This window comes from Myxine glutinosa, chromosome 4, assembly GCF_964187855.1.
Source record: "Myxine glutinosa chromosome 4, kmMyxGlut1.1, whole genome shotgun sequence".
NCBI classification, from domain to species: domain Eukaryota; kingdom Metazoa; phylum Chordata; class Myxini; order Myxiniformes; family Myxinidae; genus Myxine; species Myxine glutinosa.
This window is the reverse complement of record NC_136264.1, coordinates 38,979,291-39,123,469: the sequence shown is the minus strand read 5'-3', so window position 1 is coordinate 39,123,469 and position 144,179 is coordinate 38,979,291. Positions and strand designations below refer to the sequence as shown.

The following is a 144,179-nucleotide window of genomic DNA, read 5'->3' as shown; positions in this document are numbered from 1 at the left end:
TAAATGGTTGGGGTGTATGTTAATCAAATCAATCTTAATAAATTAACATCTTGTATTCAAAATCAAAAGTCTTGTATTATTAATGTTAATACAATTCAAAGAAAAGGAGCAGTAAGAATTGATGTTTTACTCACAAGAGAGCAGGGGAAAACACTAAATGATGTTGGATCACTTAAAATTAAAATGACGAAACCTATGTTAAAGAAATATTCAATAGACGAGTCAAGAGGAGGATTTCTCCCATTTCTAATTCCTTTATTTGCTGGTTTAAGTGCGGCGGGAGCATTGACTGGTGGTATTTCAGCAGCGGTAAAAACTGCTAACGAAAGGAAGGCACAACTAAAAGCTCAAAAAGAATTGGAAAGACATAACAAGGAGTTGGAGAAACAAATTAGTGGAAGTGGTGTAATTGTAGATTTTGCTCAAAAACTTGAAAGTCTACCTGATAAAGCTAGATTGTTGGTTGGAGATATGCTTTCCTCTATCGCTCAAGCGGGTGTTAAACTAACTAAATGGGGTAATGGATTGTATCTTTCTCATAAATAAATGGATAAATGGTTTAAACAATTTGGAAAGAATACAATGTCAAATATAGAACGAGCTAAGTATTGTAAAACACTAAAAATTGATAATGTGGTTATTTGTATGAGAGATGAATTAATACATATAAATAAGAATACAAAGAATATTATTATGAATTTAGACACACAGAATGGTTCTCATTGGGTTTGTATTCATAATAGTCAGGATAAATATTATTTTGATAGTTATGGTATGCCACCACCTGTTGAAGTAATACAATTCTTACAGAATGGTGTTTATCAAACATTCCAAGTTCAAGAAATTAATTCTAAATGTTGTGGTCAATTATGTTTATATGTATTATTTCAACTCAACAATAATGAAAATTTTTATGATATCATTTTTAATCTAATATAAATGACTTATGTTGGAAAAGATGGTTCTATCTTTGGAAAATCCTCTCAGGATATTGATTTATCAAATTATTATACAAAGTAATTTATACATACGATTACATAATACGATAAATTATACGATTACATATACAAATTATTATCAAATTATGCCTCAACTCTGTGTTTGCCTCAAAATCTTGTGTCCCAAACCCATCTCTCTCTGTTCCCACCTTTCCCAGTCGAACCCAACTGCTCCTGGACTCTGTGTCCTTCTCTCCTGACAAGGTGGAGAAGTTTTTATCAAACCTCGACTCTGATTCTGCAACTGGCCCAGATTGTTTGCAGCGTTCATATGTTTTATTCCTCTCCCACTTCCCCCCAAGTCCTCCCGATGTCCCTGCTCTCAAATGTTGTGTTTGTGTCCTTCCCCCTCTCTCCCCATCTTGTCTGCCGCTCCCCTTGTTTTTTTGTGTTTTGTGTGTCGGTTTGTCTTTTTTGTGATTATTGTTAGCTCTTTCACGAGCCTCGATCTTGTATTAAAAAAAAAAAAAAAAAAAAAAAAAAGGCACAGGCTGAACGACAAAAATATAGTGTAAGTAAAAATATTAATATGAAGAATACTTATAAATTAATCAATTATCCAAACCCTACAGATGCGAATGACTTAATTCGATTTAGTGATTTATCACAATATATATTTTTAAAGAAAACAGCACGTTTTGTTAAACAAGTAAAATTTACAACCACAACACCTGGTTATACTGACCATACACCTTTCCTCATTGAATTTAACTACCTGCTTACAATTGAATTTTATAAAGAAGGACATATAGTTAATATGCGAATTAATAAATGGGGGTATGATATGCCTGATTTAGGGTATAATTGGTCTTTTTCAATAAACATAGAAGACCTACATGATTTGAATCAGTCTCGTAAAGAAGAATATTATCCACTTGGTGAGGATAAGGATTTATGTGGAAGTACAATTAATAAACAACAAATACATGGTTTTAAGAAAAGAAAAATATATGATAGTATAGCGATGGTTAGCATGACAAAGAAGGAAGGTAATGAGATAAGGATAGAAAGCCGAGGAATACAAACCGATTTGGTAGTGGGAAGATGGGGTGGTATTACCTGTCATAATATTAATCTCACATATATTTCTGATACATAAATGGCAGGAAGAAGACTACAAGAGAATTATAATTTTTGTATTCAAGGATACCTACAAGAAAAGGGTGCTCGGTATTACATACCTTATGATTTGGAGCATATACATGGGAATTTTGTCATAAAAAACTGGCCTTATACTGATATTGTTAAACCCACAAATAGAGACTTGTTTAAAATATTAAATAAAAAAGAACTTCTCAAAGTTATGAAATATAAAACTCTTTTAGAAACCGTCAACAAATCTTATTGGTATCCTATTATGAGAAAAATAATTATTGATACAAGAATATCTCAAAATCCAGATGAGTATATGTATAATATTCTTTGGGGTTCAAACTCAAGGGTAGCAAGGGATGAGGAAGGAGTTGAAGAAGAGAAGGAGGAAAGAGAGAAAAAGGAGAAGGAGGAAAGGGAGAAAAAGGAGAAGGAGGAAAGGGAGAAAAAGGAAAAGGAGGAAAGAGCGAAAAAGGAGGGGGAAAGGGAAAAAAAGAAAAAGGAGGAAAGGGAGAAAAAGGAGAAGGAGGAAAGGGAGAAAAAGGAGAGGGAGGAAAGGGAGAAGGAAGAGAGGGAGGAAAGGGAGAAAAGAGAGAAGGAGGAGAGGGAGCAAAGAGAGAGGGAGGAAAAATATAAAAAGATGGAAATCAGTGAGATTAATAAAATATTGAAGGTATTACAGCAAATAAATCAAACTCAACGCACTGAGGAGGAAAATAAAGAAATGAGAAGTCTAATGAAAATATTATTTTCAAGAATAACGACGTCAATGTCTTCAGTTTCAGGGAGGAGATTTAAACGAGAAAGTGGGGATAAAGAAGAAGAAGAAGGAAAAGATTATGTGGTTGATGATGTCGGTGTAATTGACTTTAGTTAGTTTTATTTGTAAATAAATGGAGGAGAGAGTGAAGGCATTCCTTAGGATTCTTTATGTTTTAAAAATAAAGATTGAAATGTATATGTTAAAAACCAAAAAGGTTTTGATACTCTGTCGGAATTTTTCTGATAAATAAATATGAGTTATTGTCTCAAATGTAAAAAGAAAACTAAATCTAAAAATATCTCTTATGTTAAAGCTAAAAATAATAGAGTTTATCAAAAAGGAATATGTCAAGTGTGTGGCTCTAAAAAGTGCCAATTCATCTCTCCTAAAAGAGGAGGAGACATACAAAAGTTTCTGTCAGGAAGTAAATTTACAACAACTGGAATTCCAGGGGAATTACACCTTCCAGGGTATTCTTTCTGTGGTCCAGGAACAAACCTGGATAAAAGATTAGATGAGGCTGACAATCCTAAACCTTTGTCTAAACCTTCAAATAGGGTTGACGAAGTGTGTATGAAGCATGATATTGCTTATGGGAAAACCACTACGTTGACTGAAAAACATAAAGCCGACAGGGAAATGTTGTATAATTTGTCTTTGATACAAAATCCAACGTTGAGAGAGAAAGTTGATAGGTTTATTGTGAGAAATTTGATAAATGCTAAATTGAAACTTGGTCTTGGTTATTCCTCAAAAAACTATTAGGCTCTAATGATGTCATCAAGACTGAGGAGCTTTTGGCTGAAGAATTACACAAACCTATAATCACAAAGTTTAAAAGAAGGAAGGTTTATTCCAAAGACACTGACCACATATGGTCTGCTGATTTAATCGAACTAAATAATGATAAGGGATACAGGTATGCTTTAACCGTTATTGATTTGAGGAGTAGATTTGCTTGGGTTGTTCCCTTAAAAAATAAAAAGGGTGATACTTTAATGTTAGCCTTCCAACAAATATTTAATAAAAGTCATAGAAAACCAAAGAAGTTATGGACTGATGAGGGAACAGAGTTCTATAACAAAATATTTATGAAATTTCTTAAGGGGGAGGATATTAAATTATACAGCACCTTTAATAAAGGAAAGGCAGTTGTTATTGAGCGTTTTAATCGTACTTTAAAAGAAAAATTATATAAAAAATTCACACAACTCGGTTCTCAACAATGGGTGTATTTAATCCAGAATATTGTTGATAATTACAATAATACAGTTCATTCATCAACAAAATCAAAACCATCAGAAACATTTACAAAATTAGAATATGAAAAGCAGATTAATTTGAGAACGCCCAAGTTCAAAGTTGGTGATATTGTAAGAATATACAAATGGAAAAGCCATTTTGAAAAAGGTTATACACAAAAATGGACTTGTAGCGGTTACCGCTGGATGCACACAATCGCCTTGCACCGGCCAGAACACGGCCAGACGCCCCTCTCCCGGGCATGCCCGGACTCACTGTTCCCGGGCACGCCCGAACCTCCCGGGCATGCCCGCTCTCGCCTTTCCAGGGCTCGCCCAGAGCGTCCGGGCATGCCCGCTATCGCCTTTCCAGGGCTCGCCCAGAGCGTCCGGGCATGCCCGCTATCGCCTTTCCAGGGCTCGCCCAGAGCGTCCGGGCATGCCCGCTATCGCCTTTCCAGGGCTCGCCCAGAGCGTCCGGGCATGCCCGCTATCGCCTTTCCAGGGCTCGCCCAGAGCATCCGGGCATGCCCGCTCTCGCCTTTCCGGTGCTTGTCCAGAGCGCCCGGGCATGCCCAGCCTCGACTTGCCAGGCCGCAGCCAAACACGCCCAGGCAGGTCCAGACTCGCCTTTCCAAGGCTCGCCCTTGACACCCGGGCATGCCCGGTATAGCTTTTGCCGGGCAAACTTCCCGACATAAATGTGTATATATATTGCTGCCCGATAAATGGGCTTTTGTCAGAATACCTGAGCTGTTTTGTTTTAATAAAGCAACTCGGACGAATTCCGTCTTTGGTCGCGTCACTTCTTTCGACTCGCGTTGGAGCACAGCTCCCTCACTGGTGACCTACCGACATGGATACGGCAGTGACTCTTAAACTGCCTACCTTCTGGGAGGCTCACGTGGCTGTTTGGTTCGCCCAGGCGGACTCCCAGTTCGCCCTGCGAGGCATCACCGCGGACGACACCCGCTTCCACCACGTCGTGGCAGCGCTCGGTTCCGCCACCGCGGCCCGCGCCCTGAGCCTCCTCGAGCATCCGCCCGCTGCCGACAAGTATGACGCGCTGAAGACGCTCCTCCTCGACGCTTTCGCCCTCTCACCGGCGGCACGCGCACGGCGCCTGCTCGACCTGCCCGAGCTCGGCGACACGCGCCCTTCCGAGCGCATGGACTATATGCTCTCGCTGCTCGGTGAGCACTCTCCGGATTTTCTGTTCCGCGAGTTGTTCCTTCGCCAGCTGCCTCACCCGGTACGCCTCGCCCTGGCTGGCACGTCGATCACCGATCCCCGCGCCCTCGCCAGGGAAGCCGATAAGATCTCCTCGGCGGGCCAACACATCGGCGCGGCTACCTGGAGCCTGCCGCCATCCGAGGCAACTCCCACGATGCCCGAGTACCCTGCGCGGTTGGAGGCCGAACTGCCGGTGAAACTGGCGGCCGCCACGCCGCACCGACCGCTTCCGACACGACGGCCGGGGCCTCCACCTGACCAGGCGTGGTGTTATTACCACGCCAGGTTCGGACACAAGGCTCGGACGTGCCGACCCCCGTGCACTTTCGGCAAGTCGGGAAACGGCCGGGCCGGCGTTCATTCCCAGCCATGAGCGCCGGCCACTCGGGCAACTTTCTTTTTATTCGGGACAAAGCGTCCGGGCGGCGTTTCCTTTGTGACACCGGCGCCCAACTGAGCGTCATACCCGCCTCCAAGCAGGACAGGCGGGACGCCGTTTGCGGCCCCTCTTTGGTCGCTGCTATTGGCTCGGCCATACGCACTTTCGGACCGCGCAACGTCACCCTCTGCTTCGGCAGCCAGCGCTTTCAGTGGACCTTTGTGACCGCCTGCGTCCCTATGGCTTTGCTGGGCGCCGACTTCCTCTGCGCGCACGGGCTGCTGGTCGACGTCAAACGTCGTCGCCTTATCAACGCCGAGACCTTCAGCTCCCTGGCGTGCACGATGAGCAGCTCCACGCCGATCGAACTGGCGTGCGCCCTCCCGACAGCGAACGAGTTCGCTCGCCTGCTCGCGGAATTCCCGGCCCTCACACGGCCGACGTTTTCGGCCGTCGCAGTGCGGCATGAGATCGAGCACCACATACCCACTACAGGCCCGCCGGTCTACGCCAGGGCCCGCCGCCTCGACCCGGCCAAGCTCGCCGTGGCAAAGGCCGAGTTCGACGCGTTGGAGCACCTCGGCATCGTGCGGCGCTCCAATAGCGCGTGGGCCTCACCACTGCACATCGTGCCAAAGCCGGGGGGCGGATGGCGCCCGTGTGGCGACTACCGCCGCCTCAACGACGCTACCACCCCCGACAGGTACCCGATCCCGCACATCAAGGACTTTTCCGCCCGTTTGGCGGGACGGGTCATATTTTCCAAAATTGACCTGATACGGGGATACCACCAGGTACCTGTCCGGGCGGCTGACGTCCCGAAGACGGCCGTCATCACGCCGTTCGGCCTGTTCGAATTTTTGAGGATGCCGTTTGGCCTCAAGAACGCGGCCCAGGCGTTCCAGCGCTTAATGGACGGCGTGCTGCGCGACCTGCCATTTCTTTTCGTCTATCTGGACGACATCCTCGTCGCCAGCATGTCCCGTGCCGAGCACCTCCTCCACCTCCGAACACTGTTCGGTCGCCTCAGCGAGCACGGCTTAATTGTCAACCCGGCCAAATGCCACTTCGGCACGACGACCGTTGACTTCTTGGGCCACCGCATCACCAAGACCGGGGCCGTGCCACTGCCGACCAAGGTCGAGGCCATCACCACGTTCCCGCGTCCCCGTTCCATCAAGGCCCTACAAGAGTTCCTCGGCATGGTGAATTTTTATCACCGATTCGTGCCCCGCGCTGCTCAGCTCATGCGGCCCCTTTACGAGGCCCTCCGGGGCAAGCCGGCCAAGCATGACATCGTTTGGTCCGCGGCCATGGACGCGGCCTTCGCGAGCGCAAAACGGGCCCTCACCGACGCAACGCTGCTGGCTCACCCGGTGCTCAATGCGCCCATCGCCCTCACTACGGACGCCTCCAACTACGCGGTGGGCGCCGTCCATGAACAATGGGTGGACGGGGTTTGGCAGCCACTCGCTTTTTTCAGCCGGCAGCTCCGGCCGAACGAGTTAAAATACAGCACGTTCGACCGCGAGCTGCTCGGTCTATTCCTGGCCGTTCGCCATTTCCGACACCTCCTGGAGGGCCGCCCGTTCACGGCTTTCGTCGACCACAAGCCGTTGGTCTATGCAATGGCCAAAGTCACGGAGCCGTGGTCGGCCCGCCAGCAGCGCCACCTCTCCGCCGTGTCGGAATTCACCACGGACATCCGGCACGTCGCCGGCAAAGACAACGCTGTGGCCGACTGTCTTTCTCGGGCCAGCGCGAACGCGGTCCACCTCGGCGTCGACTTCGCGCTCATGGCGGCCGACCAGACCACCGACACCTCGGTGCAGGCCCTCCGGGCGGCGGACACGGGCCTCCGCCTGGCTGACATCCCCTTCACGGGCACCGTCCTGCTCTGCGACGTCTCCCAGGGCCAGCCTCGCCCCATCGTGCCCGTTTCCTGGCAGCGCCGCATCTTCGCCTCCATCCACGGCCTTTCTCACCCGGGCCGGAAAGCTTCTCAGAAGCTGGTGTCGGCCCGTTTCGTCTGGCACGGCCTTCGACGGAACGTCCGCGACTGGGCCAACGCCTGCACGGCCTGCAAGCGGGCCAAGGTCCACCGCCACACCCAGGCCCCGCTGGCACCTTTCACCGTGCCTGCACGGCGTTTCGACCACGTCCACGTGGACCTGGTGGGTCCCCTGCCCCCATCGCGGGGGTTCACCCACCTGCTCACCATGGTGGACAGGACCACCAGGTGGCCGGAGGCCGTGCCCCTCACCTCCACCACCACCACCGACGTGGCGCAGGCGTTCATCGCCACCTGGGTCGCGCGCTTCGGCGCACCGGCGGACATCTCGTCCGACCGCGGCCCACAGTTCACGTCCGAACTTTGGGGCGCGGTCGCCCGCTCGTTGGGGGTCACGCTGCACCGCACCACGGCCACCACCCCCAAGCCAACGGGTTGTGCGAGCGGTTTCACCGCTCCATGAAGGCCGCACTCATGGCCGGCCTTCAGGACGACGGTTGGACCGACCGGCTGCTGTGGGTCCTTTTGGGGCTCCGCACGGCCCCCAAGGAGGACCTCCGGGCATCCGCCGCCGAGCTCGTCTACGGCCAGCCGCTCCGCGTCCCGGGCGAGTTCGTGCCCGACGCTACCAGTCCCTGGTCCGCCGCACACCAGCTCTCGGACCTCCAGGAGGCCGCCCGCCGATTTGCCCCCGTGCCAACGTCCCGCCACGGTGGCCCCCAGTCCTACGTCCCCCCGGCGCTTCGCACAGCGGAGTACGTCTTTGTGCGTCATGACGCGCACCGGGGGCCACTCCGGCCGCCGTACGACGGGCCCTTCCGGGTCCTGCGACGGGGCGACAAGTCCTTTGTCGTCGACGTTGGCGGCCGGTCGGACCGGATCTCTGTGGACCGCCTCAAACCGGCGCACATGGACGTCGACCGACCACCACGGTTGGCCCTTCCTCCGCGGCGAGGCCGCCCCCCGTCCACAGTTCCCCCCGCTCGACCACCCACCACCACGTCGGACCCCTCCCCACGACCCTCCAGGGGTCGCTTCGGCCGGGTCATCCGGACCCCCCTTAAATTGACCCTGCCCGTGCAGGTCGATTCTGGAGGGGCGTGTGTAGCGGTTACCGCTGGATGCATACAATCGCCTTGCACCGGCCAGAACACGGCCAGACGCGCCTCTCCCTGGCATGCCCGGACTCACTGTTCCCGGGCACGCCCGAACCTCCCGGGCACACCCGCTCTCGCCTTTCCAGGGCTCGCCCAGAGCGTCCGGGCATGCCCGCTATCGCCTTTCCAGGGCTCGCCCAGAGTGTCCGGGCATGCCCGCTATCGCCTTTCCAGGGCTCGCCCAGAGCGTCCGGGCATGCCCGCTATCGCCTTTCCAGGGCTCGCCCAGCGCGTCCGGGCATGCCCGCTATCGCATTTCCAGGGCTCGCCCAGAGCGTCCGGGCATGCCCGCTCTTGCCTTTCCGGTACTTGTCCAGAGCGCCCGGGCACGCCCAGCCTCGACTTGCCAGGCCGCAGCCAAACACGCCCGGGCAGGTCCAGACTCGCCTTTCCAAGGCTCGCCCTTGACACCCGGGCATGCCCGGTATAGCTTTTGCCGGGCAAACTTCCCGACATAAATGTGTATATATATTGCTGCCCGATAAACGGGCTTTTGTCAGAATACCTGAGCTGTTTTGTTTTAATAAAGCAACTCGGACGAATTCCGTCTTTGGTCGCGTCACTTCTTTCGACTCGCGTTGGAGCGCAGCTCCCTCAGACTCGTGAATTATTTAAAATCATTGATGTAATGGATACAGTCCCTTGGACCTACAAATTATATGATTTAAATGGAGAAGAAATCTTGGGTTCATTTTACTCGCAAGAATTACAAAAAACACAAGTAAGCAGATTATACCCTTGAAAATAATTAATAAATAAATAAAATGTAATGGGGATACGTTTTTAAATCTGTGAACCCCAAACACAGAATCCCACAACTTTTTAGTTGGGGCTTAACTTTTGTGTGTGTATAATGGGGATACGTTTTTAAATCTGTGAACCCCAAACACAGAATCCCACAACTTTTCAGTTGGGGCTTAACTTTTGTGTGTGTATAATGGGGATATGTTCTTGAGATCTGTGAACCCCAAACACAGAATCCCTCAACTTTTCAGTTGGGGCTTAACTTTTGTGTGTGTATGTGTGAGTGAGTCATAATAATATACAAACCCTAACCCAACCCCATCCCTAACCCAACCCCATCCCTAACCCAACCCCATCCCTAACCCAACCCCATCCATAACCCAACCCCATCCCTAACCCAACCCCATCCCTAACCCAAACCCATCCCTAACCCAAACCCATCCCTAACCCAACCCCATCCCTAACCCAACCCCATCCCTAACCCAACCCCATCCCCAACCCAACCCCATCCCTAACCCAACTCATCCCTAACCCTCACATTCAAAATCCCAACCCTAACCCAATCCCATCCCTAACCCAACCCCAACCCTAACACTCACATTCAAAATCCCAACCCAACCCCATCCCTAACCCAACCCCATCCCTAACCCTCACATTCAAAATCCCACCCAAACCCTAACATAATCTTTTTTTTCTTCTTTTTTTTAAATACGTATTTCATTTATTTTTTTTCCTCTTCTTCCAATTCTGTCTTTCAAGGCTTTCAAGTTTGAAGAAGTAAAAATGGGAAGAAAGAATTTTCCAGCATTTTCTTCCTCGAACTTTCTTGATATTGCTTAAATCAAGCGTCATTAAACAAAGAACATTGTTCATTGCTTTAGAATCCAAAGAGTCTCCAAGATGGACCCCACAGGTAGAGTCTCCAAAATAAAACCAACTTTCCAAGTTCCCAAGGTATAACCACATTCCTGTTGAGCCTCCAAGATAGGTATCACATTCCGAGTCATCAAAACAAAACCCCCATTCCGAGTCTCCAAAAATATAACCATCTTTCCAAGTCCCCAAGGTAGAACCACAATTTTCAGAAATATTGGGGGTTTCCGTGATAAGTCTCACATAGTATAACTGCGGACCATCAGGGATAACTTCCCTTTCCCAATTTTTTAGGGTTTCTATGATGTGTCTCACATAGTATAACTGCGGACCATCAGGGAGAATTCCCGTTTCCCAATTTTTTAGGGTTTCTATGATGTGTCTCACATAGTATAACTGCGGACCATCAGGGAGAACTCTCCTTGCCCAATTTTTTAGGGTTTCTATGATGTGTCTCACATAGTATAACTGCGGACCATCAGGGAGAACTCTCCTTGCCCAATTTTTAGGGTTTCTATGATGTGTCTCACATAGTATAACTGCGGACCATCAGGGAGAATTCCCATTTCACAATTTTTTAGGGTTTCTATGATGTGTCTCACATAGTATAACTGCGGACCATCAGGGAGAACTCCCCTTTCCCAATTTTCAGAAATTTGTGGGTCTCCAATGTATGACTTGTATTGTGGCTCATCAAGGTAGAACTTGTTCAGTGGGTTTTGTTTTGATAACTCACAACAAGTATCATCATGGTAAAACTCTTTTTCAGGATTTTGTGGATCTCCAAGGTATAACTCTTTGGCTGGGTCATCAAGGTAGAACTCGTTCTGGGGGTCTTGGTTGTTCAAAATGTCTTCAAACAAAAAAATAACTTCATCCCAAGTTGTGTTAAAAGCAGAATTTTCATTTCGTATCTCAGATACAATTTCCTGTGAAAGAAAATAACAATGTATTAATTTAATACAATATTTTTATTTGTATAAATCAAGCTCTATGAATATTAAAATAAACTTTGTTAACTCTTACACGAGTCTCATCTAAAAAAAAAAAAAATTAAATTAAATAAATAAATAAATAAACAAACTTACCTCCATTGATAAGAGGTTCGAGTCCAGTTCATCAATCTGAAGGTTGAGTTCTGCACAGGTAGTAGGACTCCAAGGAATAGCAAAGTTATCCCATTCCATTTCGGCATAGTAGTCCATTCTCAAGTGAAGCAGAAAGCATGTTTGAAAAAGCCTGTGTGGTCGGTGCCTTTTATAAGAAGGGCTGGGTGTGTGTCATTTCCTGTGGAAATTCCCTGGGCAAACCTGGGCGTATCTTAACTGGAAATGATGTGATGGAAATTCCCTGAAAATGATGTAATGTATTACCTGGAAATGATACAATGCTGAAGAGTTTAAAAAGTGGGTGGGACTTAGCAAAAGTGGGCGTGGCTTAACAAAAAGCGGGCGGGCTTAGTAAAAAGTGGGCGTGGTTTACCAAAAAGTGGGCGGGGCTTACCCAAAAGTGGACGGAGCTTAACAAAAGGTGGGCAGAGCCTACCAAAAAGTGTGTGGCACTGGAGGCGCTCAATTGAGGGAGGTTTTTTTTTTTTGTTGTATCATTTTATCATTTTATCTCAGCTCAGTTAAAATATCTTAATAAAGAACCAAACTCAAACATCTTTTTTGTTAATATATTAGATGGTGAAGAGAGTGGCAAGAGAATTAAATTATTTCCCACGCATAAACAAATATTTGTAGGATCGATGTTTGAGTGGTCTACTCGGGATCATTGATAGTAAGAGTACCATCAGACCAAGGGGGAATCATTGTTTGAGTGTCAAAAGGCTAAAAGGTTTGTAAAGAGGTGAGAAGAAAATTAACATGGAAGTGAATGGGTCAATGTTTGAGTGGGTCAAAGATAATCTGCCAAATGATATGTAAAAGAAGGATTATAGGTCTATAAGGGAAAACAAATATTTGTAATGTTTGAGTGGTCTAATGAACAACATTAAGGATAGGTACTATAGACAAAAGGTTCATAAAGATTAGGGTGGGAGAAATAGAGGTGTTAATGGGCAATGAGGTTAAGAGGAAAATTAACATGTAAGTCAATGGGAAAATGAGAGTGTCCCAGAAGCAACATATATACACTACTCATGGGTATGCCCACTGTCTGCTGGAGTATCTTGTTGCCAAATGTAAAGAAACTGTTGTTTAGCAGAAATCGAATACTTTGACTCGGTCTTTGAGTTTACTTTTTGAAAAACTGCATGAATATTGATTATCCTTTACAGTGTGCTCTGTTTTGATATACATTAATGTATACTTTATTACGTCCTACAAATGCTTTATATATTGCTCTGTCCAATGCGGTTACCAGCTTGTCATGTGGAATGTTTGTGTACAATGTGGAAAAATCAACGGTTGAAAGACATTTTGCTTTACCCTTGTTATTAATGTTGTGGACACTGTCGATTACCGGTTTGGAATTGTCAATGATCCAGAATTTCTTAATACCAGAATAAAACTTCACTTTTTCATGGTAGTTTTTAAAGCATTTATAGATTAGTTTCATTGCCGCTGTAATACTGCCCGACAAAGGTTTCAAACTACATTCTCTACTTGCGATGATGAACCTCATCTTACAAGGGTGTTTGTGCATTTTTGGGATCCTGTAAATGAATGGTAATTTATGGTGTTTATCCGGAACTAGCAGTCTTCTCACCGTTGAGTGATTTGTATGGTGTTGTATCAAGTCTGTTTTGTTATCGTTACTTATTTTGTCGGTCTTTGAAATTCCCGTATATAAGCCCAATTCTTCCAAAAGTGTTTGAATGTAGAATGTTTTACATACAAATGCAATATTATTATTTGCTTTGTCAATTGGAACAATAACATATTGTGTTTGAAGCTGCCTTAAGCAATCACGTGTCTCTGGATTGTTTAAAATTGCCTTCGGATTATTGATTCGAACTTTTCTTTTCAAATCAACAACTCTCATTTTCACATGTTTCTCTACCTCCTCCAACCATAAAGCCATTTGTGTGTTTGATACTTTGTGTTCATCAATTTGTTCTTTCATCCATTCACCCAGTCCCATCATTGTAAGTTCCATTGCTTTATTCCAGTTTATTCTTTTATTAGCGCTGAGGAAGCGCCTCTAGCGAATGACTTCCAGCCAGTGTAACGCGAATTCCTGTCACAGGAATTCTGAGATCATATAAGTGTGACGTGGCAGTTCCTGATTGGTTCGTGTTGGGGAACCCCTTCTCGCTGCCGACGTGACGTAAATTCGCGCACGCGCACTGGTGAAGCTTACTCGATCTTACTCGATCCCATATTACATGTACTTTCATTGCATACAAATTATACTTCCTCCTAGAAATTCCATGCCCGAACCTCAGCGCAATCCAAGAGGATTCACTTGTTTTCTCTATAATTTGGTCCTTTTGTAAGTAATGCACGTAATCTTTTATCTTTCACTATTCTGAGATCACCTGTGATGACGTGTTTATGATGTGGATCTTTGAATGCGGAATGTTCACAATTACAATGATGTGGAGTTACAATTATTTACAATTACAGTTACAACAATTACAATTACAATCCACATGTCCACTTCTCCCTTCATTGACCTCCACACCCCTTCCGACCTCACTGACTACTACAACCACACTCTCTCCTCCTGCCTTGACCAGCTTGCGCCTGTAAAAACCAAAACAGTTTCTTTCACCCATTCTGCTCCCTGGTTTACCCCTGAACTCCACCTGATGAAAACTCGTGCTCGCCAACTTGAAAGACTCCGCAATAAAACGGGTCTCACAGTTCACTCCCAAGCCTACAAGGACCACCTACAACACTACAAAGATGCCCTCTCCCGCGCCCGCTCTGCCTACTACTCTCAAATTATCCACTCTGGCTCCGGAAACCCAAAAGCACTCTTCTCGACAATAAACAAACTCCTCCGCCCCCTGAACACCACCACCCAGTCATTCACAGTAGACAACTGCATCTCCTTCCTCTCTTTCTTCCAACGCAAAATTGACAACATCTACAACAGCTTGACCACCGCCGCACCCGCTCCCCCTCCAACCACCTGCCCCCCCTTGTCCTGCCATCCCCTGTCCCGGTTCTCCCCAATCTCCCCTACTGACCTCTCTGAACTCCTCATAGGAATGAAAACTGCCACCTGCACTCTTGACCCCATCCCCTCCAGCTTTGTCAAAGCCTCCCTCCCTGCTCTCTCTCCACTTATCATTGCAACAATAAACTCCTCCCTGTCTACAGGCATCGTCCCACCTTCCCTCAAAATTGCTGCTGTTACCCCATTCTAAAAAAAACCTGGTCTAAACCCTGACACCCTAAACAACTTCAGACCCATCTCCAACCTACCCTTTCTGTCAAAAGTTTTGGAACGCGCTGTAGCCACCCAACTCAAACATCATCTCTCTGCCAATAACCTGTATGAAACATTCCAATCCGGATTCCGGTCCAACCACAGTACTGAAACTGCTCTCCTCAAAATCACCAATGACCTTCTCCTCTCCTCTGACGCTGGCAACCTCAACATTCTCGTCCTCCTCGACCTCAGCGCTGCCTTTGACACCATCGATCACACTATCCTCCTCACCCGACTTGAATCCACCTTTAACGTTACCGGCACTGCCCTCTCTTGGATTAAATCATACCTCTCTGACAGATGCCAGTTCATCTCCATCAATAACTGCAAATCCCCCACTGCTCCCCTCCCCCAAGGTGTCCCCCAAGGTTCAGTTCTTGGCCCCCTCCTCTTCATCCTTTACCTGTCCCCGCTCAGTCACTTAATCCGCCGTCATGGTCTCCAATTCCACTGCTTCGCCGATGACATCCAGCTTTTCATCTCCACCAAGTCCGTCTCCACCGACACCCACTCTATCCTGACAAACTGCATCACTGAAATAAAATCCTGGCTTCAAATCAACTTCCTCAAGCTTAACTGTGATAAATCTGAAATAATCATCATTGGCCCAAAAACGCTCACAAAATCCACCCATAACTTTGCCCTCAACATCGACGGTATCCCAGTATCCACCTCCCCTCACATCCGGAATCTTGGCGTCATCTTTGACCAAACCCTCTCCTTCGACAAATACACTAAACAGATCACAAAGTCAGCCTTCTTTCACCTGAAAAACATTGCCCGTCTCCGCTCATCCCTCTCCTCCACGGCTGCAGAAACCCTCATCCACGCCTTCATCACCTCCCGTCTGGACTACTGCAATAGCCTCCTCTATGGTTCACCCTCAAAAATCACCAATAAACTCCAATACATTCAGAACTCCGCTGCCTGTCTACTCACCCATTCCCGGACCCGTGACCACATCACCCCCGTCCTTTACAAGCTTCACTGGCTCCCCATCCCCCAGAGAATCCAGTACAAAATCCTCCTCTTGACATACAAAGCCCTCCATAACCTGGCCCCATCCTACCTGGCTGACCTCCTCTCCAGACACACTCCCACCCGCAACCTCCGCTCTGCTGGTACCAACCTCCTGACCCCCTCCATCCGGACCAAATTCAGATCCTGGGGGGACAGGGCCTTCTCCATCGCTGCTCCCACCCTCTGGAACTCACTACCTCACACCATCAGAGACTCCTCCTCACTCACCACATTCAAAACATCACTAAAGACCCACCTGTTCAACACTGCATTCAACATTCAACCCACAGCATTTAACCCCTGACTATCTCTTCTCCTTCTCCCTCCTTTTGCTTTAAATATTTCCCTATTGATTCTTGTCTTTTTGCAATTGTTGTTTTCATGTATTGTTATGCATTATGTTTGCCACTCTGTCAAAGCGCCTTTGGGCTTCTGGAAAAGCGCTATACAAAATAAATGAATTATTATTATTATTATTATGTGTGTTATTTAACCATTCCTCCACATCTATAGATTGTACAGTGTCCTTGTAGTTGAAGATCTTTCCCCGAATTGAATTTCCCAAAGTGTACACAACTCTTGGCCGCTCTCTCTGTCGTATTGTTTCTGGAAGTTTACTCCACACTTCCTTATGTTGAAGTATTTTCTCGATATTTATCATTTCCACCCCTTTGTTATCAAACATAATTTTGATATCATTGTCTTTTCTACGATTCACTTTTTTAGGTTTCTCTTTGTACATTTTATGATCAATCATGTCCAGAATTGCTTCCATGTGTTGGATTGGGAGTTCCTCTTGATCGTCCTCTTCCATTAATCTGTTCACGATTTGCCAAACTTCTTTCAGTTTTTTTTTTTTTAAGGTATTGATCTTAATTCTGCTGCTGTTAAGTAATGTGCAGATTTTGGATTTGTTAAGATCTAACCATTCATTTACAATATTTGTTGTGGTGCGTCTATAATTGGACATTTACGTCCATAGTTATGTACTCTGTGTCTCTGAGAGTCTCGCGGTAAGGTGTTAAAAACAGAGGCGATGATGTTTTGTCCATTTTGCTGTGTATATGTGTCATTATTTCTTTCATTGAATCCATAAGGGTAAGCAGTTCTTAATTCTTTAATCCAGAAAAGTTCTCTACGTTTACGCAATTGTGTGATTGTTTTATCTTCCATCCCATTCTTTTTTCGGCCATTTCCGCTTATCTTTTCTACAACCTGAACACTGAAGCTCGCATTTTCACAATATCCAGAAGCTCGCATTTTCACAATATCCAGAAGTAAAATGATGGGTAAGTAGTGGACAACCAGTAGTTCTATCTGGGTTTTTCATGCCGCTCCTGTGTGCATTCATTCTCACATTACATCTCTGCATTGTTTCACCAACATATTGCATCGCACATTTGCTACAGGTCAATAGGTAAACTATATTTGAGGTTTTACATGTAATTAAATCTTTAGTTTCTTTTAACTTGTAGCATCTAGCCGTTACTGTACAATTAATTATATTGTTTGTGGTAAATATAAGACAAGTTTTGCAATTGCGAATCCCACATTTACGCACTTTGACTTCGGACAAGTGTTCCCCATTGGCTAACCCAGAATGGCCACCTCCTACAGCCTGGATATCTGAGTTAACTACAGCATTACCTTGTCGAGGAACACAAATCCTCTGAGGAGGGTTAGTCCCCAGGGAGGCTAGTTCAGCTGGGGGCTGCCCTGCTTCACCTTTCATTTTGTATAATTTCATCATTTTCATGCTTTGAAATGTCGTTGAACAAACATAAAATATCATTTTAATGTAGTTTAACAAACGCATTAAAATCACATCAACATAGAAGAAACATATCAATATATGAGAAACAGTACAGTGGATTTTCCACCAAAAGACACGGCTCACACACACACGGCTCACATATGCATATAGATACTAATATAAGTTTGCTAAAATTCCTATCATTTTAACTTAAAAGTGAAATCACATTCTGCAAGCAAACGTAACAAGTGGTTACACACACGGACGTGCAGTCAAGATGACAAGTTTCCTGCGTGGTTTATCTATGTTGCATGTGATCGTACAAATGGATGCACCTGAGGCTGTTACACTTGCGCAAAAATAAGTTTGGGGGAAATCTGACATTTTTGAGGAATTGTACACCTTGATATCGTAGAGTTTCGGAGAATCGTAGAATTTTGAGGCCTCACTGGGAGAAGTATTTATCTCGATGAGATACCTGTTCTACGCCCGGGAAATTCTGAGTAGGCGGTGGTGCTGGAGGGGAGTAGTGGAGTGGGTTGGTGAGGGTGGAATCTGGAGGGTAGAAAGTGGAGTGGGGGAGATACCTGGTCGCCCAGGTGAATCTGAATTTGGGGGTGAGGTTTGGAAGGGGTGGGGTTGTGGTGGTGTTGGGGTGGGGTTGTAGTGGTGTTGAGGTCGGGGAAAGTCAAAGTGCAAAACTATTCTGGAGGAATGGTCACACTTGATGCCAATTGAGAGCCCTGTGGGTCAGATGGTGTGGCCGGTGAATCGGAACACACACCACACACACACACCAGGGTAATATGAGTTGTCCCACCGTGTATCAATCAGCCAACCCTCACGTATGGAAAATACTGTACATTGGAGAGATGAAGAGGGAAATTCTGCCATGACAAAACGGGGGCTTATGGATTGGGTCTCGTCTGTTGTGATTGGTACTATGTACTGCGTAGTGACGTCTGGGGGCGTGGCTTCGGTGGTTGATGGCGGCTCGTCATGATGGCCGTGTCCTCTGTGAGAGCTTGGTATTGTCTTTAATAAACCACTTGATTGAAGGAGATTCCTGAACTTACTACATGGTGGCAGCGCGGGATCGTGAAGATCAACAAGCAGTTTGACGTTTGGTCTTGTTTTTCTTTGCGGATTACCACGGCGGCACGTTCCGTGTTTTTCAACATGGCGTAGTTCCCGACAATGGACTGGTCCAGCTCGGAGCTGGCGAAGACCTTCAAGTTATTCAAGCAACGAATGAACTTGGTGCTGTCGGACGAGGGCATCGATACTAAAGCCAGACAGGCCATCAAGATTCAGATTGCTGTGGGAGACGAAGGACTGAGGCGGATCAATGCATCGACTCTGAGTGAGGATGATAAAAAGGATCCGGATAAATTATATAAATTATTCGAGGGTCAGTTGGACATTCATGTAAACTTTCGGATTCACCGGCTGGAAATGATGAGATTCCGGCAGCAAGAAGGAGAGTCCATTGATGATTTCGTCAACCGATGCTGACGGAAGGGAAGGTTGTGCAATTTCTCCGAAGCAGAACTCTCGGAACGGATTATCGAGTTGATTGTTGCGAGCACCCCACATGATGATTTTTAAAAGCATCTGCTCGACCAGGAGGTCGGGTACGACATGGACCTGGTTTTAAGTGAGGGACGCAAGTACGAAGCAATGGTAATTGGAAAGCAGGCCATCCACAAGATGGAAGGGCCTTCATCGTCTGTGAATGCCATGACACATCGACAAAAGAGCAAAATGTGTGGACTATCACATCCACCACGGAACTGCCCAGCATACAATGATTATTGTAAGTATTGTGGTGAACTGGGACACTGGGCCCGTTGTTGTGAAAATCCCAAACGAAGCACGAGATATGCTGATGGATACGAGTGGAGCCGCCATCCTGCAATGGGTGGAAGAGGCCGTCGAGTCAGCAGAAGCAAGTTGAGAGGTATGCTTCGGGGAAGTAACAATAATGGGACCTCGGTGAATGAAGTGTCGGGGTATTGTACTGAAGGCGATGAAGACAGTTACGAAAGTGACACTGACGCATATGAACACACCAAGCCGTTTCACGTGATCAGGGTATCCACACTGTGTATGAAGGAGACGAGGGTTGAAGTGTACACATTGTTGAAAATTGTATGCCCTGACATGAAAGGTGTATACAAACTGCAGTTGAAAGTGGATACAGGTGCGTCAGGGAATACTTTTTGCCAATGCGTATTGTGAAGGACATGTATGGAAACAAATGGATGTCAAAACTGACTCCGCTTGGTGGGACCAAGCTCACTGCTTACAATGGCAGTGAGATCAAGTGTCACGGAATCCTCAACCTCTTCTGTCGATATAAAGACTCAGATTGGTTCAAGTACAGGTTCTATGTGGTTTGAGTACCTGGACCTGCAGTACTTGGACTACCAGCGTGTGAACGGCTCAACATCGTCACCATAAACAGCATTGCTGGGCAACGGAGGACATTGCTGAAGGCTGCACCTCCAGCATCAAGGATTGCGAAACCAATGCGCCACGAGGAACAGGCCTACAAGGTGAATTCCGTGGATGATTTGAAAAGGCTGTTCCCGGACAGGTTTGACTGCATTGGGAATTTTAAAGGAAAAGTGAGGCTTCATCTAAAGCCTGATGCAAAGGCATTGATTGACGCACCAAGGAAGTGTAGTGTTCACATCAAAGGGATGTTGAGGGAGGAACTAATGAAAATGAAAAAACAGGGTATCATCAGGAAAGTGGACGATCATACGGATTGGTGCTCTTCCATCTGTAATAGTGTAAAGAAAGATGGGAGCTTAAGAGTATGTCTCGATCCGAAACGCCTGAACTCTTGGCTGAAGAGGTGTCCACATAAAATACCGACATTAGACGAGCTGAACCCAGAATTTGCTGACGCCACGATATTCTCAAAATTAGATGCTCGGGCTGGTTATTGGGCTGTGCATCTGGATGAGGAAAGCCAGGATTTTACCACATTCCGCACACCTTTTGGGCGCTGGTGCTTCAAGAGATTGCCTTTTGGGTTATGTGTCAGCCAGGATCTGTTCCAGCAAGCCATGGACCGCATACTCGAGCAAGCACCAGGATGTATTGGTATCTCCGATGATGTGGCAGTATCAGGACGAACTGAAGAGGAGCATGATCGTAATCTTCTGAATCTGATGAAAGTAGCACAAAGAGAGGGTCTGGTTTTCAACTCTTTGAAATGTATCATCAAGACCGACCGTATCAACTTCTTCGGCTCGTTCTACAGCAAACGAGGAATCTCACCTGATCCTGGGAAGATCTGCGACATCCGGAAGATGCCGTCACCGCAGGATAAGGAAGACTTGAGCCGATTCATTGGACTGATGAACTATCTGTAACCACATATTCCCCACTTTGCAGATAAAGTGGCACCCCTCCGAGATTTACTGAAGAATGGAGTGCCATTCATGTGGCAGGAAGACCATCAGTTTGCATTTGAGCAACTGAAACAGAGTGTTGATGCAGACGCCTGTCTAACATACTATCATCATGACAAGGAGACAGTTTTGGAAGTAGATGCGTCACAGAAGGGACGGGGTGCATGCCTTTTGCAGGATGACGAGTCGCCATCAACCACCGAAGCCACGCCCCCAGACGTCACTACGCAGTACGTAGTACCAATCACAACATCGTCCATCCATCCGTCCGCCACAACCATATATCGGACATGTATGGACCGATTTCGTTCATACTTAGCAAAAAGACAACACATGATGGTATGCACATCATTTTGGTTCGCGATGCGATCAAAGATGGCTAACTGGCGGCCATTTTATTTGTAAAATACCCGATGTTCAATACGTCTTCAACCACTTCTCGGACATGCATTTACCGATGTCGTTCAAACTTGGTACACAGGTAGTGAATGATGGCTCACATAAGCATTGTCATTTTTTTCGACATACGATCCAACAAGGCCGACTGGCGGCCATTTTGTTACTTCAACGTGTCCCCCAGGGGCGGATCCACGGAGGGTGCAGGCGGTGCGAATCTGCTGAACTGTTGGACCAGGGAAGAACACAAGGAACTGCAGAAACCTCCAAGAACGCACGAAATGACGTTTCTGACGATCTTTTTTTTTTAATTTCCTTGAGGAGGACCCCCGGACCCCTCCCCAGCGCTATAGTTTCATGCACCCCCCGTCTTGAAATTCCTGGATCCACCCCTATCCCCCACCATATATTTAACATGCATGATCTGATTTTGTTCAAACCTGGTACAAGTACAGCACATGAAGATGTATAGGTGCACCTCACTTTATTTTGTGATCTGACCCCTCCTCCCTTCTTCTGGACTGGTAGATTGGCGGCCATTTTAGTTGTAAAAATGTATTGACCACGGCCTCAAACATTTGTCGGACATGCATTTACCCATCCGTGTGCACGTCATTCTCTTTCGAGATCAGATCCAAGATGGCGAACTGGTGGCCATTTTGTTACGTAAATGTGTCCCCAACCATTTCTCGACATGCATGGACCGATGTTGTTCAAACTTGGCATAGTGACAATACACGAGAGTATACATATGCAGAAGATTTTGTTTTGTAATCTTACCAAAGATGGCCGACTGACGGCCTTTAACTCTGTACAGCAAAATTACTAAAACCACGGGGGCTATGACATTTTATGTCTTTTGATTCTTGTCGCTTATGTGATAAATAGATGGTATAGTGTTTTAACCGACAGATTTTCAGAATTCTCCCCTTCCCCCCCAATCCTTCCCCTTCCCTCCCCATCCTTCCCCTTTGCCTCGCATTCCCTTTTCCCCTCCCCTTCCCTCCCCATTGGCTCCCCCTCCCTTCCTTCTCACCTTTCCCCTCCCCTCCCCCTTCCCATTCCACTCCTTTTCTCTTCCCCTCCCTTAACCCTTTACCTCCTCCCCTCTTCCTCCCCTTCCCTGTTCTCCTTCCTTCCTCTTCTCCTTCTCCCCCTACCCTTTTCCCAATCTTCTCCCCTCCCCCTATTCTCCCCTCCCTACCCATTTCCCTCCCTCTCTTTACTCCCCTCTCCCCCCTCGCCTCCCCTTTCCACCTCTATTCCCTTCACATTGCGGGGACAAAGCGACTGATATTTCCGGCAGCGCCGGGTAATTTTGCTAGTGTCAAAATATATGTTTACCTGGATGAGAATTGCATTAAAAGGATCAAAATTGTTGAGATTCCACAAGTCAGGTACTCACAGGCTTGTTACTTGTTACCCTGTGCACGTGAAGCGAAGAGCGAGGTTAAGCAATTGGGGCACTTCTGGCTGTCCTTCAGTATACAAATGTCAGTTTATGATGAGGAACAACTTGATTTCAATTGAATGTTATATTTTGAACACGAATCGGAAAACGAACCTTACCTGTAGTTTATCAGTACGGTATTTTGCATCCTGATCGCGCATGCGCAGAGAAGAGCAAGATAATTATTAGTCCCCTACCCAAAGGGGACTGTCGGTTTGCTCTCCGTCTGTCCCACCTATAGTTTTACACACTTTTTTCCAACCCCTTTGAGATGTTATTGATTCAAGACGTCCTTGATTGAACCCCAAAAGGTTGATGTCTCCCTTCCCACGTTTTTCTACCAGAGTCTGCTGAACGCTTGGAAAATGTTTGCAGATGAACATTTATTCCTCGACCCACTCTTTCCCAATGTTCGCAAAAGCCGTTGTTCCAAAACTTAACTTCCGTTGGCATCAAAGATGGTTGGCGTCATCATGACTCATCCAATTGTTGCTGGAAATCCGCTGAAGACATTGCTGAGATTACTGGTGTAAAAGTCATTTGTACATCCTTAGGCTTGGGCTGCAGTGGAGTACTGAGGTTACATGGGTACCTCATAATTCATTCGCTTCCCAACTTAAATCCAGTCCTGTCTTTCCTTTATTAATACAAATACCTCTGGAGCAGGAGTTATGAGATGGAAACCACCTTTACATGCATGACACCAGCCCTTCTGAACATGCATGGAAATCAATGTGTTACACACGTACAAAAACAAGTCCGGAAGTCTAACAGCGGTGTAGCCGGGTTTGTAAAACATTATAAACCACAAACACACATGATTAGCTTTTTAAACAGTCGCTAATGCTGTTTATAACATTAAACAAATAAATTTTCAGGAATCCCAACATCCCTGAGGTAAGTTTTACTTACAGAACTGAGCGAAGATCTACTGTAATCTATATACCCCACACGGGTTGGGTAAATAACATAACCCTTCCTGCGGCCTTTTGAAACCCACCAATTAAGGTTTTGTTTTGAAAACCACCAATGAAACCCACTTTTCCTGCTGTTTAACACGAAACTGAAAGGGAGGAAGTCTGGGTTGTGCTCATTTACCAAGCAGCTAGCTATCGCTTGCCAAGCAAGCCATTCCTTAACGGTTTTGAATGGAGTGCTTGCTCAAATGCTCAAATAACTTGGCGATTTCTCCACAAGAAATTTGATAAATGAACACACAACCAATGTTCTTGAGACCCCACCAAAGATCGACTGTCAAATCCGGGAATTCATTTTCTTGTTCATAATAATAATGTGGTGCTGTGCACACACAACTCATTTGCCAAGAAGGTAGGCCACAACGCGTTGTACAAACCAAAACACTTTATTATCAGCTCGCACGTAAGCACTGGGCGGGCTCGACTTTCGAGCCCGCATATGTGTCCCGAGGCCACGCCTTGCCCCCGGGCGTGGCCGGTCGGCCGAAAGGCGGGGCATGTATCTCAGTTCCACCCTGCGCCTCGTGACGCCTTTGCTCCGGGCGTGGCCCGAGCCGCGCTTCCACGCCCGGACGCTCGCGCCACCCACTGGTGCGCGGAATTATTGCCCACTGGCATTGTGTCCGCCACAATAATAATAATAATCTTCTTCTTCAGACGGCATATTTCTGAGCTGGCTCTATCAATGGCAATTATTCTGCGACCATTCGACAGAGTTTTACTTCCTGCAACATCCTTTGGTATTATAATTCTCGTAGCTTGAAAGGATTCCTCAAAAAGTATGAAAAACGACATTCCTTTGTGAAAGAATAGGACTGGGGTAGGCGTGGCTATGACTGTCAATCAGCTTGATGGGGGCGGAGCCGCTAGACACATTTGCCTCAGTGTTGGTGTTATGCGTGATAATGTTAGTGGCATCAAATAATATCAGCAGAAATATCATGTCTCGGGAAATGCCTTGTTTTTCAGTTGCATTTATGAAAATTAAATAATAGCGAGGTACCAGTGCAACACACCGCACACGTGATCACGAACCCTCCAGTCACGGGTCAAGGCAAAAGCGAACCACGTGATCAATAAACCTTCTCGTGTCACGGTTTCTCGGCACCAGATTCGCTATGTTGGCGCATCACTGATGCCGTCATATAAAACAGCCTGACCAAGGAATCCACTCAAATTGAATCTACTATAAGTGGAGGTGTGTGTGTGTGTGTGTGTGTGTGTGTGTGTGTGTGTGTGTGTGTGTGTGTGTGCGTGTGTGTGCGTGTGTCATACCTTTTCACGTCGATTAATTAATTACGTACTATTCAAATGTGCCTTTTAACCCTTTAGACTGCTGAGACCCCTTAGACCTTGGAAGACCTTTTAACACTTGACCCAAAAGACCTCCGAGGACCCAAAAGACCCAAGAGTCCCCAAATCACCCAAAAGTCCCTGAGGACCCAAATCACCCAAAAGTCCCCAATGACCCAAAAGTCCTTGATGACCCAAAAGACCCAAAAGTCCCCGATGACCAAAAAGACCCTTGAGGACCCAAAACACCCAGATGACCAAAAAGTCCTTGATGATCCAAAAGTCCCCGAGGATCAAAAAAAACAGATGACCCTGATGACTCAAAAGTCTCCGAAGACCCAAAAGTCCCGAAGATCCAAAAGTCCCCAATTAAAATTTGGTCCAATGGACCAACGGGCCCCCTAGTTTAATAAATATTTGAACTGACATTTAATGTTCCTTTCATCTTTGTTTCGGCATACCACATCACCTGGAGTGGTCAATGGTCAATTAATTAATATTTAAATATATAAAGATCCTAGTTTCCTTATGTCTATGCCGTATTGGTATTACCTATGGCTACTGGGGTTGGGGATTTGTGAGAGGGAGGTGGAAGCAGGGAGTTGAGGGGGAACAATTGTTATTTTCTAAAAATTATGCCAGACACCCTCAGTACGCAAAGGTGAGCACGTCTATAAAGTTTGTACTACAACATTTGTAAATCAGTAGAACATAATCTACTCATATTGTAATAATTATTCAAACGGTGTATTTCTCAGCTGGGATTCTCTCAATGGCAATGACTTGAGTTTTACTTGGGGCAGAATCCTTTGTTATAATTTGTTTCTCCAGTTAAATATTTACAGATACTGTCTGAGAGCGTGTTCTCTCGCACTCAACCAACGCCATCGTAGTTTGACAAGGCCACGCCCTTCCCCACGCCTACTCGATCAACCCTGAACCTTGCTATGCGCATATAAGAAAGCGTGTCACGTGTACAGTATGTTTGACTAACGTCTTTCTTCTGATTTATAGTGATGTATTTTTGTCTGGCGAGCATCTACTCAAGTATTACAGAAGTCTTCCGATTTCCCAGAACCAGGATTTGGATACTACAGATAAATACTTATATCTTGTTTTGATAAAGTTCTTCATTGAAGTTAATTTTACAAAACTATTATCAGAGTGCGTTGGCACTCTCGTCTCTATGTACTAACGTCGGGATGACACGGATAAAAAAATGTCAGCCCCAACCACTGATGCAAAACAAAGGTTGGAGTATCTTTTTGTTCTCTGATAGCAGTTTATCAAGGACATTTGCATTTCGAGTGTATAGTTTTTATTGACACTTCAAGTAAGCAAAACAGTAAAACCCATGAGAGTGTCTTTCACGTGTCCGGCCGTGCATAAATTCCTCGAAAGGCTCCGCAGCTCCCATCTGTCCCCACCCTATTGGTTAGAGGGAAACCACACCAGTTATTTTGGGCATTTCTAAGTGCAGGTCATTGTGTGGCCTGAGGCTGGATGAAGACATTACTCTTTGAGAAAGAGCAATAAGACAGAGCTGCAAGATACAGTCAGGGTTACGTAAGACAATATAGGAACATGTACAGTGTTTGACATTGCTGACTAAGATATCTTGGCACTTTTGCTCCAAGATTGGGTATCCTCTGAGTACCGTATCATTGTGTTATTCCGCATTGTAAAAAATTAAAGAAACAAAGTGAATAAAAAAATTCATGCTAAATTAAAAAGGCAATGTAGGGATGACAAACTACAGTCTAAAAAAAGTCCTAAACAAGATAGAGATCATGTTGGTTTAGAGAGTAGCTAACAGTATTGCCATCACATAATCCCTACATCACTGCCTCCAGACTATTGTCTAGGGCTAGGCCTAGCTAAAAGTATTAGAAGCTCCTATATAATTTCAGGGACTTCTTGCAGCTTCAGTTGTCTTTCCTAATTTTCTTTTTTATCAACTTAGAGTAACCAATCACAAATGGAGATAATTATAGAATGCTGTTATTAGAGATGTTCATGCAGTTTGTAAGAAGTTGATGATCATGTACTGATATAACATTATACTTGGGCTGCTAATTTGTGCAGTCTCAGTATGTCGCTACACTGCAGGAGTAATCAAGTACTGTTGTAACCAGTGGAGTGTTTGTAGAAGCTTGAAGCAATAACTGATGAAGTGTAAATGAGGCAGTGATGTCAGGATTGTTATGTGATGGCAATACTGTTAGCTACTCTCGAAACCAACATCATTCCTATCTTGTTTAGGACCTTTTTTAGACTGTAGTTTGTCATTCCTACATTGCCTTTTTAATTTCGCATAATTTTTTTTATTCACTTGTAATCAATAGTGTCATTGAATCAGACCTCAAGACTCTTCTCTTCGCTTTTACTCTAACATCTCTATCAGTTTGGCTTTTGTTCAGGTCATTCGACGCAGGCATGCTATGGATGCCCTCAATCTTAAGCAGGAAGTCAGGGCGATCTCCTGTACATCTCCTGCTTTCTAAAATGTTAACCAATAAGATTATTGTTCACTGAAGGCAGGTTGGTTTCCTTGCAGTCATCTCACCAAGTCCATCTACTGCACTTCCAATATCTCTGCCCAACCCCATCATGTCACACACATTCTACAAGTTACCCTTACCTTGTTACCCTCCCCAAGTATAAACTAAACAATCACGTCTCCATCCACTCATCCCGCTCTTCCCCAGCATGTGGAACCATGTTCCCGAGTCCATTAGCTCATCCATTTCCCTTCAAGACATCTGCCCACTGCCACGCTCTAGTCTCTTCCATTTCTAATTCGAGCCCTTGCCCCACTTTGTGTCCTTCTATCGTTTGCCCAACCCTCCAAACCCCAACCCCTAGTTCTGCTCACAAATGAGTCTTGATACCTGCATTAAAAAAAGACAAAACCTCATGGAAATACTGCAGACTTTTCCCGTCCCCCACCCACTTCCCTCTTTTCCCCACCCAAATTGAGAACAATGGTAGCAGTGGCATGTGGCAATTTGCTTTTTGAAGTTCTCAAAATACAAATGAATGTAAACTCATGCTGTATACCACTCAAACTCGTTAATACCTTTAAACATTTCTGCAGTGGACCATCGCAGTCATGAGACTAAAATAAAAGGCCAATGCAATTATGTTAAGTAAGTAAACAATGTCGTCCACTATTACTCTCAATATTAAAACAACCTGATCCCCCTTCCTTCAGACGAGGATAAAATACTGAACACAAGGGCAAAGATCGAATGCAATCTAAATGATGAAATTAACGAATTGAGTTTCTTTCTTTCTCTTTTTTGCAAGATGTAGAAATATACACGATCACCATTTCACAATATAACGATAATAGGATTGAAAAAAAAAGCAAAAAACTGCATCCTTTGCCAATGTCAAAAATACAGAACGTATACTGCATGCCATTGTGCATTTGTTCAAGATTATTCAAGTCCACCAAGGAGGTAAAATAAATAAATAAAATAAAAACTGCATGCACATACAACACAATCCATACTTTAAAAAATCGAATAAAAAATCGAACAGACTTTCACAACATTGTTGGCTGCATAAAGTAACACGAAATTTGATGCGCTCGTGACAAAATCTAAAATACTGCTCCAACATGTTTTTGTGTTGAGAGACTGGGCATGTAATCTAAAACGGTTGTAAGGATCGACACAAGGCAAAGGTAGGCCAAATTGCTTGCTGATGTCCCTATACTTCCAGATGCCTTACCCACAATCCCCCTTTCCACTATGATAGAAACAAATCTTGTTTTTCTTTCTTTTCAGTACATCAACCATACGTAGATACACTGGCGTGACGTGAGGCAAGAAAAATATGCCCCGATGGTGCAAAAGTAAAACCTCAACACAAAAGGGGCCGAATCAAGCTGGATGGTCCTCGTTAAAAGATTTAACACTGATATCTACATTCACTAATCCATGCTCGAGTTGTAATCGAGAGTCAATTCTGCATAAGGTTTCACAAAAACACTGATTTAAGTTGCATTGATTGAGAATACGACAATTAATCGTGCATTAAATTAGCCAAACCGCAAGTAAAATATGTAGAAAGTAAAGAAAAAAGAAGAGCAACATGTTGGTCAACAAAACACTTAGTTCTACGAGCATCGTATAATTAATTGAGAATTATCTCAAAAGACAACCGTGAGTATCCATCACAGTGTTATTGCATTAATGCTGTTGTCCATTCAAGTCAATCACAACTCTTGAACCAGCTGGGATCTGGAGTAGGAGGAATCCCTTCGTGCTGCAACTGAGTTCGTCGGGGGTAAAATATGTGCTGTAGACTATAACCAAGTAGGCAGCTCACCGATGCGGTGTAGATGTCAGCAAATCGCGCGAGGCGCCGAGAGAAGTAAGTCGGGTTGTGCGCTGTGCGGAACAGGCTACCAAAGAACGGGTTAAACTGGATCTTGGCTGCCAGCCTATATGGCGAGTGGAGAAGGCAAGAGGATTAATGGTTTGTACGTTACAAATTTCAGGTCAACCATCTTAAAGCACTTTACAACTTCAAAATTCAAATAATAAATTTAAAAATGCCGTATTAAAATAAACTAAGAGCAGATTTAAACGTAGTGGTTGAAGTCCCATATTCCAAGAACGTGAGAGCACCATTGTGGCATTCCTATAAACAAATATAACTGGTAGTCGCATTTGAGCTGCCAAGCCTGGGTTTGAATCTCGACCCAGCTATAAACCCACCCCGGAGTTTCGCAGGGCGAGGCACCGATGTGGAAGATGTCCACCGGAACGACGTTAAGCAGGCGAACTGTGCTAGCACTGTTTGTTGGTGGACAATCAAGATCCAATAGTGTCTTATACGTAGCGGAAACAAGTTACCGCTGGCACCCTGACCAAATTACAAAATCCTGCCTAAAACTGTAGGTACCAGTGGAGCAGGTTTTCTGGTCTTTTTGTCATCCCCCGACAATAGGTTACACTATTTGCTCTCAGAATGTGGTTGCTTGGGCAGCAGCTCTGGCCATATAAGCAAATTTATGCACTCAGGCTGTTTGCATATCATTTGTGGAAGGCTGTCTCGGCTATGGAGGGGAAACATAATGATGAGGAGGCGACCCGGTGGTGTCCACCCGACCATGGGAGAGAGAGAGAGAGAGAGAGAGAGAGAGAGAGAGAGAGAGAGAGAGAGAGAGAGAGAGAGAGAGAGAGAGAGAGAGAGAGACAGACAGACAGAGAGAGAGAGAGAGAGAGAGAGAGACAGAGAGAGAGAGAGAGAGAGAGAGAGAGAGAGAGAGACAGAGAGAGAGAGAGAGAGAGAGAGAGAGACAGGGAGAGACAGACAGACAGAGACAGACAGACAGAGACAGACAGACAGAGACAGACAGACAGAGACAGACAGACAGACAGAGACAGACAGAAAGAGACAGACAGACAGAGACAGACAGAAAGAGACAGACAGACAGACAGACAGACAGACAGAGAGAGAGAGACAGGGAAAGAGACAGACAGACAGAGACAGACAGAGATAGATAGATAGATATATATATATATATATATATATATATATATATATATATATATATATATATATATATACAGCAAGCCTTTATCCCAAAAACACTAAGTTAGGGTCTATCATATCTGAATCGAGATTTAGATATCTAAATCTATATCCATCATAGTTAAATATATATCCATCATATCTAAATCTATAATCCAGCATATCTAAATCTATATCTATCATATCTAAATCTATATTTATCATATCTAAATCTATATTTATCATATCTAAATCTATATCCATCAAATCTAAATCTATATCCATCATATCTAAATCTATAATCCAGCATATCTAAATCTATATCTATCATATCTAAATCTATATTTATCATATCTAAATCTATATTTATCATATCTAAATCTATATCCATCATATCTAAATCTATAATCCAGCATATCTAAATCTATATCTATCATATCTAAATCTATATCCATCAAATCTAAATCTATATCTATCATATCTAAATCTATATTTATCATATCTAAATCTATATTTATCATATCTAAATCTATATCCATCATATCTAAATCTATAATCCAGCATATCTAAATCTTTATCTATCATATCTAAATCTATATCTATCATATCTAAATCTATATTTATCATATCTAAATCTATATTTATCATATCTAAATCTATATCTATCATATCTAAATCTATATCCATCAAATCTAAATCTATATGCATCATATCTAAATCTATAATCCAGCATACCTAAATCTATATCTATCATATCTAAATCTATATTTATCATATCTAAATCTATATCTATCATATCTAAATCTATATTTATCATATCTAAATCTATATTTATCATATCTAAATCTATATTTATCATATCTAAATCTATATTTATCATATCTAAATCTATATCTATCATATCTAAATCTATATCTATCATATCTAAATCTATATTTATCATATCTAAATCTATATCCATCAAATCTAAATCTATATCCATGATATCTAAAGCTATATCCATCATATCTAAATCTATATCTATCATATCTAAATCTATATCTATCATATCTAAAGCTATATCCATCATATCTAAATCTATATCCATGATATCAAAAGCTATATCCATCATATCTAAATATATATCCATCATATCTAAATATATATATAAACACTCAACCCTCGGCTATCGCGAACTCAGCTATCGCGTTTCTCTGCTATCGCGGCTACCTAAAAAACTGCACAGCACACGACTATCGCGCCCCAAATACGCGCTATAGCGCACCAGAAATGGTGGAAAGGGTGCTACGTCATCACCGAGCGTGGGGAAAGAGAAATCAAGAGAATCAAGAAGAGGAAGAACTTAACTTACGCTCAGAAATTCGAAATTGTGCAGTTGATAGACAATGGTGAAACAAAGCGAAGTGTTGGAAAGAAATTAGGGATAAATGAGTCAACAGTGTGAGGTATTTACCAAAACTGTCATTATCGTAGAAACGTAGATAAGATTTAACAATCAACAGCGATGCAAGGTGCCCCTTTATTAATACGGCACTGGCAGGTTACGAGGAGCAGTATCATGCCCACGTCAACTCCCTCCGCCAACGCCAGATCACCAAATTCTTATATATTTGGCATATATATATTTGGCATATATATGGCAAGTACCTATTTTGGGGAGAAACCCCCCTGTAAACCCCCAAAGCGGCAGATTTTTTAAAATACCGTGAACAAAATTTGGTACAGCATGGGTGGTGAAGTTTCATAGGAATTGTGTGTGTAGTTTCAGAGAAAAAAGCAAATATGTTTTGAGGGGGGGGGGGGGGGGGGGGGTCAAATCGGGACCCACTTTGAACCCCGGTAAACCCTCTTGAACCTCGATTTTTTTTTTAATGCCGTGAACAAACTTTAGTCACAACATAACAAATATAATTTGTGCCAAATTTGGTCGCAATCCCATCAGCGGTTTTGGGGAAAAAGTTTCAAGTGTTGACGGATGGACTGACGGACGACGCGCCATCGCATAAGTTCCCCTGAACTTCGTTCCAGGTAAGCTAAAAATGAACACCTTGCACTTGTTTTATTCTGTCAGATTACTCATATCCCTCAATAAATTTTCACATAATGTCTGAATTTGTTACAGTAGCAGTGGAATAAATGCACGGACAAAGCATGACTTCCCCTACTGAGCCATGACGTCACCAATAAGTGGTCCACACTACATTAAATTTACCTTCAAGCAGCATCCCTGTTAAGACAGCGGAAGTAGTATTAAAAGTTGCACCTATTACCTGCAGAATCGCCCCGGCACAACATGTTGATGAGCACCATCAACAGCTGGATTTAAAAACTATGTTCACACTGACATTTTTCACTGGCTGATTGGACCAGTCACTTGGGACATTTACCGATCTGTGGGTGTTCGTACTAGCCTCAGGCCTGCAAAGAAGTGCTAAGATCAAACTCTAGTTGGTAAAGTAGGCATTCATTCTAATAAGGTATGCTCGCCATGATTCGAATATAGAAGACAGAATATGCTAGTCAAGATTAGAATGGCAGCTACCAATATTAACTTTTCAAACCACATATGTACCTTAGCTCATGCCTCTCTTGTTTCCATTCCTTCAGAACTTCCAAAGAATCCGCATCCTGTAAAACCTGTCGAACAGTTTTTGGAAAAATATCATCATCTCTAAGCATCGATATATACATGGAAATAATGAAGCCGTGAATATTTTTTCACAAAATATCATTACATAATTGCTGATAAACAGCAATTGGATGACATCAAACATGTGGATAGGCAGAAAACAAGGCCTGAAGCGGGCCATCACTCCTCCAGGGTATAGTGATGGCCTAGTGGCGAGGATATTGGACTGGCAAAATGGGTGTGGATTCAATACAGCTGCAAGTACCAGTATTAATGATTTGGATCCTAAACTTTTGGAAGCTGAGCTATTCTCAGAAGAATAACATGTTCACTGATAAGATGGCTTTCTAAAGAGCTTCAGTAAAATGTGAAATATAGCTGTCCTTCCTGGTCCGATTCACCTGCGATGTCAGTTTAGACTGCATGGTTTACTCTCATGTTCTCACATACACGACCCTGCCAATAGAAAGGGGAACAAACGCAGGTGCACATCTCAGTAACCGAATCAAATCAAATCAAATAATGGTTTTATTTCTTCCAATGTATCGCAGCAATAAGCCGAATTGCACCTGTTTTTACAAAAAATTAGCATGCAGAGTATAAAAAAGATCCCAAAAAAATAAATCTGAAATGTGCATAAAAATTAGTCTAATAAGGTGGTGGAAGGAGGTGGAAAGAACACACGTGAGGTGATCTCATGGCTGTCGCACCTGTGATGTTTCCAATAGTGCAGTGAGTGTCTGCAGCCATGCCAGGGTGTTCACAAATGATTCCGAGTTCATGGTGTTAATCTCATCAGCTAGCTCAGGGATGATAGCACCTGTTCTCCAGCCATGGCGGAGTGTGAGATCCTGAGTTAAGAGGAGAAAAGAGAAAGTTAAAGGAAATTTCTAGTTTTAATTCACGTGTAGTAAGCAGGTTTTCTTGGCTTGTAGAAAGAAGGGAGAAATGTTTTTGGGAACAATTGTCAAATTTATTTTTGCATTTTATTCATTATTTCCATAACAAGAGACACATAACTGTGGCCTACCTAAAATTGAAACACCAAACAATAAATGATGGCTTGTAGTTTTACAATCTACTCTTGAATACACATGATAGATTTATTTCTCCTAGCCTCAGAATTAACATTATTGGAGGTTTTTGTGCCTTTTGCAGTGTTGCATTACATCGGGCAATCTCTCCCTGAGCCACCTCACGTGGCAATCTGAGGTATAGTTGGTATGTTGCTTTGGGAGGCAATAATTTTCGAGTGCCCCTGTGTATCGGAAAAAATAAAAACCTCAAATCAATTGCTATGTTCACCCATAATGCTGGCAATCCTATGTCAATTCAATTAAAATACAGTCAGACCCCGACATTGGCGGGGCAGTTGGACCCCAATATTCACAGGGGATACATTGCCGGAGAATGCCGCGAATGTCGAATCCGCAAATGTGGGGGCAAAAAAATTATATATATATTGTAACGAATTTGAGAAGTGTAACGAATTTGAGAAAGTGTAACGAATGTGAGAATTATGGTTTTGTTGTGTGTAACTGTCACCCTCCGTAATGTAAAGAAAGGTCGAAGCTCGTCCTCTTAGTTAATTCCATAAACCTACACACAGGACACCATATATCCTTTTAAATAGTTAGTCCCTTATTCTTTGTAGGTTAAGGATGTGTTTCCCAATAGTTTGACTCTTCATTGCACCGAATTAAATAAGAGTAGGCCCCTCCGACGCCCCATGGCAGCTTCCAAGTGCCAGGTTTGCCAGGTTTGCTGCAATTGACTCTTTAGCCACTTTGCTGCATTTTCATCTCCGGTACTTTGCTGCATTTGACTCCATTACGCACGAGGTAACGACGAAGAAGAAAGGCGGGTCTCCACCGTCATCATAGAGGGGAGGAGTAAGTCGGCCCCGCTCATCCATCCCAGAACGAGGGGTTTGGCTTGAGAGGGCGGAGAGAGAACACTTGGGGGAGGTTCGCAAAGGTTGAAGGGCGGGGCCTATATAACCCGCAGCGCGACGCTCCCCACGGCAGATGAGCTTTTTGGAGAAGATTGAGGTCCGAAGAAGATTGAGAGAGAGGTGCGGCAGATGCGCGATCCAGCTAAAGCAGCCAAGAGAGAACGAGACGTGAGGGGGGCTGCTGATACTGAGCAATACGCCGAGACCCTCTAGGCCCTATTGCCGGCTGTGGAGACGCGGAGCCTGCCAGCTGCTGTTCGCTTCGAGCACGGAATGTGGACCTCGACGGTGTGGAATTGCCCGGACCTTCCTGCCCTGCCATCGGCTTGGACCTTCTCCTCCCTCCAGTGATTCCTGCCATCATTTCCCCCCGTGTAAAGTGTGCCCGTTTGTCCGTTCTTTCATGTTGTCTTGGGGGTTTATTAATTAAGACTGCCATATATATAAGCTAATTATTGCACTATGTCTCCTGCTCCTTCCATTGCCTTATAAATCATCTTTCTTTTCATTTCTGCTTAGTGTGTATAAATAGTAATAAATCTTGTTATTCCCTACTTTGTCTTTACTTCTTCATGCTCTTTCGGTCGCTTTAGAGGTTTCCATATTGAGTGTACGTGGCGCGATTCGGCCAACGTTCAGTATCGGGTTTAGTGAAGGCTAATGACTCGAACTTCGGGTTGCTAAAAACCACTCGGCAACTAACTAGACCATCCAAACCGGGGTTCGAGCGGGGTACTTGTCTCCCTAGTCTGCGGAGGGACGGATAAAGGTATTCGGGATAAACCCTGGACCCATAACCCTGAATCCGTTCCATCCCGCGGGATAGCGTTACAAGTACAAAGGAGAGACGGTCAGCTTAACAGGACAAGGGGCTAATCACCCCCTTGCTAACGGGAGAGCCGTCCCCCGTATCCGTAACAATATATACAGTCACGTGAAAAAGTAAGTACATCCCATGTAAAGTTTGGACTTTTTCAACATATAGCTATTTGATCTTCATTTCAACAATATTGATAGATAAAGGTGATATAATATAACAAATATCATGAAACATTTACATTTTGTAGTCCATTGTATAATTTAAATAAACAAATGCAAATTTCGCATGTGGAAAAAGTAAGTACACCCTTGGCTCTAATAGGTGGTATTGCCCCCTTTGGCAGAAACAACCTCAAGTAGGCGTTTCTTATAACTGTCTACCAGTCTCTGACATCGACTGGGAGAAATTTTTGCCAACTCCTCCATGCAGAATTCTTTCAGCTGTGCGATGTTTGAGGGGTTTCTTGCATGCACAGCTCGTTTCAAATCCCCCCACAACATCTTGATAGGATTTAGATCCGGGCTTTGACTTGGCTATTCCAGAACCCTCCATTTCTGTATTTTCAGCCATTCCTTCGTGTATTTACTGGTATGTTTAGGGTCATTGTCATGTTGCAAGGTCCACCTTTGGTTGAGCTTCAACTTTCCGACAGATGGCCTCACATTATCCTCAAGCACCCTCTGGTACAATGAAGAATTCATAGTGGATTCTATGATGGTGAGCTGCCCAGGCCCTGATGCAGCAAAGCTGCCCCAAACCATAATATTTCCACCACCATGCTTTACAGTTGGTATCAGGTTCTTGTGGTCAAATGCTATCTTTGGTTTTCGCCAAACGTGTCGTCTGGTACTGTGACCAAATAGCTCTACCTTTGACTCATCTGTCCAGAGCACATTGTTCCAGAAGTGCTGGTCTTTGCCGAGGTGTTCATTGGCAAACTTTAGTCTTGCCCTGATGTTCTTTCTGGACAGCAAAGGTTTCCTCCTGGCACACCTCCCATGTAGATCAAATTTGTGCAGCCTCTTTCTAATGGTAGACTCGTGCACTTTGACATCAACAGTGGCAAAAGCTACCTGCAGGTCCCGTGATGACATGCTGGGGTTCTTAGAGACTTCTTTCAGCATCTTGCGGTCTGCTCTCGGGCTGAACTTGCTCGGGCGGCCTGGCCTGAACAAGTTGGCAGTTGTATGGAATCTTCTCCACTTGTAGATGATCTTCCAGACAGTCGAATGATTGATTTCAAATTGATTGGAGATATTTTTAAATCCCTTCCCAGACTCAGAGGCATCTATAACCTTCTTTCTGAAGGCCTCAGAGAGCTCTTTTGATCTAGGCATGGTGATGCCACACACTTCAACAACAAAGAGCAAACCAAACTAAATGTCTGAGGTTTAAATAAGACAGGTTCCTCCAAGATCCTCTCTGACGATGTTCTAATCATTTGCACCTGAGCTGGTGTACCTGATTGTAATTTTAGGTATTTTAAGAAGTGATAAATGTAGGGGTGTACTTACTTTTTCCACATGCGAAATTTGCATTTATGTTTATATAAATTATACAATGGACTACAAAATGTAAATGTTTCATGATATTTGTTATATTATATCACCTTTATCTATCAATATTGTTGAAATGAAGATCAAATAGCTGTATGTTGAAATATGTTGAAAAAGTCCAAACTTTACATGGGGTGTACTTACTTTTTCACATGACATACATACATATTTTATATATATATATATATATATATATATATATATATATATATATATATATATATATATATATATATATATATATATATATATATATATATATATATATATATATATATATATATATATATATTGTTACGGCCCGCGGATAAGATGTTATGTTTGCCGAGCGGATGGCACCGCGACCGTACAGTTACCCCGATTAGCCCGATTCCCGAACGTTGGCCGGATCGCGCCACAGATATTCAAGAGGGAAAAGACTAAGGCGACACGGATGTGAAGAAGAAGCAGACAACCAAAAGGTTGGAAATACTACTAAATTTATTTCTACTATTTACATGCTCAAAATAACCAAGGAAGAAGGAAAGATAAGAAAATAATATACAGAAGATTTTAGAGACACAGTGAAAATACTAGCTTATCTAACAGGCTTAACTTATTCCCAGGGACAAGACAAAAGACAGACTACGAACACACTTACACGGGGGATGATGATAGGAATGGCAGGAGGTGGATGGCTGGAGGGGGGAGGCCGGTCCACGGATACCGCAGCCCGATCGGCGTGTCTGGCAGCCGCCGTTCCTTTTCGGTCCTGCTCAAAACGTCCGTCTGGTTCCAAGCTGCTGTGGCTGCAGTTTCGGTGGCTCAAGCTGCTGTGGATGCAGTTTCGGTGGCTCAAGCTGCTATGGATGCAGCCGCGGTGGCTCAAGCTGCTCTCTTCAGGGATCCCTTACTCAACTCTCTTCTCGGTGATCTCTTTGCCGCCACTCTTGTCATGGACCTCTTTGTCATGGACCTCTCTTGTCATGGACCTCTCTACACAACTCGTCATGGACCTCCCTATGCAACTTGTCATGGACCTCCTTACGCAACTTCTGACCACTCTTGCGCACGCGCTTTTATAACGCCTCCGGCGATCAAGCCGCCGGCCTTCAGGACACGCCCATCGGTGTGCTCACCTCGGCCATGGTTGGTCGCGCGACCCTCTGGCTCCGCCCTTGATGACGACGGGCGGGCACGCCTTTCTTCCCCGACCCGAGCACATGTTCAATGGTGGTTTTGGATGGGATGTAATTGGCAAATTGAGGCTTGGCCATGACGAAAGGGGAAATGGAGGTTTTTGGGAATGGGAATGAAGAATGAAGGGACTCTATCTTATTTCACTTGGTGCAATGGAGTGTCATTTTAATGGAAGACAAAGCCTTAACCTAATACACAGAATAAGGAAATAAACTACTGAACAGGGATATTATAGTGTCCTTCAATGTATGCTTTATGGAATTAACTACCGGAACGCCCTTTGACCTTTATACACACTGGAGCAAGGAGGGCTCAGACTAAAATAATAATTCACAACCATTTACTATACAATACAACACAATCAAAAAAAACTCAATCCTCATATCCGCAACAATATATATATATATATATATATATATATATATATATATATATATATATATATATATATACAGTATATATATATATATATATATATATATATATATATATATATATATATATATATATATATATATATATACACAGGGCGAGTCAAAAGTAGCGCCCAATTTCTGTTTTTTCGGCTTTCTGTTCTGGCGAATTCCCCCCCCCCTGTATATATATATACAGTGAAACCTTGACTTACGAGTTTAATTCGTTCTGTGACCGAGCTCGTAACTCAATTTGCTCGTTTCTCAAATTAAATTTCCCCATTAAAATGCATTGAAATGCTATTAATCCGTTCCAGCCCCTAAAAAACCACACCAATTTTTTTTGTTACGTGTTTTTAAATAAGAAAAATGTACTTTATAAATAATAAAATAATGTATAAACAAGCACGACCTCGTATATACTGTACATAATAAGCGGCGTTACGCGCGCGCTGCTTGTAAACAAGGAGGAAGCGGACAACGCGGTAATTTGTAAGATAGTAAGGGAAACATATGAAAATCTGTTAACTAAATTGTTACCAAAAGATTTCTTCACCAATATGTTTGTAAAGGTGTGTAATAACATGTGTTAAAATGTTGAAGGTCAACTCGCGTGGGAAACCCAGAAAAAAAGCTGTTGAATTCGGGTACCGAAAAAAAAATTTCGAGAATTTTTTTTTTTTTTTATCGGCCCTTAAGTAACTTATGAGGGGTCAAATAAGGGTTTTTCATGATTCTGAGTTGATTGTTAACATTTATATTTCACCACAGACACTCCTTTGTGGAAAAATAATTTCTAAATATATCTCATTTTCTACTTTGCAGGACATGGAGTCTAGCAATATGGATGAAGACGTTACTCCACCTGTGCTCAATTGCTTCATCTGTGCACGCTCGGATACACCAGCTGAAAGGCTCATACAGGCAACTCCAAAGGGATACTCAACTTTATTGAAACAAGCAGAAACTGTCGAAAATGTTACTGTTGTGGAACGTATGAAGGAGGCTCAAAAGGAAGGAAATCTGAGGTACCACCAGAAGTGTAAAAATGATCTGTACAACAACTTTGTTGCAACCACCAATAAGTCAGCTCAAGCATCAAAGGCAGAGAAAGAGTCATCAAAGTTGAAGAGAAGACACACTACTTGTGAGTTCAGTTCATCAACTGGCTGCAGTTCTAGAAGATCACAGTCAGTTGACCTCCTGTATAAGGATGTATGCATTCTTTGCAACCAACCAGCCCAGCTCTACAAAAATAATCCAGCACAAGCTAGAAAGAAATACAGAGTGCCAGATAATTTGACTGCAGATACACTGAAGGCAAGCTTGCTGAAGACAGCACGGAGTCGCGGGGATGACTGGGGCACTGAAGTCACTGGACGCCTGGAAGGGATCAACGACTTGGTAGCAGAAGAAACACTGTACCATTTGCGATGCAAACTTATGTTTGCGAGAGGTGACAGTTTGTCCAAGACTGATGAGGAAGGAAAAAGGAAGAGAGGACAGAGGAGTATTGATGAGGAGCGAGAGGCAGTTTTTATTGAATTCTGCGAATGGTTAGACTCAGAATTAGAGCATGGGGTAATGAACATGGACCAAGTCCATGAAAAGCTGCAGGAGTTTGATAAGTCACCAGAGAAGAGCCTTTCTTATTCAAAGCATTGGCTAAAGATAAAACTTCTAGAGAAATACGAAGACACCTTGTATTTCACAACACAGGAAAGAAGGGCAGATGTACTCTGTCTCAAAGATGGCACCGACAATATTCTGCGAGCGCATCATGCTAATCTTGACCATGGAGATGAGAAGACTCAGATCATAAAGACGGCACTCAAGTTCATATCCAATGATATTGCCTTGATTGATTTAGGTCCAAAGTCATACCCCACCACACACAGTATGACTGACATCGATAGTCAGCTGACACTTGTTCCTGCAAGCCTTCAGATGTTCTTGAGACCGACTGTCAAGACAGACGAAAGAGTTGCCGTTTGGGGGAAGAATTTTATTAAGGCCTGTCGACCTCGGTCTGGAGTATTGCCACACCAAATGGGGCTTGCCATACAACTTGATCATAGATTTGGGTCAAAATGGATGCTCAACAAGTTCCACTGGCTGGGATACACTGAGTCTTACACGGAGACACAAAACTACAAATACTGCTTCCTTAATAGTAGGAGTGGAGATGATGTTCCAGATACTTCTGGCACTCTTGACACCATTGTGGAGGAAACCGATGAACAGATCAATGATGAGGTTGCGGTTGATGCTGCGCTTGAGGATCAATCAGTGATGACAGCCAAAGTGCCAGCCAGTGAAAGTGAATTGTCAAGTAATGATCAGGTGGTCTTTATGGAGGTTGGGGAAACAAACAATGCAGTCACTCAGTTTGTTGGAGACAATATAGATTTAAACATTGTCTCTATTCACGGAAACACTCCCTTTCACTCAATGGGTTGGATCGAAGTCACCTCTCCGGCACCACCTTTGCCAGATCCACAGACAACAGCAGCTTTCCCCCGGGTGAAGTTGAAGGCACTCGACAAAGCTAAGATCCTGAGAGGAACTGAAGTAAAGATTATTCCATTTACGAACAGGAAACAGATAGGAACGAACGCGATCATGTTTCTCCCTCTCGCTGAGCTTTCCTCCTCCCTGGCTCATGATCAGCCACTCCTCACTCCAGGTGACACACTCTGGGCAGCGGGGTGGGTGATCAAAGCCAACGATCCTGAGTTCCCACACTCCAACTGGAATGGCTGGATGAAGAGAATCCATGCTAATGATGCAAAGCAGAGCACACAGATCGAGTTCCTCCCAGTTATTGAAGGAGACCCTAATGACCTCAACACCATCTTCACCACTCTGAAAGAGTGCATACGGCGTGCTGGGGTCGCTATAGTGACCTTTGATCTTCCGATTTGGCTGAAGGCTGTGAATATAATAAAGCAGGCAAATCTACCCGTCATTCCAAGGTTGGGTGGTTTTCACCTGCTGAAGTCTTATCTTGGATCAATGGGTAACATCATGGAAGATTCTGGACTACTAGATGTGATCCAGTTGATCTATCCTGGAAGTACGACAGCCAACCACATCATGGATGGAGGATGTTTTGACAAGGCAATCCGTGTTCACCTCCTCATCGATGCAGCCATCTATCAACACATCATGAAACTTGCCTTCACTGAGGAGGAGCGTGGTGACATGAAGACCTTCATGCCTTCATGCAGCTGCAAGAAGAATGGGGTCACGTGCATCTCGGCCTGTGGAGTCTGTAATGGCATTACATGCAGAAACTGCAGTCATGATGTTGTTGAGTCTGAAGAAGACATAGACAATGACTGTTGAAACTTCTGACATTGTGAATGAGAAATAACTCTTGAGTATTATATATGTATGTGAAATAAAAGCTACTTTGTGTGTAAATGTAAAAGTGAAAATATAAATGTTAACAATCAACTCAGAATCATGAAAAACCCTTATTTGACCCCTCATAAGTTACTTAAGGGCCGATTAAAAAAAATAAAAATTCTCGAAAATAATTTTTCGGTACCCGAATTCAACAGCTTTTTTTGTGGGTTTCCCACGGGAGTTGAACTTCAACATTTTAACACATGTTATTACACACCTTTACAAACATATTGGTGAAGAAATTTTTTGGTAACAATTTAGTTAACAGATTTGTGAAATATCTCATAAAATGCCCTTACTAAGAGTCTTTATTCAAGAGGTCACTGTAACACTGGCGCTGGCACGCTCCGGGCTGCGCGCCTGGTGTATATCCTGAGGCCACGCCTACCCCTCGGCGTGGCCACCGCCCACTTGGTGCGCGGAATGATGTCACCACGCCAGTGAGCTTCCGTGTCCGCCACAATGCAAAGAAATAAACTGGTTTTATTAAGTGTATTTACCTTGAAGATCAGACGAAGATGCTGGCGGAGGTGGAGGAGATGACTTTTGCCTTTTTCGCCACACTTTCCTCGCTTTCACTTGCAGGGCGTTTCAATAAAAACCTGTCCAACGAGGTTTGTTTCTTCCTCCCTTTCAAAATGTTTCGATCGTACTGCTACGATCGTACTGCCTCGCCAAGTCGACAACACGCACACCTCGCTCATGTTTTTCGACGATTGCGTGTTTTATATCCAAGCACATCATCCTCTTCTTCTTCTCAGTACTGCCCTTGGCACTCAATTTCTTAGGACCCATGGTTAAAACTAAGAAATTTTCCAAAATAACCAACATGCGAAAACAAAGCAGCAGCGATATACGGCAGAGATGCTTGCACGGCAAGATAACCACGTGACCGGAACGCTTGTTGGGCCACCTAGTGGCGGGTGGCGTAAGCTCGTAACTCAGATCTCGGCTCGCATCTCAAAGCAAAAAACCGCCCGAGCGACGGCTCGTATCTCGGAAAACTCGTAAGTTGGTGCACTCGTAAGTCAAGGTTTCACTGTGTATATATATATATATATATATATATATATATATATATATATATATATATATATATATATGTATATATATATATATGCAAAGATTTGCGGTTGGGAGTAAATCCAAATGATTCCATGGTAAGATCTCCAACCTTTAATTGAACAAACAATGACTCAACGTTTCGATTAACAACATGTGAAGCCACACGCCTCCGTTAATCTTCCTCAAGAGTGATAAAATCATCTCAACATCCCCTTATATGCAAAGTGGGGTGGGCAAAGCTGGACAGCCAATGAAACCATATCAAACCGATCTCGTGAACGGAGACGTTACTGACCAAATTCAAAAATCAACCGCATATTAACGGCTTAAAATAATCCTGTAAGCAATGCTAGATTATAACTCGTGTTTAGAAAATCAGGAACAATCATTACATTTAATTAAAAGTTAAACTTGTAAACAATTAAATTGTAAATTAAATTAAAACTGTAAATATATTAAAGCATAGAATTTTTTAAGATCAAATAAAATTGCCATAATATCAAGATCATCACATGTGGCCCTATGCGGCTGTCCAGAGCGGTGTGATACGGTTTCATTGGCTGTCCAGCTTTGCCCACCCCACTTTGCATATACCCCGCCCACTTTGCATATAAGGGGATGTTGAGATGATTTTATCACTCTTGAGGAAGATTAACGGAGGCGTGTGGCTTCACATGTTGTTAATCGAAACGTTGCCATTGTTTGTTCAATTAAAGGTTGGAGATCTTACCATGGAGTCATATATATATATATATATATATATATATATATATATATATATATATATATATATATATATATAAATATATATATATATATATATATATATATATATATATATATATATATATATATATATATATTACGACATGGTCTCAGCTCGTCAAAGAGCTACGACACAGAAAAAATCATGACAACATAACCAAGGGAACAGGAGAAAGGGGAAACGCCAACAGCAGGGTGGAGGGAGACAATATATTGAGAAGGACAAACAAGGGATGCAGGTAACGATTCGGGGTAAGGGAGAACACAAAGTGTGGACAAGATGGATACATCAGCAAAATGTTTGGAAAAGGTGGGGGCGGTTTAACCGTTGTAGAAAAGATATTGATTTTGGATGGGGGATGATTTGAGATGGTGATGAACAGCTGTCTTGAAGACCAGAGGGAAGAATGAGATTGAAGAGAGAATGGAAGATGTTCCACAGGTGAGGGAAAAAAGAAGTGACAAAGCACGGAGAGGACAGAGGGTGCAAGTCTTGACAAGGCGCCACGAGGTTTTAGAGGAGGGAGACAAGTTTGAAAGTTCTTGAGATTGGAAAGATGTTGTTTTCTGGCTCTCAAGAGAGGGGACACACTTGTTGTGAGTGTTGGGGTTTTCTTCAGTTGGATTTGCCTTCCATTAGGAGAATGCAAGTTGTTTTAAAGCAACTGCCTCAGTCCCAAGAGCAGGAGGATGGGTAAGATAATTGAAGAGGTGGGATGCATCGGTGCATAAGAGAGAGCAGGTTTCTGTAGAAAAGTTCCCAGGCTGAATTAATATCAGCGGCGGTGGATATATGAGACCAGTCCTGATGTGTAAAAAAATAAAAAATACAAAATATGTATATATATATATATATATATATATATATATATATATATATATATATATATATATATATATATATATATATACAGTATATATATTGTGTATATATATATATATATATATATATATATATATATAATCGTTAGATTAAATAAGACGCGGACGTAGCTTCAGGACGTCGATCTTTAATTGTCGACAAGCTTTCGACCAACAAAGGTCTTCTTCTGAGTCAGCCCCAAGTTCAACGGAAGTGCTGACTCAGAAGTGACTTGGGGCTGACTCAGAAGAAGACCTTTGTTGGTCGAAAGCTTGTCGACAATTAAAGATCGACGTCCTGAAGCTACGTCCGCGTCTTATTTAATCTAACGATTATTTATTCAATACAAATGAGACGCCCTGCTCGTACTTTGGAGTTTCTACTATTTCTTACAGTTATATATATATATATATATATATATATATATATATATATATATATATATATATATATATATATATATATATATATATATATATATATATATATATACATATATATACATATATATATATATATATACATATATATACATATATATATATATATATATATATACATATATATATATATATATACATATATATATATATATATACATATATATATATATATATATATATATATATATATATATATATATATATATATATATATATATATATATATATATAACCTTTTTTTTTTTAACGGCGAATACGTGAGGCAAAAATGTAGAAGGAGGTCACATGTTATGAACCGCGAATATGCAGAACTCACGAATGTTGGCACCGCGACTGTTAAGTTACAACTATATCTATGACTCCAGTAATGGAAATTCTACTTAGTTACACATCACTGCTTAATAAATATTACTATGTGTCATCGATGCCAAACTCATGGAACTTTTATCATCATTTCCACCATTCATGTTCAGTGCAGGACTTTCAAAATAACGTATGAATGCCAACGAGGCCTTCCGCACATGCGCTGTTAGCCCCTAACCTGCATGTGCTTTCACACATACTCACTTCCGCTAGACATGGTACTTTTAACCTGCCATTGCTGGCGTGAAATCTAAGTCAAAAGGTTGTTTAAACATAATTTTTGGCATTCAAAAAAAGGTGGCAATTTTTAATGTGGTTAACCATAATTTGTGTCACTCGATGCAAATTGGACTCGGAAAAATATATAGAAATACGAGAAATATCACGATGATAGGTGCTGAGTTCCCTCCCACCATTTCCTGCTAATGCAAGCGAGCGGCGACACATGAACACTCTCCTTTTAGCAATAGATGCAAAAATCTAGTATAATTTATTGTGGCCCCAAAACTAAACAAGCAATATATTTATAACAGCCCTCACAGCTCCGATTCCCCCCTCACCTCAAACTTGATTAATAGTAAATATTTTAAAAGTTGATTTTAAAGTTAACCTGTGCATTCAAAAGCCCCAGATATGGCACCTCCCATCACTGTTAAGAAGCATCCAAACCAGATGCGGTATCTAGCTTTCGTGTAATGTCGGCATGGTACATCTGGCTCCGAAGTATAGCTGGCACAGGCTCTGTATATTTTCAAGCCATGAAGATGTCCTTTCTTGAAGAGTTGCCAACCATTACTTTGTGGTTTACGCGGCACAGCATCGTGCTTCAAACTGCACACGTCCATGGAAGAAATTACCAAGCTTGGTGTGTTTACAGCAGGCATTCCTGCAAGGTTCACCATTCAATGGCAGCGATGGCCGAAGATTTGGGTAGCACGCACCAGTCCACAGTTCTCCGGAGCTTGGAATCAGTCCACGTCATCAGTAGTCTGCACGAAGGGCAGCTGCATTGTCTCATCCCTCTCAGTGAATGGGGAACCACCTTTTAGAGGCCATTTTTCCCCACAGAGGAGGGGTTGGCCTTTTTTCGGGCACCATCGTCCCCTTTTTTGAAGCAATGTTTTATGGCCGGATGCCCTTCCAGCCACCAACCCTGTTAGTCGCTTCTTGCGACACAGGGAATTACCAATGAACTGGTACTCAATTTGCCGACCTCGGAAGGATGACAGGCTGAGTCAACTCCCCCTGGCGTTAATTCAGCGATCGACCGGGATTCAAACCCAGGATCCTAGGATCCCAAGCCAGCGCCCTAACCGCTAAGCCAACACCAGGCTTTCTCAGTGAATGGGGAAAGTCCTCAAACTCTTTCTTGTGCACAGGTACATCCCTTTGTCTGTTATTTTTTTTGAAGTCTTTGTGAAGTTTGGTGAACCATATTGGCTAACAAAATCGATGATAAATCATGGTGTTGAAGATCTTGAAGACGAATTTGCACAATACACATTGGACATGCATCGGCCCATATCAATCCTTAAATCACAAACACGATATATTATGCCCCAAACGTCATTGTTGCTTAGGGATTATGTGCGTGCAGAACAGCTAAGCGAGACAGGCTACACACCTTAGCATAAAAATGTCAAACATTTTTACCTCTGCCACCGAAGGTGAAAGGAGGTTATGTTTTCACCCCTGTCTGTCTGTTTGTCTGTGAGAAGGATATCTCAAAAAGTTGTGGACGGATTCAGACATACTTTTGTGGAAAGGTTGGGTATGTGACGAGGGCGAATTGATTAGATTTTGGTGAAGATCCGAATCCAGATCCGATAATTTTAAAGTGATTCTTCACCATTGAGAATTGGGGACAAAACAATATACAGTAGAGCACGATATATTAAAAACTTTGTGGATGAGTTGTTTAGTTGATAAGAACAAGCTGATTAGATATTGGTTGAGGTCTGGATCCAGATCTGGCCTATCAGTGGGATACGAAATGTAAACTGTTCACCCTGATTGTGAATGTATTGTTCCTAAAAGTTTTTCATACATGTGCATTGTAATATATGATCCAAAATCGCTGAAGAAGGGGGGGGAGGGGTAGTTGTAGGGGATAATGAGTAGGAAGGGGTAGAAACGCCAAAGATTGGGTTGGTCAAATTTGGTCTCACCGCCAGGTCGCTGTATATGTGGTCTCCAAAGTAGAGGACGGTGGACCCTGTCCAACCGGTGAGCCGTAAGAATTCGTAAAGGTTACCCTGGATACAAACAAGCCAATTAAATGTGCAAAAAAACTCGGACACAAAACGTGTGCACAAGTACATCATTTTACGTTCTGAAAAGCAACATTTTTTTGGTACTGTGAGTAAGGCGATGTTCCGCACCTGTTTGTAAACCTCACCCTTGCGCAGCGATGTAATGCGGTCCCACAGCATGCCACCTTGATCTGCCAAGCGTCGGAAAGGCCTGTCAAAAACAACAATGTAGCGTCAAATATACCTGGTGTTGGCCTAATGGTTAGGGCGGCGGGCTTGGGATCCTAAGGTCCTGAGTTTGAATCCCGTTGAATTAACGCCAGGTGGGGTCGACTCAGCCTGTCATCCTTCCAAGGTCGGCAAAATACGGACCAGATAACTGGTTATAGAGAGGCAGATGTGCACACTGAAATGATGCAACCAGCAGCTGGGTGGCTGCACACGAACCACCCACCCTGTTGACGAGTTTCAGGATGTAGAATACCAGAACAGGATGGCAGTTATTACCTCCACCACCGAAGGTGGATGGAGGTTATGTTTTCACCCCTGTTTCTTTGTCTGTCTGTGAACAAAATATCTCAATAAGTTGTGGACGGATTCGGACGAAATTTGGCAGAGCGGTAGCGTATGTGACAAGGACTAAACGATTAGATTTTGGTGAAGCTCCGAATTCGGATCCGGCTACTAGAATTTTTAGGTGATTCTTCATCATTGGGAGATAGGGGCTAAAAACTATATATAGCAGGATATCTCAAAAAGTTGTGGACAGATTTGGACGACACTTGGTGTAGTGGAGAGGTTGGGTGTGTGACAAGGATGAATGGATTCAATTTTGGTGAAGATCCAGATTCGGATCCGGCTAGTATGAGTTTTTAAGCGATTCTTCACCATTGAGCGATAGGTCTAAAACCGACACATATAGCAGGATATCTCAGTTACGGACAGATTTGGACGAAACTTGGTGGACCGGTTGGGTGTGTGACAAGGAAGAATAGATTCGGTTTTGGTGAAGATTTGAATATGGATTCGGATACGATAATTATTTAATTTCTAAGTGATTCATCACCATTGAGAGATCGGGCCAAAAGCGATATAACATATTTTAAAAGGTTATGGACGAGTTATGAATACACTTGGTGGACGAGTTGGTTTGGTGACAAGAACAAGCAGATTAGATTTTGGTTGAGGTCCGAATCCAGATCCGGCCTATCGGTGGGATGCAAAACATAAATTGTTCAGCCTGATGGAGGTATGCTCTCTACCGAGTGCCGTTATAGTGAGTACAACAACAAACAAAAGGCATTTTAAAGCCATTTTCCCTGCTAGAGCGGGGGTTAGCCTTGCGGTCCCCATGACAATCTTCTCCATTTTGCCCTATTTTCTGCATCTCCCCTTGTTAACCCCCTTGCCCACATTTCTTCTTCCACCATCTTTAGCCAAGTCTTTCTCGGTCTTCCCAGTCCTCTACTTCCTTCTACATTCATTTCCATCACTCTTCTCAACCAGTCACTTTCATCCTTCCTCAACACATGACCAAACCATCTCAACCTGTTCCTCTTCACAGCATCAATCACAGGCTCTATTCCCATCATCTTTCGCAATTCATCATTTGTCTTCCTCTCTCTCAACGATACTCCGCACATCCACCGAACCATTCGCATTTCCACCCTTTCCAGCCTTCGTTGCTGCTCCACGTTCATTACCCATGTCTCGCTCCCATAAATCATAACACTTCTCACACATGCAACGCACACCTTTCCCTTCAGCTTCAACGACACTCCCCTCCTCATCAGCACGCCACTCAGTTCCCGAAACGAAACTTCTTCGTTATAGTGAGTACATAGTCTTACAATTCACAAGTTGTAAAAGTCTAATTCACAATGTATAATATAAAACATTTCATTATCTGGGTTTGATGTTAAACTTTTTATAACAATGTATTGTTGTGGTTCTGTGAACCGGCACTCCCCACGGCAATGGCATACAACATACAGGTTCCCGAGTTTAGTTATTTCCTTATTAAATGTTCAGATAGTCCTCCATTCTATGTAGTGGGTTTCAACGGCAATGCGCTATGTGGGATTAGTTAGGGATTTCCTCTTTTTATCTTTCTAACCAAAGTGATACCCTCCTCAATTAACGGTGACGAGGGAACAGCGAAGGAAAGCAGCGGAGGTAGAGCTCATTTGCATATTGTGCCAAAAACCCATTTGAATCCATGCGCCATTTTCCAACTGTCACAACCTTTACCCACGCTACCTCAACCATAATTTACTCACTACCGGACTGTCAACTAACCGCTACACGACCATATATAAATCACCATTCTTCACTACCAGACATCAACATTCAACCATGCTGCTTAAATCATCACTCAACCACCACACCTCCACCACCACAAGATACATACCCACCATTCGACGACTGCAAACTGTTAGGCATCTGCCTGAACATCGCTGTTACAACCAGCCTATTGCACTACGTTCAGGCATCATGGCGCTTAAGCTTCCTGGGCGACGATCAGCAAAGCCTCGATGTGAGCATGCCGCAAACATGCGCTAATGCTGCCATGTCTTCCAATCAATCGCTGCAGCCCTCCGGCTGCCTCCAATGCTGTCTAAATCCTGAGCGCACATTCGCGTCATGAACGCACAGCAAAATACATCCGCCCCATGTTAAGAGAGGAGCTCAAGAGCCGTGGCCAGGTACAAGAACCACTGAAGACGATGGATGCAAGGACGACAGTCTCGTGGCAAGGATGACATCAGCATGGGGCTCGCCTGGGCCAATGGGCGTGCCACAACAGGTCCAAGCAGGGCAGCACATGAAACTTGTCCCTGGCACTCATGCCTGGAAGAGGCAGGGATCTCGATCTCGCCCTCCGCCCCCCAGGATCTCGATCTCGCCCCCCCCCCCCCCCGGGATCTCTCCCTCCCCCCCGGATCTCTCCTTCCCCCCCCCCCCCGCCCCCCGATCTCTCCCTCTTCCCCCTTATCTCTCCCTCCTCCCCCTGATCTTTCCCTCCTCCCCCTGATCTCTCCCTCCCCCCCCGATCTTTCCCTCCCCCCCCCGATCTCTCCCTCCCCCCCCCCGATCTCTCCCCTCCCCCCCGATCTCTCCCTCTCTCAAACTGTACCGGTTTGATTCTGATTTGGCGTCAATGTTGTGTTAGTAAGATTGTAAGAAGTGGGATAATTAGACGGGTGAACTCTGCACAGTCTCTTTTGCTTTGTAAATATCGCAACACACATATACCCCTATTGTTTGCTTCATGCCGCACCACACAAATAACTATCTTTTCCCCTGCTGTGCCTTATTAATAAACCCTGATTGTTGCATGTACCACATACATGTACCTTTCCCCACCCCTGGAAATAATTACCCCCAATACACTTATATTTCTGATCTGCCTGTGTAAGTCTCTCATTGGTTTATCGTAGCCTGTACTAGTGGTTAGGCGGGATGTCTAAGTTCCCACAGATTGGCTCCAGACTCTATCTGGTGTGCACTGGCAGTTCCGCATCTGATTAAAAACCTAAGATAAAATCAGTGCACATCGAGGGCGCGAAACCCGGTTAGAAAGCCACGTCACGCCCAGGTAAATACTAAATTACGGAGGACCCATCAACATCTGCGCTCATTAAGGGGGTCGACCACCCAAAATAGGTATTTGCTCTCTTCTCTCTTCTATTTACTCTCTTCTCAAGATTTCAATGAAACTTGGTCACAACCTTCATCGCCCATGATGAGCCAGAGTTTGTTCATAGCATTAAAAATATAAGGGTCTGGGGGGGGGTTTGAGTGACTTGCTCCTGATCTTGTTTGATATTGCTGATCCAGGTGAGCCTCAGGACCCGCGGTCCTATTTTTAGTCTTTGGTATGAGTCAGCAGAGGTCGGGTTCAAACGGCCGACCTCCCAGACTTGGAGCAGACGCTCTAACTATTATGGCACCGAGCCCGTTGTCCACAAGTTCATGAAGGAATTTGTCATATTAGCATGAAGGATAAGGACATTAAGAAAACAGACAAACAATACACGATATGGAGCTTAAATGTGTTTTTATCAGTTTCTATTGTTTAACAATGACTGAGGAATAATGCAGAAAAAAGAAATATTTAAAAGCAAAATAATAATTACACTGAAAATTTGGAGCCATTCTTTTGGAGGAGGAAGAGGGCGGGGTGGCGGTTTTAAGCTGGCCGTCTCATCCAAGTATTCACTGGTGCACAAAAATCTCATGGTACCTTTCAAACTATTTTTATTTATTTATTAAGAGTAGCTATTGTGTGCTGGTATCCTGCCCAAAACTCAAATTCTTCACAGCTTGATGATGGGCGTCAGTAGCATGATCAATGGTCATGCCCCATAAGTGGTGCAAGCCCACAGCAAAGTGCCGCATGTTTGGTGGTGCTTAGGAACAAAAACTTTACAAGTTGGTGAAAGCACGAGAAGGCACTCACCGTCGCCGGTCATTGAAGAAATCAGGCTTGTCTGCCTTGACGATGATGACATCAAATAGGTCATGCCAGTCTGGGCCAACCATGTAGTTCATGCCTTTATCTCTGCAACAGAACATATAATTCATGACATGGAGACATAAGTGAGTATCTTAGAGACGATGTGCATTATACTGGTGGACATTTGTTTGCTAAACCTGGAAGGAATTGCTGTTTAACTAAATGCTGCTTTAAGAATAATTTCACTGTGTGATCACTAAAACGTCGACTCAGCAAAATCTGAGAGTGAAGGAGAGCACAGCAACACAGGTTTACAAAACAGCAATGTTGAGGAAGTTGTGCAGCTTTTTTAGTTATTATTATTTGTTTCTATCCATTCAGTTATTCGTATGCAGCCCATGGCTGCTTGGCTGCATCATTTTCTGGGGGCACAGCTGTGCCGCTGATGCAATGCCCCCCATTACCAGCGAGAAGAAGAACCATCTTTAGAGGCCATTTTTCCCCACAGAGCGGGGGTTTGCCTTTTTCTGGCACCGTGGTCCCCTTTTTGAAGCAATGTTTTATGGCCGGATGCCCTTCCTGCCGCCAACCCTGTTAGTCGCCTCTTGCGACACACAGGGAATTACCAGTGAACTGGTACTCAATTAGCCGACCTCGGGAGCATGACAGGCTGAGTCAACCCCCCTGGTGTTAATTCAGCGATCCACCGGGATTCGAACCCAGGATCCTCGGATCCCAAGCCGGTGCCCTAACCGCTAAGCCAACATCAGGCCTTCCCCATTACCAGCTAGCTGGTACTCATTTTGCTGACCTCAAAAGGATGACAGGCTGAGTCGACCCACCTGGTGTTAATTCAACAGCATGACAGGGGCTTGAGACTCAAGATCTTAAACCAGCCTACTTATAAACATTAAGCCAACACCAGGCCATTTGTTAGTATACAGAGTCAACACTCATGGAAGAGTGAACCATAACATAATAGAAGAAGAAGAAGTGTTAAAGGCCGGGGGACGGGGGACGGGGGGAGGGAAGAGAGGTGAAGGGGAAGTGGGCGAACACACTAACAGTAGGATAGAGGGACACAACGGAGGGACCTTTGGATGAACAATTGGCATGAGGAAGAATGAGGTCAATATTAGAGGGAGGACGATATAGGTAACGGGAATGAACGAGCTGGATACTAGCTCTAACAGAACAAAAAAAGGAGGGAAAATAGGGGAGCAAACAGACATGGGGCAAAAATAAATAAGTAAATAAATAAATAAATAAAAAGAGGCAAAGGAGAAGGGAGAAACACAATAACCCAAAAAGGAGGGGGGGGGGGTGCTTGAGGATGGTTTTAATGAGGGTGTAAATGTATGGAAGTGGGGAGGTGAGAGAGACCCAGCATCACTGAAAACAGAAGGAGATTAAGCTAGGGTGGTGGTCAACAACTGTCTTGAATGTCTGGTGGGAAGAATGGGATTGAATAGACTGAGGAGGTTGGTTCCACACATGTGAGAGAAGAGGAATAAATGAGTGGAGGTGAGCAGTGAGCCTGGATTTTGGGAGTTTCACCAGAAGTGCGTTACTGGCAGACCGTGTGCACCCTGCAGAAACCTGGGGGTTTGTGGGGTCAGACCAAGGAAAGGGCAGATAATGCAAGACTAATAAAGATGTGGTAGAAGACAGAAGCCAACAAACTGTGATGCAAGAGTCAGTTTACATTATTGGAGCAGGATGCCAATGATTTCCCTGACTCGCTCAACTCTTCAATTCGAATCTGCCACAAAAAATATTTCGGAAAGGTTTTGTCAAACGGTGTATTAACTTTCTCTGCGCTGTTTTGTGCTGGTATACTTGCAATTCCTGATATGATTAATTGATTTTTATTTAGGACTTTTATAATGTCTGTTGAGGGTATATGAAAGTTGTAAATAGAAAAGTAAGGTTTCAACATTTTACAACTATAATTTTGAAGTTATACCGAATTGAAATATAGTGAGTGTTCAGGAAAATTATAGTGACTTGTGGATCTGGAACAAACATCCTACTATTATTACCTTGCAATTGGTCACTGGCTTCGACACCAATACAATATTTTTATTATGGACCCTAGGCATAAAAAACTACATGCAGTGCCTATAGAAAGTTTACACCCCCTTTCAAAATTTTCACCTTTTGTTACCTTATAGCCTGGAATTAAATTGCATTAAATCGGACTTTTTCCACCTTTATTTACACATCGTAACCCACAACCTCCAAGTGAAAAACAAATTCTACAATATCAGAAAATTAATTAAAAATACAAAACTAGAATATATTGGTTGGATAAGTGTTCACCCCCCTTATAATAGCAATTGTAAATTATCTCAGGTGTAACCAATCACCTTCAAAATCACACACCAAGTTAATTGGCCTCCACCTTTGTTAAATTGTAGTGATTCTGCTTATATCAGAATAAAACCAGCTGTTCCTGTAGGTTTCCTCTTCTGGGTAGCGCATTTCACAGGAAAGACGCAGCCATGAGCACCAAGGAGCTTTCAAAAGACCTCCGGGATAAAGTTGTGGAAAGGCATAGATCGGAGGATGGGTATAAATATATTTCAAAGACCTTGAATATCCCTTGGCACACAGTCAAGAAAATCATTAAGAAGTGGAAGGTGCATGGTACCACCAAGACCCAGCATAGATCAGGCTGTTCCTCCAAACTGGATGACCAAGCAAGGAGGAGACTGATCAGAGAGGCCACCAAGAGGCCAATGACAACTTTGAAAGAGCTACAGGCCTTTATAATGGCAAAGACTGGTCACTGTGTGCATGTGACAACAATATCCCAATCACTCCACAAGTCTAGCCTGTACGGTCGTGTGGCAAGAAGTAAGCCATTACTCAACAAATCCCACCTCGAGTCGAGTTTGAGGTTTGCAAAAAACCACTGCGGAGATTCTGAATCCATGTGTCAAAACGTTTTGTGGTCCGATGGAATTTTGTGGCTAAAATGCAAAACATTACGTTTGGCACAAACCCAACACAGCACATCACCAAAAAAAACACCATTGCTACTCTGAAGCATGGTAGTGGCAGCATCATGTTATGGGGATGTTTCTCAGCAGCAGGGAATGGGTCACTTGTCGGGATAGAAGGGAAAATGGATGGAGAAAAATACAGAAAAATCCGAGAGGAAAACCTGCTGCCCTCTGCAAGAAAACTGAATTTGGGAAGGAAGTTCACCTTTCAGCATGACAACAACCCGAAGCACACAGCCAAAGCTACACCGGAGTGGCTAGGGAACAAAAAGATAAATGTCCTTGAGTGGCCCAGGCAGAGCCCCGACCTAAATGCAATCGAAAATCATCTGTGGCCTGACTTGAAGATTGCTGTCCATCAAATCTCCCCACACAACTTGACAGAGCTTGAACAGTTTTGTACAGAAGAATGGGCAAATATTGCCCAATCAAGGTGTGCAAAGTTGGTCGAGACCGATCACAACAGACTCACAGCTGTAATTGCTGTCAAAGGTGCTTCCACCCAGTATTAACTCAGGGGGGTGGACACTTACATAACTAAGATATTCTAGTGTTGGATTTTTAATTAATTTTCTGAAATTTGTAGAATTTGTTTTTCACTTGGAAGTTGTGGATTACGATATGTAAATAATGGTGTAAAAAGTCTGATGTAATGCAATTGAATTCCAGGCTATAAGGCAACAAAAGGTGAAAATGTTGAAAGGGGGAGTAGCCTTTCCATAGGGACTGTATAATCGAACAAACAGTTTCAAATGGAGCACCTCGCCACCATTCGAGGTTTTGCTAGTTTGAGTTCATGATCGCTTTTTGAAAGCCTTCTCTCTCCCACCTTCAGCCCTTTTGTTTTCTACTCAATCCCCCTACTTCTCATTCGTTCCTCCCAATTATACCCCGTTTGGTGTCTTTAAAAAAAAAAAAAATTCAATTCCTTACACCTCCTGGACCAACCTACTTCCTGCTCTCTGCAATTTTTGCTGTATACACTCTGCATTCCCACTGTGATCGTGAACGTATTCATCACACAGCTCAACTTAATTTTTTTCAAACTATTGCTTTGCCCTTCTTCCAACAAATCTTCACAAAAATAAAAAATAAAGGCAATTACTCCCACGGTACCAATCATCCATTTATATACACCTCCACGACTTACCTAGAGATTCACGGGGCAAAGCCTTCATTACGGCGGCTTTTACAATGTTCCAACTTCCCCTTTCTCCCTTGTTGAATTCTCTATTCTACTGCAAATCACTCTTCTTCCTCTTCAAAAGTTTGCTTTCAAATAAATCATTCCATCATTCGAGAACACAGCTCTTCCTTTCTACATTCTCTACACTCGCCTTTATTCCACCCCTCCTCTAACGTTTTCAACCGTATTTCTGACTTGAAAATCTCAAGAACACCAGTTTACAATGGATGTTTGCATTTCATTAATCGTTCCTTTTGTACTTCTTTAGTGTCAAACCCTCTGCTGTTTGTTCCCTCCCCTACTTATACTAGCCCCTATCCTAGAAATCCTATCCCATACCAGCGTCCCACTCCATTTCCCATCCCTTTACTCCCTCCTCACCCCATTCCATCACTACCTTCCTCCTACCCTTACCCTTCAAATCTCCCCCCTCACTCCTCCTCCTCAAAGTTGCCTCTTAACTCATCTACAAAGCTGCGTCCTCCCCGCCCCCCCCCCCTCCCTTACAACTTATTCCTCCACAAACTCCAATCTTCTACTTTCCTCTGCCCCCCTCATATTACTCCTCACTGTGCCTCGTCCCATCACCAACTAGCCTTTTGTCCTAATTCTCCTCATCCTGCCCTTTTTCCTAGCTATTCTGCAATTTCTGACACACTGTCAGCAGCTCTCCCGACCTCCTCCTTTCCTCCCTAATCTTGCACTCTCCCACCCCTCCCATCTCTTTTACCTGATTGATGCTCACCCTCTCTCTTCCTCAATGGCATAGACCTCAAACATCTGGGACCTTCACTCAAACCTGACTGATCTCTCCATACAGGTTCCTTCTCACAAACCAGACTTAATCTGCTAAACAGAAACTTTTCTCCAACAAAACATCTCTGACTCCGTAGTATCTCTCCCTGGTTACTCCCTCCTCCAGTATGATAGATCTGAGCCTCATCCTGGTAGTGGAGTTTGTCTCTTTATCACTCTCCCTGTGCTGCCCTCACTCCACCACACCCCTGGATACCTCTGGCTACGGCTTCCCCTCCGCTCCCACCTTTTGTTCATATGTGTGTTGTATCGTCCACCAAACAGTGATGACTGAATTTACATCTCGCTGTCTGACAACATGGACCAACTTCAACTTCTATTCACTCATCCCAACTATCTCTTCCTCATATGTGGCAATTTAAATTGTCATCATGCCAGCTTGTGGGTGTGTGTACCTCTTGCACCTGCCATGGCACCTCGGCAAAGAAATTATATGACTCATTGGGACTGACACAATCTGTCAACTTCCCAACACGGATCTCAGTCAATGGTAAATCATCTCTTCTAAATTTATTTGGACTAACTTCCCTGCAAATGTCTGCTGTTCTTCTTCTGCTCCAATCAGTTCATCTGATCATTTGCTTGTTAGAGTGGACATCTCTCTGGCTGTTCTCAGAAAGCCTCCTCAGTGCCGATGAATCTGGCATTTCACTCAAGCCGACTGGCATGGTCTTAAAGCAACCATCAATCATCTGGACTGGTCTCCCATTTCTACTGTCCCTGAAAAAAACTCTTCCTGGGAATTCTTCCAAATAAATTTGCTCTCTCTCATGCACAGATTTATCCTATCTCATTTTCAGTCGTCATACCAATTTGGAGGTACATCGATCAGGCAAGACATTCTCACGTCGTGCGAGTTCGAGTCCCGGCTTCATCAGGAGCGGTCGTCTTCTGACGTCTTGCTGGGGTCGGTCGTGAGGAGGGGAACTGTGGACGGAGAGCTGTGGTTTCCGTGCAGACATCGTGAGGACAAGCACGGCTGGGAAGATCGAGCTGCACGCCAAGGCCGTTCGCTTCGCGCGGAAGGCCTACTTCGCGCCAAGGAGTGTGTTTCATGCGCAAAGACGCCAGGGCCTCGGACGATCTTTGACGATTCCCGACGAGATACACCAGCCAATAGACTAAGTGCCCACTAAATCACACCTCTTTGTTTTTCAGTTGGATTTCCCTTTGTCTGTATTTGGGTATGTTTGGGAGTGCTCCATTTGGGAATATAGTTTATTGATCGTTTTTTCGTGCACCAAGCATTTTCATCAAGCATTTTCATTTTCATTTCATCAAGCATCAAGCATTTTCTTTCGTGCATCATCACCTTCGAAAGTGTTGCGTTTACATTCTGTACACCTGGCCATCTTAGCTACTTAACGTGCAGTGTAAACGAACCTTTTCTTTGTTATCAATGGTGATCTCAAGCTTGTGGAGGAGCTTGTATGTGTAATGTATTTGGGAGGACGACTCGGCCATCCTTGTGCTTTTAGTTTTACATGAATTGACTTGGACCGGTGTGTACCCTGGTTAGAATAGGTACACCGTATCCCTGCGTGTCGTAAGAGGCGACTAAAAGGGTTGGCGTCAGGAAGGGCATCCGGCCATAAAAACATTGCCTCAAAAAGAGAACCATGACAATTACAACTACATATGGGCAGGGTACAGCCTGAAGTGGAGATCGGTTTCTGAGGTTTGGGACATGGAATGTAGGGACAATGACAGGGAGATCAGGAGAAGTGGTGGAAGTATTGGTCAGAAGAAGAGTGGACATATGTTGTGTGCAAGAGACGAGATGGAAGGGAAGTGGTGTGAGAATGGTGAAGGGTAGGCAGGGACAGAAATACAAGTTTGTGTGGCAAGGGTGCCCGGAGGGCATGAATGGTGTTGGTGTCCTGTTTTCTGAGGAGTTTGTAGACAGTGTGGTGAGTGTGACCAGAGTGAGTGATAGGTTGATGATGGTGAAAATGATGATTGGAAAGCTCTTGGTGAACATCATCTCGGGATATGCTCCGCAGGTTGGTCGGAGCGATGAAGAGAAGGACAAGTTCTGGTGTGTGATAGAGAGGCTGATGGAAAACGTGAAAGATTAGGAAGTTGTTGTGGTAGGAGGAGACCTAAATGGACATGTGGGAAGGAGTATGGATGGTTTTGAGGGAGTTCATGGGGGTTACGGATATGGTGTGAGAAATGGAGAAGGTGAAAGGATTTTGGAGTTTGCTGATGGAGCTGATTTGTTGATTTGTAATACTCAGTTCCAGAAAGAGGATAATAAGCTTGTTACATACACGTCAGGTGGGTCGACAACAACTGTTGACTACCTGATGGTGCGTAGGCGAGATAGGGGGCACCTCCGGGACACAAAGGTGATCCCGGGGGAGGAGGCTGTTTCACAGCACCACTTGGTTGTCTGCGACATAAGGGTGAAAGGTGCGAGGAGAGCTCGGCGGGTGAAGTACCAACCAAGAATGAAGGTGTGGAGGTTGAAAGAGGTGACAGTAAGGGAGGCATTAAAAGAGAGGCTGAGTCGGGTTGAGGATGATGTGGTTGAGCTTGAAAGTGGTTGGATGTCAATGAAAGATAGTCTGTTGGGAGCCGATGGTGAGGTATGTGGATGGACAAAAGGACCACCGAGGTACTCGGAAACATGGTGGTGGGATGATGAAGTTGGAAAGAGGATTAACGAGAAGAGAAAGAAATTCAAGGAGTGGCAGAAGGCGAAGGGTACGGGAGCAGAAAAAGCAGAGCATGAAAGTTATAAGGCAGCCAAGAAGGCTACAAAGAAAGAGGTAGCAAAGGCGCAGGAGACATGAAGGAAAATGTTCAGAGAACGCTTGGATTCGGAAGAGGGTCAGAGAGCGTGATTCAGGATTGCAAAGCAGATAGCGAAAGAGAGGTGTGATGTGATGGGGGTGAGTTGCTTCAAGGATGAAGTGGGACAAATCGTTGTGGACCCAGATGGAATTAAAGGAAGATGGAAAAGATATATGGAAATGCTGTTGAATACAGTGAATGAATGGGATGGCAACATAGAGAGTAACCCAGTTTTAGGACCGGCAGAGAAGATAACTGAGAAGGAAGTTGAGGAAGCGATAAAAGCAATGAAGAGTAGAAAAGCGGGAGGGCCGACGGGAGTTGTGGAAGATATATTGAAGGCGGCAGGAAGTTGGGGTGTGAAGAGAATGACAGAGATCTGTAATCTGGTGGTGAAAGAAGGCCGCATTCCAGTGGATTGGGAACTGAGTACCATTGTCCCTCTATACAAGGGGAAAGGTGACCCTCTGGAGTGTGGCTCGTACCGAGCGATAAAGTTATTGGAGCATGGAATGAAGGTATTGGAAAGGATGTTGGAGAGGAGGATAAGGAAGAAGGTGAAGATCGACGAAATGCAGTTTGGATTTATGCCAGGAAGAGGAACGACAGACGCGCTCTTTATTGTGAGGCAGTTGCAGGAGAAGTACATGGAGAAGAGGAAGAAGTTGTTTCTTGGGTTTGTTGATCTGGAGAAAGCATTCGATAGGGTTCCACTCGAAGTATTGACATGGGCATTGAGGAAGTTAGAAGTGGAGGAATGGTTGATCAGAGTTGTGATGGCAATGTACAAAAGAGCACGCACAGCTGTAAGGACGAAGGACGGGAACAGCGGTGAGTTTGAGGTGAAGGTGGGAGTGCATCAGGGGTCGGTACTAAGTCCACTACTATTTGTAGCTGTGATGGAGGTGCTGGCTCAGACCGTAAAAGAGGGTTTACCGTGGGAGTTGTTGTATGCAGATGATCTGGTGTTGATTGTGGAAAGTATGGATGGACTGAGGGAAAAGATGAACAAGTGGAAGGAAAGTATGGAGACAAAAGCTCTGAAGGTGAATATAGGAAAGACGAAGGTGATGGCAAGTGGTAAAGCATGTGGTGAGGTGGAAAGAACTGGGAAGTGGCCGTGTGCTGTGTGCAGGAAGGGTGTCGGAGTGAACTCCATTCAATGTACAATGTGCGCTGAGTGGGTTCATCAAAAATGTAGTAGTCTGAGAGGGTCATTAACCAGTGTGGCAGCTACATTCAAATGTAAGGTGTGCACAGAGGGAGCTGCAGATGGAGGAAATATTGAGTTGGATCTTGGAGACGGTGTGAAGCTGGAAGGTGTGAAAACATTTTGCTATCTCGGAGACATGCTGAATGGAGAAGGTGGATCAGACTCGGCAACGGTTGCTGGAGTGAGATGTGCATGGAAGAAGTTTCGGGAACTGAGTGACGTGCTGATGAGGAGGGGAGTGTCGTTGAAGCTGAAGGGAAAGGTGTATGCTGCATGTGTGAGAAGTGTTATAATTTATGGGAGCGAGACATGGGTCATGAATGTAGAGCAGCAACGAAGGCTGGAAAGGGTGGAAATGCGAATGGTTTGGTGGATGTGCGGAGTGTCGCTGAGAGAGAGGAAGACAAATGATGAATTGCGAAAGATGATGGGAATAGAGCCTGTGATTGATGCTGTGAAGAGGAACAGGTTGAGGTGGTTTGGTCATGTGTTGAGGAAGGATGAAAGTGACTGGTTGAGAAGAGTGATGGAAATGAATGTAGAAGGAAGTAGAGGATGGGAAAGACCGAGAAAGACTTGGCTAAAGATGGTGGAAGAAGAAATGCGGGCAAGGGGGTTAACAAGGAGAGATGCAGAAAATAGGGCAAAATGGAGAAGATTGTCATGGGGACCGCAAGGCTAACCCCCGCTCTTGCAGGGAAAATGGCCTTAAAATGCATGTTGTTGTTGTTGTTGTTGTTGTTGTATACCCTTCCTCCCATCCATGGTGCACTGAAGCTTGTGGTGAGGCAGTTGCCTTGAAACAACTTGCTTTCACCTCATGGAAGGTACATCCAATATAAGGTAATCTCAGTTCCTTTCACAAAGCTCAGAACAAGTGTGTGTCTACCCTCAGAAGAGCCAGGAAACAATATCTCTCCACTCTCAAGACTGAGCTCTCAAACCTGTCTCCCTCCTCCAAATCCTGGTGGCGTCTCGTCAAATCTGTTTCTGGTGTTTGTTCGCCTCCATACCCTCCCTTACCTCAAATGGCTACACAGCTGACTCCGCACGTGAAAAAGCTGAATGGCTCAACTCTGTGTTTGCCTCTAAATCTTGTGTCCCAAACCCATCTCTCTCTGTTCCCACCTTTCCCAGTCGAACCCAACTGCTCCTGGACTCTGTGTCCTTCTCTCCTGACAAGGTGGAGAAGTTTCTATCAAACTTCGACTCTGATTCTGCAACTGCACCAGACGGCATCAGCCCACGGGTCCTAAATCCTTCTCTGCTGCTCTTCTTCTTCTTCTTCTTCTTCTTCCTCCCTCTCTCTCTCTCTCTCAGGGTCATCTGCCATCTGCTTGGAAATCAGCCAACATTACCACTTTACACAAAAAAGGTGCAAAAACAGATCCTTGCAACTACAGACCCATCAGCTTGCTCCCAATCATCAGCAAGGACATGGAATCCAACATCACTTCTGATATTAAATCCTTCCTCCTTTCCCAATGGCTTGATCTCAGATCATCAATTTGGGTTCAGACCAGGCCACTCTACTCTGGACATGCTGCTTCTGCTGTCTCAACAATGGATGGATGTCCTCAAAACCAAACAGAAAATCAGATCCATCTCCCTTGACATATATTGTGCCTTTGGTACTGTTTGGCACCCCGCCCTGCTCCCCAAACTCTCCTCTAATGGTATCCATGGAAATCTCCAATCATGGCTCGCAGAATTCCTCACCTGTCGAGGTCAACGTGTGGCTCTATATGGAATTCTCTCATCTCCCCTTCCTGTCCAGGCTGGAGCTCCTCAAGGCAGTGTTCTGGGCCCTGTGCTTTTTCTGCTCTTCATTAATGATCTCTCTGACTCTCTGGAAAATCCTCTTTATCTTTTTGCTGACGACTCCACTCTCTGCCACTCCATATCTCAACCCTCAGATCGGCATGCAGCAGCATCTTCTCTCTCTGCAGACCTGGATAAAATTACAAGCTGGTCAAACACGTGGAACATGTCTTTCAATCCTGACAAATCACTTTGTCTCTCTGAAAAGTGGAAAACCCTCCCATGTACTTTCTCAAAAATCCTCTTGAAGAAGATCTGTCACTCAAGGTCTTGGGTCTCACTATCAGCCATGATCCTTCCTGGGAAAACCACATTTCCAAGCTGGCCTCCAAAGCCAGTCGCTGACTCGGTATCCTCCGTCATGCGAAGTCCTTCATTGGCTCTCCTGAGCTACTTACCACTTACAAAGCTTTCATCCGCAGCTTGATGGAGTACTGCTCTCCCCTCTGGGCTGGTGCTCCTGCCTCACATCTGCTCGGCTTCACGCTGTAGAAACCAAGGCTTTTAGAATTATTGGCATCTCCCGCGATGAAACCGATTCTGAGGGCTTCTCACTTTCTCACCGCCAGCAGGTTGGCGATCTTTCTTTCTTCTACCGACTCCTTTCCGGCCTTGCACACACTGCTCTGTCTGTGCTTTGTCCCCCAAATATTCTTGCGGGACGCGCAATGTCGCACCCCTTCTACTGAAACTGACAAAATCACGACTCACTGCTCGTTGCTCACCTTCACTCTTTCATTCCTCTTTTTTCCCACCTCGGGAATAGAGCCTGTGATTGATGCTGTGAAGAGGAACAGGTTGAGATGGTTTGGTCATGTGTTGAGGAACGATGAAAGTGACTGGTTGAGAAGAGTGATGGAAATGAATGTAGAAGGAAGCAGAGGACGGGGAAGACCGAGAAAGACTTGGCTAAAGATGGTGGAAGAAGAAATGCGGGCAAGGGGGTTAACAAGGAGAGATGCAGAAAATAGGGCAAAATGGAGAAGATTGTCATGGGGACCGCAAGGCTAACCCCCACTCTAGCGGGGAAAATGGCCTTAAAATGCATGTTGTTGTTGTTGTTGTTGTGTTTTTCCCACCTCCGGAACAAACTCCCACACTCTCTTCAATCCATCTCTTCCCACCAGGTCTTCCAAACAGCTGTTCACCACCATTTCTTATCTTCCCCCATCCAAAACCTTGATCGTTTCTACCCCCATCAATCCACCCCAAACCCACCTCCTTCAAATTCCCCGTTTCCTTTCTTGAAAGTCCTTGTAGTGTGCATCCTGTTTATCCCATGCACCCCGCCCCAGCCTTCTCCCTTCCCCAGATCTCCCGATGTCCTTGTTCTCTACTGTTGTGCTTCCCTCTCTCTCCTCCTCCCTTTATTATATGTTCTATGTGTTAGTTCTTGTACGCACCTCGACTTGGTTTGCAAAAAAAATTAAATTGCATCAAATGTGGCAATAAATGCTAATTATTGCTCCAGCTTGCCGGGTCAATGACAGAAACGCCATTTTCATTTTTGCCGATTCCATCCATACCCCGTTTAGAATCCCATGTTGGTACGGGCAACTTGCTTTTATGGGGAAAGGTTTTTTGAAGGTTTGTGTTTTTTGAAGTGAGAATATAAAAGACAGCAAAGTTGGTGAATGGGGAGAGTTTAACACAGAGAGAGCGAGAGACAGAGGGAGAGCATGGAGAGGGATAAGTCAGTCACTTTTTATTCCATACAGTGCGATGTTGGTGTGTCGGTGTCACTGATTTTCTCCTATTAATGAACTCAAACTTGGACCACCTATTTTTCGCTATTGACGGACTGCAGATAGGACATCGATAAATTACCTAACCGTTGGTTTTGTGACATTTGAGAATGTCCACCATTGCTGCACATATTACATGAGCCTTGACACAGGAGGCACTATCATGAAAATAATAAACTAGGTCAATTCCAGCGCAACACAAATTATTTCCCCAAATTACGCAACCTATCTTTTCCTCGAGTGAGGATTCTACAACTATAGTACCAGTAACCAAACTATACCTGCTTACACCACGTTAAAGGATATCAGCAAGTCCGTAATAATATAATAATAATGCTAGGTTTATATAGTGCATGATGATAATTTAATATCCTTGACAGGCTTTACGAATAAAATCAATTAAAACTGATTGAAATCACCAATATTCACAGGAACCAATATTTATTTCAGTGGAACAAACCTATACAAGGAATTAGTAGTTGCAAACTATCAAATACTAAAAGACAACTCATTATGGGTTCATAAACTACATCATGAAACATTTAGTGAAGATCCCAAGCAAAGGAACTTAATAATTTGTCTCAAAGAATACAAATCACGGAGTAATGAGCCAAAGTGCCAATATTCTAAAATCTAGATTCTACTTATATTGCTTGTAGTGTTGCTTTCAAGGAGACATTTTGAATTGCAATTTACCATCTCAGCTCAGACTGTGAAACCAGAAGCACACGACAATAAATTTAAATTCATATCCCCTGAATAGACATATCTACTTTTGTTGCACATTCACAGTACTTGGAAAGAAAGTAAATATTTATTCCATTTAAATTCGTGAGAATTGAACGCCTTGGATGAAAGCCCTTGTTAAGGAAGATGAAGATAAAGGGGTGGGGAGAGAGGTGCATGAAATGCATTCTGTGAAAAAGTGTGTGTGTGTCTGTGTGTGCATCGTTGGTTGTCATCTCCATATGCAGGTTTCAGAAGGTGGAATGGAGCCCTCTCAGGTCTCGTGTGTGCGTGTGTGGGTGTGTGGTAGTGTGTGCATTTTTGTGTGCGAGTTTTTCTTGTTGGCCATTTCCACACGTGGGTGGGTTTCGGGAGATGGAAGGTAGACCTACCAGGTCTCAAAGTTTGTGTGTGTGTGTGTGTGTGTGTGTGTGTGTGTGTGTGTGTGTGTGTGTGTGTGTGTGTGTGTGTGTGTGTGATAACTGTCATGATGATTGCTATTCTACCATATTATCATCATAATTAGAGATGCCTTTAGAACCATTTTCAAATGTTTCAGGAGCAGTTCTGAAAAACTAGCTCCTGTCACAAAATAATTTCCGCTTCAGGGCAATATCCATCAGATATAAAAACTACATCAAATAACCCCAATTACTCAGATCAAGACAAGTGCGAAGTAGAGGGAAATGCACGCATAAATGCACTACAAACAATCGACAAAGTAAGCATCTCTGCAGTTATCCAAAATATTTTAAACGGAAAAAACATCATAAAAACGTTCCACCTCTTGCAACAAAAAGGCCGACTTTATTTCTTCAATTGAGGTACCATATAATCCATCAAATATGGATGGGAAGGGATGTAAAGCAGATATGCATACTTACACAAAACTGTATGGGCTGTTGGTGATGAGGAAGAGTTTCTTCTTATGATCCACCAGACGCGTAAGAACAGCCTTTGTTTCCTTGCCATGTTGGATGTAGCGCCCTAGTACAAAGAAAGATCACAATTTGAATCCAACGTTGCGTCTGCGTTACAGTTTTACGCATTACAGTTTTACGCGTCACAGTTTTACGCGTCACAGTTTTACGCGTCACAGTTTTACGCGTCACAGTTTTCTCCGACATTGCCGAGGCATCTCACTCCATAAGTATTTTTCAAACTTCGCTTCTCAATCAAACATTCTGAACCAAGCATTGGGGATAGGGGAATAATGCACTCTACATTATGGGACTTTCAATGTCATGTATGATGCAATCCACCCCAGAAGGCGGCAGGCCGGTGCAGAAAACCCTGGAGAAAGTAGTCAACAGGGCATGCAAATGTATGACACATGTGTGCAAGGTAAAGATGGTTTCCCAAAAATAGCACACACACACAAAGCTTCTAAAATAAGCTGAAATACTTGGAAAAGTAACTGAGAGAAAGGGGTGTGCCTCTGCACAACGAAAGAGTTGGATAACTTTCGCAGCTCGCCTCGGAATTCTCAGCTCGCCCACAGGGCAAAGTAATGGCTACCAACTCTTCGATAAAGGACATCTTATTGACATGAAAATTGCCAAAGCTTTTCAATTCAATTCAATTAGGTTTTATTGGAATAAAGAAAAAAAAATGTACATGACTGTAGTCCAAGGACTAATAATGTCAAGTTTACAATATAAATAATTTCACATAGTAACATATACTATACATTATACAGAAAGAAAAAGAAAACGATATCAATTTGCATTGGTGAATCAATCAAAACCAAAAAAAAAAAAAAAAAAAGAATTTTTAGCAGCAGGATCCAACATGGAAATTTCAAATCAACTTTGCAGAGCTCTCACACACTGCAACCTGAGGCGCCACTGAGCTCTTTTCGTCAACTCTTGCACCCTGGGGCAGTGAGTGGGTCATCACCCGATCAAGGGCCAGCTCGACATGACACATATCAAAAAGGCTGATGATTGCAAGCTCTCACTGCCAAGCCATCGTGCTCCACTTGTGGAAATCGATTCTCGCAACAAAAAATGGCGCCACTCACCGAGCGACCCGCTCCCGCTCAAACACGAGGTCCTACGCTTCAAAGTTGTAACACTCACGGTTCCTTCAATCCATGACACACATTCCCTGGAGACTGGAGCCGAACTGGACCCGTTCTCCCACCCACCTCTCAGAACCGTGCTTGTCGTGCGATAAACGCTCGGTCACAACACGGAGCAGTTGCATACAGTCACCATCTTGCCATGCCCAACATCCAACCAGCGTGTCATGACCTCCGCCTCTACCTCTGTCACAACGTAGACCTTCTTCAAATGCTCCTCAACACGGAGCAGTTGCATACAGTCACCATCTTGCCATGCCCAACATCCAACCAGCGTGTCATGACCTCCGCCTCTACCTCTGTCACAACGTAGACCTTCTTCAAATGCTCCTCTGCCAATAACTTTCAGCATTTCAAAGTCGTCACGGTGTAACCTCATCTCCTTCATTTTGTCAGCAAAAGGCCTTGCCCACTCGCGGAATTCAGAAACATTTTTCTCCCGATGAATAGCCGAGCTGCTGCATTCATAGAAAAGGCACATCAGCACGTTCAGCAAGCTCTTCACGCTCATGGCGTCATCATTGTGCTGAGGAACGGCCAACACCAGCTCGTCCAGCACCCGCAGATGGACTTCGGCCGACATGACTGAGGGGTCCACGGTTGCGGCGAGCTCTTTCACAAGCATCGCCATTCCTGCCAGCTTGTTCCAGCATTTAGTTATGTGGGATCCAGATGTACAACGCAGTCTTCCCTGAGGGAAATGCTTCGTATCGCTGAAAATGCCCACACACAGGGCTTCCACGAAAGGCCTACTTTGCATTTCTTGCGTCAATTTGAAAGTCTCGTAATAGGTGGCAAACCCAAAGAAAAACCTAAAAAACACATTAAAGTAAAAAAAAAAAAAAAAACACTAATTACAATAGAATACCAGGAAACTCAGATTAATAAAAGAAATGGGTTGTGGACAAGATGAAATTATATAAAATTAGTCCTGTACTTAAGTAATCAAAACTATGTACTTTTGAAATACGAGAAAGACTCAAGGTTTGACACAGCAATTTTTGTTCTAGGTAATTGTGAAAGAATGACATGACAATTGGAAAATCATTTGGGAATGAATGACAGAACAATGAAAGTTTGAAGAGCGGTTGTGTCAGCAAATGGCACCTCCTCTACGTGAAGTGACAACACAGATGGAGGGCAAAGCTCCTGATCATTTCCAAAAGTGCTGTGAACATTGTGTCTCGTGCCTGAGGACAACGTTTTGTCATGAAATTTATGATCAACTGAAAATGTAAAGTCAGCTGGAATATACAAAAGCTCGTGCTTTTTTTTTCTTGACAGGTGGCAGCATTGGCTTTTGCTTCATAATTGGACGTGCATTGTAATCTTCCTGTTAGTACTGTGTTAGCCATTGTATAGATCGGTGGTGTTTTGTGGCGTTAATGGAGTTTTACAATCATGTTCGGAAGATGAACGAAAAATTTATGGAACAGAGAATAATCATCAGGTTTTTGGAAAAACTAAACAAAAATGATGTAGAGGGAAGACGCAATGCCAAGATCACATTTTTGATTGGGCCGAGAGGTTTGTAGAAGGGAGAATGCACGCGAATGATTACGTGAAGTCAGGATGCCCATCGACTGCCAAAACTGATGGAAAATTTAGAAAGGGTGAGAATGTTGGTCCGATCTGACCAACATCCGAAACTACAATGAAAGGAACCGATTTTGCATCAGTAGAAGAGATACAGAGAATCGTGACCAATGAGCTAAAATGGCCTTTCAAACAACGACTTCCAAGGGTGCTGTAAAGCATGGCAGCAACATTGGCAAGCGTGTATTGACTCCAAGGGAGATTACTTTGAAGGTGACTACTAAACGTAATTGATAAGTTTACAATAAAATTTTCTATTGCTTTAATCCTTGAACTTTATTGGTGGATCTCATATATATGACAATACAAAGTATTGTCCTGTCACCAGCGATTAAGACCACCGGATGACGGATAGCCGAACCTTATTTTTACTCCTGAGGCGACCTTCCGAATTTTTGGTGGTTATGAGCGCACGCAAGATGGAGGCTGCGAGACGTTTACCTGAACAGAACGAAAACAACACGGGTTTATTCCCGAACCCACGAACAAAGAAATACGACAGGAAATTCAACAAATATGAATTTAATGAAAATAAACCAAAGAATGAAAATGAGTGCTGAGGTAAACCTAAAATTCTATTTTGAGGTACATCGACGCAGTTACGAATGCAACACAGGGGAAGACAGGTAATAAAATAGAAATGTTCCCCTTCGGCACTTAACTGGCCCCAATGGGTCCTTTTAGGTGGTTGGTGGCTGTTGAGGCTCGATGCCACATAGGCGGGAACTTGGCAAGATGGGTGACGGCCGACGACAGGCACACGCGTCGAAGGCGCCCAGAGCCGTGGGGCAAGGCTTGAAGACAACCCTCTCTGTTTTTGTGTCTCTGCCACTTCGTCTCTTTCTCATCCCAGGGAAGGACAACGCGGCTAAACAGTGCCCTCTCAGAGCCCAGCAGTCCAAGTAACAGAAACGCTTCTTCTTTTCAGTAGAAAATATAATGGCCATCTGCCTCACTGCCGCTCACTCTCTCCTTCTCCTCCTCAGCTCCGAGAGCCAATAACGAAGTTTCTTCCTGCCCCCTCTGCTCTCCCTCCCCGGAAGAATCGTGTCACTCAGGAGGCGCAGCCTGCCAGCACATTCTCCACTCCCCCGCCCCCCCCCCCACCCCCCCCACAGCATTCCGGGAGCGTGGCCTTTTTCCTTATTAAGTCCATTGTGGGGTGGGGCTTGCCCCGACCAGCTCTGCTTGGGTTCTTGCCAGCGTGGTAAATGCTGTTTAAAGGATGTTTTCATGGCCGGTCTTGTCAGCAAAACATAAAAGTAAAATTAAAGAGGGAAAAATCACGTACTGGGGAAAATTAGCCTTAATCCCTACAGCTAATTAGCACTGCTTCACCCCCCGTGCGAAAACATGTAAAGCTGCTGTCACACCTTGACGTTTTAGCCAGCATATGCCGACGTATGAAAAATTTGGCTACGTTAAGAGCACGCTGAAGCACGCTGGCATACGTCGTAGTACGCCGAGCCCGTCGACAAATTTCGTGCATGCACAAAATTTGTCGACGTATGCCAGCGTATGACTCACACCAGCACTCAATTTTGATACGTCGGCATACGCTGGCTAAATCGTCAAGGTGTGACAGGGGCTTAAACAGTCTTAAGCTCCAGTTTCCCTACTTGATCTACATCGAGGTTTCTCCTAGGCGTCCACGGTCCATGCTACAATTATACAATCCTATCTTCCCTATGGTGTCCTTTCACCTACCCCCATAAACGTAACAGTATATTTGGTAACAATTCCAAATCAGAGTGAAAGAAAACAAAAGGAATAAAATATCCTTTTAAAACATGGGGCATCGCGAAAAACTGTAGCAACCGCAAAAATGTCAGTCATCACGTACAGACGCCATCATTATATACCTCAATTAGCCTGTCACATCAGAATATACGAGAACATAGCTGAACAGGATCTAAATAAAAGTCTCCACGATATAGTAAGAAATGTTTTTTGCATACATTCGTCAGTGTCCATAGAGGAACTCTGTTGCCACAGTTTTAAAATAAAAACTAACAGAAGACACACGAGACCTATGCGTATACGCGAGTGAAGTTAGATGCAATGTTAGCTCTGCAAAAGGTGACTTTAAAGTAGGTGCACCATCTTGAGGATCCACAAAGAGGGAGAAATGTCTGTCACTGTTAATTTTAAAAGTGTATGGTAAGGAGTTATATATTTATTATATACACATGGAAGGTTTGAAGTTGAGGTAGGGGGGTTGCTGAAATGATGGAAGGAATATAAGGAAGTATGCCAGAAGAAAGAAAGGAGATTGGAGGATTGTGGGAGTAGTGTTGGAAAGAGATCAGAATAAAGGAAGGGGAGGGTATGTATTTGGAGCATATGGGAAAAAGGAGGGGCGGGAGCATCAAAATACTGCAATATTTACTTGTGTAAAAAATAGATGGTCGCAAGGCATGTATCGAATCACTGGTATGTCACCACAATTTAGCTGCAAAATTTGTTTTCAAAAAAACAACCTTGGTACCTATCCAAAACCTTGGTACGTATCCAAAACCTCGTTTTTATCTTCCTTTGTTTGCAAAAAAAATAAAATAAATACAAAGAAGAACGGAAGAGGACTTACCCATATCTTTTGCGATTATGTTGTATATCAGGCCTTTCACATGCACATCACGAACAGCATCCTGGATTTATCACAAGAGCAAAATAAAAAATATACGAATTGAAAAAGTAAAACTTGAACATGTACCCTCAGAACACCCCCCCCCCCCCCCCCCCCTCATGGTTTCTACATACCAGTGTCAATATAAGACGCATAAAAGATCAAATGTTTTGAAAATATACAGTCACGTGAAAAGGTAAGTACACCCCATGCAAAGTTTTGACTTTTTCAACATATTACAACATACAGCTATTCGATCTTCATTTCAACAATATTGATAGATAAAGGTGATATAATATAACAAATATCATGAAACATTTACATTTTGTAGTCCATGGTATAATTTAAATAAACATAAATGCAAATTTCGCATGGGGAAAAAGGAAGTACACCCCTACATTTATCACTACTTCAAATACCTAAAATTAGAATCAGGTGCACCAGCTCAGGTGCAAATGATTAGAACATCGTTAGAGAGTATCTTGGAGGAACCTGTCTTATTTAAACCTCAGACATTTCGTTTGGTTTGCTCTTTGTTGTTGAAGTGCGTGACGTCACCATGCCTAGATCAAAAGAGCTCTCTGATGCCTTCAGAAAGAAGGTTATAGATGCCTACGAGTCTGGGAAGGGATTTAAAAAGATCTCCAAACAATTTGAAATCAATCATTCGACTGTCTGGAATATCATTTGCAAGTGGAGAAGATTCCAAACAACTGCCAACTTGTTGAGGCCAGGCCGCCCCAGCAAGTTCAGCCTGAGAGCAGACCGCAAGATGCTGAAAGAAGTCTCTAAGAACCCCAGAATGTCATCACGGACCGACAGGTAGCTCTTGCCACTGCTGATGTCAAAGTGCACGAGTCTACCATTAGAAAGAGGCTGCACAAATTTGATCTGCATGGGAGGTGTGCCAGGAGGAAACCTTTGCTGTCCAGAAAGAATATCAGGGCAAGACTAAAGATTGCCAATGAACACCTAGGCAAAGACCAGCACTTCTGGAACAATGTGCTCTGGACAGATGAGTCAAAGGTAGAGCTATTTGGCCACAGTACCAGAAGACATGTTTGGCAAAAACCAAAGACAGCATTTGACCACAAGAACCTGATACCAACTGTAAAGCATGGTGGTGGAAATATTATGGTTTGGGGCAGCTTTGCTGCATCAGGGCTTGGACAGCTCACCATCATAGAATCCACTATGAATTCTTCATTGTACCAGAGGGTGCTTGAGGATAATGTGAGGCCATCTGTCGGAAAGTTGAAACTCAACCGAAGGTGGACCTTGCAACATGATAATGGCCCTAAACATACCAGTAAATCCACCAAGGAATGGCTGAAAAGAAAGAAATGGAGGGTTCTGGAATGGCCAAGTCAAAGCCTGAATCTAAATCCCATCGAGATGTTGTGGGGGGATTTGAAACGAGCTGTGCATGCAAGAAACCCCTCAAACATCGCACAGCTGATAGAATTCTGCATGGACGAGTGGGCAAAAATTTCTGCCAGTCGATGTCAGAGACTGGTAGACAGTTATAAGAAACGCCTACTTAAGCTTGTTTCTGCCAAAGGGGGCAATACCACCTATTAGAGCCAAGGGTGTACTTACTTTTTCCACTTGCGAAATTTGCATTTATGTTTATTTAAATTATACAATGGACTACAAAATGTAAATGTTTCATGATATCTGTTATATTATATCACCTTTATCTATCAATATTGTTGAAATGAAGATCAAATAGCTGTATGTTGAAATATGTTGAAAAAGTCAAAACTTTACATGGGGTGTACTTACTTTTTCACGTGACTGTAAAAACAACTCAATGCACTTGCATTCCTTTTCTTGTCCTTGAAATATTAACACAGGAAGAACCACCTTTAGAGGCCATTTTTCCCCGCAGAGCAGGGTTTGGCCTTTTTTTCGGCACCTTGGTCCCCTTTTTGAAGCATTGTTTTACAGCCGGATGCCCTTCCTGCCGCCAACCCTGTTAGTTGCCTTTTGCGACACACAGGGAATTACCAGTGAACTGGTACTCAATTTGCCGACCTCAGAAGGATGACAGGCTGAGTCAACCCCCCTGGTGTTAATTCAGCAATCGACCAGGATTCGAACTCAGGATCCGAGGATCCCAAGCTCGCACCCTAACCGCTAAGCCAACACCAGAAATATTAACACAAGATATAACTAAAAACGAAACCTGAGAGATTGTGCGGGTTACTACCTTGTATTTATAAGCCTGGTGTTGGCTTAGCAGTTAGGGTGCCGGCTTGGGATCCTAGGATCCTGGGTTCGAATCCCAGTCAATCGCTGAATTAACACCAGGGAGGTTGACTCAGCCTGTCATCCTTCTGACGTCGGCAAATTGAGTGCCAGTTCACTGGTAATTCCCTGTGTGTCGCAAGAGGTGACTAACAGGGTTGGTGGCAGGAAGGGCATCCAGCCATAAAACATTGCTTCAAAAAGGGGACCAAGGTGCCCGAAAAAGGCCAACCCCTGCTCTGCGGGGAAAAATGGCCTCCAAAGGTGGTTCTTTTTTACTGCCTTGTATTTATGTGTCAAGATTTAGAACAAATGGAAATAGCAAAAAGCTAACGGACAGATGGACGGACAGGCATCCGGACATCACGACCCATTTTACAAGTTCATCTCTTCAAGAATAAAGATTAGATGACCTAAATATGACCTAAAAAGGCCATTGACCAAAAAAGATGACCTAAAAATTGACCTAAAAAGCTAACGGACGGATGAACGGACAGGCATCCAGACATCACGACCCATTTTACAAGTTCGTCTCTTCGAGAATAAAGATTAGATGACCTAAATATAAGAAAACACAAAAGCAATCAGTAAAAGCAGTGCAGAGAAAAGGAATAATTCCCTTGTCACTCGGCCAGCCTAAAATTAAATAATTCAAGTCCATCACAGCTGTGTGTAAATCTTTCTTGTTCTTGGTATTTAGAGGTTTACACATCCTAAGGCCTGAAATCACACGCAAGAGCTCCAACGAATATGCTTCATCAGAACAGGGGAGAGCCCCGGTGCAATGGATATTTGATATGACAAAGTCCACGGAACATGTATGTACTCGACTACTCGTCATATATTAATGAGACTCAACTATATTTAAAATTGAGCAATACACAAAACTTAGGCTTGGGATAAATAAATCACATAATTTCGACATAGGCATCGACTATCGCAGTATCAAAGGCACGGTCTTACCGACACATCCTTGTACAGGTGGACAGGGTCATAATCAATGTTGTGTCGGATAAAATAGTCATTGACACTCGAGAGAAGAGTCATCTCAGGAAGAGAAAAGATGTCCATAAACTGTTTCATCACACTGCCCTGTCACACATGCAAAACATGGCAAGAGCATCTTTCATCATGGAGGATATACAGCAACAACAATAACAACAACAACAACAACAGGCATTTTAAGGCCATTTTCCCTGCGAGACCGGGAGTTAGCCTTGCGGGCCCCATGACAATCTTCTCCATTTGCCCTATTTTCTACAACTCCCCTTGTTAACCCCCTTGCCCGCATTTCATCTTCCACCACCTTTAGCCAAGTCTTTCTCGGTCTTCCCCGTCCTCTACTTCCTTCTACATTCATTTCCATCATTCTTCTGAGCCAGTCACTTTCATCCTTCCTCAGCCAATGACCAAACCATCTCAACCTGTTTCTCTTCACAGCATCCATCACAGGTTCTATTCCCATCATCTTTCGCAATTCATCATTTGCGTTCCTCTCTCTCAACGATACTCCGCACATCCACCGAACCATTAGCATCTCCACCCTTTCCAGCCTTCGTTGCTGCTCTACGTTCATTACCCATGTCTCGCTCCCATAAATCATAACACTTCTCACACATGCAGCATACACATTTCCCTTCAGCTTCAACGACACTCCCCTCCTCTTCAGCACGCCACTCAGTTCCCGAAACTTCTTCCATGCACATCTCACTCTGGCAACCATTGCCGAAACTGATCCACCTTCTCCATTCAGCATGTCTCCTAGGTATCAAAATGTTTTCACACCTTCCAGCTTCACGATGTCTCCAAGATCCAACTCAACATTTCCTCCATCTGCAGCTCCCTCTGTGTACACCTTACACTTGAATGTAGCTGCCACACTGGTTAATGACCCTCTCAGACCACTACATTTTTGATGAACCCACTCAGCGCACATTGTACATTGTACATTGAATGGAGTTCACTACGACACCCTTCCTGCACACAGCACATGGTCACTCTTCCAAGTTCTTTCCACCTCACCACATGCTTTACCACTTGCCATCACCTTCGTCTTTCCGATATTCACCTTCAGACCTTTTGCCTCCAAACATTCCTTCCACTTGTTCATCTTCTCCTTCAGTCCATCCATACTCTCCGCAATCAACACCAGATCATCTGCATACAACAACTCCCACGGTAAACCCTCCTTTACGTTCCGAGCCAGCACCTCCATCACAGCTACAAATAGTAGTGGACTTAGTACCGACCCCTGATGCAGTCCCACCTTCACCTCAAACTCACCACTGTCCCCATCCTTCGTCCTTACAACTGTGCGCGCTCTCTCGCACATTGCCATCACTACTCTGATCAACCATTCCTCCACTCCCAACTTCCTCAATGCCCATGTCACTACTTCGCATGGAACCCTATCGAATGCTTTCTCCAGATCAACACAACAACAACAGGCATCTTAAGGCCATTTTCCCTGCTAGAGCGGGGGTTAGCCTTGCGGGTCCCACGACAATCTTCAGATCTCCAGATCAACAAACCCAAGAAACAACTTCTGCCTCTTCTCGATGTACTTCTCCTGCAACTGCCTTGCAATAAAAAGCGTGTGTCGTTCATCTTCCTGGCATAAATCCAAACTGCATTTCATCGATCTTCACTTTCTTCCTTATTCTCTTCTCCAACACCTTTTCCATACCTTCATTCCATGCTCTAATAACTTTATAGCTCTATTCGAGCCACAGTCCAGAGGGTCACCTTTTCCCTTGTATAAAGGGTACTCTGTTCCCAATCCACTGGACAGCGGCCTTCTTTCACCACCAGATTACAGATCTCTGTCATTCTGTTCACACCCCAACTTCCCGCTGCCTTCAACATATCTCCCACAACTTCCGTCGGCCCTCCCGCTTTTCTACTCTTCATTGCTTTTATCGCTTCCTCAACTATCTTCTCGGTTATCTTCTCTGCCGGTCCTAAAACTGGGTTACTCTCGATGTTGCCATCCCATTCATTCTCTCCATTCAACAGCATTTCAATTTATCTTTTCCATCTTCCTTTAATTCCATCTGGGTCCACAACGATTTGTCCCACTTCATCTGTCAAGCAACTCACCCCCATCACATCACACCTCTCTTTCGCTATCTGCTTTGCAATCCTGAATACCGCTCTCTGACCCTCTTCCGAATCCAAGCGTTCTCCGAACATTTTCCTTCATGCCTCCTGCGCCTTTGCTACCTCTCTCCTTGCAGCCTTCTTGGCTGCCTTATAACTTTCATGCTCTGTCTCTTCTGCCCCCATACCCTTTGCCTTCTGCCACTCCTTGAACTTCTTCCTCTTCTCATCAATCCTCTTTCCAACGTCATCATCCCACCACCATGTTTCCGAGTGCCTCGGTGGTGCTTTTGACCATCCACATACCTCACCAACGGCTCCCAACAGACTATCTTTCATTGACATCCAACCACGTTCAAGCTCAACCACATCAACCTCTACCCTACTCAGCCTCTCTTTTAATGCCTCCCTCACTGTCACCTCTTTCAACCTCCACACCTTCATTCTCGGTTGGTAGTTCACCCGCCGAGCTCTCCTCGCACTTTTCACCCTTATGTCGCAGACAACCAAGTGGTGCTGTGAAACAGCCTCCTCCCCGGGATCACCTTTGTGTCCCGGAGGTGCCCCTATCTCGCCTACGCACCATCAGGTCGTCAACGGTTGTCGACGACCCACATGACGTGTATGGAACAAGCTTATTATGCACTTTCTGGAACTGAGTATTACAAATCAACAAAAAGGCAGGTATCTGCAGGGATAAAGGTCTCCAAAATAAATAGCCACAACAGACATGTGAATACATTGCATGTGATTTCTCATCATTGTAAAGACCTCCCTCATACTTGTTACACAAACTGCCCTTTAAACTCCCACATGCAGAACCCAAGTTTGCCCTTTGCTAATGTCATGAATCAACACCTTCCAAATCAATACATCAGGTCTCTCACCAAAAGCAAAGGACCAATGTGTCAGCAGCTCATAATGTTATCACTTCTCCATCACTTCAACCTTCTGTGCGTTCAGAGGAAGTGTAATAATAATAGGTTGAAAAGTACTTGTAGACCATGCGTGTTAAATCTCGTGCATTTAGTGCAAGGCATCTACTCCTTTTGTTATACTCTCTTGCAGACCAATGATCATCGAATGCAATAAAAGCAAAAAATGTTGGGAATGTTGTTGCAAAAATTGTGGCTGATCTCACTTATTTGTCTGGGGATTGACACCCCTCTTAAGAACTCGTGAAGAAAATAGCGTTTGCGAACTAACAGAAGGAACAAGAAAGAGCAATCAGACATTGCAGACCCTCACCAGGACGTGTTTGTGTGGTGTTTATTAACTGCTGTGTTTGTTTGGTTTTTTTATTTTTGTACACATAATCGAGGCTCGTGAAAGAGCTAACATTTATCACACAAACAAATGAAACAGACAAACAAACAAAGTGTATAAAAAGAGGAGCGGTAGACAATATGGGGAGAGAAGAGGAAGCACATAAACACAACATTTGTGAGGGACATCAGGAATGTGTGGGAGGGAGAGGGCTTGGGGGGAGGCGGCGTGGGAAGGGGAGGGGGGGGGTGGGAGAAGTATAAACACAAGGACACCAAGGACCTCCAGGAAGGAAGTTGGTATTTCAAAAAGGAGTGTTTGGGGTGAAATTAGCAGGGGTAGAACAGATCAAGGTTTTGGATGGGGGAAGATAAGAGATGGGGGTGAACAGCTGTTTTAAAGACCTGGAGGGAGGATTGGGATTGAAGGGAGTGGGGGAGTTTGTTCCAGAGGCGAGAGAAAAGAGGAATGAAAGAGTGAAGGTGAGCAGAGAGTCTTGATTTTGGCAGTTTAACCATAAGAGGGTTGCAGGCAGATCTTGTGCGACCTTTAAGAATATTTGGGGGACAGAGCCCAGAGAGAGCTGGAGGAGCAAGGCCGGAGAGGAGTCGGTAGAAGACAGAAAGACCACCAACCTGCCTGCGGTGAGTAAGTGAAAGGCCCTCGGATGTAGCTTCATCACGGGAGATTCCATTGATTCTGAACGCTTTGGTTTCAACAGCGTGAAGATGAGCTAGGTGTGAGGCAAGAGCACCAGCCCAGAGGGGAGAGCAGTATTCCATTGAGCTGAGGATGAAAGCCTTGAATGTGGTGAGGAGCTCAGGTGTGCCAAGGAAGGACAACGACTAGAGAGGAAGTCCGCAAGCCATGCGTGGAGATTTCCATGGATACCAAAGGAGGAGAGTTTGGTGAGCAGAGCGGGGTGCCAGACCGTATCGAAGGCATGTGATATATCGAGGGAGACAGCTCTAATTTCCTGTTTGGCATTGAGGACCTCCATCCATTGTTGAGACAGCAGAAGCAGCATGTCCAGAGTGGACTGACCTGGTCTGAAACCAAATTGATGATCAGAGATCAAGCCATTGGAGAAGAGGAAAGATTTAATATCCGAAGCAATGATGGATTCCATGACTTTGCTGATAATTGGGAGAAGGCTGATTGGTCTGTAGTTACTAGGATCTGTTTTTGCACATTTTTTGTGTAAAGCAGTGATGTTGGCTGATTTCCAGGCAGATAGCAGTTGACCTTGAGCAAAAGAGAGGGTGAAGAGAACAGAGAGAGGGAGTGAAAGAGCGGGAGAACAGGATTTTAGGACCCGTGGGCTGATGCCGTCAGGTCCAGTTGCAGAATCAGAGTCGAGGGTTGACAGAAACTTTTCCACCTTGTCAGGAGGAAAGGACACAGAGTCCAGGAGCAGCTGGGTACGACTGGGTACGGTGGGTACAGAGAGGGATGGGTTTGGGACACAAGATTTTGAGGCAAACACAGAGTTGAGGCATTCAGCTTTTTCACGTGCGGAGTCAGCTGTGTAGCCGTTTGAGGTAAGGGAGGGGATGGATGGGGGAACAAACACCAGAAACAGATTTGACCAGACGCCACCAGGATTTGGAAGAGGGAGACAGATAAGAGAGTTCGGTCTTGAGAACGGAGAGATATTTTTCCCTGGCTCTCCTGAGGGTGGACACACACTTGTTTCGGGCTTTGTGAAAGGAAATGGGATTTCCTTCCGTTGGATTTGCTTTCCAGGAGACGAAGGCAAGTTGTTTCTGGGCAACAGCCTCACCACAAGATTCCGTGTACCATGGATGGGAGGAGGGGTATGACAACTGAAGACGAGATGGGATAAATCTATGCATGAGAGAGAGCAATTTACTTTGGAAGAATTCCCAGGATGAGTTCATGTCAGAGTGATGATTGATGGCTGCTTGCTTGACCAGTCCAGATGATTGATGGCTGCTTGAAGACCGTGCCAGTTGGCCTGAGTGAAATGCCAGACTCGTCGACGCTGAGGAGGCTCCCTGAGAATGGTCAGAGAGATGTCCACTTTAACAAGCACATGATCAGATGAGCCGATTGGAGCAGAAGAAGAGCAGCAGACCTTTTCAGAGAAGTTAGTCATAACCAAGTCCAGAAGAGAAGATTTTATTTTTTTTTGTATACAGTCGAGGCTCGTGAAAGAGCTAACATTTATCAAAGAAACAAATCAAACAAACAAGCAAACAAAGTATATAAAAAGGGGAGCAGTCGACAAGATGGGGAGAGAAGGGGAGGAAGCACACAAACACAACATTTGAGAGCAGGGACATCAGGAGATGTGTGGGAGGGAGAGGGCCTAGGGGGAGGCAGGATCGGTATAAAACGCAAGGACACCATGGAGTTCCAGGAAAGAAGTCAAAAGTCACCTCAAAAAAGTGGATTTGGGGTGAAATTAGCGGGGGTAGAAAAGATCACGGTTTTGGACTGGGGAAGATAAGAGATGGTGGATGAACAGCCGTTTTAAAGACCTGGAGGGAGGAGTGGGATTGAAGAGAGTGAGGGAATTTGTTCCAGAGGCGGGAGAAAAGAGGAATGAAGGAGTGAAGGTGAGCAGAGAGTCTTGATTTTGGCAGTTTAACCATAAGAGGGTTGCAGGCAGATCTTGTGCGACCTGTAGGAATATTTGGGGGACAGAGCCCAGAGAGAGCTGGGGGAGCAAGGAGCAAGGCCGGAGAGGAGTCGGTAGAAGACGGAAAGACCACCAACCTGCCTGCGGTGAGTAAGTGAAAGGCCCTCGGAGATAGCGTCATCGCGGGAGATTCCAATGATTCTGAACGCTTTGGTTTCAACAGCGTGAAGACGAGGTAGGAGGTAGGTGTGAGGCAGGAGCACCAACCCAGAGGGGAGAGCAGTATTCCATTGAGCTGCGGATGAAAGTCTTGTATGTGGTGAGGAGCTCAGGTGTGCCAAGGAAGGACTTCGCACGACGGAGGATGCCCAGTCGGCGACTGGCTTTGGAGGCCAGCTTGGAAATATGGTTTTCCCAGGAAAGATCATGGCAGATAGTGAGACCCAAAAGCTTGAGTGACAGAACTTCTTGGAGAGGATTATTCAGAAGGTAGATGGGAGGGTTGTCCAGTCGGTCTTTTCGGAGAGACATCATAAGAGTGTGAGATTTGTCAGGATTGAAAGACATGTTCCACTTGTTTGCCCAGTCTGTGATTTTGTCCAGGTCTGCAGAGAGTGAGGAGGCTGCAGACTGCCGATCTGAGGGATGAGGAATGGAGCGGCAGAGAGTGCAGTCATCAGCAAAGAGATAGAGAGGATTTTCAAGAGAGTCAGAGAGATCATCGATGAAGACCAGAAAAACCACGGGGCCCAGAACACTGCCTTGGGGAACTCCAGCCTGAACAGGAAGAGGAGATGAGAGAAACCCATTCAGGGCCACACGTTGACTACGACAAGAGAGGAAGTCCGCCAGCCATGCGTGGAGATTTCCATGGATACCAAAGGAGGAGAGTTTGGTGAGCAGAGCGGGGTGCCAGACCGTATCGAAGGCACGTGATATGTCGAGGGAGACAGCTCTAATTTCCTGTTTGGCATTGAGGACCTCCATCCATTGTTGAGACAGCAGAAGCAGCATGTCCAGAGTAGAGTGACCTGGTCTGAAACCAAATTGATGATCAGAGATCAAGCCATTGGAGAAGAGGAAAGATTTCATATCCGAAGCAATGATGGATTCCATGACTTTGCTGATAATTGGGAGAAGGCTGATTGGTCTGTAGTTGCTAGGATCTGTTTTTGCACCTTTTTTGTGCAAAGCGGTGATGTTGGCTGATTTCCAAGCAGATGGCAGTTGACCTTGAGCAAAAGAGAGGGTGAAGAGAACAGAGAGAGGGAGTGAAAGAGCGGAAGAACAGGATTTTAGGACCCGTGGGCTGATGCCGTCAGGTCCAGTTGCAGAATCAGAGTCGAGGGTTGACAGAAACTTTTCCACCTTGTCAGGAGGAAAGGACACGGAGTCCAGGAGCATCTGGGTACGACCGGGTACGGTGCGTACAGATAGGGATGGGTTTGGGACACAAGATTTGGAGGCAAACACAGAGTTGAGGCATTCAGCTTTTTCACGTGCGGAGTCAGCTGTGTAGCCGTTTGAGGTAAGGGAGGGGATGGCGGGGGAACAAACACCAGAAACAGATTTGACCAGATGCCACCAGGATTTGGAAGAGGGAGACAGATAAGAGAGTTCGGTCTTGAGAACGGAGAGATATTGTTTCCTGGCTCTCCTGAGGGTGAACACACACTTGTTTCGGGCTTTGTGAAAGGAAATGAGATTTCCTTCCGTTGGATTTGCTTTCCAGGAGACGAAGGCAAGTTGTTTCTGGGCAACAGCCTCACCACAAGACTCCGTGTACCATGGATGGGAGGAAGGGTATGACAACTGAAGACGAGATGGGATAAATCTGTGCATGAGAGAGAGCAATTTACTTTGGAAGAATTCCCAGGACGAGTTGATGTCAGAGGTGGTAGAGATGAGAGACCAGTCCAGATGATTTATGGCTGCTTGAAGACCGTGCCAGTTGGCCTGAGTGAAATTCCAGACTCGTCGACGCTGAGCAGGCTCCCTGAGAATGGTCAGAGAGATGTCCACTTAAACAAGCACATGATCAGATGAGCCGATTTGAGCAGAAGAAGAGCAGCAGACATTTTCAGGGAAGTTAGTCATAACCAAGTCCAGAAGAGAAGATGCTCCGTTGACTGAGATCCGGGTCGGGAAATTGACAGATTGTGTCAGTCCCAGTGAGTCGCAGAAGTCCTTTGCTGAGGAGACATGGCTGGTGAGAGAGGTACCCACACCCAGCCAACTGGCATGGTGACAATTGAAATCACCACATATGAGGAAGAGAGAGTTGGGATGAGTAGACAGAAGTTGGTCCATATTATCAGACAGCGAGATGTAGATGGAGTCATCACTGTTTGGTGGACGGTACAACACACATATGAACAAGAGGTGGGAGCAAAGGGGAAGCCGTAGCCAGAGGTATTCCTGGGGGTGAGGTGTCGAGAGTGCAGTGCAGGGCGAGTGAGGAAGAGAGTTTTTGATAAAGATAGCAACCCCACCTCCAGGACGAGGCTCAAGTCTATCATACTGGAGGAGGGAGTAACCCGGGAGAGATACTAAGGAATCAGAGACATCATGAAGAAGGAAAGTTTCTGTTAAGCAGATCACGTCTGGTTTGACAGAAGCAACCTGTATGGAGAGATCAGTTGAGTTTGAACGAAGGCCCCGGATGTTTGAGGTCCATACCGTTAATGAGGAGGAAGGGGGAGCATCGGATACAGAACAGGGGGGAGGAGGGGTAGGGTAAGATGTGGAAGAGGTGGAAGAGGTAGGGAGAGCTGTTGAAGGTGTGTCAGAGATTTCAGAATAGCTCGGAGAAAGGGAAGGATGGGGCGGACAAAAGGTTTGATGGTGATAGGGTGAGGCACAATGAGGTGTTATTTGAGGAGGGGGAAGAGCGAGGCAGAAGGTTGGGGGAGATGGAGGTGAGAGTTCGAAGGGGGAAGAAGCGGGGAGGACGCTTTGAGGAAGGGGAGTGAGAGGCGGGAAATTGAGAAGAAATGAGGGTGGGGAGATTTGAAGGGGAGGGGCGAGGGGGAGTTTAGGAGGGAAGGGACAAGGGGTGGGATTTGAAAGGGATGGGATATGGGGGAGATTTGGAGGGGAGGGGTGAGGGGGGAGTCTAGGAGGGGAGGGGCGAGGGGGAGTCTTGGATGGGAGGGGTGTGGGGGGAGTTTAGGAGAGAAGGGGCAAGGGGGGAAGATTTGAAAGGGATGGGTGATGGGGATGATTAGGAGGGGAGTGGCAAGGGGGAAGATTTGGTGGGGAGGGGTGATGGGGAAGATTTGGATGGGAGAGGCTATGGGGAAGGTTTGGAGGGGAGGGGTGAGATTGGATTCTAGAAAGTGTACGTTGAAAGAAAGTGAAAGAAAGAAGATGCTCCATTGACTGAGATCCGGGTCGGGAAATTGACAGATTGTGTCTGTCCCAGTGAGTGGCAGAAGTCCTTTGCTGAGGAGCCATGGCTGGTGAGAGAGGTACCCACACCCAGCCAACTGGCATGGTGACAACTGAAATCACCACATATGAGGAAGAGAGAGTTGGGATGAGTCGATAGAAGTTGGTCCATATTATCAGACAGCGAGATGTAGATGGAGTCATCACTGTTTGGTGGACGGTACAACACACATATGAACAAGAGGTGGGAGCGAAGGGGAAGCCGTAGCCAGAGGTATTCCTGGGGGTGAGGTGGAAAGAGCGCAGTGCAGGGTGAGTGAGAAAGAGAGTTTTTGATAAAGATAGCAACCCCACCTCCAGGACGAGGCTCAGGTCTATCATACCGGAGGAGGGAGTAACCCGGGAGAGATACTAAGGAATCAGAGACATCATGAAGGAGGAAAGTTTCTGTTAAGCAGATCACGTCTGGTTTGTCAGAAGCAACCTGTATGGAGAGATCAGTTAAGTTTGAACGAAGGCCCTGGATGTTTGAGGTCCATACCGTTAATGAAGAGGAAAGGGGGGGGAGGGGCATCGGATACAGAACAGGGGGGGGGGAGGGGTAGGGTAAGATGTGGAAGAGGAGGAAGAGGTAGGGAGAGCTGTTGGAGGTGTGTCAGAGATTTCAGAATAGCTCGGAGAAAGGGAAGGATGGGGCGGACAAAAGGTTTGATGGTGATTGGGTGAGGCACAGTGAGGTGTTATTTGAGGAGGGGGAAGAGCGAGGCAGAAGGTTGGGCGAGATGGAGGTGAGAGTTGAAAGGGGGAAGAAGCGGAGAGGGCGCTTTGAGGAGGAGGAGTGAGAGGGGGGAAATGGAGAAGAAATGAGGGTGGGGAGATTTGAAGGGGAGGGGCGAGGGAGGAGTTTATGAGGGGAGGGGTTATGGGGGAGTTTAGGAGGGAAGGGACAAGGGGAGGGATTTGAAAGGGATGGGAGATGGGGGAGATTTGGAGGGGAAGGGTGAGGGGGGATTCTTTGAGGGGAGGGGCGAGGGGGAGTCTTGGAGGGGAAAGGTGTGGGGGGAGTTTAGGAGGGAAGGGGCAAGGGGGGAGATTTGAAAGGGATGGGTGATGGGGAGGATTTGGAGGGGAGGGGCAAGGGGCAAGATTTGAAAGGGATGGGTGATGGGGAAGATTTAGAGGGGAGGGGTGATGGGGAAGATTTGGAGGGGAGGGGTGATGGGGAGGATTTGGAGGGGAGGGGTGAGATTGGATTTTAGAAAGTGTTCGATTAATGGGAAACGAACATTTATTGCAAAATGAGTTTCTTGTGACCTTCGAGTCAAAAATACGTTTGAGGACGCTGGAGGGGGGGGGGGGGGTGGGGGGTGGAGAGCAGGAGAGTTTAGGGAATGTATGAAAGAGGCACTGTAAGAGATATAATTTTTTTTTGGAATGAATAGATTTGGTGAGCAAGTCGAAAGCAACCTTTTAAAGAAGAAGAAAAAAAAAAGGTGTTATAATACACGACAGAATACAGAACTTCAGGGCAAAGTTGAAACATTTTAAAGTTTAACAGTGAAAACTATCTGGGGAAATGTGGGTGAAACACGAAGAACGAAGAACGAACGAACGAATAAGAACAACGAATAAGAACAGAGAAGGAAATATATTTTTTGGGGTTTTTTTGTTTTTGATTTGAGATTTTAAACAAGGACGTATGGGGTGAAAAGACTGGTAAAAAACAGAGAACGAAAATAGTTGGAGCACAATAGATGGACCACTGAGAGAAAAACAAAGCCTCAAGGTCGGACAAGGTACAAGGCCTCAAAAGACACGACACGAATTAACCGACGATATTTCATACAGGTATGAAAGATTAACACTGAGAATATTCCTAGGGACACACTATACGTACACACACCATAAAATAAATAGTTTTGACGAAAATACAAATGGAAACAATTACTTAACTTCGATAGTGTGGAGAGCGTGGACAGCTTCGAAAAAACGGAAACCTCGCCGGCAAGACCGGAAGCGGAAGTCCAATTTATGACGTAGATTTACTGATTCAAACTAATTTATGTTTTATTCAAATTTATTAATTTTATTCAAATTATTTCAATTATTTGAATAATATTTAATATAATATTAATATTTAATAATAATATATTTATTAATTAATATTTAATAATTAATATTTAATAATTAATATTATTATATTTAATAATTAATATTATTATATTATTATATTTAATAATTAATAATTATATTTAATAATTAATATTTAATATAAATAATAATATTATTTGAATAATAAAATTATTTTATTCAAATTTTATTCAAATTTTATTCAAATTTAAAATTTATTCAAATTTATTCAAATTAAATTAATTCAAATTAATTTAATTTATGATTTTATTTATTGATGACGTAGATTTATGTTCAAACCAATATGGCTGCCAAACTACGTAAGCGATGACGTCATCAATTTAATTATCCCATACAATTTTGTGTAGATCATGCTCAAGAAATTTTAAACTGATCGGATAAAGCGTTCTACTCATCTAATTATGATGTCATAATGACGGCATCGATGACATCATGAACATATATTGTTCCTCATGGGGAGTACTTGACAATGAGCTATGTTTCGATTTTTCCCATGGAGAGCTTTCGGAGATTTAGAGGTGCAAAGTTTTTCGGGTTTTCCAAGATGGCGCTCTACCACGTGACGTATGACGTCATCATTACCATTTTTCAAAATCTACAGGAGGAGGCGCTCCTATGGTGAGGATTTCTTGCCAATCGGACCAACAGTTGCAGAGAAAAGCATACTCACGTTCTGTGTGGACAAACAGACACATGGGACAGACAAACAGACAACCAAACAGACAAACGGACTCGAATGCAATACCCTCTCCTCTGGTGAGGGTAACAATTTCGTTTAAACATGGATGATTAGGTTCAAGGAGGAGCCAAACTGCAAAGAGCAATAGACCTATGATTATGTATTTATGGGGAGATTGGGTGCAAATAAAGATGGGACCAATGTAGAGATAAAGCTAGACAGAGTAGAAGGTCAGAGTTTGATACATGGTGATGGTAATTGGGAGGGGGGTTTTAGGAAAAGAGGGATTATATACAAGGGATGAAACTCGGGGAAGAAACCAAGTTGTAGGTCTGTTAATGGGGTGCATTCAACCAAGCCAGGCTGAAGAGTGGGTATGGCAGAAAGACCATGGGTTGCAAGATCAAACCAAAAGATAGCAGAACAGGATGAGGCTACTATTTTAACATGTCATGAGATGCCAATATTCCCTTTGGCTTTGGATTTTTGGAAGAATATAATTAACCAAGAACATCGCCTGATATTCAGTGAGAGCTTCCAAGGGACAGGTGAATAAAATGTTTTCAACGCCAAAGCGAAACGAATCGCTTGCAAATACCATGGAAGTTCACCAGGCGGGGAGGATACCAAAGGCAAAAGGTTTGCAGAGCAGAACAAGATTCCAAATACGTTTCGTCTTTCTTATTGTTGTCATCGTCGTGATAATGATAAATCGTTGTTGTTGTTGTTGTTGACATTCTGACTCCAAAAAATATGATGCTGCTATCTTGGAACGAGTTGTCATCCGTTTGATGGTGTCCGTTGTCATCCGAGTATCTTGAATGGTGTTGGTGTCCTGTTTTCTGAGGAGTTTGTAGACAGTGTGGTGAGTGTGACTAGAGTGAGTGATAGGTTGATGATGGTGAAAATGATGATTGGAAAGCTCTTGGTGAACGTCATCTCGGGATATGCTCCGCAGGTTGGTCGGAGCGATGAAGAGGAGGACAAGTTCTGGTGTGCGATAGAGAAGCTGATGGAAAACGTGAAAGATGAGGAAGTTGTTGTGGTAGGAGGAGACCTAAATGGACATGTGGGAAGGAGTATGGATGGTTTTGAGGGAGTTCATGGGGGTTACAGATATGGTGTGAGAAATGGAGAAGGTGAAAGGATTTTGGAGTCTGCTGATGGAGCTGATTTGTCGATTTGTAATACTCAGTTCCAGAAAGAGGATAATAAGCTTGTTACATACACGTCAGGTGGGGCGACGACAACCGTTGACTACCTGATGGTGCGTAGGCGAGATAGGGGGCACCTCCGGGACACAAAGGTGATCCCGGGGGAGGAGGCTGTTTCACAGCACCACTTGGTTGTCTGCGACATAAGGGTTAAAGGTGCGAGGAGAGCTCGGCGGATGAAGTACCAACCGAGAATGAAGGTGTGGAGGTTGAAAGAGGTGACAGTAAGGGAGGCATTAAAAGAGAGGCTGAGTAGGGTAGAGGATGATGTGGTTGAGCTTGAAAGTGGTTGGATGTCAATGAAAGCTAGTCTATTGGGAGCCGTTGGTGAGGTATGTGGATGGACAAAAGGACCACCGAGGCACTCGGAAACATGGTGGTGGGATGATGAAGTTGGAAAGAGGATGCACGAGAAGAGGAAGAAGTTCAAGGAGTGGCAGAAGGCGAAAGGTACGGGAGCAGAAACAGCAGAGCATGAAAGTTATAAGGCAGCCAAGAAGGCTGCAAAGAAAGAGGTAGCAAAGGAGCAGGAGGCATGTACGAAAATGTTCGGAGAACGCTTGGATTCGGAAGAGGGTCAGAGAGCAGTATTCAGGATGGCAAAGCAGGTAGCGAAAGAGAGGTGTGATGTGATGGGGGTGAGTTGCTTGAAGGATGAAGTGGGACAAATCGTTGTGGACCCAGATGGAATTAAAGGAAGATGGAAAAGATATATGGAAATGCTGTTGAATACAGAGAATGAATGGGATGGCAACATAGAGATTAACCCAGTTTTAGGACCAGCAGAGAAGATAACTGAGAAGGAAGTTGAGGAAGCGATAAAAGCAATGAAGAGTAGAAAAGCGGGAGGGCCGACGGGAGTTGTGGGAGATATGTTGAAGGCAGCAGGAAGTTGGGGTGTGAAGAGAATGACAGAGCTCTGTAATCTGGCGGTGAAAGAAGGCCGCATTCCAGGGGATTGGGAACTGAGTACCCTCGTCCCTCTATACAAGGGGAAAGGTGACCCTCTAGAGTGTGGCTCATACCGAGCGATAAAGTTATTGGAGCATGGAATGAAGGTATTGGAAAGGGTGTTGGAGAGGAGGATAAGGAAGAAAGTGAAGATCGACGAAATGCAGTTTGGATTTATGCCAGGAAGAGGAACGACAGACGTGCTTTTTATTGTGAGGCAGTTGCAGGAGAAGTACATGGAGAAGAGGAAGAAGTTGTTTCTTGGGTTTGTTGATCTGGAGAAAGCATTCGATAGGGTTCCACGCAAAGTATTGACATGGGCAATGAGGAAGTTAGGAGTGGAGGAATGGTTGATCAGAGTAGTGATGGCAATGTACAAAAGAGCGCGCACAGCTGTAAGGATGAAGGACGGGAACAGTGGTGAGTTTGAGGTGAAGGTGGGAGTGCATCAGGGGTCGGTACTAAGTCCACTACTATTTGTAGCTGTGATGGAGGTGCTGGCTCAGAACGTAAAGGAGGGTTTACCGTGGGAGTTGTTGTATGCAGATGATCTGGTGTTCATTGCGGAAAGTATGGATGGACTGAAGGAAAAGATGAACAAGTGGAAGGGATGTATGGAGACAAAAGGTCTGAAGGTGAATATCGGAAAGACGAAGGTGATGGCAAGTGGTAAAGCATGTGGTGAGGTGGAAAGAACTGGGAAGTGGCCCTGTGCTGTGTGCAGCAAGGGTGTCGGAGTGAACTCCATTCCATGTACAATGTGCGCTGAGTGGGTTCATCAAAAATGTAGTGGTCTGAGAGGGTCATTAACCAGTGTGGCAGCCACATTCAAATGTAAGGTGTGCACAGAGGGAGCTGCAGATGGAGGAAATGTTGAGTTGGATCTTGGAGACGGCGTGAAGCTGGAAGGTGTGAAAACATTTTGCTACCTCGGAGACATGCTGAATGGAGAAGGTGGATCAGACTCGGCAACGGTTGCTCGAGTGAGATGTGCATGGAAGAAGTTTCGGGAACTGAGTGGCGTGCTGATGAGGAGGGGAAAGTCGTTGAAGCTGAAGGGAAAGGTGTATGCTGCATGTGTGAGAAGTGTTATGATTTATGGGAGCGAGACATGGGTAATGAACGTAGAGCAGCAACGAAGGTTGGAAAGAGTGGAAATGCGAATGATTCGATGGATGTGCGGAGTATCGTTGATAGAGAGGAAGACAAATGATGAATTGCGAAAGATGATGGGAATAGAGCCTGTGATTGATGCTGTGAAGAGGAACAGGTTGAGATGGTTTGGTCATGTGTTGAGGAAGGATGAAAGTGACTGGTTGAGAAGAGTGATGGAAATGAATGTAGAAGGAAGTAGAGGACGGGGAAGACCGAGAAAGACTTGGCTAAAGATGGTTGAAGAAGAAATGCGGGCAAGGGGGTTAACAAGGAGAGATGCAGAAAATAGGGCAAAATGGAGAAGATTGTCATGGGGACCGCAAGGCTAACCCCCGCTCTAGCAGGGAAAATGGCCTTAAAATGCATGTTGTTGTTGTTGTTGTTGTATCTTGGAACGAGTTGCATTACGATTTGTGGCGTTTGTCTGGAGGTTGATGCTGTATGGAATCCTACATATGTCAACATACGTGTGTCTTTTGGCACCATCAATGTCAGCTACAGCAACATTTTCCTCGAGAATCAGGAGGCAGGAATTTGGAAGCTGACATTGGTAATGGCACACTCTTTTTAAAAAGTACCGTGAGATGTTTAACATGTTCAAGGAAATGCAGCACGATCGTTTCTCCAGAAAACATTGAATATTTTTTTAAATACTTTTACAAGAGGATGATATTCATAATTGAGTCAAGGCAATAATATTAGTCTTTGCACCTCAGAAAAAGCTGTTATGATATAATTAAGATTTGGCATAATTGGTCTTGCCACCTTGCACTCAGGGGTGAAGTGAGGTGTGAGGGAATAGGGGGGCCTGTCCTCACCATTTTATCAGAGCACAGAAAGCGAAATTGCACGCAAGCCTCAAGCAGTCGCAAGCCGTACTCACCTTGCCATAGAAATCACTCATCTGCTCCAGGGGCACATGTGTACCCTCATACAACTCCTGCACCTCCTCGTGTGGAACAAGACTCAACCCACTAAAATCAAACGACAAAGAACCCATTTGAGTCAAGGAGCATGCATACTTTATCTACATTTCGGATTCTATGCCAACTCGGTCTTTTCACTGTTTCGCCTTTATTAATATGTATCAATGTATTAAGTAAAAATTATCAAATTTGCACAGGTCTGTTTCACAATATAATTGCATTACTTAATTTCAGGGACAAAATATCAACAATAAATAAACAAGAAGACATCATGCAGAGCACAATACTTGCAAAATCCATCCTCCTCCTCCCCCCCCCCCCCCCCCCCATAAAAGGTTGCCATTGATCCATCAAATTGTCCATTTCATCAAGATTAAAATTGACAATCTTGATCAAAGCTTGGGTCAAAAGGAAGAAAAGTGACGATTTTTCAGATGAAAATTGATGATTTTAGAAGTTTGACCTTGAATTGACCTTTGAATAGTGGGTTTACTAATTTAGTGACTCATCATACAAATGCTGTTCAATTTTCACGTCAATCGGATGTAAAATGGCGATTTTAGAAATTTGACCTCCAGGTGACCTTTGACCTCAAAATCTATGGGCTTCTCAATTGTGACGACCTCTACAACTTGAAGTTTCATGACGATCAGTTTAGAATTGTGACCTGTAGACGAGTGACAGACAGACAGACAGACAAACAGACAGACAGAATAACAAACACAACCGACCAATATACGGTACTTGAAAAATCTTCGCTTTTCCAAGTAATAAGTCACTAATCACACCACATACCGTGAATGGATTTTTGGAAGATGCTTCACAGAGTCAAATACGGACTAATCTCTGCGTTTTCGTGTTGGAAAGGAAAGTTACGTCATACGTTTTTGTAACCACAACAGTCATTCTCATCCATTTGTAAAGGACTCTTGTGCACCATGTTATGGCATATATCTCCACACCCATACAGTCACATGTCTGTACATGCCAAATGATGTTTCTAGCAACCACATAACTGTCGTTCACAATGCATCTTGCAGTTATGCAGTATTTATAAAGCTCTAGCATTTATAAAGCTCTAGCAGTGCAGACTGCCTCGAGTCCATCATCCACTTGCTTCCAGTAGTAGATAGTGCAGGCCCATATGTCATAACAATATTGTTTGTGTTTTTTGTTTGTTAAAATTGATTTAGCAATGGATTCTGCTTCAGAATATTATAGAGATGTAAAAAAAATAGGGTTCCATTTTTTCTTTTACGTCTAATAGGTAGTAATTCGAAGAAATCCAAGATGGCCGCCATAAAATTTGGAAAATACACTTTTGTGCATATGTTTGTATCTAGATATCATATAAACATGAATAATATGTCCTTTTATATGTTTTCAGACCCAAGGAAGCCATTTCTGCCATTGTTTTTACAGAAAAATGCAAGGAAAATAAAATAGTGGACATATACCAGCCAAAGTGGGGTCGGCCGGCATGAAATCGGTTAATTAAGTTTCCACCATCTAGTTAAGGTCTGGTTTTGACTGTGTTGACGAAATGTGAATCTGAATAGTAGTATCTATCTTTGCAGGACCGACGACAGTTCAAGAGTGTCTAGAAAATTACACCTACCTTCAAGATGAGTGACTCACCACCCAGGAAGATTGAGAAGTCAGTAGATTTCGGACTTTGTTTTGTATGCCAAATGGCCATAGGGCAAACAGATTATACAACCTTTGTAACGAAACCAAAACTCTCCTCTGTCGAGAAACTGATGGCAGGTGCTGAGGAACAGTACACGTATGGTGAAACAAAGTTTGCATCATTGAATAGACGTTTGCAATATTCCTCTGCTGAAGAATTGCTCGCAAAAGGTCTCCGCTACCATAAAGCTTGTTACAAAGATGTTACCAATAAGATGCACATTGATCGAGCAAAGGCTAGGTTTGAGAAAGGAACAACATCAGGCAGTGCCGCAGAAATCCGACTGAAAAAGAGAGGACGACCAAGTTCTAGTGATCTAGGGGAAAGCACGTCAACATCCAGAAGGTGTTCCCGAGAACAGACATTTGACGCGCTCAGATGTGTCATATGCCAGGAAGACAGAGGAAGTGAACTACACAATGTGTCAACAAAGAACATGGGACTCCAGATCAGAAACATTGGCCAAGAAACAAGTAATGACAATCTGAAAGTGAGACTGAACAGTGTCATAAGTTCGCCTGACCCATTGCAAGCAATGGCTGAGGACATGAAATATCATTTACCATGTGTAGTTAAGGCCAAACGTGCTATAGTTAAGACGGAAAAACAAACAGAAACAACCAATGTTAACTTTGGTCAGGTGTTATCAGACCTTGAACTCATTGAAATTGTTGAAACTGCGTTGAATGATACTACTGAAAATGCTGTGCTGAATATGAATGAAATTCATGTAACCTATGTCAATTTACTTAAGGAGCACGACTTTCCGGTCTCAGACAACCATAGTTATAAGCCATACCTGAAACAATTGATCCTAGACAACATTGCCGATGTTCATTTCAGCCGGCCCTCAAACAAAACAAAGCCAGAGCAGATTCTTTCCACAAAGCTCAAAGACCACATGATATCAAGCACAATTACAGCAGACAGCATCAAAGACGATTTTAAAGTACTTTTGCGAGCTGCGAAAATATTGAGGAAAGACATCGCATCTTCCCCAGCATGGAAATTTAATGGAACCTTTGCTGATTACAAGCCACCCCCGATGCTCAACATCTTCTGCAAGCATGCAGTCATGGGAACAAGGAAAGTAGGAAATAGCAACAGGGAGGACTCCATTGGTGTGAGTGCATCATTGTTGGCGCAGCACTTTGTCGGTGCTTATAAATCTGACCGACAGGTATCGTACGAACCAAGAAGCGAGGATGGATCATTCAAACAACGATTTGAAACTCCATTGAGTGTGGGCTTAGCTCTCGACATACACAAAAACACACGATCCAAGGCGCTTGTAGAGAAACTTGCACATCTGGACCTCGCCATCTCCTACAAAAAGGTCATGGAGATTGAGACCAGCATTGCCAACTCCGTACTGAAGCAAATGGAGTCCACCGGAGGCATCTGTCTACCACCATGGTTGGTTCAGGACACGTTCGTCTGGTTTGCCATGGACAACATCGATTTTCTAGAGTCAACTCCTTGCGGGATGAATACCCTTCATGGTACAGCAATTGCGATCTACCAGCCTGTATCACCGGAGAAATCACCCATGATACCACCAATTGAACTTGACCGGTCATCAAAAGCTCAAACGATACATGATGCAGTTGGCTGTAAAACGTTGACCTGCAAGAAGCCAGCACCCGAGAAGAGAAAGAGCGACTGCAAGCTGCTCACATCAAAACCCGAGACAGACAAGAACAAGAAAACCGATATGACCTGGATGATTGGATGCCTGAACTTCGAGGAAGAAGGAGAAGTTGACGTCAAACTCACAGCTCCGGGGACGTGGGGAGCCTTCAATTCCTTGCTATCTTCGTCCAGTGAGAAGACCAATGTTGCTCTCGTTCCTCCGTTGATAAGGTCGCCTCCTACAGACTATGATACACTGTACACGGGTCTGATGAGAGCTCACAACATCACAACTCGTGTTATGGGGAGTGAGGCAATCACAGTCATGACTCTCGATTTGCAGCTATACGACCTGGCGATGAAGCTGTGGGTGGAACGCGAGGACATCAGGAAGCAATTCCTCTTCCGACCTGGTGAGCTACATGTTGTGTTTTGGGCCTTAGCTGCATTAGGAAAATACGTGGAAGGGAGTGGAATTGATCAGGCATGGGTCGAGGCTGGACTTTTCTCGCCAACCACAGTGAGCCAAATACTAAATGGGAGGCACTTGTATCGAGCTCTGGAGGCACACATGGTAACACTGATCGCTTTGTACAACCTGTACTTCCAGAGATTCCTGGCAATGGAACCTGAAGAAAGGGCCTATCTGAACGAGTCATCTGTTCGTCTGGGAGAGGCATATCAGAGAGACATCAGCGGGAGCATGGAGCCAGAGAAGAATCTATGCGACATTCTCAAAAAAACATTGGCCATGATGGAGTCCAGAGATATGACCAAAAAACTGGAACAATTTGAGGTCAGCACAAACAAGATACAGCGCTTCATCCTGAACTACATGAAACAGTTTGAGACTATCCTTCTGTTCATTAGAAGTACAAGACAACGTGATCTGCTGCTGCATATGGAGAGCATCGAGTCTCTCACGAAGTACTTCTTCGCTCACGATCATCTAAACTATGCTCGGTTGCTCCCTCTCTACATTTCAACAATGCAGGAGACTGAAAAGCAGCACCCAGAACTGTGGAGGGAATTCATGAAAGGGAACTTCTGTGTGACAAAAGGATTGGCAGGCTTCACATCAATAGCCCCAGACCATGGCATTGAGCAAGAAAACCGTACACTGAAGGTGATTGGAGGAATCGTAGGGATAACTCAAAATGAGAAGGCGCTTGACAAGTTCTTCCTCATTGCACCTGAGCTGTCAAAGTCACTGCACGAGTTTGCGGAGGGATATGGTCTTGGTGAAAACCAGAGCAGAAAACAACACCACGAAATCACGGGGGGAAAGCTTTCCCGGGTGATGAGCCATGCCTCCAAGCTTTCTAGGGTGTTCCGTGAACATGGCGATCCATTTATGGAAGAGGAAGTAGACGAGGTCTACAACCTGCTCACCAAAGAAGTCATGAATGAAAAAGTGTCCAGCGACATCTTAGAGCGCGACGAGATCGGACAACAGATGTTCCAGCAATTTGCCACAGATCGTTTAGCTGAGGGAAAACTTTCTGTGTGGGACAAAATGACGAAAAGAAAACTTCGAACATTCAAGAGTTCGAATGCCACAACAGAAGTGAGATCGGGCGACAAGCTGATCAAAGTCAAAGAAGAGCGAGGATTGTTGCAGAGGTTCATCGTTATCTCACGGAGCCGACCAGAGCTCGACCTGAAAGAATGTATTGGCACCTATGAATTTGGCATCGTTCCACGTTCTTTATTTGCATCTGATGGATCCCTCTTGTTGGCATACGACAAGGCAAAAATCCTTCGTCAACTTGAGCATCTGGCTGAGCCTGAAGAGCAGGATGTACATGATCCACCAGGAGAACCTATTTCGACAGAAATCAATGAGCATCAAGACGCGGGAATTGCCGCTTTGAATGATGCAGCAGCACACGCTGGGGAAGAAACTAATGACCCATCAACTGACTATGAAATCTCAAGCCAAAATTTGCAGGAACCCTCTCAGATCAGCCAAAACCCAGACACAACCACAAGATCAGGAGTGATCAATGAAAACGAGACTACTTCTCGCCATAGAGTGATAATCATTGATGGCATGGCTCTTGTTAACGGGATCTCCAAAACAGAACAAATGATTACATGCAGTGACTTTGCTCAATCGTTCATTGAACGCCTCGAAAATATTGCCGTGCATTATGATGACGTGAGGTTGGTATTCGACCGATACATCGATAACTCACTGAAAGACAAAATGCGCCTAAAGAGGACAAAGGGGAAATCAACATACTATCACGTCAGGGATAGTACATTGATCCAGAAGATTTCACTCAAAGATTTCCTTTCCAATGTGAAGACCAAGGCAGAGCTTACAGAGTACTTGGCTGTGAAGTGTCTATCTTACAGCAAGGCTCATCCAAACAAGTTGAAGAAGTTCATGGTGACATCAGGAACTAAGACCACGGGCAACACTGAAGTTCCAGACAGTCTACTCACGCACAGCCAAGAAGAGGCCGATACACTCTTAATTCTGCATGCTCTCACAGTCGACAAAGATGCAGAAGTTATCATTGATTCGCCAGATACCGATATCTTCCTCCTACTGATTCAGAGATTTCACGATCTACCACCTGCTACGAGGTTTCTCACTGGGAAGGGAAAGTTGAGGAGGAGCATTGCAGTCCAACCTATTCATGGCATGCTAGGAGAGAAACGTGCGTCTGCAATACTTGGATTCCACGCATTCACGGGAAGTGACATGTCTGGAAGGTTCGCTGGCAGGAGCAAGGACTGGTGCTTTAAGGTCTTCATGACATGTGACAACAAGATATGGGAGGCTCTGGAGTCTTTGGGACAAACTGATCCGTCACCAGAAGTGTGTTCCCAGCTGGAACGCTTCGTCTGTCTGCTGTACAAGTCTAAAGTTCACACGAAAGTAAACGAGCTTCGCTGGTTCTTATTCTCCAACCGTGCTGCTGAGGGAGAGAGTCTTCCACCTACCACTGGTTCGCTAAAGTTACACGTTCAGCGAGCACATTATATCGCAATGATATGGAGAAAGGCAGCAGAAAGCCATCCGTCCCTTCCATCACCTGTCGAGTATGGTTGGCAGTTACTTTCGGATGATGGGGTTTATGCCCCAAGTCGATGCCTGAATCCTCCAGCCCCAGAAGCAATAATGAATCTCGTGAACTGTGGGTGCAAGAAAGGGTGTATGGGAAGATGTAGCTGTCGCAATAACAATATTCCTTGTACTGAAGTTTGTGGGTGTGTGGGTTACAGTTGTAACAACAAAGCAAACATCAATGAACCGCGTGTGATAGATATGGATGAGGATGAATGAGGCATTCGTTTATGTGATCGTTTATGTTCATTCATCGTTTATGTTTAGGTGTGTGTGTATGTGTGTGCGTGTGTGTGTGTGTGTGTGTGTGTGTGCGTGTGCGTGTGTGTGTATTCAAAATAAATGTTATCAGTGAAGATTGTTTATTGAATCGATTCTAATTGGGAAATTATACGATCCGATTTCACGACGGCCGTCTCCATTTTGGCTGGTATATTGCCCACTATTTTAATTTCCTTGCATTTTTCTGTAAAAACAATGGCAGATATGGCTTCCTTGGGTCTGAAAACATATAAAAGGACATATTATTCATGTTTATATGATATCTAGATACAAAGATATGCACAAAAGTGTATTTTCCAAATTTTATGGTGGCCATCTTGGATTTCTTCGAATTACTACCTATTAGACGTAAAAGAAAAAATGGAACCCTATTTTTTTTACATCTCTATAATATTCTGAAGCAGAATCCATTGCTAAATCAATTTTAACAAACAAAAAACACGAAATTACTAATCGCCCTAGACTAAGAGCCAACAAATCGGTCTCCTTCTTAAGGATTGTGATGCCCAGCTGTCATCTCTGGCACACGGACAGCCTCAGACAGGAGAAATTGGGGGTTTTTTTGGTCTGTTTTTTACTTTTTGTATACAAGATCGAGGCTCGTGTAAGAGCTAACATTAATCACAAAAAAAACCGGACACATAAAACATATAATAAAGAGAGTGGGAGACAAGATGGGGAGGGAGATGGAAGCACACAAGTAGAACAGTAGAGAACAGAAACATCGGGAGATCTGTGGGAGGGAGAGGGCTTGGGGGGAGGAGGCATGGGAAGGAGGAGGGTGGGAGAGGTATAAAACACATGGACACTGCTAGGACATGCAGGAAAGAAGTTGAGATTTCAAAAAAGTGGATCTGGGGTGAATGCTGGCAGATCATGTGCGACCTGTAGGAATATTTGGGGGACAGATAACAGATAGAGCTGGGGGAGCTAGGCCGGATAGGAGTCTGCAGAAGACAGAAAGACCACCAACCTGCCTGCGGTGAGTGAGTGAAAGGCCCTCAGAATCAGCTTCATCACGGGAGATTCCAATGATTCTGAAAGCTTTAGTTTCAACAGCGTGAAGCCGAGGTTGGTGTGAGGAAGGAGCACCAGCCCAGAGTGGAGAGCAGTATTCCATTGAGCTGCGGATGAAAGCCTTGTATGTGGTGAGGAGCTCAGGTGTGCCGAGGAAGGACTTCGTACGACGGAGGATGCCCAGTCGGCGACTGCCTTTGGAGGCCAGCTTGGAAATGTGATTTTCACAGAAAATATCATGGCAGATAGCGAGACCCAAAAGCTTGAGTGACAGAACCTCTTGGAGAGGATTGTTGAGAAAGTAGATGGGAGGGTTGTCCAGTCGGTCCTTTTGGAGAGACAAAGTAAGAGTGTGAGATTTGTCAGGATTGAAAGACATGTTCCACTTGTTTGACCAGTCTGTGATTTTGTCCAGGTCTGCACAGAGTGACGAGGCAGCAGACAGCCGATCTGAGGGATGAGGAATGGAGCGGCAGAGAGTGGAGCCATCAGCAAAGAGATCGAGAGGATTTTCCAGAGAGTCGGAGAGATCATTGATGAAGACCAGAAAAAGCACAGGGCCCAGAACACTACCTTGGGGGAAATCCAGCCTGAACAGGAAGGGGAGATGAGAGAAATCCATTCAGGGACACACGTTGACTACGACCACAGAGGAAGTCCGCAAGCCATGCATGGAGATTTCCTTGGATACCATAGGAGAAGAGTTTGGTGAGCAGAGCGGAGTGCCAGACCGTATCTAAGGCACATGATATGTCAAGGGAGACAGCTCCGATTTCCTGTTTGACATTGGGGACCTCCATCCATTGTTGAGACAGCAGAAGCAGCATGTCCAGAGTAGAGTGACCTGGTCTGAAACCAAATTGATGATCAGAGATCAAGAAAAGAGAAGAGGAAGGATTTGATATCCGAAGCAATGATGGATTCCATGACTTTGCTGATAAATGGGAGAAGGCTGATTGGTCTGTAGTTGCTAGGATCTGTTTTTGCACCTTTTTGTGTAAAGTGGTGATGTTAGCTGATTTCCAAGCTGATGGCAGATGACCATGAGAAAAAGAGAGGGTGAGGAGAATCAAGAGAGGGTGGGAAAGAGCGGCAGGGGAGGATTTTAGGACCTGTAGGCTGATGCCGTCTGGTGCAGTTGCAGAATCAGAGTCGAGGTTTGACAGAACCTTTTCCACCTTGTCAGGAGAGAAGGCCACAGAGTCCAAGAGCAGCTGGGTTCGACTGGGTAAGGTGGGTGCAGAGAGAGATGGGTTTGGGACACAAGATTGTGAGGCAAACTCAGAGTTGAGGCATTCGGCTTGTCACGTGTGGTGTCAACTGTGTAGCCATTTGAGGTAAGGGAGGGGATGGAGGGGAACAAACACCACAAACAGATTTGACCAGACGTCACCAGGATTTGGAGGAAGGCAACAGGTTTGAGAGTTCAGTCTTGAGAGTAGAGAGATAGTGCTTCCTGGCTCTCCTGAGGGTAGACACACACACTTGTTCCGAGCTTGGTGGAAGGAACTGAGATTGCCTTCAGTTGGATTTGCCTTCCAAGAGGCAAAGGCAGGTTGTTTCAGGGCAACTGCCTCACCACAAGATTCAGTGTACCATGGACGGGAGCAAGGGTAAGACAACTGAAGACGAGCTGGGATAAATCTGTGCATGAGAGAGCAGTTTACTTTGGAAGAATTCCCAGGAAAAGTTGATGTCAGAGGCAGTAGAGATGGGAGACCAGTCCAGATGATTGATGGCTTCTTGAAGACCATGCCAGTCCGCCTGAGTGAAATGCCAGACTCGTCGATGCTGAGGAGGCTCTCGGAGAATGGCCAGAGAGGTGTCCACTTCAACAAGGAAATGATCAGATAAACCGATTGGAGCAGAAGAAGAACAGCAGACATTTGCAGGGAAGTTTGTCATAACCAAATCTAGAAGAGAACATGCTCTGTTGACTGAGATCCAGGTCAGGAAATTGACAGATTGTGTCAGTTCCAATGAGTTGCAGAAGTCATGCCATGGCTGGTGAGAGAGGTACCCACACCCAGCCAGCTAGCATGATGACAGTTGACTGATGACTTTCATTGTTGTGATGCATACGACAAGTTTTTGTGACTTGCCCTGGTAATAACCGATGAGCTTGTCTGATAGGTACTTTGTGGGCTCTGCTTTAGCATTGAAATGCAAAATTAAGTTTTTCATTATTGTCATTTCATGTTGTCATATTGTCAAAAAATTCATTATTGTCATTGACGTGATATCTTGGATTGGTGATGTCATGGATGTTCTGTATTCACACGTTTCTTTGAAAGATACTGGTCAAGAACAACCCTAATTTCATCATAAGATGCTCCCATTCCAACTACAAGGTCGACACGTTTTCTGGTAAAGTGCATAGCATTTGACATATCTGAGGTTTTACGTACCATATTAACTGTGCATATTTCACCAATGATTAGAACTGAAGAATGTCACCAAATTCAGGTTTGGCTGTGCCTTCTGGTGAAAGCAAATTGAGAACTGATGACAACTTGGAATTGGCTTGAGAGCATTATCATGGATCTATCTGGATGGAAGAATCCCTGGTGTTGGGCTAGCGGCTAGGGTGCCGGCTTAGGATCCTAGGATCCTGGGTTCGAATCCCGGTCAATCGCTGAATTAACACCAGGGGGGTTGACTCAGCCTGTCATCCTTCCGAGGTCAGCTAATTTGAGTACCAGTTCACTGGTAATTCCCTGCTTGTCGTTAAAGGCGGCAAAAAGGGTTGGCGTCAGGAAGGGCATCCGGCCGTAAAACATTGCTTCAAAAAGGGGACCGAAAAACAACAACAACCACTGTTCCCGAAAAAGGCCAACCCCCGCTTGCGGGGAAAAATGGCCTCTAAAGGTGGTTTTATTTTATTTTATCTGGATGGAAATTGCAAGGTAGAGATGCATTCAATTCAAAAATCTCCAATGGCATCCTTGTCAACAAGGTCAGGCTTACTTCTTGCTGCAACGAGTAACCTAGAAATAAATCGTATTTCCTGCTTGATCGCTATCAACTCATGATTTACTTTTGTCTTCACTCTTGATTGATATCCCTGAAGTACGAGAAGTTTCTCTTTTTTTGGGGTGTCCCAAAATTTCACTCTTTTGCCTGTCATTCTCGAGGAAACAAACTTTACCCATGCTTTTTGCCCCAAATTGATCTACATCTTGAGTTCTTGCTCAATAGTTGGTTTCATCATATGATGTACGAGCAGGAGAACCCGGCATTTCTGAGGGGGTGGGAAGGGCAGGAGAGGGAGGCGTGAGGAAGGGAGTGGGGGGGGGGGGGAGTTGAAGAGGAAGGGGAGAAGAAGGTGAGGAGAGGGGGAGGTGAGGGGAGAGGGAGGGGAAGATATACTACATTTACATATTTGGGGGGGGGTGGCTTTGACAGGCCCCTCCGTTTTAGGGGAGGGGGGTAAGAGAAGGAGGACAAAATTTCCCGTGCAAGAGGTGCTTTAACCTCGGTGTTGTCCAGGTAAAAAAGGAAAATGTAATACCCTCTGCCACCATCACCAGGTGGCACTAAACGGTACACATTTACATGGATAATTTACGCCCCTCCCCCGGCCCCCCCCCCCCAGACCCCCTCCATGAGGCCGTGGCTACATAGCCTATGTTACCCACCAGAAAAAGTTATATTTGTATTTGTACCCAGAGTAAAGTATATACCGGTAAGCGTTTATAGCTGGAGAACCAGGTGAAGCTCAAGCAAAGAAGAAACTAACATATTTGAAATAAGGGCAAATATAATGGAAAAGCAATTACATCCAAATCAGAATCGATGACAAATGCCAAATCATTTTACCTCGTCGTTCATCCTTCCGAGGTCGGCTAATTGAGTACCAGTTCACTGGTAATTCCCTGTTTGTCGTTAAAGGCGGCAAAAAGGGTTGGCGTCAGGAAGGGCATCCGGCCGTAAAACATTGCTTCAAAAAGGGGACCGAAAAACAACAACAACCACGGTCCCCGAAAAAGGCCAACCCCCGCTTGCGGGGAAAAATGGCCTGTAAAGATGGTTGAATATATGCTGGTTTCAGTTGGATCTTGGAGACGGCGTGAAGCTGGAAGGTGTGAAAACATTTTGTTACCTAGGAGACATGCTGAATGGAGAAGGTGGATCAGACTCGGCAACGGTTGCTCGAGTGAGATGTGCATGGAAGAAGTTTCGGGAACTGAGTGGCGTGCTGACGAGGAGGGGAGTGTCGTTGAAGCTGAAGGGAAAGGTGTATGCTGCATGTGTGAGAAGTGTTATGATTTATGGGAGCGAGACATGGGTAATGAACGTAGAGCAGCAACAAAGGTTGGAAAGGGTGGAAATGCAAATGGTTCGATGGATGTGTGGAGTATCGTTGAGAGAGAGGAAGACAAATGATGAATTGCGAAAGATGATGGGAATAGAGCCTGTGATTGATGCTGTGAAGAGGTTGAGAGGTTGAGATGGAACAGGTTGAGATGGTTTGGTCATGTGTTGAGGAAGGATGAAAGTGACTGGTTGAGAAGAGTGATGGAAATGAATGTAGAAGGAAGTAGAGGACGGGGAAGACCGAGAAAGACTTGGCTAAAGATGGTGGAAGAAGAAATGTGGGCAAGGGGGTTAACAAGGAGAGATGCAGAAAATAGGGCAAAATGGAGAAGATTGTCATGGGGACCGCAAGGCTAACCCCCGCTCTAGCAGGGGAAATGGCCTTAAAATGCATGTTGTTGTTCTTGTTGTTGAATATATGCTGGTGAATGTGCCGTTCATCACGTTTGAGTTAAGTTTGATGACGTTCAGGAAGAAGAAGAAGCATTACCACTAACTTCGACCGCTTCCAGAATCGTTTGATTATTTGTGTTCAAATGTCTGGTGATTGTTTTGTATTTATTGATGCAAATGTGTACTTGTATATAACTGACATTAATCAAAAAGGCTTAGGCACTATAGAGCGATTTTTAGAGCGATCTCTGGATGCCCAAGATATGGAAAAGCCAAAAATAATTCACACCTTTGGATGGAGATCTTCTTGGGCTGAGGGAATAAAAGGTATCCCCAGGCTTTGACAACCAGCAAGCAGAGAACTATGATCATTCATCAATAAATGAACTGGAATAACCCCCATCTGTGAACCCACTGAACAGAAAGGAGCAATGATCGACAAGTGGTCCAGACAGCACCCCATTTGGGAATACATAGCCACCTACGAGTTATTCTCGAATTCCTGTTTTCACACTTAATCTTCTTAAATTTGCTTTTGTCATTCAAATGTGCAACGTTCAAGCCAGGCGAGCTTGCTATGGTACATACTGAATGGAAACATTGCAGGAATGCTGTCAGCAGTGTCGTTGGGCATATTCACATATCTACCAGGTAAAGGCTGTTGGACTATTGATACACATTAGTGTTGTACCGATCTACCAACAAAGATTGCGGACATGAGTTCATTGTAGTGTTTAGCTTACACTTTTCTTCTGCAAATGGTTGTTAGGAGTCAATAAGGAAGCAATCGACATTTAAATAGGATCACCGATGTAATTTGAAGCCTCATGACTCCATAATCATCAAAAGCACCCAAAGTGATGCACAAGGTATAATCTCCCAAAAGAAACCAGCCTCACTGCAAAATGTATCCTCACCGATGCACAGTTCCCGGCTCAATGTAGTGAAATGCATCGATCTTCATGAGCAAGCTCTGGGAACAGCAGAGAAATGCAAAAAAAAAATTAGAAACATGTAATGATAGTCACCTAATCAAAATATATGTAGCATGAGATAAAAGAAGAGCTTTGACTGGTTATTGTAGAGATAGCATACTTACCTTTTACCTGTCTAATCTGAGTTAAGTTCCCAACCTGACTATAAAATGTCAGATTGGTGCTTCACATGTGCAGGGTGCTGCAACAAAAAACGCTTGCTATCTTCAGGTGAACGTCAGGCCAGGCCTCACAAGATGGTTTGTGAAATACCTGGGCCAAAACCATCTCTGGCCGCCCCCCCCCCCCCCCCAAGTAGTTGGAAATAATTGGGCCCATGGAAGAGATATCTCGTAATAATCACAGCAGAAGGCCAGATAAGAGGAGATAAACAAAATCCCAACAACAAAAAGATCAACTCAGTTCAGCCTGACATGTTCGTAGGATATTGGAAACAACTCAACAAAACGCTATTGAGCATTAGACAAACACATTCAGCAATGGATGGCAAGGATGGCTGTCGCAAAAATAAATAAATTAATAAATAAATAAAAAGAGCTGTAAACCGAATACAATTAATTGTTTCACCTGTGGTTATCAAATGAGAGGGTCAAGAGCAATTGGTTGTGCCCTTGCTAATGCTAGAATCATGGCTGAAACATCTCAAACTAGAACGGCACTCAGTAGAGAGCACACTACCGCCTGGTGAACAGTTTAGGTTTTCTGTCCCACCGATAGGCCGGATCTGGATTCGTACCTGAACCAAAATCTAATCGGCTTGTTCTTGTCACCTACCCAACTCATCCACCAGGTTTATTCATAACTCGTCCATAACTTTTTTTAATATCATGTTATATAATCGCTTTTCACCCGATCTCTTCAATGGTGAAGAATCACTTAAAAAATAAATAATTCTTGTAGTGGAATTCCATATTCAGATGTTCACCAAAATCGAAACGATTAGTCCATTTCACACACACACAAACTCTCCACCAAGTTTCGCCCAAATCCGTCCACAAATTTTTGAGATATCCTGCTATATATCATTTTTGGCCATATCACTCAATGGTGAAGAATCACTTAAAATATTCTACGAGCCGGATCCAGATCTTCACCTAATTTGAATCGATTCTTCCTTGTCACACACACACAGCCTGTCCACCAAATTTCGTCCAAATCCGTCCACAAATTTTTGAGCTATCCCGCTATGTATCGTTTTTGGCCCTATATCCCAATGGTGAAGAATCACTTAAAATATTCTACGAGCCGGATCCAGATCTTCACCTAATTTGAATCGATTATTCCTTGTCAAACACACAGCCTGTCCACCAAATTTCGTCCAAATCCGTCCACAACTTTTTGAGATATCCCGCTATGTATCGTTTTTGGCCCTATATCCCAATGGTGAAGAATCACTTAAAATATTCTACGAGCCGGATCCAGATCTTCACCTAATTTGAATCGATTATTCCTTGTCAAACACACAGCCTGTCCACCAAATTTCGTCCAAATCCGTCCACAAATTTTTGAGATATCCCGCTATGTATCGTTTTTGGCCCTATATCCCAATGGTGAAGAATCACTTAAAATATTCTACGAGCCGGATCCAGATCTTCACCTAATTTGAATCGATTATTCCTTGTCAAACACACAGCCTGTCCACCAAATTTCGTCCAAATCCGTCCACAAATTTTTGAGATATCCCGCTATGTATAGTTTTTGGCCCTATATCCCAATGGTGAAGAATCACTTAAAAAATTATACTAGCCGGATCCGAATCCGGATCTACACCAAAATCTAATTATTTCGTCCTTGTCACACATGCTACCTCTCTGCCAAATTTTGTTCGAATACGTCGACAACTTTTTGAGATATTTTCTTCACAAACAGACAAAGAGACAAACGGACAGACAAACAGACAGGGGTGAAAACATAACCTCCATCCACCTTTGGTGGTGGAGGTAACTATATCAATGCCATACATAACCTAATCCATTTCAATAAATATTTTATTCAGAGGCAGAGCCTGGCTTGCAAAGCAGATTATTCATAGTCAGGCTATTTTCAGACAACTTCTCCAAGCTGTTATAATGCAGCAAAGATTTACGATGCACAAAGCAGACCTTTAAGAGAGTGGGCAAATTAGTTGGAGTAGCGTTTCTCTTTGTAAACGTTCACTCTTAAAGGAGGGATAAGAAACCCCTCATCACAACCGGGCTATTTCCAAGCTGAAAAAAGGTTTTTATATGAGTAATCGAAGGCTCATGTAAAAGCGCAAATATTGCAAGAATTATGTTCATGGAAAGTTGTGATAATCACAAGATTGTAAAAGTGTGCATTTGGTGACTCAGAAATAGATGGGCATTCTGGGTACATTCAGGTAGTGGACAAAAAATAAAAAACATAGGGACAATGCCCCATTACCCCAAGCGCTCACCTGGTATAATAAATAGTATACTGCACTGAGAAATGGTATTTTAAACCAATTTCAATGGTTGTTAGAAGACAGGGCAGCATGTAAATCATACTAACAACTAACATAATCATAAGACTTTAAACAAACAAACAAAAAAAATACCTATTTTGGGGGGGCAACCGAGTGCCTCCCTCCTACCCCATGAACATCCTCAGACCCCAATTTCTCCAATGCCTTGAACAAACATTGGTAGATCGCGGATGAAGGTTGTGGTGACGTTTCATAAAAATTGTGTGTGTAGGTTCTGAGAAAAAAAGCAAATACCAATTTTTTTTTGGGGGGGGGGGGGGGGGCAAGAACCCAATAGACTAGCTTAGCCTGCGCATCGTAAGAGCATGACCAAGGGTTGGCGTCAGGAAGGGCACCCGGCCATAAAAACATTGCCTCAAACAGGGAACCATGATTGTCATGGGGCCCGCAAGGCTAACCCCCGCTCTAGCGGGGAAAATGGCCTTAAAACGATCATTCATTCATTCATTCATTCAGCCCCCATTTTTTAAATGAGAGGAACAAACTTTGGTTAAATTTCATCAGAATTGCATATGTAGTTTCTGAGAAGAAAGCAAATACCTATTTAGGGAGGAAAGCCCCCCCATCCCCATAGACCACCTTAGACCCCGATTTTTTTAATGCCAAGAACAAACATTGGTACATCACGGGTGATGAAGGTTGTGGTTAAATTTCATCGGAATTGCGTGTGTAGTTTCTGAGAAGAAAGCAAACACCTACTTTGGGGAGAAAACCCCACCCTCTCCCCTCCCACCCCCCCCCCCCCCCCCCCCCCGTGAACCCTCAAAAGGGAAGATTTTTTTTAATGCCGTGAACAAAATTTGGTATGGTGAAGGTTGGGGTAGCGTTTCATCGAAATAGTGTGTAGTTTCAGAGGAAAAATAAAATTCCTATTTTAAGGGGGGGCGGGGGGGTAAAACCTGGATCCACTTTGACCCCCGGTAAACGCCCTTAGACCCCCATATTTTTTATGCCATGAACAAACTTTCGTCACAACACAACAAATTTAATTTGTGCCAAATTTGGTCGCAATTGGTAGTTTCAGAGAAGAAGTTTCAAGTGTTTACGGACGGACGGACGGATGGACGGACAGACTGACTGACTGACTGACTGACTGACTGACTGACAACGACGCACCATCGCATAAGCTCCCCTGAAATTCGTTCCAGGTAAGCTAAAAATGGAAGCACCAATGTAAAGTCACTTAATAGGACGTTAAGCCACCACATGCGGCTCGTACAGCCTGTAAGCGCCGTGGCATAGAGTACAATGTCTGGAATTCTGCAGGAGGGATGCGGCACCATTCTTCCACGAGAAAGTCAATCCACTCACATCTGTTTGATGAAGGTGGAAAACGCTGTCTCGGGCATTGTTCTGGAATATCCAATAAATGCTCCACCGGGTTCAGATCTGGTGACCGAGAAGGCCATGACATATGGATAACATCAGTGTCATGCTCATCAAACCATTGGGCGATAACACGTGCTCTATGGATGGTAGCAATGGGAAGGGGTCTCCTTTTGCAGCTATGCTAGCCATACTTATTTATAGGCAACCAGGCCTGTGCAGTATTTTACACATGACCCTAAGCATCTTGGGATGTTATTTGCTTAAATAACACATGGGCCACACACCTCTGTGGAAGCCGTTACTTAGTGTCCATGCTCTATGGATGGTAGCAATGGGAAGGGGTCTCCTTTTGCAGCTATGCTGGCCATAATTATAGGCAACCAGGCCTGTGCAGTATTTTACACATGACCCTAAGCATCCTGGGATGTTATTTGCTTAAATAACACATGGGCCACACACCTCTGTGGAAGCCGTTACTTAGTGTCCCTCATCTACCCAGGTGTTTTCATTTTTTTGTTCACTGCCCGTATGTAGGCGGAGAGGAAAATCAATAAATTTGCAGTTTATCTGGAATGAGGAAAACCATTAGGAAGGGTCTCATTAGATGGCACAGGCAACACAACAAAATTTAGATCAGCACACAAAGTTTTTCAAATGCCAGGCCTGGTCTACAGCCGATGTTTGAAAGACTTGGGCCAATAACATTCACTGGCTACCCCCACAAGAGGGTGGGAATAATTGGGGCCATAAAAATAAGCAATAGCAGTAGTAGTATTTGTAGTAATAGTAGTATTTATAGTAGTAGCGGCAATGTTTTGCAGACTACTGATCTGCATTTCAGGGGAAGAGAAAGAAAACATGCATTTTTTGCTTTCTGCTGAAGCAATTTTTATGCAAACACAAACAGGTTTATATTTTCACAGCTCGTTTTTGCTCCAACTTCATGCAAGTGCCAAAAATAGAACGGCAGGTCACAGATGAAAAAAAAAAAAAGTGCATCCAAAGCAATTAGTTGGACAGTCAACCAGGTGAAATGGTTCTGGCTGAAGTCTTTCAGTAGCTGCCTGGCTAGGCCTGACATTCAAATCTGGCAGGAATTTGTAATTTGTTCAGGGTGTTTGTGATCATTTGCCTACTTCTTGTGAATGACACTGTGGGGTCTTTCACGTCCACAAATCCCCGCCCCCTCACCAACACCACCTCCCCGCAGTGCTGGCAGACATGTTCTCCAACTTAACGTCCTTCCGAAGGACAGCGCACACATTAATGCATCACCCAGCACTGTGAAACATGCATCACCCTGCAGACAATTTATAGCTGGGTGGAGATTCAAACCCAAGATAGACAAGCCATACCAGAAATACAATGCCACATGGACTGTGCCCACGCCAAAACGCTTTTTACTGTGGGGGCAAGAAGCAACACACTGGAGTTAATGCTCCAAGTATTAAACCAAGCAGTCAATAATTTGTATGAGGCGACACAGTGGATTACGCACCTTCTACCCCGAATGGCCCATAACTACATCCATTATATTTAGGCAATTGACGAATTTATCCATCCTTTATTATGAATCTATAAGCCAAATCGTCAGCATGGTAAAAATGGCAGGAACATGAACTTGAACACAGCCTTTATGAAATACATAATTTAATTGGCAAAAGACGGCACAAAATCCCAGACTTAAAGATAGTCAGAAAACAAAACAACTTTTTAGACAAAAGAAATAAACTACCGCTCTGACAACAAACACACACACACACACACACACACACACACACACACACACACACACAAACACACACACACCTGGGTGAGTGAGGGAAATAGCAGACATGAATGAAGAACCCCACACTGACAGGTAGTGGATGAAAACTGTAAACACCAACAGAATTGCCACTTAATAGGATGTTGGGCCACTATGTGCATCCAGGATGGCATGGTTTAGACGTGGCATGGAGTCAACAAGGGCCTGGAACTGTTCTGCAGGAATGTGGCACCATTCTTCCAATTCACGTCAGTTTGATGGAGGTGGAAACGGCTGTCTACGGCGCCTCTCCAGACAGTCCCACAAATGCTCTAAGGGATTGAGATCTAGCGATTGGGAGGGCCATGGAAGATGCGCAACTTCATCCTCATGCTCCTCAGCCACCCGGCGACAACACGTGCCCTGTGAACTGAAGCATTGTCCTCAAGAAAGACTCCACCCTCCAAGGAAGGAATAAATGCGGCATCATTGGATGCAGATGATCACTCAGAATGGTAACATAGCACTCTGCATCAATCCTGCCTTATAATGGAATTAGTGGATCCAGGCCATGCCAGGAAAATGCGGCCCACAACATTATGGAACCGCCAGAACCTTTTACTGTTGGAACCAGGAACTCTGGGCTGTAGAGCTCGCTGCGCTATAGCCACATGTGCTCACGTCCATTCGTGGAGAACATGGTGAAGGACAGCTCATCAGACCATGTCATATTCATCCAATGCTCGGCAGTGCATTTCCTATGCTCCTTGCACCACTGAGTCCGGACCCACAAAAAGTCACTGAGATATACTTTTGCGGCCATGCTGGCTTTTCTTACCAGACTCGAGCGACGGCCCACATATACATACATATATATTGTATTATAACCGAGCGAGGTACCCATGCTTATGGATGGGTGGAAAGCCACAAGCAAACAAACAATGTGGAAACAGTGAATGCTAAACCATGGAACCAATAAATTCCGCATTCCTGCGCAACCTTCAGTCGTCCGGCCTGACCAACGTCAGGCATTGACTGTAGGCTCGTGAAGGACTTGGGCAAAAAACGTCTGCCGTCTGAATGGTTCTATACCCAGTCAATGGCGAATCTGCACATGGCGAATCTGCACATGGCGAATCTGCACATGGCGAATCCGCGAATGTCACGGTTAGAAAGTAGAAACACTCACATCATTTCCTCATTCATATTTAAACTCAATATCTCTGTTTTCATTCCAAACAGCATCATTCCATTCATAAATTGATACTACAAAAAAAACTGTGTTAAATCATGATTGTATTGAGATTGTATTGATAGGTATTCAGACCTGGATAAAATCACAAACTGGTCAAACAAGTGCAACATGTCTTTCAATACTGACAAATCTCACACTCTCACTATATGTCTCCAAAAAGACAGTCTGGACAACCCTCCCATCTACTTTCTCAAAATTCCTCTCAAAAAAAGTTCTGTCACCCAGGCTTTTGGGTGTCACTATCTGCCATGATCTTTCCTGGGAAAACCACATTTCCAAGCTGGCCTCCAAAGCCAGTCGCCGACTGGGCATCCTCAGTCATGCGAAGTCCTTTCTGTGCACCTCTGAGCTGCTCACCACATACGAAGCTTTCATCTGCAGCTCAATGGAATACTGATTTCCCCTCTGGGCTGGTGCTCCTGCCTCACACCTAATGTCATGGCCAAAAATATTGGCACACTTGCACTTTTTTCAAATAATGCACCATTTCTTCCAGAAAATTGTTGAAAAAAAAAAAATCTTTTCGTATCCACATATGTATTTCTTTGCTTTGCAGTAGAACAAAACAAAAAAAGCTGAAAAAAATTACTAAATCTTAGCTTGTTCCATACAGAAATCCTAAAATGGCCCGGACAATATTATTGGCACCTTTTAGAAGTTGTTAGATATAATTAGATTTCAAGCAGGTGATTCTCCTTTTCTATGGAATTGAACTCACCTGTGGTGAGTTGCAGGTGCCTGCAATATAAAAATCACTCATTAAATCAGTTTGAATAGAGAAAAGCAGTCTTTCTGCTGTTTTGTGTCACTGTGTGTACCACAACGAGCATGGAGAAAAGAAAGAAAACCAGAGAATTGTCTGTGGAGATCAGACACAAGATTGTAGTCAAGCATGGACAATCTCAAGGCTACAAGTCCATCTCCAGAGACCTTGATGTTCCTGTGTCCACCGTACGCAATGTTATCAGGAAGTTTAAGGCCCATGGAACTGTAGCCAACCTCCATAGACGTGGCCACAAGAGAAAACTTGATCGAAGATTGCAGCAAAGGATTGCTTGAATGATGGAAAAAGCACGTCGATCAACTGCGAAACAGATTCAAGCTGACCTTCAGACACAAGGTATGACAGTTTCAACTTGCACCATCCGTCGCCAACTCGATGAAAGGGGGTTATATTGTAGGAGACCCAGGAGGACCACACCGCTAAGAAAGCCTGACTGGAGTTTTCCAAAACACACCTGAACAAGCCAAAATCCTTCTGGGAGAATGTCCTGTGGACAGATGAGACCAAATTAGAGCTTTTTGGTAAAGTACATCATCTCTATGCTTACAGAAAACAAAATGAAGCCTTCAATGAAAAGAACACCTTCCCTGCAGTCAAACATGGAGGAGGTTCAGTGATGTTTTGGGGTTGCTTTGCTGCCTCTGGCACTGAGTGCCAAAAATAGTTGGTGTTTGAATTCAGTTAGCTGATATCTAAATCCTATTCAACTTTCAAGACAAATGGATTAAGATTGAGGATTTTAGAAATTGGAAGAAAGTGCTTGACCTTTGGCCCATGTTGACCTTTTGACCTAAAAAATAAATAGGATTCTGTCAGACCACCAACTCTTCCATTTGGTGAATTTTTGTGAAGATCGGTTTAAAATTGCAACCTGTAGGCAAGTATAAGTGATCGGACAGACAAACACACACACAAACCAGAGTGATCAACAGACTTCGCAAAAAAAAAATTTTTTGCCAAATACTAATGCACAAGACCAACCAATATACTTGAAAAATCTTCGATTATCATAAGTAATAAACACAAATATAAATAAACAAGTATGCCAAAGACAAAAAATATATATTTTGTTTCCAAATGTATTGCCTATATACAATGGCATCAGAGAAGGAATTATATTTCAGCCCAATGTTAGTTATAATGGACCCCACTGCTCTCCATCGGCACCTAAATTTGGGTTTGGAGAGTAACATCGCAACAAATCTAACAAATACAACAAAAGCAGATATCGTCTCATATTTTACGTTAACTCAGTTGCAAATTTTCCTCTACATCTCTCTTTCTTTTCTGGAGAACCCACCTTATGAACATCATAGTGCAGGCCCCGAATGGCAAAGTCTTGACGATACTCATATTGCCGGAGCTCTTTGGGATACTGAGTAGGAGGACAGGAAAATATTTCCAAAGATTGGTGAAAAATAATCAGAGAATGAATTACTCGTTTGCTATGATCATAGTTACATTTTACGAGGATGACATTTAAACGTACTTCCTTTTTCGTTTGAATTGAATAATTGAAAACCTTCCATCAGGTGGGCAAAAAAAAAAAAACCACAGCTCACTCCCGCTCCCACTGCAAATATGTTGGCAGCATCATGGCCCTCAGTTGCTATTCCTAATATAATTATATTTAACAGTTAAAATGGGACAAAGGGAAAACAGTGGGACAACTAACTGAAGCACCACAGCACAAGGAAGGGAAATGTATGAGAAGGGAGAAACAGGGTCTCAGCAAGTGTAGTAAAGCTCAAAAATGGAAATGAGAGAGACCATAAGTTGGATGTGGCAAGCAGACTTTATATCCTGCAAAGAACATCTCAAGCCAACCAAATCAGGAAGACAATTCTACCTGGGTGAGAAGAAAGGGTATGAAAAAAATGGAGGCAAGCATGGAGTTCATAATTAGGGAGGATAATGAAGTAAGTGGTTTTGGAATAAGCGTGCATGACCTGTAGAGGCCGAGGATGGGTGGAGAGGTGAGAGTGCAGGAGGAATAAGACCTAATTTGAGCCGGTAAAAAAACTGCTAGGCCATCAACCTGCCCCAATGACCATGAAGCATACACTAATACAGCTTGCTGATGTGATTACAGTGTTGCTGACCTCATATTCCAGTTACTTAGCAGTGGTTTGAGGGGAGAGGAAAGAGAGAAGCTTCAGCAGCAGCTTGTTCCATATTCCACACCATTGAGTAGGTAGCCATATTCCACGACACTCAAGATTAAAGCTTTGCAAAACATTATTAGTGGAGGATGGCAGAGGAAGGATCAGGCCATGAGAATTCTGAGCTGGTGGCAGACTTAGAAGATATTATCTGCCTTGAAGATATTATCTGCCTAAAACAGGTTATTAGTCTAGGGCGATTAGTAATTTCGTGTTTTTTGTTTGTTAAAATTGATTTAGCAATGGATTCTGCTTCAGAATATTATAGAGATGTAAAAAAAATAGGGTTCCATTTTTTATTTTACGTCTAATAGGTAGTAATTCGAAGAAATCCAAGATGGCCGCCATAAAATTTGGAAAATACACTTTTGTGCATATCTTTGTATCTAGATATCATATAAACATGAATAATATGTCCTTTTATATGTTTTCAGACCCAAGGAAGCCATATCTGCCATTGTTTTTACAGAAAAATGCAAGGAAATTAAAATAGTGGGCAATATACCAGCCAAAATGGAGACGGCCGTCGTGAAATCGGATCGTATAATTTCCCAATTAGAATCGATTCAATAAACAATCTTCACTGATAACATTTATTTTGAATACACACACACGCACACGCACACACACACACACACACACACACGCACACACATACACACACACCTAAACATAAACGATGAATGAACATAAACGATCACATAAACGAATGCCTCATTCATCCTCATCCATATCTATCACACGCGGTTCATTGATGTTTGCTTTGTTGTTACAACTGTAACCCACACACCCACAAACTTCAGTACAAGGAATATTGTTATTGCGACAGCTACATCTTCCCATACACCCTTTCTTGCACCCACAGTTCACGAGATTCATTATTGCTTCTGGGGCTGGAGGATTCAGGCATCGACTTGGGGCATAAACCCCATCATCCGAAAGTAACTGCCAACCATACTCGACAGGTGATGGAAGGGACGGATGGCTTTCTGCTGCCTTTCTCCATATCATTGCGATATAATGTGCTCGCTGAACGTGTAACTTTAGCGAACCAGTGGTAGGTGGAAGACTCTCTCCCTCAGCAGCACGGTTGGAGAATAAGAACCAGTGAAGCTCGTTTACTTTCGTGTGAACTTTAGACTTGTACAGCAGACAGACGAAGCGTTCCAGCTGGGAACACACTTCTGGTGACGGATCAGTTTGTCCCAAAGACTCCAGAGCCTCCCATATCTTGTTGTCACATGTCATGAAGACCTTAAACCACCAGTCCTTGCTCCTGCCAGCGAACCTTCCAGACATGTCACTTCCCGTGAATGCGTGGAATCCAAGTATTGCAGACGCACGTTTCTCTCCTAGCATGCCATGAATAGGTTGGACTGCAATGCTCCTCCTCAACTTTCCCTTCCCAGTGAGAAACCTCGTAGCAGGTGGTAGATCGTGAAATCTCTGAATCAGTAGGAGGAAGATATCGGTATCTGGCGAATCAATGATAACTTCTGCATCTTTGTCGACTGTGAGAGCATGCAGAATTAAGAGTGTATCGGCCTCTTCTTGGCTGTGCGTGAGTAGACTGTCTGGAACTTCAGTGTTGCCCGTGGTCTTAGTTCCTGATGTCACCATGAACTTCTTCAACTTGTTTGGATGAGCCTTGCTGTAAGATAGACACTTCACAGCCAAGTACTCTGTAAGCTCTGCCTTGGTCTTCACATTGGAAAGGAAATCTTTGAGTGAAATCTTCTGGATCAATGTACTATCCCTGACGTGATAGTATGTTGATTTCCCCTTTGTCCTCTTTAGGCGCATTTTGTCTTTCAGTGAGTTATCGATGTATCGGTCGAATACCAACCTCACGTCATCATAATGCACGGCAATATTTTCGAGGCGTTCAATGAACGATTGAGCAAAGTCACTGCATGTAATCATTTGTTCTGTTTTGGAGATCCCGTTAACAAGAGCCATGCCATCAATGATTATCACTCTATGGCGAGAAGTAGTCTCGTTTTCATTGATCACTCCTGATCTTGTGGTTGTGTCTGGGTTTTGGCTGATCTGAGAGGGTTCCTGCAAATTTTGGCTTGAGATTTCATAGTCAGTTGATGGGTCATTAGTTTCTTCCCCAGCGTGTGCTGCTGCATCATTCAAAGCGGCAATTCCCGCGTCTTGATGCTCATTGATTTCTGTCGAAATAGGTTCTCCTGGTGGATCATGTACATCCTGCTCTTCAGGCTCAGCCAGATGCTCAAGTTGACGAAGGATTTTTGCCTTGTCGTATGCCAACAAGAGGGATCCATCAGATGCAAATAAAGAACGTGGAACGATGCCAAATTCATAGGTGCCAATACATTCTTTCAGGTCGAGCTCTGGTCGGCTCCGTGAGATAACGATGAACCTCTGCAACAATCCTCGCTCTTCTTTGACTTTGATCAGCTTGTCGCCCGATCTCACTTCTGTTGTGGCATTCGAACTCTTGAATGTTCGAAGTTTTCTTTTCGTCATTTTGTCCCACACAGAAAGTTTTCCCTCAGCTAAACGATCTGTGGCAAATTGCTGGAACATCTGTTGTCCGATCTCGTCGCGCTCTAAGATGTCGCTGGACACTTTTTCATTCATGACTTCTTTGGTGAGCAGGTTGTAGACCTCGTCTACTTCCTCTTCCATAAATGGATCGCCATGTTCACGGAACACCCTAGAAAGCTTGGAGGCATGGCTCATCACCCGGGAAAGCTTTCCCCCCGTGATTTCGTGGTGTTGTTTTCTGCTCTGGTTTTCACCAAGACCATATCCCTCCGCAAACTCGTGCAGTGACTTTGACAGCTCAGGTGCAATGAGGAAGAACTTGTCAAGCGCCTTCTCATTTTGAGTTATCCCTACGATTCCTCCAATCACCTTCAGTGTACGGTTTTCTTGCTCAATGCCATGGTCTGGGGCTATTGATGTGAAGCCTGCCAATCCTTTTGTCACACAGAAGTTCCCTTTCATGAATTCCCTCCACAGTTCTGGGTGCTGCTTTTCAGTCTCCTGCATTGTTGAAATGTAGAGAGGGAGCAACCGAGCATAGTTTAGATGATCGTGCTTGATAGCTTGCTTGATATCATGTGGTCTTTGAGCTTTGTGGAAAGAATCTGCTCTGGCTTTGTTTTGTTTGAGGGCCGGCTGAAATGAACATCGGCAATGTTGTCTAGGATCAATTGTTTCAGGTATGGCTTATAACTATGGTTGTCTGAGACCGGAAAGTCATGCTCCTTAAGTAAATTGACATAGGTTACATGAATTTCATTCATATTCAGCACAGCATTTTCAGTAGTATCATTCAACGCAGTTTCAACAATTTCAATGAGTTCAAGGTCTGATAACACCTGACCAAAGTTAACATTGGTTGTTTCTGTTTGTTTTTCCGTCTTAACTATAGCACGTTTGGCCTTAACTACACATGGTAAATGATATTTCATGTCCTCAGCCATTGCTTGCAATGGGTCAGGCGAACTTATGACACTGTTCAGTCTCACTTTCAGATTGTCATTACTTGTTTCTTGGCCAATGTTTCTGATCTGGAGTCCCATGTTCTTTGTTGACACATTGTGTAGTTCACTTCCTCTGTCTTCCTGGCATATGACACATCTGAGCGCGTCAAATGTCTGTTCTCGGGAACACCTTCTGGATGTTGACGTGCTTTCCCCTAGATCACTAGAACTTGGTCGTCCTCTCTTTTTCAGTCGGATTTCTGCGGCACTGCCTGATGTTGTTCCTTTCTCAAACCTAGCCTTTGCTCGATCAATGTGCATCTTATTGGTAACATCTTTGTAACAAGCTTTATGGTAGCGGAGACCTTTTGCGAGCAATTCTTCAGCAGAGGAATATTGCAAACGTCTATTCAATGATGCAAACTTTGTTTCACCATACGTGTACTGTTCCTCAGCACCTGCCATCAGTTTCTCGACAGAGGAGAGTTTTGGTTTTGTTACAAAGGTTGTATAGTCTGTTTGCCCTATGGCCATTTGGCATACAAAACAAAGTCCGAAATCTACTGACTTCTCAATCTTCCTGGGTGGTGAGTCACTCATCTTGAAGGTAGGTGTAATTTTCTAGACACTCTTGAACTGTCGTCGGTCCTGCAAAGATAGATACTACTATTCAGATTCACATTTCGTCAACACAGTCAAAACCAGACCTTAACTAGATGGTGGAAACTTAATTAACCGATTTCATGCCGGCCGACCCCACTTTGGCTGGTATATGTCCACTATTTTATTTTCCTTGCATTTTTCTGTAAAAACAATGGCAGAAATGGCTTCCTTGGGTCTGAAAACATATAAAAGGACATATTATTCATGTTTATATGATATCTAGATACAAAGATATGCACAAAAGTGTATTTTCCAAATTTTATGGCGGCCATCTTGGATTTCTTCGAATTACTACCTATTAGACGTAAAAGAAAAAATGGAACCCTATTTTTTTTACATCTCTATAATATTCTGAAGCAGAATCCATTGCTAAATCAATTTTAACAAACAAAAAACACAAACAATATTGTTATGACATATGGGCCTGCACTATATAGCTGATAGTGAGTTCAGGTAAATCCAAACACTGTATCTCTCCCAGAGGCTGTTAGCAGAAATAGACTGGATGATTTGCCTGCTAATCCAATGGAGGGACCAAGGAATAATATTGTTACGTTTATGGGGGTAGGTGAAAGGATACAGTAGGGAAGGTAGGATTGTACAATTGTAGCATGGACCGTGGACGCGTAGGAGAAATCTCTATGTACAGTAAGTAGGGAAAATGTAGCTTAAGATTGTTTATGTGTCTTCACACATGGGGGGAGCAGTGCTAATTAGCTATAGGGATTAAGGAAAATTTTCCCCAGTACGTGATTTTCCCTTTACTAGGGCATGCCCGTACTATATATATGCCCGTACTATATATCTATCTAAAATTATATCCCCCCCCTCTATTTACATGAAATGGTTTGGTTCATTCGCAACGCCAAAGCGAACGGCGAACGGCTTGCGAGTACAGTGACAACCCCCCCCCTCTATTTACATGAATGGTTTGGTCCATTCGCAACGACCACAGAACCCCCCCCTCTATTTACATGCAATGGTTTGGTCCAAAGCGAACGGCTTCCGGAGTTTGGTAAAGCAATCGCCATCGCGTGCACAAACGCGTGGTTGCCCGTTCCTTGCCAAAAAAAAAAAAAAAACGCTACCCGTACGCTCTACCCCGCCCGTACGCCCGTAAACAAAAAATACAACGCTCTTCGCTTCCGCCCTTCGCTCTGACTGAATTGGGAGAAATAATGCGCATAAGAAATCGAATTACGTACCGTAATGGCGGTCAGCTCGTAACGCGCTCAGCTCCGCTCGTCTCACATCGGCCACGCCTACGCAACAAAGCGTTCTGTGATTGGATGCCGGAAAGCGTGCTGCCGGACAGTCGTCACTGTCCGGAAGTTCGCAAATCGCAGTTAGGATGAATCGTTTTAATTTAATCGCAGTTTGAATTCGTTTTAAAACATAGTTTAACGGCAACATAGTTTTCCAACGTGAAATAAATGAATACGCTGTCAAATGTGCCGTCCGAGGCAGAGTCTGATCGCCACGTTCGGCACACGTGATAGCTCGCTGCTCTCTGATTGGTTGAAGCGTTTTTTGGACATAGCTCGGTAAGTAATTGTCCGATTAATATGAAACCTTGAAAAGGCACATCCTCGGGTCCCCAGCAATATACCTGGCAAGTTTCAAGTATATCGGACCCGTGGTTGTCGAGAAACAGCGGTCACAGACACACAGACACACAGACACACAGACACACAGACACACAGACACACAGACAGACACACAGAGATTGCTGGAATTATAGATAGATGTTTTGCTGCCACGGTCGGCCATGAAAACCTCCTTTAAACAACATTTACCATGCTGGCAAAAAGCCAAGCAGAGCCTGTCAGAGCAAGCCCCGCCCCCTGATGGACGTAATAAAGAAAAAGGCCACGCCTCCGGAGTGGTGTGATGGGGGCGGGGGGGGGGGGGTGGAGAAAGAGCCCGCAGGCCACACCTCTGAAGGTCATGATTGGCCCAGAGGATGTGGGTCGAGCATGGGGCGATTTGAAAAAGAGCTTCACCATTGGTCGGTGTGATGTGATCGAGAAGCTTCGAGAGACTTTGGTGGAGGAGATCGGACATTGAGGCTGGCCATTTTTTTTGTTTTATGCGCTTTTTGAGGAGAGCTGTTTCCCATGGTGATCTGAGAGCGTTGACTGTTGGCTCACAAGGGAGCTGGAGGCCACACTGCCCTCCATAATAGACGGTGGAGAACACTAAGGAGGCCGTCCTGTCTACTCGCCTCATGGTGGTGGCGACTTCGAGCACGGACCAACCAATATATCGGACTAACCATACCAATATACCATTTTGAGCGCTTCCCGCACGGGTGGCTCAAGACTCCCACAACCACCAACTTGGAAAAAGGGCCCATTTTGGACCAAAGATAAGTGCTGGCCAAGGGAGATTTTGATTTTATTATCTTTCCCCTTGTCTGTTTTTTTGTCTGAATGGAGGATCCTCGAAGTAGTGAATTTTAGTTTACTTCAACATTCATTGTATTCCTTGGTTTATTTTCATTAAAATCATTATTATTGTATTTTCATTTCTCACGTTTCTTTGTTCGTGGGTTCGGGAATAAACCCGTGTTGCTTTTCGTTCTCTTCAGGTAAACGTCTCGCAGCCTCCATCTCGCTCGCGCTCATAACCGCCATATTCGGGAGGTCGCCTTGGGAGTAAAAACGTTTGGCTATTCGTCATCCGGCGGTCTTAATCGCCAGTGACAGGACAATATGGATCTTTCTTGCATTGAATACACTAGGGCATTGCCCGTACGTGGGTGCCCGTTCCGTGGCCAAAAAAAAAAAAAAACGCTACCCGTACGCTCTACCCCGCCCGTACGCCCGTAAACAAAAAAAGCAACGCTCTTCGCTTCCGCCCTTCGCTCTGACTGAATTGGGAGAAATAATGCGCATAAGAAATCGAATTACGTACCGTAATGGCGGTCAGCTCGTAACGCGCTCAGCTCCGCTCGTCTCACATCGGCCACGCCTACGCAACAGAGCGTTCTGTGATTGGCTGCCGGAAGATAAGTCGTCACTGTCCGGAAGTTCGCAAATCGCAGTTAGGATGAATCGTTTTAATTTAATCGCAGTTTGAATTCGTTTTAAAACATAGTTTAACGGCAACATAGTTGAAAAGCCTTGCCTTGCTGCAAACAGCTGCTGCAAACAACAACAACATGGAAGGCTGCACTGTCCGGAAGTTGGCATATCGCAGTTACGATTATTTTAGTGTTAATGGCCAATTATTCAATTAGCGCCAACGTATTTTGGCTGTTTGCAATTTAATCGCAAGGAAAAGTAGAAAGAGAAGAGGGAAAAAAAGAAAAGCCTTGCATTAACGCATTAACGCTTGCATTGCATTAACGGTTCGGCACACGTGATAGCTCGCTGCTCTCTGATTGGTTGAAGCGTTTTTTGGACATAGCTCGGTAGGTACTTGTCCGATTAATTACAAACCTTGAAAAGGCACATCCTCGGGTCCCCAGCAATATACCTGGCAAGTTTCAAGTATATCGGACCCGTGGTTGTCGAGAAACAGCGGTCACAGACACACAGACAGACACACAGAGATTGCTGGAATTATAGATAGATGTATCTTTTAAGTAGATGACCAGCTGCTTATTTTCTCCAGATTGGCAGAGAGGGATGATGCAGCAGTCAATCTGGTGGAGAGGTGTCAAACTACCCTGTACAGAATGAGTCTTCTGCACAAGCTGAGTCCAATTGATGAGTCCAATGACCTTCGCATAGGCTACGGAGATGAATGAAATGGGGGAAGAGAGGAGTCTTCAGGTCTGCTGTAATGGCCGATGCCATTAACGATTCCTTTGTTAGAGGTGACTCTCGGATATTAAAAGAACTGGAAAAGATTTGAGAAAGAGTACAACAAGCAAATTAACAAGTCAATCAATCCACCTGTTCCTCTCTGCCCTGTTAGTTTGTCGACCTTCTTACCCTGTGTTCTTCAGCTCTCCCCTGAGCATCAACTTCTGCATATAAATAAATGAAATGTAATTCAGCAAATACAAAATTAGAATTATCAAGTTGCCAGATAAATGCAACAAGAGATGGATGTGTAATGTGACACTGATGGATAGGAAACCAAATGCGGAATTAAGAGAGAGGTTAGGTATCGGGAGCATTAGTGAGGTTCAGCATAGGGGTAGGTTGAGGTGGTTCGGACACGTGTAAGGGATGGGGGAGGACAGCTGTGTGAAGAGTTGTACAAATATGAATGTGAATGGAAGTAGAGCTGGAGGCCGTCCGAGGAAAACATGGACTGAGTTGCTGAGAGATGATCTCAGAGTTAAAGGACTAACAAGAGGACTAGCAGCAGATTGTGTGGACTGGAAAGCGGCCATTAGGTGAATCACGGCTTACACATGTAAGCATGGAAACGAGACGACGACGATGATGACGATTTCTGTATTAAACGTGTGTTACAGTTGGATTCCTACTCAACATTCTCCACCAGTACACTTCTATTGGACTACATGCAAAATTGTCCTCACCCTACCTTGTACTTTTCAAGTAGAACGTCCATGGCCGAACTGTAGATTGTTGCATGCAGCTCAGACGAGTACAGCGCTAGCGTGTAGTCATAGTCGAAGCCATACACAGCAACATCTCCCAGGCACACTTCATTATTAGCGAAAACTGCAGATGGGCTTATGGGTAAAGACTTCCTAATAGTCCACGTTTCTGCAAGAGGCATCACACACATGGTCAGAGGTCAAGGGAGTTCAACTCTTACAATTATTATAAAGATAGAAGGGAGAGGTGGAGGGGAGAGGAGTGAGATTATAATCCATCTTTGGACCAATGAGGTGCTAGCTTACATTTTAATCATGCTACCAATACCCTGGCGTTGTTCCGATCTGCTTAACAATGCTCATGGCATGGTCGGAAATTACTGCAAACTTAGTCATCCATGATGCAAGTTGCAATGATATATATTTTTAGTTCTTGTTGCTGGAAATTTTATTTTTCCAATGTAATCTGGTGGCATTTTTAATGTTTTAAGGCTACTTCAGAGAATTTCTAGTTAAGCCTCCAGCGACGTAGGTTTTCAGGTTGTCCATCCGACTGTCCGTGATACGTTTTCGTTCCCACGATTATTTGAGAACGGCTGAAGGGATGTTAGTCAAACTTGGTGCAAGTATGTATAATGAGGTAAAGATGAACTGATTCGATTTTGGGGTCACGAGGTCAAATGCCAAAGGTCAGAGGTCATGTTAGGTAAAAATCCTGTTACCGCAATAACTTGTGAACCAGTGATGGGATTTTGACCAAATTTGGTACAGTTATGTAGAATGATGCAAAGATGAACCGATTAGATTTTGGGGTCAAGAGGTCAAATTCTGTAATATGTCCACAACTTGAAAACGGCTTAAGTGATCCAATTCAAACTTGGTACAGGCATGTATAATGATGTAAAGATTAACTGATTAGATTATGGGGGCAAAGGTCAAAGTTTGTAATCGGTCTATAACTTGAGAACGGCTGAAGTGATACAATTCAAACTTGGTACAGTTACAGTCACGTGAAAAGGTAAGTACACCCCATGTAAACTTTTGACTTTTTCAACATATTTCAACATACAGCTATTTGATCTTCATTTCAACAATATTGATAGATAAAGGTGATTAGAATATAACAAATATCATGAAACATTTACATTTTGTAGTCCATTGTATAATTTAAATACACAAAAATGCAAATTTCGCATGTGGAAAAAGTAAGTACACCCCGACATTTATCACTACTTCAAATACCTAAAATTAGAATCAGGTGCACCAGCTCAGGTGCAAATGATTAGAACATCGTTAGAGAGGATCTTGGAGGAACCTGTCATATTTAAACCTCAGATATTTGGTTTGGTTTGCTCTTTGTTGTTGAAGTGTGTGGCGTCACCATGCCTAGATCAAAAGAGCTCTCTGAGGCCTTCAGAAAGAAGGTTATAGATGCCTACGAGTCTGGGAAGTGATTTAAAAAGATCTCCAAACAATGTGAAATCAATCATTCGACTGTCCGGAAGATCATCGACAACAACACAACAACAACATGCATTTTAAAGGCCATTTTCCCTACTAGAGCGGGGGTTAGCCTTGCGGTCCCCATGACAATCTTCTCCATTTTGCCCTATTTTCTGCATCTTTCCTTGTTAACCCCCTTGCCCGCATTTCTTCTTCCACCATCTTTAGCCAAGTCTTTCTCGGTCTTCCCCGTCCTCTACAGCCTTCTACATTCATTTCCATCACTCTTCTCAACCAGTCACTTTCATCCTTCCTCAACACATGACCAAACCATCTCAACCTGTTCCTCTTCACAGCATCAATCACAGGCTCTATTCCCATCATCTTTCGCAATTCATCATTTGTATTCCTCTCTCTCAACGATACTCCGCACATCCGTCAAACCATTCGCATTTCCAGCCTTTCCAACCTTCGTTGCTGCTCTACGTTCATTACCCATGTCTCGCTCCCATAAATCATAACACTTCTCACACATGCAGCATACACCTTTCCCTTCAGCTTCAACGACACTCCCCTCATCATCAGCACGCCATTCAGTTCCCGAAACTTCTTCCATGCACATCTCACTCGAGCAACCGTTGCCGAGTCTGATCCACCTTCTCCATTCAGCATGTCTCCGAGGTAGCAAAATGTTTTCACACCTTCCAGCTTCATGCCATCTCCCTGATCCAACTCAACATTTCCTCCACCTGCAGCTCCCTCTGTGCACACCTTACATTTGAATGTAGCTGCCACACTGGTTAATGACCCTCTCAGACCACTACATTTTTGATGAACCCACTCAGCGCACATTGTACATTAATAATAATAATAATTCATTTATTTTGTATAGCGCTTTTCCAGAAGCCCAAAGGCGCTTTGACAGAGTGGCAAACATAATGCATAACAATACATGAAAACAACAATTGCAAAAAGACAAGAATCAATAGGGAAATATTTAAAGCAAAAGGAGGGAGAAGGAGAAGAGATAGTCAGGGGTTAAATGCTGTGGGTTGAATGTTGAATGCAGTGTTGAACAGGTGGGTCTTTAGTGATGTTTTGAATGTGGTGAGTGAGGAGGAGTCTCTGATGGTGTGAGGTAGTGAGTTCCAGAGGGTGGGAGCAGCGATGGAGAAGGCCCTGTCCCCCCAGGATCTGAATTTGGTCCGGATGGAGGGGGTCAGGAGGTTGGTACCAGCAGAGCGGAGGTTGCGGGTGGGAGTGTGTCTGGAGAGGAGGTCAGCCAGGTAGGATGGGGCCAGGTTATGGAGGGCTTTGTATGTCAAGAGGAGGATTTTGTACTGGATTCTCTGGGGGATGGGGAGCCAGTGAAGCTTGTAAAGGACGGGGGTGATGTGGTCACGGGTCCGGGAATGGGTGAGTAGACGGGCAGCGGAGTTCTGAATGTATTGGAGTTTATTGGTGATTTTTTAGGGTGAACCATAGAGGAGGCTATTGCAGTAGTCCAGACGGGAGGTGATGAAGGCGTGGATGAGGGTTTCTGCAGCCGTGGAGGAGAGGGATGAGCGGAGACATTGAATGGAGTTCACTCTGACACCCTTCCGACACACAGCACAGGGCCACTTCCCAGTTCTTTCCACCTCCCCACATGCTTTACCACTTGCCATCACCTTCGTCTTTCTGATATTCACCTTCAGACCTTTTGTCTCCATACATTCCTTCCACTTGTTCATCTTTTCCTTCAGTCCATCCATACTTTCCGCAATCAACACCAGATCATCTGCATACAACAACTCCCATGGTAAACCCTCCTTTACGTTCTGAGCCCGCACCTCCATCACAGATACAAATAGTAGTGGACTTAGTACCGACCCCTGATGCACTCCCACCTTCACCTCAAACTCACCACTGTTCCCGTCCTTCGTCCTTACAGCTGTGCGCGCTCTTTTGTACATTGCCATCACGATTCTGATCAACCATTCCTCCACTCCTAACTTCCTCAATGCCCATGTCAATACTTTGCATGGAACCCTATCGAATGCTTTCTCCAGATCAACAAACCCAAGAAACAACTTCTTCCTCTTCTCCATGTACTTCTCCTGCAACTGCCTCACAATGAAAAGCGCGTCTGTCGTTCCTCTTCCTGGCATAAATCCAAACTGCATTTCGTCGATCTTCACTTTCTTCCTTATCCTCCTCTCCAACACCCTTTCCAATACCTTCATTCCATGCTCCAAAAACTTTATCGCTCGGTACGAGGCACACTCCAGAGGGTCACCTTTCCCCTTGTATAGAGGGACGAGGGTACTCAGTTCCCAAACCACTGGAATGCGGCCTTCTTTCACCACCAGATTACAGATCTCTGTCATTCTCTTCACACCCCAACTTCCTGCTGCCTTCAACATATCTCCCACAACTCCCGTCGGCCCTCCCGCTTTTCTACCCTTCATTGCTTTTATCGCTTCCTCAACTTCCTTCTCAGTTATCTTCTCTGCCGGTCCTAAAACTGGGTTACTCTCGATGTTGCCATCCCATTCATTCTCTGTATTCAACAGCATTTCCATATATCTTTTCCATCTTCCTTTAATTCCATCTGGGTCGACAACGATTTGTCCCACTTCATCCTTCAAGCAACTCACCCCCATCACATCACACCTCGCTTTCGCTATCTGCTTTGCAATACTGAATACTGCTTTCTGAACCTCTTCCGAATCCAAGCGTTCTCCGAACATTTTCCGACATGCCTCCTGTGCCTTTGCTACCTCTTTCTTTGCAGCCTTCCTGGCTGCCTTATAACTTTCATGCTCTGCTGTTTCTGCTCCAGTACCCTTCGCCTTCTGCCACTCCTTGAACTTCTTCCTCTTCTCGTCAATCCTCTTTCCAACTTCATCATCCCACCACCATGTTTCTGAGTGCCTCGGTGGTCCTATTGTCCATCCACATACCTCACCAACGGCTCCCAACAGACTAGCTTTCATTGACATCCAACCACTTTCAATCTCAACCACATCATCCTCGACCCTACTCAGCCTCTCTTTTAATGCCTCCCTTACTGTCACCTCTTTCAACCTCCACACCTTCATTCTCAGTTGCTACTTCACCCGCCGAGCTCTCCTCGCACCTTTCACCCTTATGTCGCAGACAACCAAGTGGTGCTGTGAAACAGCCTCCTCCCCCGGGATCACCTTTGTGTCCTGGAGGTGCCCCCTATCTCGCCTACACACCATCAGGTAGTCAACGGTTGTCGTCGACCCACCTGACGTGTATGTAACAAGCTTATTATCCTCTTTCTGGAACTGAGTATTACAAATCAACAAATCAGCTCCATCAGCAAACTCCAAAATCCTTTCACCTTCTCCATTTCTCACACCATATCCGTAACCCCCATGAACTCCGTCAAAACCATCCATACTCCTTCCCACATGTCCATTTAGGTCTCCTCCTACCACAACAACTTCCTCATCTTTCACGTTTTCCATCAGCTTCTCTATCGCACACCAGAACTTGTCCTTCTCTTCATCGCTCCGACCAACCTGCGGAGCATATCCCGAGATGACGTTCACCAAGAGCTTTCCAATCATCATTTTCACCATCATCAACCTATCACTCACTCTAGTCACACTCACCACACTGTCTACAAACTCCTCAGAAAACAGGACACCAACACCATTCACGCCCTCCAGGCACCCTTTCCACATAAACTTGTATTTCTGTCCCTACCTACCCTTTACCATTCTCACACCACTTCCCTTCCATCTCGTCTCTTGCACACAACATATGTCCACTCTTCTTCTGACCAATACTTCCACCACTTCTCCTGATCTCCCGGTCATTGTCCCTACATTCCATGTCCCAAACCTCAGAAACCGAACTCCACTTCGGGCTGTACCCTGCCCATATGTAGTTGTAATTGTCATGGTTCTCTTTTTGAGGCAATGTTTTTATGGCCGGGTGCCCTTCCTAACGCCAACCCTCTTAGTCGTCTCTTACGACACGCAGGGATACGGTGTACCTATTCTAATCCAGGGTACACACTGGGAAACGTTCGGAAGATCATCTACAAGTGGAGAATATTCCAAACAACTGCCAACTTGTTCAGGCCAGGCCGCCCCAGCAAGTTCAGCCCGAGAGCAGACCGCAAGATTCTGAAATAAGTCTCTAAGAACCCCAGAATGTCATCACGGGACATACAGGTAGCTCTTGCCACTGTTGATGTCAAAGTGCACGAGTCTACCATTAGAAAGAGGCTGCAAAAATTTGATCTGCATGGGAGGTGTGCCAGGAGGAAACCTTTGCTGTCCAGAAAGAACATCAGGGCAAGACTAAAGTTTGCCAATGAACACCTAGGCAAAGACCAGCACTTCTGGAACAATGTGCTCTGGACAGATGAGTCAAAGGTGGAGTTATTTGGCCACAGTACCAGAAGACATGTTTGGCGAAAACCAAAGACAGCGTTTGACCACAAGAACCTGATACCAACTGTAAAGCATGGTGGTGGAAATATTATGGTTTGGGGCAGCTTTGCTGCATCAGGGCCTCGGCAGCTCACCATCATAAAATCCACGATGAATTCTTCATTGTACCAGAGGGTGCTTGAGGATAATGTGAGGCCACAGGCCATCTGTCAGGAAGTAGAAGCTCAAGCGAAGGTGGACCTTGCAACATGGCAATGACCCTAAACATACCAGTAAATCCACCAAGGAATGGCTGAAAAGAAAGAAATGGAGGGTTCTGGAATGGCCAAGTCAAAGCCCGGATCTAAGTCCCATCGAGATGTTGCGGGGGGATTTGAAACGAGCTGTGCATGCAAGAAACCCCTCAAACATTGCACAGCTGAAAGAATTCTGCATGGAGGAGTGGGCAAAAATTTCTCCCAGTCGATGTCAGAGACTGGTAGACAGTTATAAGAAACGCCTACTTGAGGTTGTTTCTGTCAAAGGGAGCAATACCATCTATTGGAGCCAAGGGTGTACTTACTTTTTCCACATGCAAAATTTGCATTTATGTAAATTTAAATTATACAATTGACTACAAAATGTAAATGTTTCATGATATTTGTTGTATTATATCACCTTTATTTATCAATATTGTTGAAATGAAGATCAAATAGCTGTATGTTGAAATATGTTGAAAAAGTCCAAACTTTACATGGGGTGTACTTACTTTTTCACATGACTGTATGTATAATGATGTCAAGATTAAATGATTAGATTTTGGGGTCCCAATGTCAAAGTCCGACGGTCAGAGGTCATGTCAGGTAAAAATGTGATAACTTGTGAATAGCTGAAGGGATTGAAATGAAAAGTTGGTACAGGTATGTGTAATGATATAAACATGAACTGATTACATTTTGGGGTCAAGAGGTCAAAAGTCATGTCAGGTAGAAATGTGATAACTTGAGAACAGATGCATGGATTGAAATCAAACTTGGTACAAGTATTGTAATGATGCAATAATGTGGGCGGAGGCATATCAGTCGATGTCATGTTGTCGAAGAGCGAGTGCCATTCTAGTTTCTTGTTTTATTTTAGTTGCTCACATGGTAATAAAGCAAATGCAACTTGTTGTCAAGTTTGTGCATTGTATTTTCATCATATGGTCAGGGTTCGACATTAACAGGTGTCTGGGTGCCCGGTGCACCTAATTTTAGAGTTGGGCACTCAAATGTCACTGTGGTTGGGGTTTGGATGTTTGGTCAAGCACCCTCAAAAAAAATCACATAATTAACACCATTTTAGCTACAAATTTACGACCGTCATGATCAGAACAACAAGTATTTTGAAATCCACTTTGTACCATGAAATGTCGCCAAATGAGGTATAATTAATCATTCTCAAATGTACCACACTCACATGAGGTCTGTGGGAAGATGCAATGAACTTGAAAGTACATGAACCAAGATGTGAAAACGATTGGTTATGATTCACAATTTGATGATCACCTCTGTGCTCTATCCAAAAGAACGTATGTACCACTACACGACCCTAAGATACAAGACTGTGGCAGTTTCTAGAAACCTTGCACGACTGTAACCTTCCACTAATCAGAAAGTGAATCATAGTTTTGATCACCTCCGCCACCGAAGGTGGATGGACGTTATATTTTCACCACTATCTGTCTGTCTGTCTGTCTGTCTGTCTGTTTGTCTGTTTGTTTATGAACAGAATATCTCAAAAGGTTGTGGAAGGATTCGGCCGAAATTTGGTGGAGAGGTTCGGTATGTGACATGGACAAAATTATTAGATTTTGGTGAAGATCTGGATCTCATTTAGTGATAGGGCGAAAACGATTCATTGGAATCTCCCGCGATGAAGCTAACTCCAAGGGCCTTTCACTCACTCACCGCAGGCAGGTGTGGTCTTTCCGTCTTCTACCGACTCCTCTCTGGCCTTTCCCCCCCAGCTCTCTCTGGGCTCTGTCCCCCAAATATTCCTACAGGTCGCACAAGATCTGCCTGCAACCCTCTTATGGTTAAACTGCCAAAATCAAGACTCTCTGCTCACCTTCACTCCTTCATTCCTCTTTTCTCCCGCCTCTGGAACAAACTCCCTCACTCTCTTCAATCCCACTCCACCCTCCAGGTCTTTAAAACAGCTGTTCACCACCATCTCTTATCTTCCCCCATCCAAAACCTTGATCTTTTCTACCCCCGCTAATTTCACCCCAATTCCACTTTTTTGAAATACCAACTTCTGTCCTGGAAGTCCTTGGTGTCCTTGTGTTTTATACTTCTCCCTCCCCCTTCCCACGCCTCCTCCCCCCAAGCCCTCTCCCTTCCACACATCTCCCTGCTCTCAAATGTTGTGTGTGTGTGCTTCCCCTTCTCTCCCCATCTTGTTTTCCGCTCCCTCTTTTTATATATTTTGTTTGTCTGGTTGATTTGTTTGTGAAGTAAATGTTAGCTCTTTCACGAGCCTCGATTCAGTATACCCAAAAAACAAACAAAAAAAAAACGCACCCTCCCCTCTTCTCTCTTACGTCACACTCAAACCGATCACCGCGCCCCACCACTTCAGTCCATGGCCATGACCAATCGTTCCCTCCGGGGCGGGGCCTCATGACCTTTCTTGACACCCATCGAGAATGTTCGAGGGCAGGGTTCCCTTGCCGATCGACAAATGTGTTGGGTTTCTGTTGGGCTTGTCGGTGTGGTTGTGGCAATGTGCCGATTGCATGGCTGGCCGAGTGAATTTTATAAGAACAAAGGGAAAAATCATAGGGGGCCAATTACTTTAATTTATTAATCTTACGCCTTAGAACTAGTTAACACAAAAGCCATGCCCCCTATGGCGACATGCAAGCACTCAATCTGCACGTTTACCCTGCTTATGTACATCAAAATGGGCTTTCTACGCATCACACAGTCCATGCTAAACGATACATTCCTGACTTCACTAAGGTATTTCATCTCCTATCCCCACAATCGTAACAATATTAAACACTTGAATCACCAGAATGCTGCGTTATATGTGTAAAAAAAAAATGTTACGTGTGTTACGCTTCTGAATCTGGCAAATTTTCTTTGTTCTCTCTCTCACGTTTGTCATTTGCAAAGGAAACTTGATAAAACTATTCAGTCAATCTTTTCATCCACACTGAAAAACAATGTGTGTCATCCATGATTTTTTTAAATTTTATTTTAAAAGATCCCAATCTTCAACATTTAATCACTTGGTCCTTGCCCCATAAGCTATCAATCCAACAGGTTTGGTCCAAATCCGTCAACTTTTTAAGATATCCTGCTAACACACAAACAAAAACGAACACTTAGAAGAAAACATTTCCTTCCACTTTTGCTGCGCGGAGGTAAGAAATCGTATCTGTTTTCACATCAAAATATTTGTCTCATAACCTGGAGGGAGATTTTCTGCATCTTTGTTGGTCAAGTGCTGCCATCTTTTAACACACAGCTTAATTTTTCCTTGAAGAAGCCAGACAAGAAGACAAAGGGAAAAAGATTCAGTCTGCACATTTCTGTACAAATTATCAGATCATGTGCTGGAACAGCCAATCAGTGAGGAAGATATATTTATCATATACTCAGTTACTATTGTGTTACTAAGAATCAGTGTGCTAAGTTACGCACGTAGTAGTACAAGTTACTGTTATTTAATCAGTGCGTAAAGGTCTATGCAGGTGGCCAGTACCAGCTGACATCTTTGACTATAAGCCTCAGGATATGGTCTGCAAAGCTGAACATCCAGTTCCAGTAGTAGCAGCTGCAGGTAAACATGTTCACGATAAATTCAACACTGACATTCAAAATGTCAGTGCAACATGGTTGAATGCAACATTATGTGTGTTACAATACAGGCACCATCATTCGAAAACATTCAGCAGACTTTATTTGAGAACTTTTGGACGACACAAGCATTCTAACTTTTAAAACAAAACCACTTTGGAATTCCTCAATTTACCTTCTTTTTATAAAAACTTTTTGATGACTAGTGTTCCACGTGCTCATGCTAACGGATAAATTTACATGTCAAAATTTTTTGAGATTTGCATGACATAAGTACAGTAATGAGCTGTCATCATAATTTATCGAGTGGCTAGCATTTGTACATTGCACTCGACTTTATGTGTGAAATAACTCCATTATTTTAAGGCTATATAGCCTGGTGTTGGCTTAGCGGTTAGGGTGCCGGCTTGGGATCCTAGGATCCTGGGTTCGAATCCCGGTCGATCGCTGAATTAACGCCAGGGGGGTTGACTCAGCCTGTCATCCTTCCGAGGTCGGCAAATTGAGTACCAGCTTGCTGGGATGAATGACCACGGTGTGTACCCCGGCTTAGAATAGGTACACCGTATCCCTGCGCATCGTAAGAGGCGACCAAGGGTTGGCGTCAGGAAGGGCATCCGGCCATAAAAACATTGCCTCAAACAGGGAACCATGATCGTCATGGGGCCTGCAAGGCCAACCCCCGCTCTAGCGGGGAAAATGGCCTTAAAACGATCATTCATTTTAAGGCTATAGTAGAAATAAGCAAGTTTTTTTTACTGTTTTGTAACTTTTTAGGGTCTTTTGTACATAACCTCAAAAAACGCAGTGAGATTTTTGCCCGAGATGTTCAATAATGTGCTGCTACAAAAGAATGTTGTTGCTGAATAATCCACCTGAATGAAGCTCCAACTATCGTAGCAAAGTAACCTTGTCCAGTTCACATATTTTACGTCCAAACCCCTCCATAACCCTTGGAAAGGGTGCGACGACACGCGATTGTAAGGAAACCGGACCCCAGAGTCGTTTCTGATATCCCCAATGACCTTTCAGAAAAGAAAGTGTTTTAAATTACCGAGAGAGTCCACCTCCGTTAAAGGGGGAAAAAAAATCTCGTTAATGATTCTTTTGAACTATATTTTGGCAAAAACATAGTACTAGTGCAATTAGGCCTGTGCAAAGTCTGCAAAACTATCACTGTAATCCTGTTCAAGGTGCAAATAAAAACATATAAAAATAACAACTCCCTCGCTGTGAGTTGTGGTGAAGTCTGAACATTGAACAAAGCAAAGGAAGGCCTCGGGTTACAGCTAATTTTGACCACAGGGTTTCTATTGGAAGGTCAACTACACTTAGCGCAGCTCAACAAGGCAGCGGGAAAAGAGGCAACGGTGGATCATTGACCTCTCAAATGTCCTCTTTGGCAGTCACTTTTCTTTTGCAGTAACTGATGCTAAAGCGAAACGCAACGTGTTTAAAGGGAAAAAAAAAAAAAAACCACCTTTAGAGGCCATTTTTCCCCGCAAAGCGGGGGTTGGCCTTTTTCGGGAACCGTGGTTGTTGTTGTTTTTCGGTCCCCTTTTTGAAGCAATGTTTTACGGCCGGATGCCCTTCCTGCCGCCAACCCTTTTTGCCGCCTTTAACGACAAACAGGGAATTACCAGTGAACTGGTACTCAATTAGCCGACCTCGGAAGGATGACAGGCTGAGTCAACCCCCCTGGCGTTAATTCAGCGATCGACCGGGATTCGAACCCAGGATCCTAGGATCCTAAGCCGGCACCCGAACCGCTAGCCCAACACCAGGATCCTAGCCCTAAACCAGGGTTTAAAGGAAGATAGAGAAAAAAAAATCGAGCAATTTTATTTATCTGGCCAAATTTCCTATATATTGCCATTTAAAAGCGTTTACCAAGAAGAACAAGTTTCCTGTAAAGACAAGTCCAGGTTTCCCCAAAGTTGGAACCCTCCACACCAACCCTGCCTTACAAGAAACAAAATGTCATGGAAGATATTGTCATCAAGAATGTCAACCCATCCAGACACGAGTCCAACCCTCTGTCAACCTCTCTGACCCTCTGCTCACCTTCACTCTTTCATTCCTCTTTTTTTCCTGCCTCTGGAACAATCACTTCAACCTTCAATCGCACACTCTCTTCAATCCCTCTCCTCCCTCCAGGTCTTTAAAACAGCTGTTCACCATCAACTCTTATCCTCTCCCATCCAAAATCTTGATCTTTTGTACCCCCGTTAATCCACCACAAATCCACCTCTTTCATTCTCCGACTTCATTCCTGAAATTGCTAGTAGTGTTCATTTATTTGATACCGTTTCGCCCCCCCCCCCCCCCCATCCCTCTCCCATCCACAGATCTCTCGATGTCCTTGTTCTCTACTGTTGTTGTGCTTATGTGCTTCCCTCTCACTCCCACTCTTGTCTCCCGCTCCCTTTATTGTATGTTTTATGTGTCCGTGCACGTTTTCATGTTCAATCTGTTCGCTCTTGCAGGAGCCTCGATTGTGTGCAGAAAAAATATAAATAAATAAATAACCGCCATTGGACCAAGTTGACCCCTTGTATGCCTCCTGCCGATGAAACGAAACACACCATAAAGAACAAAACGTGGTTAATCAATCCCTTGTGCTGACATACATAGATAAAGGAGAAGAAACAACTTGTACAAATACATCTATAAAACATGACATCATCCCACAGCCATTGGACTGGTGTGCCATGTTCAGGAAGGAGAATTTGGCCTTTTCGAAAGCAACTGGGTTTCAAGTTAACTATGGTACATGACCCCTCGCTTGATTAAGATAACTTTTTCGTTTTGCATCTACAACCTAATGGGGAGAGAGAAAAAACAAAACCAAAAAAAAAACAAAGTCTGGTTAGAAATAATTGATACAATAATTATTACAGGGCAAACCATGGCACACTTACCTTTTGAGCTGTTCGGTGTTGGTTTGATTCGCGATTCTACGCAGACTGGTGGATCGGTGCTCCACGGGCAGGGAATGGAATAATAAAGTACACCATCCCTCAGATGGACGTTAAGCTGGCCGTTTCGGCTGCTAGCACTACATTGTGCAAGTTAAACATCCCATGGCACTTTTCGCAAAAAGTAGGCGAGTTATCACCGGCACCCTGAACGTATTACTAAATCTTACCGCCTTCGGTAATTTTATTGTTGGTGTTGGAAGGGGTGGGCTGGCAGGATGGCCTAGAGGTAAGCGCACTCAACTCGAAGCTGTCCCATCTGGGCTCGAACCCCGACGCAGCCATAAACTGTCATCCTGGGGCTTCGCAGGTTGGGCGATTCATCCAGGTGTGTCGTCCTTGGCTGCCCCCATCTACCGGAGTTCGTTGGTGGACGTTACAAGATCCCACAGCGTCCTTGGCGAAGACAACCTGAAGACATTCCTACCCCCCAACTACCCAGTCGAACGTCAGGCCTGGCCAGCCGGTTCGTCAAAGACTTGAGCCAAAAAAACATCACGGTACGACCTTAACGAGTCTTTTATTTAAATTTCCTGAACAGCAAGATGTTTAAAATACGATCGGTTGTGGTTTTCGAATACTTAATCCTGGATACTGCAATTGTTTTTTTTTTGTATACAAGATCGAGGCTCGTGTAAGAGCTAACATCAATCACAAAAAGAAAAAAACAACAACAAACGGACACACAAAACATACAAAAAAGGGAGCGGGAGACAAGATGGGGAGAGAGAGGGAAGCACACAAGTACAACAGCAGAGAACAGGGACATCGGGAGATCTGTGGGAGGGAGAGGACTTGGGGGGGGGAGGCATGAAGGGGGGAGGGGAGGCATGAAGGGGGGGGGAGACATGAGGGGGGGGGTAGACATGAGGGGGGGGGGGAGGAATGAGAGAGGGGGGAGGCATGAGAGGGGGAGGGGGGAGGCATGAGAGGGGGAGGGGGGAGGCATGAGAGGGGGAGGGGGAGAGGCATGAGAGGGGGAGGGGGAGAGGCATGAGAGGGGGAGGAGGGGGAGGAGGAGGAGGAGGAGGAGGAGGGAAGGCATGCGAGGGGAGGGGAGGGGGAGGGGAGGGGGAGGGGGAGGGGGAGGGGAGGGGGAGGGGGAGGGGAGGGGGAGGGGAGGGGGAGGGGAGGGGGAGGGAAGGCATGCGAGGGGGAGGGGGATGGGGAGGGGGAGGGGGAGGGGGGGAGGGGGATGGGGAGGGGATGGGGAGGGGGAGGGGGAGGGGGAGGAGGCATGAGAAGGGGGGAGGAGAGTTATCAAACACATGGACACTGATAGAACTTCCAAGAAAGAAAAAAAAAAAAGTCGGTATTTCAAAAAAAAAGTGGATCTTAGGTGAATTAACGGCTTTAGGTAAAGCAAGACCGAGCGAGCAACCAATGAGCGCAAAGCACCACGGCCGGGTGGCCACTTTAGGCAGGTGCAGGTGGGATCAAGACGTGACAGATTATTAATATTATCGATACCTGATGGCGATGCTGCGGCGGATTTACCTCACCTGCAGCCAAAGCCTTGACGTGCTTGTAACGTTTCCACAGCAAATCCTTCATGTCCGTCCCAGCCACGGGCTCGGTCGGCTGCCCGAAGCATTCGCGGAACGTACCGGTTTCGTCCGACAACAACCTGCCGAACGGTGAGGGGATCCCTGCTTGGCCGCACAGGACGCGTCGTCCGAGAGCCGTTCTCGCCATTCCCGCTGCACACGGTCCGAGTTCAGCTCCGCAGACCGCGAGTCCGAGAGCTTATGCGGCTCCGCGAGCAGGCGAAGCTACAGGTGGCGTGGAATCCCTGTGTCCGGTCCCGCCAGAGCCTCGACCCACTGGGTTGGCGAACGTCGCGAGGTGACGAGGAAACAAGAACCAACAATGCTCAGGGGAATCCCAACCCGAAAATCCCTTTCCCAGAAAGAGCTCCACCACGTGTGTCTGCCTTCTCCATTTCCGCGGGATTGACGTCATTTAACCCAACAGCCAATAGTATCGGCCCTCCGTCCGCAGTGTCGTTAATAATATTACCAACGACGACCCAACAACTCCACCAAGGACACACCGGGCGGGATCGAACGTGGAACCAACTAATGGCAACAAACATGAGTCGGATGTCATTATTGCGACGACTTATTCTTCCCATTAAACGCCTGATTAAAAACTGCTTTTATTAAAATAAACGTGACCATCTATTTATTACGTACGCACGTGACCATCTTTTGGACACCTCACCCCTCCTCTCGCACTCTGGGCTCGGCAATTGGTTCACTCTGTCTGTCTGTCTACAAACATCAGTTAATGATCGAGGAACAACTTAATTTAAATTGAATGTTATATTTTGAACACGTCTAAAACAGACCTGTGCTTTGGCATTACTTGGGCTCTGCATTTGTCCTGATTGAGCATTCCTGGTAGTCAAACAAAAATGAAAATCATTCCGCACAGGCAATTACTGTTTTTAAGGACGTCATAAATAACATAAACAACAGGAACTAACGCAATGCGTTAAATAAGGTGGTGTAAAAGACACTGCATCAACGGCGGTAAACTTCCGAATTTTTTTTTCTCCAACCTTTAAAATATTTATTTTATTTAAATTGATTTATATACTTGAACACTGTAGAACATAAATTACTTTATTGGCGTTTTCAAAAACCTTTCGTTTAGCAGGACTCGGACAAAATGTCACGGCATTTTATGTCATCTCGACCAATCAAATTTGCTGCTCACAGACCCCCGACTATGTCCTTTTTCTCCACACTGTGCGGGGTAAGGTGTTCCATAAACTCTCTAGTTATCCCACGCACACGAAGCTAAAAGCGGGGTGAGGCAATTAGTTCCTGTCTGTCCATCCATCTGTCTGACCAGTTTAGGATCGTCAGTTTAGGATCGAGGAACAACTTGTTTAAATTGAATGTTGCCCTCTGCTGTTTAAAGTGCCCTCTGCTGTTGTTGTTGTTCTTCTTCTTCTTCTTGTTCTTACAGAGAAGACAAAACCTCAAAGCTCCACCCATTCTGGGAACCATAGCTCCACCCATTCTGGGAGAGCCTTCATACAAACAAATATCCACCATTTTATTAACTCGCATAGCTTTGAGGCCTGTTTTGTAAGCCCGTGGTGTCTTCCTCTCTCACACAGTTTTATTTCAAATCAAATTCGATATATCATTTCATTTTTCACAGTCGCTAACATAGTTTTAGACTCGGTTGAAAAAAAACGGGAAGAAAATCCGATGAAAGTTGCCCTTTATAGAACGAAATTAATTCTCAAAGGCCTGTAACTTCAAGTCCATTGAGATTATTTTTTTGAAATTGCGGCATGGTCAGTCATACACCGCCCGAAATAAGAGACGGGAAAATGCCGAGATATATATATATTGTTTAAATCGCGGCATGGTTAGTCATACACCGCCCAAAATAACAGACGGGAAAATGCCGAGATATATTAAAAATTCGTCCATTTGATGACAATCGTCACGATGAAATATTTAATTTATACGTCGTCACAATAATGTGGAGAGAGGAGCATAGCTTCGTTCACGTGTCGCCACACACGGGAAATTGCCGAGATATATATTTTTTAAATCGCGGCATGGTCAGTCATACACCGCCTGAAATAACAGACGGGAAAATGCCGAGATATATTAAAAATTCGTCGCCACACACGGGAAATTGCCGGGATATATTTTCACTTTGCACAAAAATAACATCAAGTAATCGAATCAATAGGAATGTCCTGTGCCTATAACATCGACGTTATAGGCACAGCTGCATCTAGGCATTGTGTAACATCGACGCGGCTTTTGTTTTAATTAAAACTTTTTGTACTTGTTTTTACACGAAAGGAAACATCAATTTAGGAAGACAAGTTCGCCGTTTTACTGTAGGCTACTTTGGCTCAGAATTCGCCCTGATCACACATGCTGTAATGTAATGCTATGTTCCTGCTCCATGTGTGTTTGGTTCCGTGTTTTGTGAAATACCATAAAAAAAGTTCACGCATGCGTATTACAACCTGAACCCAGGAAGTTTCCCTCTGAACTTAGTCAACACTAATCTCAGAGGCGTGTTCGACATGATAAGGAAGGGCTCATCAGAAGTGCGTGCTGAGTCGCCAAGTGGATTTGTGGCATGGGTCAGTGGCTGGCTTGTCAGCATCGTACGCTGGGAGGCCACGAGGACCAAGGCAGTGTGGGGTCAGAAGTTGGCCTGTTGACATCTGGTGCTGCGAGATCTGGTGGTAGTCATTCAGTAACCTGGAATCAATGACTGGATCAGCGAGCAGTTCAGTGAAACGTGCCATGCTGAAAAGAGATATGGCTGTAAAGCGGACTGAAGTGGAAGCAGATGCGGCGAAATGGCATGTGGACATTGAGGCTGCGAGGAGGAAAGCAGACATTGTGGCTGTGAGGAGGAAAGCAGACTGAGGCTGTGAGGAGGAAAGCAGACATTGAGGCTGTGAGGAGGAAAGCAGACATTGAGGCTGTGAGGAGGAAAGCAGACATTGAGGCTGTGAGGAGGAAAGCAGACATTGAGGCTGTGAGGAGGAAAGCAGACATTGAGGCTGTGAGGAGGAAAGCAGACATTGAGGCTGTGAGGAGGAAAGCAGACATTGAGGCTGTGACGAGGAAAGCAGAAATTGAGGCTGTGACAAGGAAAGCAGACATTGAGGCTGTGACGAGGAAAGCAGACATTGAGGCTGTGACGAGGAAAGCAGACATTGAGGCTGTGACGAGGAAAGCAGGCATTGAGGCTGTGACAAGGAAAGCAGACATTGAGGCTGTGACGAGGAAAGCAGACATTGAGGCTGTGACGAGGAAAGCAGACATTGAGGCTGTGACGAGGAAAGCAGACAATGAGGCTGTGACAAGGAAAGCAGACATTGAGGCTGTGAGGAGGAAAGCGGAGATTGACGCCATCCAATGGCAAGCGAAAATAGAGAAGGAATGTCACCTTTAAGGTCTTGAAAATTGAAGAGGAAGGTCTTGAAGAGGTCTTCGCTTTGAAAAATGGAGACGGTGAAGAGGATGGCTCCAGGAGGGATGATTGATCTGATAATGAGTCTACTTTCTGCCTGGCACCGCAATGCATTGGACGGGTGGGTGGAGTCTTCAGTCAGGCCAGGTGAGCCGCCCACGAGGCTCGGGGATTTTGGCCTGTCTGTTGATGGGCTGATGGAGTTTTCAGCCAGGTCAAATGACCAGGCTGTTTGGTCCCAGGATATGGGCCCGTTTGGTGATATGTGGGCAAAATCTTCAAGGAAGTCAAGTGACCAGGTGAGTCATCAGAATGTGACAGGCTTGTCTGCCCTCAGTGCGAGTGAGTGATCATTGCAATCTGCTGCCACACAAACGTTCTACTATGCTGGATGGGCCAGTATGTGAGTCTGACTGTATGGAAAAGGGCGAGCCGGCCGTTGCTACTAAAGGCTCAGGTGATGTAAATGTAGCAATTATCTCATACCTCAGGAACCTGCAGTTAAGACTGGAACTTCCAAGACCAGAGATGAAAGGATTATATGGTGATCCTATGGATTATGCAAGATTCCAGATGGCATTCAGCACGAACCAGAATCCAGAACCAATGATCCAGCTGAGCTATACCAAAATCTGCGCAAGTACTGCTTTGATAAGGCAGCCGACACCATAAGTATGGCGTCATGCTGGATCCAAAGCAAGCCTGGGTTGAGGCTACAAAAGCACTCTGGTTGAACTTTGGACAATCTCATATCATTGTACAGCAAGTAGAGAAGGAAGTCAGTCTGTTTGGCGAGATCAAGTCATGGGGATCGCTTTGCCATGAAGAGGTGTGCCGAGTTGTTGGACTCTGTCTGGATCTCTCTCAGAAGCCCGAGAAAAGAAGCCATGGATCATCCCACTTATCTCATCAACATTATTTCCAAGTTGACGGCATCTGATCAAAGATCAAGGTTGAAGAAGGCTGGTGAAATTCGGGGAAGACAAAGGGACATCAGTCTGAAACACATCGTTGAATTTGTCAAGGGCTTCTTAACTCATCCACAAAGCTGCCTTCCCCACCCCCCTCCCTTCCTGTCTCTTCCAACTCTTTCCTCCACCTCCTCCAATCTTCTACTTCCCTCCACCTACTCCTCACTCTGCCTCACCCCATCACCACCTAACCGTTTGTCCGCCTCATCCTGCCCTCTCTCCTTGCTCTTTTGCAATCCCTGACATTTTCAACAGCTCTCCCTACCTCATCCTCTCCTCCCTCATCTTAGCATCCCCCACCCCTCCCCTCTCTTGTACCTGATGTCCCCCTCCTTCTTCCTTAATGGTATGGACCTCAAATATCTGGTGCCTTTTGTTACGGCCTGAAGCACACCAAGCCAAGCCTTCAATCACACCGTCTTTATTTATGGATTATCACACGAAAATCTCTTCCCACACATAAAACCAAGAAGGGAGAAAAGAGGGAAAAACCCGAATAGGCCAGTCCAAGAGTAGGCAGGTCCAAGAGTAGGCCGGTCCAAGAGTAGGCCAGTCCAAGAGTAGGCCGGTCCAAGAGTAGGCCGGTCCAAGAGTAGGCCGGTCCAAGAGTAGGCCGGTCCAAGAGTAGGCCGGTCCAAGAGTAGGCCGGTCCAAGAGTTGGCCGGTCCAAGAGTTGGCCGGTCCAAGAGTAGGCCGGTCCAAGAGTTGGCCGGTCCAAGAGTAGGCCGGTCCAAGAGTAGGCCCAACAGTAGGCCCCAGGGCAGGCCCAGTAGGCCTTCGTCCGCAACAATACTCTGGCGAGCGAGCAGGCCCTCCGCTTCCGGTCAGGTCTGGAGAGGACGCTGGCGTTACTTGTTCGCCGCTTCTCCGACTGGGTCATTGTATATAGTCTGATTTTCTGGTGGTCGTGGCGGCTTTTTGGCCGTTGGGTTTGCCCTCTGCTCGGTCCCGGCTCTGCTCCTGGCTTCGCCTACCCGGCTCTTCCACTGTTTCCTCAGGCCCGCTCCCGTTGTTTGTGGCCGTTGTTTGCGGCTGTGGCTTTTTGCCGCTGCGATCTTGGTTTGCGGCTGTGGCTTTTTGCCGCTGCGGTCTTGGTTTGCGGCTGTGGCTGTTTGCCGCTGCGATCTTGGTTTGCTTGATTAGCGGCTGCGGCCTTTGCTGTCTTGAATAGCCGCTGCGGCAAGGCCTACTCGTCCTCACTGATCTGTATATACTACTGGATAGCGGGTCGGGCTCTTGAGTTGAAGTCAGCGCCCGGCCACTGGACGCCATGTTGCCACTCGCATAAATTTTTCGTCAACACGCTCCGCTAACGTATTGTTGCGGATATGGGATTTGGCCTCCATACATATCCGCTTGTAAATATTCCCCTATTTCCCCAATACTCCCCAACTATCCCCAATCCCCCATTCCCTAGTCCCATTGTCTGTAAACAACACTCTGTAGAACCGACCTTCCCCTTCTTCCCCCATTAAATGTCGTGCCCAGGTCCACCGCATCTCACGTAGACAACTTTCGGACATCTTGCTAGTTATTCTTAGTCTATGTCAGTTAAGGACTCGTTTCCATTA

The 144,179-nt window shown here is 44.5% G+C and overlaps 1 protein-coding gene across 3 annotated transcripts; it reads right to left on the bottom strand.

The window, feature by feature from the left end:
- Nucleotides 1-24,269: 24,269 nt before the first annotated feature.
- Nucleotides 24,270-138,648, bottom strand: LOC137424593 (5'-nucleotidase domain-containing protein 3). 3 transcript variants are annotated; one of them, XM_078775645.1, is made up of 15 exons: nt 138,172-138,621; nt 123,991-124,175; nt 114,502-114,576; nt 105,524-105,579; nt 92,154-92,244; nt 75,724-75,852; nt 72,472-72,532; nt 67,090-67,192; nt 52,895-52,996; nt 48,562-48,643; nt 48,349-48,435; nt 34,060-34,200; nt 33,293-33,357; nt 29,530-29,644; nt 24,270-24,669 (listed from the first exon to the last, which is right to left on the bottom strand). In XM_078775645.1, exons 1-15 carry the CDS (start codon nt 138,362-138,364, stop codon nt 24,403-24,405), a joined length of 1,752 nt encoding a protein of 583 aa, XP_078631771.1. In that variant the 5' UTR covers nt 138,365-138,621; the 3' UTR covers nt 24,270-24,402. The 3 variants fall into 3 exon arrangements, with proteins under 3 accessions (XP_078631771.1, XP_067968297.1, XP_067968298.2); XM_068112196.2 differs by lacking the exon at nt 24,270-24,669 and having other exon boundaries at nt 28,471-29,644; nt 138,172-138,648; XM_068112197.2 differs by lacking the exons at nt 24,270-24,669; nt 29,530-29,644 and adding an exon at nt 33,751-33,805 and having other exon boundaries at nt 33,300-33,357.
- Between the last annotated feature and the right edge of the window lie 5,531 nt (nt 138,649-144,179).

Excerpts from the sequence above, each read along its gene's own strand:
- LOC137424593 (XM_078775645.1), bottom strand. The coding sequence starts at position 138,364 with ATGGCGAGAACGGCTCTCGGACGACGCGTCCTGTGCGGCCAAGCAGGG. Across the intron at positions 124,176-138,171 it reads CGTCAAGGCTTTGGCTGCAG|AAACGTGGACTATTAGGAAG; the intron begins GTGAGGTAAATC and ends TGCCTCTTGCAG. Across the intron at positions 52,997-67,089 it reads AACAGCCCATACAGTTTTGT|AGATAAAGGCATGAACTACA; the intron begins GTAAGTATGCAT and ends GTTCTGTTGCAG.